Source organism: Lampris incognitus, chromosome 2 (genome assembly GCF_029633865.1).
Source record: "Lampris incognitus isolate fLamInc1 chromosome 2, fLamInc1.hap2, whole genome shotgun sequence".
In the NCBI taxonomy this organism is placed as follows: Eukaryota; Metazoa; Chordata; class Actinopteri; order Lampriformes; family Lampridae; genus Lampris; species Lampris incognitus.
Window position 1 is genome coordinate 103,997,825 of NC_079212.1, and position 121,896 is coordinate 104,119,720.

At 43.9% G+C, this 121,896-nt stretch overlaps 1 protein-coding gene across 1 annotated transcript; it reads right to left on the bottom strand.

The window, feature by feature from the left end:
- Window positions 1–58,859: 58,859 nt before the first annotated feature.
- On the bottom strand, window positions 58,860–115,696 carry LOC130107018 (DDB1- and CUL4-associated factor 1-like). The gene is made up of 30 exons (XM_056273409.1): window positions 115,565–115,696; window positions 114,487–114,631; window positions 113,118–113,194; window positions 112,936–113,009; window positions 112,567–112,680; window positions 111,816–111,953; window positions 110,508–111,170; window positions 109,996–110,097; window positions 107,371–107,529; window positions 107,022–107,201; window positions 106,643–106,752; window positions 105,477–105,576; window positions 104,085–104,254; window positions 99,863–99,987; window positions 98,129–98,205; window positions 97,382–97,543; window positions 95,326–95,481; window positions 91,465–92,097; window positions 90,705–90,982; window positions 89,744–89,942; window positions 89,282–89,364; window positions 87,400–87,484; window positions 85,790–86,023; window positions 80,185–80,278; window positions 79,746–79,850; window positions 79,090–79,163; window positions 77,405–77,497; window positions 61,797–61,955; window positions 61,355–61,424; window positions 58,860–59,631 (listed from the first exon to the last, which is right to left on the bottom strand). The coding sequence occupies exons 2-30, from the start codon at window positions 114,627–114,629 to the stop codon at window positions 59,567–59,569; spliced, it is 4,722 nt and encodes a 1,573-aa protein (XP_056129384.1). The 5' UTR covers window positions 114,630–114,631; window positions 115,565–115,696; the 3' UTR covers window positions 58,860–59,566.
- Between the last annotated feature and the right edge of the window lie 6,200 nt (window positions 115,697–121,896).

Sequence of the window (121,896 nt, forward strand, 5' to 3'; positions counted from 1 at the left end):
CTCGCTTTGGTCCAATGAGCCCTATGAATGATTTTGCATTGAATGAGACCATGTCGGGCGCAGACCGAAGAGGTATGTACCCTTCCGAGTGCCCTCTCCCACAGCCCATCAGATATTCCCTCCCCCAGTTCCTCCTCCCATGAGGATTTAATGTCATTAAGTGAGGCAATTCTTAAAGAACAAATTTGTCTATAAATTATTGACAAGGTACCTTTCAGAGTGGGAAGCGGGGTAAGAAAGGTGTCAAACTGTGTTTCACCAGGAAGGGTGGGGAAATGAGGATCCAAATTGCGGACGTAACTCCGGATCTGTAAAAATCTAAAAAAATGATGCCTGGGAAGACCAAATTTAACTGCTAGTTGCTCAAACGTACTAAATGTATTGTCAATGTAGAGATCTTTAAACCTTTTTATACCAAGACTAGACCATATTGAGAAAGCACTATCAACCATAGATGGGGCAAAAGCAGGGTTCGAGGCCATCGGAGCAGAAAGAGAGGTTGTCTGAAACCCAAAATGGCGTCTAAATTGATTCCAGATCCTCAATGTTGTTTTGACACACATTCTTGGTGAAAGAGGAATAAGGGCCTGTAATGGAGGAGTGAGCGAGGGAAGACAATGATGCCGGTACAGACGAAGCAGCTTCCATCTTTAACCAAATTGGGGACGGGGACATCTCTCCACCTCGCAACCAGAACTGAATGACCCTAAGATTAGCCGCCCAATAATAAAATCTAAAATCTGGTAGCGCCATACCTCCGTCTGACTTGGGTCTCTGCAAGAGCTGTTTTCGTATCCTAGGAGTCTTCTTATCCCATATGAAAGGTAGAATTAGGCCGTCTATTTTTTTGAAAAATGTGTTGGGAAGAAAAATCGGTAGGCACTGAAAGAGATATAAAAATTTAGGGAGTGTGTTCATTTTAACAGAATTAATTCTCGCTACTAAAGAGAGGTGCATCACTGACCAGCGTTCAAAATCATCCTTAGTGCGGGTTAAAAGCGAGGAAAAGTTGGCCCGAAAAAGGTTTTCAAATCGACTCGTGACCTGTACACCAAGATAAGTGAAACAACTATGAGCAACTTTGAATGGCAAGGTATGTAATGGGAATTTTTCCGCAGTCACATTAAGCGGCATCAATTCGCTTTTACTGAGATTCAGTTTATACCCTGATAAATGACCAAAGGATGTAATAGTAGCAAGGGCAGCAGGAACAGAAACAGAAAGATTAGATGTGTATAGCAATAAGTCATCTGCATATAAAGACACCTTGTGCTCATGTCCGTATCTAACTATACCTTTGATAAGAGGGTTGGAACGAAGTGCTATTGCAAGGGGTTCTATGGTGAGAGCAAACAATAAAGGGCTTAGAGGGCAACCCTGGCGTGTTGACCGTTGCAGAGGGAAACAGCCTGACTGAGTGTTATTAGTCCTGACAGAGGCTTGGGGGGACGCATACAGAAGTCTTACCCAAGTAGTGAATTTTGAACCAAAGCCGAATTTATTTAGTGTATAGAAAAGGTACTTCCACTCCACCCTGTCAAACGCCTTCTCCGCGTCCAGGGATATAATGGCCTCCGAGGTGTTGGTGTCAGAGGAATTGTACATGATATTAAATAGTCGCCTAAGATTGAAGAATGAATGTCTATTTCTAATAAATCCTGTTTGATCAGGAGAGATAATCGATGGGAGAACTGTTTCCAGGCGTGTTGCCAGAAGTTTGGCTAAAATCTTATAGTCAACATTTAACAGGCTAATTGGACGATATGATGCACATTCATGAGGGTCTTTATTATTTTTAAGAATTAAACAGATAGTCGCTTGAGTGAGAGTCTGTGGAAGAATACCATTAACAAATGCTTCATTATACATTTCAATTAGAATAGGGGCTATTTTGGGGAGAAGCTTTTTATAAAACTCTGTCGAGTAACCGTCAGGCCCTGGGCTTCTCCCGGATTGAAGGGATTTGACAGCTCTAGACAGTTCTTCAACAGTGATTGGTTGTTCTAATTCTTTAACCAAATCCTGGTTGACTAAAGGTACATCAAGGGAGTGGAAGAAGTCATCAAATTCTGATAAATCAGCATCACCTTCAGAAGTATATAGAGACTGGTAGAAACTTCTGAACTCATCATTTATCTCCCTAGGGTCTAATGATATTCCGGATGATGTATGAATTTTGGGAATTTGATGTGATGATGAAACTTGACGCAACTTGTGTGCTAATAACTTACTGGCTTTGTCTCCCTGTTCATAGTAGGTGCTCCTAGACTTGACAAGCAGCTCAGTAACTTGATCTGTTAGCAAAGTGTCAAATTCTGCTTGCAAAGTTAAGCGCTCCTTATAAATATCTGGAGATGGTGAAACGGAATATGCGTTATCTAATTGGGCAATGCGGCGTGTTAGCATGGACAATTTATCTTTTTTAAGTTTGTTCTCATATGTGGTGTAGGAAATAATTTCACCTCTAAGATAAGCTTTCAAAGTTTCCCATAGGGTAGACGCAGAGATACCTGGGGTTCTATTTGTATCCATAAAAAAGTCAATTTGGGCCGAAGCAAAGTTAATAAAATTTTCGCTACTGAGTAATTGAGTGTTAAGCCGCCAAGGCGGTCTCTGATTATTAGCTGTTTGAAAGACTACTCCCATAGTGACAGGGGCATGGTCCGAAACCACAATTGGATTATATAAGCACGAAGATATGGAATGGAGAAGTCTATCATCTACAAGGAAGTAGTCTATGCGCGTAAAAGTGTGGTGTACCGAAGAGAAAAAAGAGTATGCCCTCCCAGATGGATTAAATGTTCTCCAAGGGTCTGAAACAGCGAAATCAGACATAAAGGTACGGACAACCCCAGCTGAGGTTGATAAAGTAGTAGATTTAGTGGAGGATCGATCCAAATGTGGGTCCAACCAGCAGTTAAAGTCACCGCCTATGATCAGCATATGGGAGGACATATCAGGGAGTGTGGAGAAAACCGATTTGAAAAAATCCCCATTGTCCCAATTAGGACCATAAACATTAACAAGAACCACCTTCGTATCGAATAACCTACCACTGACAATTACATATCTACCATTGGGATCAGCTATCACATTAGAACATGTAAAAGGTACTGATTTGTGAAGTAAGATAGCCACCCCTCTTGACCTACTCTGAAATGAGGAATGGAACACCTGACCCACCCATCTGCACCTAAGTATTGAGTGTTGTGGTACCTTGAGATGAGTTTCTTGGAGGAAGATAATGTGAGCTTTCAACTGATGGAGGTGGTGGAGAACCTTACTGCGTTTAACTGGGTTGTTAATGCCCCTACAATTCCAAGTGAGAAAATTAAAACCATTCCCTCCAGCAGGATGAGCTACGTCAGGCTGAGTCATGTCTTAAGAGAGAGAGTACATGTTAAGGACAAGGCATAATGCAAATTAAATATTTTGGCTGACCTCAATAGTGCAAATTCAAAAAACAAAAACAAGTGACAAAACACAAGAAAACAAAACACAAATACAGAAGGAAAAAAACCCTCCCACAAAATCCCTCTTGCCGAAGCATCTCCCCAACTGAGATGCAAGCAAACCCCTAAATACAAAAAACCTTTAGAGCAACACATACCAACTTAGCTAGCTTACTCTTAGCTACCTGAGATTTGTGACCATTGAACTAGAATAAAGCAAATGTGCATAAGTCGGTCTCCAATAACATTAGGACCCGAGGAAAACTAACTCAGTTAAGAGAGGTACAAAATCTATAAAGTGGCAAAATTGAACTTCAACCATGTAAACAACCAAATACTGGCAGTGCAGGCAGCTCAGATCAAAACAAAATGAAATGAGAATGACACAAATAGTAGGCAGTAATGTAAGTGGAATAAAATATATCTCCACATTATATCACCTTAATGTGAGTAGTCCGCTGTATACTCATCAACATGTATTGAAAATAAAAAATAAAAAACCCACTACATTCAAGTGTCAACAATGAGCACTGCAAGGCTAGCTTCACTCTCCAACATGTACTGAAAATAAAAAACAGCTGCGTTCAAATGTCAACAATGAGCACTGCAAGACCAACTTCACTAGCTAATCTGCCTACCAGCCAGCCCGCTAACTAGCCTGCTAACCAGACCAGCCAACTGATATTTTGAGCTACAGACCCGGCGGTGGCATGACAGCTTTTTTCACCCTGTTTTTGATGAAGTCGGCCGCAACAGCCGGGTCCTCAAACCTGTGTGTGGAGCTGTCCGGCAGGGTCAGTCTCAGAACCGCAGGGTAGATGAGACCATATTTCACGCCGGGACAGGCGCGCAGCTGGCGCTTAACATCTCCGAAGCTAGCCCGCTTCTTGGCCACAGCCGTGGTGTAGTCCGGAAATATCGAGACTCTTCTGCCCTTGTAGAGGAGAGGAGACGCATCTCCAGATCTCTTCAGCATGTCGTTCCGGACGTGAAAGAAATGCACCCTGATGACAAATGGTCGCGGAGGTTCACCCTCCCGGGGTCGGCTCCGCAGGGTGCGATGGGCCCGGTCTAGCAGCGGCTTCTCATCCAGGCCGAGCAGCTCCTGAATCAGCCCGGCTACGAATTCTGTCGGTCGCGGGCCCTCCACTCCCTCCGGTATTCCCAGAAGACGGATGTTGTTCCTCCGCATTCTACCTTCCAGGTCCTCGCATCTGTTGTCCAGGTATGTCACCCTAGTTGTTAGTGAGCCGACGTTCGCCTCTAGCTCGGTAATCCGAGTGCTGTGATCTGTAGCACTGCGCTCCAGCTCTGATAAAACGACTCCATGTGCGTCGAGTTTATTCTGGATCCTCTCGATAGATCTTTTAAGCTCGTCTTTGACCAGTATCATCTCTGATCTGAGAGTGGTAGCTGAAGTGTCAATCTTACCGAAAATATCGGTTTTGAGGGAGCCCATCATGGATTGTAGCATTTCCGCGGTCAGTACTGTCATGCTGTCAGCACTAGCTGTAGCACCCGATGTTGGGAGCGGATCAGATTCAGGAGAGGGCGCAGGCTTATTGCGGCCTGCTCTTGCAGACTCCGTTTTCGGTCGATTAGATGTCATTTCACCTTCAAAGTCCTCAAATATAGTGTGAATCGTTTAAAGGACTCTTTAGACGCTTGACCACCAAAGACATGCACGATTTAGCGAGATTAAATATATAAATTTGGTCACTAACTCAGGAGCAATAGAGAAACGTGTCCTACATCCTCGACGTCCCGGCCACGCCCCCCTACCCCACTCTTCTAAGCCATCCCGGTTGTTGCTCCATCCCATCTGTCGATCCGGGGAGGACTGCAGACTACCACGTCTCCTCCGATACATGTGGAGTCGCCAGCCGCTTCTTTTCACCTGACAGTGAGGAGTTTCACCAGGGGGACGTAGCGCGTGGGAAGATCACACTATTCCCCCCAGTTCCCCCTCCACCCAAACAGGCGCCCCGACCGACCAGAGGAGGTGCTAGCCCAGCGACCAGAAAATATACCCACATCCAGCTTCCCACCCACAGACACAGCCAATTGTGTCTGTAGGGACACCCGACCAAGTCCGAGGTAACACAGACATTCAAACCGACAACCCCCGTGTTGGTAGGCAATGGAATAGACCACCACGCCACCCGGATGCCCAGCAGCACATTTTTTTTGCAACGAAACTGTTTTATTGAAATTATCTTCTTCAGCTTATCATAAAATTTCAATTTGGGACAAAACTTAAATTCCTTTAGCACAAATTCTTGCACAGCAAAAGGTGGGAATACTATCAAATCGTTCAGTACAGCAGTGTTAAAGAGCAGTCTAATACTTTATCTTAGGATACTGGCCTAACTTTGTCACTATTCGTCAACCAGATATGTTAGAAGAATTAAACACCAGAGCACATCATTTGATAGGTAGGCTATATTCCATATGACGTAGCATACTTTTTCTCTCCCATTTGATATCAAATCAAGCTACCACTACAGGCCAGGCCGTGTGGCCCAATCAGTACATTTGGGGAGGGAAAATAAAGGAGATGCCAAATAGAAAGGTTTCATTTTGATTTTGAACAGCACAGGATTTATATGATGTGAGCCAGTTAGCCCATGCGATACTGGATCCATACAAATAGCTCCCGGAACATAGGCTGTCAAATCTGAGAGTTCCCGGAACAGGATCTGAAGGGATCCGGCTCACATTAAGCCCTGAGTTGAATCCTGGGCTATAGCCTGGGCCTTGTTGGCTGAAACACATCAAAATAAATGGAATAAATAAAAGGGAAAAACAAAAACAAAAACAAAAATATATAAAAATTAAAAAAAACACGAGCATTTGCACAGTAGGCCTACACTAAAATAAATGGCCAGTCCAAATGTCCTCCTCTTACTCCTCATCACATCTTCCTCCTCCTCATCTTCATACTCAACTACCAGTTAATTCTTCAACCTCATTCTTGAACCTCCTTGCCCTCCTCCTCATTTCCAGCTTCATACAGCAGTGCTCCCTGTCTTGCCTGAGCTAACGGCTCTCCCTCCCTCAAACAGTGGATTAGCAGGTATGTTTTTAATAAAAATGTATAAACTGCATCCATAGGCTATAGTAACCACATAAACAATTAAATTAGACCTGGCTTCTAATAGATACCAGCCTTTTTTGTTTTGTTTTTTTGTCAAAACTGTACCCGAGAAATAAAAGGGACTCAGTATTTGTTTGGGACTCGGATTTTAAAATAAATTTTATGGTACACTACATGTATTTGGGCGGCATGGTGGTGCAGTGGTTAGCACGATCGCCTCACAGCAAGAAGGTCCTGGGTTCGAACCTCGGGATAGTCCAACCTTGGAGGTTGTCCCGGATCATCCCGTGTGGAGTTTGCATGTTCTCCCCATGTCTGCGTGGGTTTCCTCTGGGTGCTCTGGTTTCCTCCCACAGTCCAAAGATACGTAGGTCAGGTGAATTGGCCGTACTAATTTGTCCCTAGGTGTGAATGTGTGTGTGTGTGTGTGTGTGTGTGTGTGTGTGTGTCAGCCATGTCATGGCCTGGCGGCCTGTCCAGGGTGTCAGGGTGTCCCCCCACCTGCCACCCAATGACTGCTGGGATAGGCTCCAGCATCCCTGCGACCCTGAGAGGAGGATCAGTGGTTTGGATAATGAATGGATGGACTGCATGCACTTGATATGACATTACAGTCTGGGCTCTGATAGAATCACGATTTAATGTTGATAACGCTCAAATAAATCTCCTATTTGTTGACTTTGCTCTAAGTCACTTTGAATAAATGCATCTGCTAAATGAGTTCATGTATCTTGGCCAACTGAAATTATGCCCTGTTGTATTGGCTGGCTTCATCATTTAGAAAGCATGTCTACAAGTTTAAAAAATGTGATCCAATCTTAATTACACGTTTAAGAGCTATCTTGAAAATGTCATTTTCCCCATGCTACTGGAGTGGATAATCTGGGTTATTCAACCCATTGTCTCAGACCCCATTCTGGCATTCATTACTTAATAATTCCTAAGGCAAGTGGACCTGTATTGGAAACGAGAAGAAATATCTCACCCCAATAACATATTTTTCCAAACCTCGTTTGAGAGGGAAGGACAATTTCCGATGGAAATTTTTTGTGCAGCGTAACAGACTTCCATCATACCAACGACACTGAGCTGGCACAGCCCAGAACCGCTTAGTCAGCACAGCTCAATGATGTCACCTTCAATTTGTCCTCCTCCCTCCCCACAAAGCACTGTAATAGGCTGGGCTGCTCTCCGTAGGGAAATCAGCAGCTATAGTTTTACACATCAAATCGATTTGGAGCAGGACACTGAGGGGGCATCATGCTGTCAGCTAATGACCTGGAAAAGGCGGTGCGTCATCCATCCGGGAACTCAGTTCATCCAGAGACTGAAACTATCAAACTGAGTTGATGGACACCTGAATCAGAATGGCTTTTAACTTGGCCAGGCAGGTTTCTCATGTAGATTTCAGTAACACAAGATTATTAAAGTATTTAGTGTTACATAGAAAGTGTGAGTATGGGCAAATGAACAATGCGGAAAATAAAAATTCATGAGATCGGGGAGGTTTTGCATGTATGTTTTTTGGGTTTTTTTTATTTCCCCCCTTTTTTCTCCCCAGTTGTACCCGGCCAATTACCCCACTCTTCCGAGCAGTCCCGGTCGCTGCTCCACCCCCTCTGCCGATCCGGGGAGGGCTGCAGACTACCACATGCCTCCTCCTATACATGTGGAGTTGCCAGCCGCTTCTTTTCACCTGACAGTGAGGAGTTTCACCAGGGGGATGTAGCACGTGGGAGGATCCCGCTATTTCCTCCCCGTACAGGCACCCCGACCGACCAGAGGAGGCGCTAGTGCAGTGACCAGGACACATACCCACATCCGGCTTCCCACTCACAGACACGGCCAACTGTGTCTGTAGGGATGCCCGACCAAGTCAGAGTTAACACGGGGATTCGAACCAGCGATCCCTGTGTTGGTAGGCAATGGAGTAGACTACTGCGCTACCTGGATGCCTTGCATGTACGGTTTCTGGTAGATCCTGACTGAATCCACTGATGGGAATCTATTAATGATGGTAAATAATGTCATTATGCAATCAATACTCTCTCCTCTTATATTCATGCAGATATGTCTTTCCTATCAGTTCAATACGTCTCCACAGGTGCAACACTAAACCTGACTAATGTGTAGCATAGCGGTGCTACATGCAGACATCACCATTTGTTATTAGTTTACCGTTTTGTACTCTGTACAGAAGAATACCTGTAAAGGCCTGCTTATTTTTTCACCTGCAAATTGGATATTTAGATACTCCACCTATCCCAAGTAATGTGGGTACTTTTGATAGATAATAGCATTCAGTTTGTACTGCTTTTCCTCTCGTTCATTTCATTGAGTCTTCACGCTGAGCAGACCAACCAGACAAATTCTTTGAGCAGACTCGTTTGGCTGTCAATACATTTGAACCTGGACTTTACCTTGAATTAAAGAAACGGAAATATCTACAGATCGAACAGATAAAATCGACTTAATATTTCTATGTATGCGTTGTATTGTTCTTTAATGAGCACTTAGAGCACTTACATCCACCCTTTGAGCCATTAGGGCTCAAAGATGAGCAAGACATTAGAACAATTCCCACATCCAAAATCAATAAATCTGAAAGCGTGTCGAGTCTCTGGAACTGCAGATTACATCCTTATGGACCTCACATGGTCTAACAGGGGTTTCCCAGCAACACACTGAACAGCCCTGAAATCTATGCAACATCTCCACTCGTACCGAGTACACGAGACGCTATGGCAACCTGCTCAGTATGAAGCTGCACCATCTATTTTACAGTTGGCTCCACAGCCTTGTTAATGCAGCTCTCTGCTCGTCTCTTCTCTCTCATCTCTTCTACATTTCCATCTCATAACGGAAGCAGATTTAATGGGCGAGTTCTGTAAGTAATTCATTTAGCCCATATGAAACTTCCCCCAACCTCATACTGGTATACTGCAATTGAGAGGGTTCAAACTTCCAGACGAGGAGGCAACTTAAAGGAAGCCCTCCTGAAATTACTCAATTAGACTCGCACACTATTGGGAATGAACGAGGCCCTGGATCTCAGGGTTTTCCTATGAAATGTCCTGTGAAACAAACCCAACCTACTGCCAAACCCCCAAAATAGATTTTTTTTATAATTGACCCACGTGGTTCATACAGCATTTTCTACCATGGTATAAACTATTTTACACAGAGATGGACTTCTTTCACCTCTTGTTGTTTTGTGGGGTTGTCAAGGGTTGGTCTATATACTGCCCATTTTGTTTGATTATTCTGATTGATTTAACCCCGCCTCACACACACACACACACACACACACACACACACACACACACACACACACACACACACACACACACCAGATATAGCATGTATGCACACATCTATTTTCTTTGTTTTCGGTCTTCCTTTTTTTGGGGGGGGGGGTGTCCGCCTGAAAACTTGTTTTGGTTAATATTTATTTTGTACATTTGTACATAGTTGAATCTAAAGTTAAAGGATTCCATGGGCATTTTTATACTGTAGACTTGAGCTATACACAACACTAAACTGGAAAAAAACGTTTAGCTCTTTAGTAATATCAAAAGGATGTTGAATGTGTACGACTATAGATATGGTACGTTTGGACAGCTGAGGGAATATTAAATGAGTAAACCGTTGTATGTGATCACAGATGCACCTCCAACACTGCTGTGGACTGTTAGGCAGTATGAGCTCTACTTAAACACTGTGTCACTTTGTGATTGACATGTCTTGAGAAAGGACCTTGTGGCTGAGACGTCGACTTTTTTCCCCCCTCCTTTTTCTCCCCCAATTATCCCACTCTTCCAAGCCGTCCCGGTCACTGCTCCACCCCCCCCCCCCCCCTGCCGATCCCAGGAGGGCTGCAGACTACCACAGGCCTTCTCTGATACATGTGGAGTCGCCAACCGCTTCTTTTCACCTGACAGTAAGGAGTTTCACCAGGGGGACGTAGCAACTGGGAGGATCACGCTATTCCCCCCAGTCCCCCCCCCCAAACAGGCGCCCCAACCAACCAGAGGAGACGTTAGTCCAGCAACCAGGACACATACCCACATCGTGCTTCCCACCCGCAGACATGGCCAATTGTGTCTGTAGGGACATCCAACCAATCTGGAGGTAACAGGGAGATTCAAACTGGTAATCCCCACGTTGGTAGGCAACGGAATAGACTGCCGTGCCATCGGGACGCCCCTGACTCTTTTCAATAAATCAGTGCAGAGGTGATAAGTGTGTGCAGAAAGAATTCTTTTCATTGGAATTGGATCTTCGGGGGAACTGATTCGCTGCACCACAAAAGAGACATAGCATGTGGTGTGTGTGTGTGTTGCCTTCTACTCATCTTGAGTTCAGTAAGTAGCCGTAGCTTTCATCAACAGCTCACTCCAGGTTGTAAAAAGTGAGTGTGTCTGATGTTTTTTTCTTTATCTGTTCCTTGCAGTGGAACATGAACAGTGGAAAATGAAATGGAAGGTAGAGAAGAAAGAAGGTACTGTATTCAACAAATAGGACGAGCAAGCTTCAAAACCAGAGGAGTCAGAAGGACTCGGTAGGCATCACAGCCTACCTGACCACCAGGAAGCCTCTGAAACAGTACACCTTTCATGCCGTGCTCAAAAAAACCAGAGTTAATGAAGAGGGAATTAATCCTAATGAAGTGTGTGTTTGTTTTGGTAGAACGAGCGTTTTCTGCTGTCTCACTTTAATGACTTTGGGATTGAATGTGTCCTCTCCTATCAAGTGTGTGATTATAGCATCCGTGAAAAAGAGAATACAGTAGCTGAAGGGAACTGGCTGGGAGCCAGTGGGCCATGCAGCACTGTAGCTCAACAGGCTGAAAAAGATGCTGTGAACTTGCCAAGTTGTGGGTTCACATCTGCTCTGTACACTATTTGCATGCCTCTTCTCCATTGCTCAGTGCCTTGACACTCTGTTCACATTTAATTATTTTCAAAAATACACTGAAACAAAAACAAAAAGCACATCATTGCTGGTGGATCAAAAAACTTTTTTGCTGCAAATTCGGGCCATCATTTAAGTCCTGTGAAGGTTTCAAAGCTGATGGACCAATGAAAGGTGTGTAAAAAGGCCTGCCAGCAAATTGTTAAAAACATCCGACTTCATTCATAAACATATCCAATTCAAGGTCACAGATTGCTTAAATGTATCCTATTGGACAGTGGGCAAAAGATGGGAAGATATCCTGGACAAAGCATCATCTCAGAAGTATAGTTAACTTGATAATCAGTTTTTTTTTTAAAGTTGATCTCCGGGGGTGTTCGGATGGCATGGCGGTCTATTCCATTGCCTACCAACACGGGGATCACTGGTTCGAATCCCCGTGTTACCTCCGGCTTGGTCAGACATCCCTACAGACACAATTGGCCAAGTCTGCGGGTGTCCTGGTTGCTGCACTAGCACCTCCTCTGGTCGGTCAGGGTGCCTGTTCGGGGGGGGAACTGGGGGGAATAGCGTGATCCTCCCACACGCTACATCCCTCTAGCGAAACTCCTCACTGTCAGGTGAAAAGAAGCGGCTGGCGACTCCACATGTATTGGAGGGAGGCATGTGGTAGTCTGCAGCCCTCCCCGGATCGGTAGAGGGGGTGCAGCAGCAACCGGGATGGCTCGGAAGAGTGGGGTAATTGGCCAAGTACAATTGGGAAGAAAAAAAAGGGGGGGGAATCCAAAAAAAAACAAAAGTTGATCCCCGTGTTCTGGATCTGGCCAATAATGTGTGAATTGTATCATCCTAACATAAACAATAAATCAGCAGAGGTTAAAGACCGAGTTTCTCATGTAAGGGGTAGATGAGGGAAGTGATAAAAATGGAAATATGCTGTCGAAATGCTATGATGTAGTGATGGCAGGCACAGGCCACAGCAAGGCTGCTGAACAGCAAACTAATGATAGGAAATGGCTTCTGGCTGCACTTTACAGATAAACAACAAAGGCTGTATTAATTTCTTATGAATTACATGTTTGTTCCGTGTATAGACGCATTCCTATCTGACCTGAATGCTTTCCATATTATGTGTCTCCAAACATTTACATGAAGGTCAAGAGGAATAAAACACACACCAGCTGACATGCATGTATTACACTAACTCTGCCCAGCTCCGTATCTCTATCCATCACTTATACTGACTTTGTCCTTACCTGCTTACAGTTGATAGTTCTGCCATTTTTCTCCATCATGTCCCCTCAATGCTTAGCTTTTAAGAGTTTACTAAATAAAAGCTCTCAACACATAATCGGTAAATTCACTTTTTTTCTTCTGGTTAAGAGGTGCAAATGAGTCATTACTGTTCTCAACTGCTTTTAATGTAACAAACACACACACACACACACACACACACACACACACACACATACACACACACACACACACACACACACACACACACACACACACAGATTAAACCACACACATATAGAATCTCTACATGACAAAAAGAGCAAATCAGAATAGCTCACAAACATGTTTGAATAAACTACTAGCAGCCTCTTCTCTCCGGTTAACATGTAGTCACTGTGCATATATCCAGCGCACATATTGCACAAAGGTCACGACAAAGCAAATCCAAATACATTTATCAAATGTGGTAGAATGATAAATTTAGGGCACTCTGACATACACCAACAGCCAAGCAAACTTACGTCGTCAAAAATAATATCACTGCTGCACCGCTCAAAAATATGCATACATGCATTGGAGATATGTGTAGAAATTGGAAACAAGCCAGTGCTTTGTCAAGCTCATATACTTGCATTCACAGTCTATCTCACACAGTTACACACACACCAACGCATGCACATGCACACATACACGCACACACACACACAGGGCTAGGATAAACAGAGAAGGTAGAACAAATGTACCGTGCAGCCTAAGGCGAGTCACGCAAGCCACTACAAGCTCATAATGGACTAAGAAAAGTGTGTGTGTGTGTGTGTGTGTGTGTGTGTGTGTGTGTATGTGTGTGTGTTGTGTAAAACAAAGATGAAGTATAAGTGGGGAAAAAAGAGAGAGTCTATATGCGTTAGCTGTAGTTTTTGAGTGTGTGCTGGGGCCATCTGCATGAGAGCGAGTGTGTCACGAGTCTACATCTACATTCATGAATCATCCATACACAAAAAAATGCATACATTTGTCTATCCTGTCCTACATATGTAGCGCTATATAAATATATACATATTTACATAAATATATACATATAAATATATAATATATAGATAGCGCTATATAAATGTAATGATTATTATTATTATCATTAGATGTAATAGGCTATATTTCTCAAATGAGATGTTCACAAAAAACAAAAGGGAAAAAAAAGACATCAAACTGTGAAAATAGTCTTGTTCCATGTATTTTTCCACTTCCGCTCCCTGAGAGGGGGTTGTATTTGTATTTGGGTTATTGTTTTCCATAGGAAGGCAGGCCCAGGACACTGCCAATATTTGTCTGCAAACAGTCCTACTGAGAGCCTTCTTTGATGTTCCTAATGAGTCAATTAGCATTGGGCTGATTAACAAGAAGACAGAGAAACAGACAGGACCCGGCTGATGGTCTCTGGTGGGCCATTTGAATATGGTGCCTGTCTACATTAGCTTCATGACTGTATCACCATCGATCCATTTGTCTACATCTTCCTCTGGGTGTTTATTGTATTTGTCCGACATTCATTCTTTCTATCTTTATCGGCACTAGTTCTATTTATCAAACAGTCGACAGTTTGTCTGTCAGTTTGCTGTCCAGGATATTTTTCTTGATGCATGCTCAATAACCCAGCTAAGAAAATCAAAGAAGGCTGAATCAGATCAACTGGATACAAGGTTTCAATAAACGTTGTATCCAGATGAACTTATTCAACCTTCTTTGATCTCCAGGATAATTGTTTTTGTCTGTATGTCTGTTTGTGTGATATCTATCCAATGTTTTTTATTTATAGTTGTGAAAATGGCTTTTGAAGAAAAAAAAAAATCAAAAAAGTTTTGACTTTTAGGCATCTGAAGTCGCTGCGCCAAGCTGTTCAGGTAACATCAGTTGCTCGGGTAGATCGACTGATGTGGGTGTCAGCTTTGTTTTGAAGATGAAAACGCTGGGGAAATTCACCTCGCAAATATGTGTATGTGATGTTGCAAATGAAATCAGATATAATTGCAAACACGCAGACACGAGTTACAAACAAACCAAACTATCAAAATTTGGTGCACAACTTAAGAAATCCTAAGAAGACCTACAAAGGTTAACACATCCTGACTATAACTCCTTTGGGGCATCTGCTCTTATTTGTAGGTCCAGCCAAGCTCGTTCCCCGTGAACTCTGAACAACCTGCTGCTACAGCTGTCACCTTAAGTATATCACACAGACACACACATATAAGAAGAGCACATGTGCATGCTCTCACAGCAACACAGATGCACATACACAAGCATGTGGTAAAAGAAAGGTTCATATAGATTCAAAGTCATACCTGCAAACAAATACACACTGGCATACACATAGACACAAGGATATAAACATGCACAGACATATATACAAAGACACACTACCGGCAGCAGCTATGGTGTGACGATGCACACTGGAAAGAAAGGGGGAGGTATGAACCTAATGCAACGATACATCTGGGCAAAGTGTGACTGAAATGAGATCAGCTACCCGATGAAGCCATAGAAGGCATAGTTTATGAAATAAAATTGGATCCATGCTGTCAATCATTCCCACAGCTGGTTGCAGTATGTGTTGTTCACCTATCAGTGGTTTAGGATTATGTATTGATCTCATTTACTTGTAGGCTCATTTCAAATCTCAGCATCAGGGTTAAAATGTGTTTTGGAAGGCATGGGTCTCAGGATGAGATTAAATGTAATATTATGATAATAATCATCACTGTAATACATTGTATGATGATGTGGTATTTTACTGATCCTTCCAGTGATATTCCCTTTTCGCTTGCCAACTCAGCGCCTTGCCCAAGGACACTTCAGCAAGGGAGATATTTGTCAAAATCGGGGCTTTATCTGGAGATCTCAAGTTCAATGGTGGTCTCACTACTCACTAAAGTAGAACATCCTGTTGCAAATACCGTTTAGTGCATCTGTATTGCGCTAAACATCTACATGCAAAAGGTCCATCAAAAACTGTGCTGCATGTATTCCAACCACAATAGCACGATGTATGGGTGTATGATGAACAAGAAAATGCGTAAATCGGGGTGTCCGGGTAGCATAGCAGTCTATTTTGTTGCATACCAACACGGGATCACCAGTTTGAATCCCCATGTTACCTCCGACTTGGTCGGGCGACCCTACAGACACAATTGGCCCTGTCTGCCAGTGGGAAAACGGATGTGGGTATGTGTTCTGGTCTCTGCACTAGCGCCTCCTCTGGTCAGTTGGGGCACCTGTTCGGGGGGAGGAGGAACTGGGGAGGAACAGCGTGATCCTTCAACGTGCTACATCCCCCTAATGAAACTCCTCACTGCCAGGTGAAAAGAAGCAGCTGGTGACTCCACGTGTATCAGAGGAGGCATGTGGTAGTCTGCAGCTGCTAACCCTAACCCTCTCCCCAGCTCAGAGAGTGCAGTGGGGTGATTGGACAGGTATGATTGGGGAGAAAAAGGAGGGGGGGGATCCAAAATAAATAAATAAATAAAATGGCTAAATCTCTTGCTTAAATCATGTAGTTTCATAATAGGAATCAGAATCCCCTTTATTCGCCAAGGTACATTACTTGCACCAGAAATGTTTCTTGGTGTTTTCAGTGCAGCTGAGTACAGTAGGCTAACTAAACAGAATACCCAGACGTTGCACTGCTGTCTAAAACATCAAGAGAGATGGTTCCAATGGGGCTGATGGTTCCCAGGGAGGAAAGGATCGAAGAAACCAGTGAGAGCAAGAAGTAGTCAACCAGTTTGTGTTTCAGAAAAAAAAATGTGTCCTGTGATAACTATGTAAACTGATATCCTTTGTCACTACAAGTCAATTTTTTAATATTTTGATTGATTTGAAAGCAGTGAATACATGAAAACTTTTTTTCCCCCTTTTCTCCCCAGTTGTATCTGGCCAATTACCACGCTCTTTCGAGCCGTCCCGGTCGCTGCTCCACCCACTTTGCCGATCTGGGGAGGGCTGCAGACTACCACATGCTTCCCCTGATACACGTGGAATCGCCGCTTCTTTTCACCTGACAGTGAGGAGTTTCACCAGGGCGACATAGCATGTGGGAGGATGACGCTATTCCTCGCAGTTCCCCCTCCCCCCTGAACAGGCCCCCCCGACCGACCACAGGAGGCGCTAGTGCAACAACCAGCACACATACTGCCATCCGGCTTCCCACCCGCAGACACGGCCAATTGTGTCTGTAGGGACGCCCGACCAAGCTGGAGGTAACACGGGGATTCGAACCAACGATCCCCATGTTGGTAGTCAGCGGAATAGACTGCTATGCTATGCAGACACATGAAAACTTTTTGAAAAAAATAATGTTGGTTCCTCTCAGGGTTTTAAAGCGTTAAAGAGTGGATTGACCGAGCAGTAGGACACAGAACTGATGCGAGTGCTAATCTCCTGCAAACCATATGATGGAGAGTGCATTAGTACAGCTAAGAGCAACGCATCACACTTAAAGCATTTCAGAGTGACACATACCCACAAATACATGCACATGTATGCACAAACACTCAAACTACACACATAGAAATCTGTACATGCACACAAGTGCAGGCAATTCCACCCACATATTTGAGAAAAAGACACCAAATCTCCCCCATCTCCCACACTTTGACATACAAACAGTCTATCCTAACACAAGCACAAATATGTGGACTCATCTTACCTCACACACATCTGCACACTCACAATAGTTTCACTCACATGCACTAGTATGCACACAAATACCAACATGAGGGTGCGTGCACACACACACACACACACACACACACACACACACACACACACACACACACACACACACACACACACACACACACACACACACACATCGCACCAGACCCATTACCAGACAGACGGTGCCTAATCAGGTCAATGGAAATGTCCATCATGCCATCAGATGGAATTAGAAAGAGAGAGGGAGAGAGCAAGTGATTGGGGGAGTTGGAAAAGAAGGAGAGAAAGTGAGAAACTGGAATGGCAGACAGAGAGGGAGAGGCTGAAAGAGAGAGATATAGGAAACACGGCAGTGAGAGAGAAGAAGGGATTTGGGAGGACAAAAAGGAGGTAGAGCGGGAACGGAGATGGAGTGAGACGAATGATGTAAAGAACATGATGATGAAATATGCAAGAGGTTGGTAAATTCTTCACATTAATTCCTATTAATCCTAAACTCGGTCTCTCCTGAGTGCACATCCACGCTCTCCTTATCAGCCACACCACCCAGCACACAGAAATACTTTACAGATGTCTCAGCACAGGTTCAACAATCACACCGTGCATCTACTGTTAATGAGCACCAGAGCTGAGCCACGCTGTCGATAAGGACCGAACCAAATGTTGCTTACATCCACAGTTGATGAAAAATAAGTCTCTTGGTTATAGTCATTGGATTGAGATACATTTTCATTAAAAAAAAAAAAAAAAAAAACCATACAACCCTAGATACTGTATGTGGAACATATAGAAAAACTGCACTTGGCTTTCTATTTGGACAAGTTACACATGGTTGTTGCAATGATGGAAATTCTTTAATAGTAATTAGAGGATGTATATAATTTTTTTTTCTTTTCCCCCTTTTTCTCCCCAATTGTATCTGTCCAATTACCCAACTCTTCAGAGCCGTCCCGGTCGCTGCTCCACCCCTTCTGCCAATCCAGGGAGGGCTGCAGACGATACATGTGGAGTCGCCAGCCGCTTCTTTTCACCTGACAGTGAGGAGTTTCACCAGGGGGGACGTAGCACGTGGGAGGATCACGCTATTCCCCCCAGTTCCCCCTCCCCCGAACAGGTGCCCCGACTGACCAGAGGAGGCGCTAGCGCAGCGACCAGGACATACCCACATCCGGCTTCCCACCCACAGACAGGGCCAATTGTATCTGTAGGGACACCTGACCAAGCCGGAGGTAAACTGGGGATTTGAACTGGCGATCCCCATGTTGGTAGGCAACAGAATAAACCATTACGCTACCCAGGACGCCCCATTTATATAGTAAATACATAACTGCATTGTATTTAAATAAACTGTTAAATTTGTGCAGTATTTATGGTATAAAGGCCAAATGGCATTAAGCACATCATAATCATAACTTACAACAACATAAATGGTAACCTAGCAGGAAACAGGCTGCTGGTGATGTCCATCCACTTATCTGTGTCCGTGACTACCACACTGATGTAGGGAATACCAAGATGACGTCAGGGTGGCTGCCGAGATTTTATGTCATCATCAATCTGTGGTTTATAATAAATCAGTGGTCAAGCCTCAAAAAAAATAACTTTCTAGGATGCATAACTGTTGTAGCAACACACAGCGTACATATATCATTACAAGTTACTCTTACAGCTTACTGTAAAACACGAGATGCATTATGGGCCCTTTATCCACACACCTAAACACTGAATCACAATTTAACTAAGTACGTAGGTGCAGTGCTGATGGGCTTCTTGCATAACTTTGCATCCTGGTTGTTACTGCACTTGACTTTCAGCCCCCCTTTGTAGAATTTTAATATGAAGCTTAATAAAGGGTCACGTTATACCAAAAGAGTTTTGGACCGCTTAGTACTGTACCTATTTCATTTTACAATCCGCCTCAGTCCTAACACCATCTGACCACTGCCTCTTGCTCTAGGCAGGTCAGCGAGGCCTATTATCAGCCCATTATAGTTATTCAATAGGATGCCGTCTGTGTGGTTGCCTGTGGGTCACACACACAAGCATACCGAGGCACACAGACACAGAGTGGGACAGCGGAAAAGACAAAGTTAGAGAAGAGGATGCTACATAGACACACAAACATGCTTCAACAAGGACATGTGCATAGATGTACATGCCAACATGACACATACACACAACAAATACCCACAATAAATGCACACACATTTGTTGTATACGTGCAAATGCGTAGTCACAGACACAGCTGATGTGCTGGTACTCTCAATCATGGGTGAAAATACACATGCACATGCACACAGACACACATGCAGCTACAGAGCACACTGAACAGTCTCAGGCCTGCCACATGCGCAAATCCACAAACACACAAAAGCAACAATGAGCCAAATCCTATTCCTTGTACACCCACCAAGCACACAAGAGGCAGGAAAATGCATGAATCAGCAGTAGGCTTACAGCTATGAACACACACACACACAGGAGTAAAAACAGCATGGAAAACCAAAACAAGCCATATAAATCCACAGACAAATGCAAACAAATGGAATTAAAAGGCAATATTTGCAGCCATTAAATGCAAACGAGCCTGTTTGGGATGAGCGTTTGCAGCATAAACAGAGTCACCTTTTCCCTTTTCTGAAAAAAAAAAGGAATCCCATGGGACGCACAACTCATGACACAATACTTTTGAGCAGATAGGTCAACACTGAGACCTTTGTTTGCAAAAAGCAGTTTTCCAGGAATCCTCACTTATTTAGTTTACCAAATATCAACTCGTGAATTTCAGATAACAATTACTTAAATGAATCCATTTGTATCGTAAATATTTTGGATCGATTACATACTGAAGCCAATGAGGACCAAAGCCTGTAATAAGTGATGTTGCTTGAGAGGTCTCTGCACTGCAAGGCTGGGGGAGTTAAACACATTGTGGACTGGTGCACACACGACCCAATGCAATAATTTAGCCTATGCCATAATCTGCAAAAACAATGCTCAGTCGTGAGTGTAAAGCTGTTTTAAAATATCTGCCCTTGGGATCACCTTTAAGTCCTGGAATAAATAATGGTTTTCTACAAACAGACGCTTTAACAAAGCAAAGATGTATCTGTTGTTCTGTGCTGAAAAGAACGAGGGACTAGATAATGGTTTCTTTTGATTCCACCAGATGTGTTTCTGATGTCTACTTTCCTCATTGTTACTGCTGAATAAACTCGTAGAGGCTAAAGCTAACACACACACACACACACACACACACATATATGTGCAAAAACATGCAAACACACAAAAACAGTCACAAACACAAGCAAGCAAGCACATTTTATGTATATGGCACTTTTAAAAACATAGCTACAAAGTGCTTCACCAAAGCAAGAGAGGCAAGATTGAGATGGCTTGGACATGTGTGGGGGACAGATGCTGGGTTTATTGGGAGAAGGATGCTGAATATGGAGCTGCCAGGTAAGAGGAAAAGAGGAAGGCCAAAGAGGAGGTTTATGGATGTGGTGAGGGAGGACATGCAGAGGACAGGAAGAGATGGAAATGGATAATCCACTGTGGCGACCCCTAACGGGAACAGCCGAAAGTAGCAGTAGTAGTTACAAAGTGCTTTACACTCAATACACGAAACACGAATCAATACGTAAATGCACAAAAATAACTAAATACACAAAAAACATTCATTCATGCACAAATATTACATTATAAAATATTATATTGTAAATAATATAATACAATTAATATTATTTAACAAGTAATCAACATATCATTAATAGTATTAATGATAATAAAATATATTATGAAATTGTAAATACAACACATGTACACACATATGCTTCACCACACAAGCTAAATCTTACATGCATCTGTATACACATTTGTGTGCATGCATCCATAAGTGATTACAAATATATTCTAAGACTCACATTCACACTTCAAAGTATAAACATGCCTAAAGAACACATTTACTCGCTCATCCAATTCTTAAACCAAGTAGTACAGAGATTAGACTAAGACACACACGCACACACACACACACACACACACACACACACACACACACACACACACACATAGACTCACACATTTGCAAAATGGGGCTGTAGCCCAGCAGGCTAGCTAACAAACAAACAAACAAACACACACACACACACACACACACACACACACACACACACACACACACACACACACACACACACACACACACACACACACACAAGGCATAAACGTGACATATCAAAACCAGGGGTCAAGCATGCGTTCTCTCCAGGCCTTGCGTTTATGTGACTGAGTGAGCAGTCAGTCAGCGGGCTGAGTAGAGCCTTAATGGCTTGCCTTGAGAGGGAGGTTTTAAGGCCTGGCTGCTTTGGAGGCTGACAGGGTTACTTAGTACACACTGACAGCCTATAGTGACTCCCCCTCAGGGCACTGGCTGCTTATCAGCACAAAGACCAATACAGCGATAAGAAGGTTAACAGAAATACATCACTACTGGATATTAGTTCAGTGTTATAGTTTATTGTTAGTATTATAGTTCCAGTGCATTAATAAATACAGTGACAACAATAAGTACAATATTAATTTATATTGCACATTTCAAAGCAACTGCAAGTGAAGCAACTGAAAATCAGTAAAGGAATTTCATTGACCATGGCAGAATAAGGCGTCTAACTACACCAGTAGTGACAAAATGACAACTGATTTAAACTACTACTTGCAATCTTAACATTTTCCCTTAAAATGTACTACAATTTTAGGCTCGGATACCAAATTCTTAAGTCTTCTTTAAGATCTTGTGGGTGAAGAAGTGCATTCAGAAAGTGACGGAGGCTAGTGAAGGTTGATCAGGACTATAACTAAACATGAAGGTGAAAGCTCCATGATGCTCAAGAGACTCAGAGAAACAAAGAATCACGTTAGATTCTGATCTGACAAAAAACGAAAGTGACTTGACCCTTGACCCGAGTCCGATAGCGACAGAGAAAAGTGTAAATGTGTGGTGGACAAGAGAGCTGAGTTTGATGGGTACAGTAGAAGAACGTCAGATCTATAAATAGCATTTCTATCTAAAATATTCATTAAACTAAGTGAGAGATTGAAGGGGACCTGTGGAAACATCCATTCAGCATGGGTAAGAGAAGGAAAGGTTTATAGTAGCGTAACAGAGAGAAAGAGGCAGAGAGGCACAGGTTAGAGGTAGAGAGAGCGAGAGAGAGAGAGAGAGAGAGAGAGAGAGAGAGAGAGAGAGAGAGAGAGAGAGAGAGAGAGACCAGTGACAGACAAAGAGAAAGAGACCAGTGGGAAAGAGAAAGACAGGGTCTCTAGATCAATGTGAATAGACTGAGTGAGACTGAGTGAAGAGAGGAGTGGTGAAGTGTGTATGTGTGTGTGAGAGAGAGAGAGAGAGAGAGAGAGAGAGAGAGAGAGAGAGAGAGAGAGAGAGAGAGAGAGAGAGAGAGAGAGAGAGAGAGAGAGAGAGCGAGAGAGCATTGGGGATGAGAAAAGGGAGAACAAGGCAAAACAAGGGAAAAGGGAGGGGATATTTGGGCCATGGCATCTGCCCCCAAACCTGTGGTGTCACCCAGTATTTGTCTTGCTAATGAGGAGAGAGAGAGAGTGTGTGTGTGTGTGTGGGGGGGGGGGGGGCTCAGCGCACAACACACAATGAACCATCATAAAACCACATATACTTATAAGGATAATTTGAATATACAAGACAACAGATTAATTGCTGTGACTCTGGTGTTTTATATGTTGTAAGTAAACCAGGGGACATTCTCAATATGCAGATCCAGTTGACACATCCACTGTAATGAATCAAAGTTAACGCTGATGATTGCATATCCAAATTTCAAATGTTCGTTCTTTGTCTACTTGTCCCACCTGGTCCTTAAAGCCGAACCATTTCCTTTCCCATGTAGGTCTATTCTTTCTCATATCTACATTGCCCAGCCAAATATATAGGTTTTTGTGCCAAATACCCAAACTGCACCATAGCACCTATTATATAGTGCCCATTTTTGGTATACAAGATTAAATTGTTCATAGTATGGAAAAATCTTGTACACTAAAAATGCCAGCATGTGTAGTATTTTGCCAAAAAAAAAATCTCATATGAATCAACTGCTGGGACTGCTGGGATAGGCTCCAGCATCCCCATGACCCTGAGAGCAGGGTAAGTGGTTTGGATAATGGATGGATGGACCCAACTGGACACTACTCTGGATGAAAATAGCGACTTTGCATCCTTAACGTGGAGCTATAGGTTGAGCGAGCTGTGCCCACTTGCAGTCACTTCTGCTGATTGGCTGAAGATGATATAAAAGCATCACGCCACTATCAGCATATGTGATATCTACTAGTACTTGGAGGACACCGCAATAGAATATAGGCAAACCCACCCCTCTAGGCTCAAATATGTAGACACACACACGCACATGGACACATGCATATAGGAATAGATGGGTGGTGTTTTTGAAAGGACGCATGAGATAGTTTTTATAGCGTGAAAATTAAAAAATAAAGTGCATTTATTTCTCTAATTTGCTTCTTATTTGCACTTCACCCTAGCTTACCTTTCATTCGTACTCTATCTGTGAACCGCTGGTATACTCGTGGTCACCATGGGGCAACTACGGGAAATACAAAACTCCATATAAGACATTAACGAGAAACATTAGCATTATCATCATTATAATTATTAACATGATGTGTCAATAAGCATAACCAGGTTACATTGTAAGAGAATTTTTCGATATTGCATTTCATCTCCAGAAGAGGGGATTTTAACATCTATAACATTGCTGAGAATGGAAAAATTAAATCAGTGACTGGATGTTAAAATAGACCTCACAGGTCCATTTTCAAACGCTCAGGTCATCTTATTGAGTGAATAAACATGTGTTCAAGCGTTAAATCGTGTGCCAGGTGATTATGCAGTCCTCTTGTAGGCCTAAAGAGCCTGTTAAGCTAGCAGAACCGTTTTAGGTCCATGAAATATGCATCAACGCCCTGAAAAAAAACTCAAGCTTTTTTTCCCCCCTCCCGTTTTTAAAATGTGTAATGTAAACAGATATGGGAAATTATTCAGCGACACGACGTGAACAGGAATGTAAAATATACAAATTAAAACAAACCTTTCCGCTAACATCCTGGCTTCGTAGACGTAACCCTGAGATGCGGACGCGCTAGCGGGCGTGCGTTAAGCCCCGCCCATCTGAGGCAGACAGGCCGGGCCTTGCTGGGAGAAACTACGACACACCCAGACCTCTGCAGGTGACTACGACTCAAATAGAGAGAGGAAAGATGGAAAGGACAAAGAGTAATAAAACCGGCATGAGAGGAACGCTGAACAAATGGAGGGGTGGAGAGAGGAATGAGAGAAAGAAGGTTTTGAAGTTTTTGCCTGAAGGACATCCCATACCGTCTCAAACTCTCTGACGTCATCTCGCTCACACCCGTTGCTTTACCGCGTCTGCGATCCAAGGCAGACATGTGCAGCAGGGTGCAGAGACAAACATGAGCAAAATCACAAGAAACTAGAAACTAAGTAGTTATAACACGAGCAATAAAGAAAAGCGGTAACCCAGTAGTAGACCAGGATGTCTGCAAAATCTGAATTTTCATTAAAACCTGACATTTTTCTAACTACATAAATTTGCCCATCCAAAGAAATGGACTTTCCCATATGAAACATACTGAAATAAGGCTAACATAGATATGAAGGTTGAGTAGACACAAGAAAGACAGGAAATAATAGGCCTCTTTTGTATAAAATGCCAAAAGAAAATCAAAACCGAGGGGATGGAAATAGTGCGTCCCAGCTTAATATGTAACTAAAAATATGAGAGCCAGCTCCTAATTCTGGTTAGGGTTTATTTGTATAGACCTAAATCACAGTTATCCGGAAGATGATAATGGATGACATCATCTATCCCTAGATCCTTAGATGAGGAAAAAAATATTTTCAAGATAAAACAAATAGGAGAAATCCTCTAAAGCATTGCAGGACAGGTCCCTCTTCCAGGACAGATACAATAGGTGAGCAACACAGTAACAGATTTAGAAATAAAATAGTTAATGACTATATTTAAGGCTCTACACAAACATTACATCAATTTTGGTTGCATAGTGGCTATGAGAGGATGGCACCATCATTGTTCAGGTCAGTTCCTAAAAAGCCTTGTTTTTGCAGTGCGTTTTTTCTGCCACTATACAAAACTTCCCCGGTAATATAAGAATTGCTTTACAGCACACATATTAGTTTAAAGAAGATTTATTGCACATCGTGAGTTCTTCCCCAAAAGACTTTGAGTTATGGCTTGTAAATAAACGCACGTGCCGACAGCCATACCAACATGTACACTGGCTCTGCTGAATGACAAAAGCTAAGCAGGTGTGGGCTTGGCTAGTACTCGGCTGGGAGAGTACCCAAGAAAATGAGTTACTACTGGGAGTGGTGTTGGTGGGCCAGTAGGGAGCAGTCTTCCCGCTGGTCCTAATAAACAACAACAAAATCCCAATGCCCAAGTGCAGTGGCGGGGACACTGTGCTGTAGAAGATGCTGTCCTTTGGATGAGACATTAAACAGAGGTTCTGACTCACTGTGGTCATTAAAGATCCCATGGCACTTATCGCAAAGAGTAGGGGGTCCCCTGGTGTCCTGGCAAAATTCCCAACTTGGCTCTCTCCATCTGGCCTCCTAATCTTCCCACATGTAATTTGCTCAATGATTCCTCCCTCTCCACCTCAAGCTGATGTGTGGTGAGCGTTCTGGTGCTAAATGGCTGCCGTGCATCACCCAGGTGGGTGCTACACATTGGTGGTGGTTGAGGTGAGTTTCCCCCCTTCACTGTAAAACACTTTGGGTGTCTAAATAAAGCACTAAATGTAATCCATTACATATCTTGCTGCTAGTCTTTGGAGGAAAAAAAATTCACTCAGTTGTCTTTGTGTAAGTTGGCATAAAAGGCGTTGCTAAAATCCAAAAAGTTACCTAGTCCTGCTTTAATATAGAAACAAGGCACACAAAAATAAGAAAAGAAAAGAAAAGTGGATGCTGGGACAGCACTGAGAGCAGAAGCATGTGAGCTGGAAGCAGAGTAGATGATGACACTTTTCCAATTCAGTTTTGACTTTAGACACTAATAACAAAAACAAATCCTCATGCTATGTAAAAAAAGAGCAGTGGGCAATAGTTTTACCAAGTCAACGTCCATATTAATTCAGAATACCTTGCAAACGGCACTTTCAGGGCAAAACAGGTAGAAAGTTTACCATGCTGAACTAGCATATTCCCAACTATTTCTGAAAAGTTCACCGTCTACATTGAAATACTGAAACAACAGGGAAATCCAGTGCTCTCTTCTGCTGGGCATGCACACGCGGCTTGAGCCGTCAGCTTTATGCTGATCACATGACAGTCACATGTCAGCGTTTTTTAAAAGCTCAGTTTTCAGTGGTCCAAAACACCGGCTTAGTGTGAATGGAAGGCCAAAATGGAAAGAAAAAGATGCATTTTCTTTTTTTTTAATCCCTCCCCCTCCCCCATTTGCATTTGGCCAATTACCCCACTCTTCTCAGCTGTCCCACTCGCTGCTCCACCCCCTCTGCCGATCCGGGGAGGGCTGCAGACTACCACATGCCACCTCCGATACATGTGGAGTCACCAGCTGCTTCTTTTCACCTGACAGTGAGGAGTTTCTCCAGGAGGACGTGGGACATAGAACATGGGAGGATCACGCTATTCCCCCCCCCCCCAGTTCCCCCTCCCCCACCAACAGGCACCCCAACCAACCAGAGGGGGCACTAGTGCAGCGGCCAGGACACATACCCACATCTGGCTTCCCACCCGCAGACGCGACCAATTGTGTCTGTATGGATGCCCAACCAAGCCGGAGGTAACACGGGGATTCGAACCGCCGATGCCCGTGTTGGTAGGCAATGGAATAGACCGCCATGCCACCTGGACAGATGTATTTTCTATTTTACTGTTAGTGCAGACATACTCTAAGTGGAGCAGAAACCCTGAGGTGCTTATGTATGGTGGGGCATTGCTCCAAAAGACCCAGCATGCTCAGACACCTTTCAATGGGAACATAAGGCTTGCTAATTCTTTTGTCACTGGATTAAATAATGAGAAAATAGACCCGTTTTTTGTTTTTTTTCCACATTCAGCTTTTGTCAAATCCCCATTACATAGAGTCTGCAGCAAAAACCTGCCAATTCAGGCTCATCATTGAAACATGACATAACTTAATGGTTAGCTGAGACTGTGCTGGAGGGCCTTAGCTTGATTTCCCCATATGGCCATATCTATCAGTGTCCTTTACCAAGGTACTTTGTCCATATTGCTTTCAGGCGTGCTGCACTTTTCTGGCAGACCCTGTACCCTAACCAGTGTGTGTGTGTGTGTGTGGGGGGGGGGGGATCTGAATTAAATTCAGTTCAATTTATGTCACTGTGCTGTGAACAAAGGGAAACGTACAACGACTAGTGAAAGAGCTGCCTCGGCCAGTTGCATCAAATAAGCTTTATTTGACCTCTGATCACAAAGTAACACACACTTAAGACTTGTGTCTCTAGTTAGCTGGATTCACCCAGCACGGCAGTTTATTTATCAAGAGGCATCGATCAGGGTAAGGCCAGAGCCATTTCTCTCAACAGGATGTAAGCTGAGAAGCTTTTCCTTGCCAGGATGTCCATGGGCGAAGAGTGTAACCATAACAACCTCCGCAACCCTTGGTTAGAATGCTGCAGTTAAAGCCCCTCCACACACACACACACACACACACACACACACACACACACACACACACACACACACACACACACACACACACACACACACACACACACACACACAAATTTAGACACACGGGTTGATTGTCAGATAGAAGTGCAACTCAACATTCAGAGGGAGTGCAACTCAGCATGCTGAAAGTAACAGGAAAGTTTTCCCACGCACACACCACAAATTAGAGCCTCGCCATGTTTATTCCCTTTCAAAACTTTTTCATCTCTCTGTCTTGCTCCCCTGCATCAAAGGCTAAACCACCAGTTTTGTGCTACACAACTCCGGTTTAGGCAAAACCCAAACTAACTTCCACCCCAAAATCATGAACGAAAGTGGCAGCGTTCGATAGAGAACTGGAGAGAGAGAGAGAGAGAGAGAGAGAGAGAGAGAGAGAGAGAGAGAGAGAGAGAGAGAGAGAGAGAGAGAGAGAGAGAGAGAGAGAGAGAGAGAGAGAGAGAGAGAGAGAGAGAGAGAGAGAGCGAAAGATGCAGGCTGACAGTGAAAGAGAAAGGGTGAAAGAGAGCAAACAAAACAGAGGAAAAGATACTGGGGTGTAGAGACATAAAAGTTGTCTATCAAAAGAGAATCTGAGAGGAGATTACAAGACGACACCAACTCCCAGAGTCCTCGGGGGGGGGGGGGGTCCTCAAATCAAAGCCACTGGATGCTGGACTAGGGAATCAACATTGCTGACAGTGATGGGAGAGAGAGGACATTTAAGGATGCTTTACCAAGCAGACAGACACCAACATAAAAGAAAAACGCACAAAGACTCCCCAGCAAACACACACACACACGCACGCACGCACGCACGCACGCACGCACGCACGCACGCACGCACACACACACACACACACACACACACAGAAACACTGACGAAGCACTTGAGCATTAACACGTGCTAATAAACACAGAGGCACACATAAATGAATGCACTTGAGTAGAGGTATTCACACACAAACACATTCACATGTGCTATCACTTACACACACGCATGCACACTCACACACGCATGCACGCCCACACAAACGCACACAGATGAGATCAACAACACTCCCAGGGACATGGGTAAATAATGTAGTCTTTTTTTGGTGGATAGAAGCAACTGCCAGCGTCGCTTGGGGAGGTGTTTTGAACTCTACTATGAATGGAGTCTCCTCCGTCTTTAGGGAGATGGTCTCTCTATCCTCCGTAGCCCGCTTTCTCCCCTCTCATCTGTTTTATACCCACAGTGTTTCTTGAGCCCCCAGCTTTTTATGCGGTATAGATGCTCGCGAGTACATTTTAGGCTGCTTCCATACTTGGCCCTGTTGTTGTTCTAGCCTGGTTCCATACTTGGCCCTGTTGTTGTTCTACCAGTTACGATCAAAGTGTAGGGTTCTGTGCTAGTTTACTTTAAAACATGAGAAGTGCAGCCATAAAACAAACGTCAGCGATGTGATCAGAACTAAAAGGTTCATCTCTGGTTGCCACCCTGCTGAATAAATGCAGAGCGCGCACAAGCGTGACTACTAGAAGATGTAGTCGCTGCCTTGGTGGAAAATTCCTGTTTCAAAGTGCCCATACGTCTCTGTTGTAACACGCTGTCAACTTCAACGGCAGAGATAAAATGATGACGGATGCAAGTGGGGACCTAGAAATACAGCCCTCAGCACCTTAAACACATTCCCAGGTTTGACTCAGCACCCCACGCAGCAACCCAGCGCCTCTCAGCTCTCGGATCCTCTCCTCGGGTTTCACGGCGACCACAGTGTCACACTTTCTCGACCTTCCCCAAGAACTGCTCGCATTACACTTAGCATCACGCTGTCTGCTGGTTTGCTCCAGTTTTATCAGAGGGAACGATGGGGAAGCACAATAGTCCGTTTCATCCACAGTGTGCTACGCCCTCAAATAATGGTGCCACTGTTTTCATTAGCAAGATACCATACCGAGTGATGAAGACTTAAACGGAAAGGATGGAAAAAATATAACCTGCCATCTATGATCATCATAAGAAAACTACTTATGAAACGATGTTCTCTCAAAATCACCTCATCTAAAGGAAATGTCTATCTGTTTGATACTATACTAGATGGCTACGCGAACTCAAGGTTGCAGCGGCCTCACCCTACCGGTGTGGGAAGATAGTGGCATGAATTTATGCCCCTTTTTCACCTCATGGTACTGGCACAACTCGACTTTACTCTATTCGACACTACTCGCTTTACTTTTGGGATTTCGTTTTCCACTGCAGATAGTATCCTCTAACGGCGAAGCCCCGCTGGTCATTTGTGGGTGTGTTGACTAGTTTTTTTTCCAAAGATTTTATTCATATTTAAATAAATATACATATATTTATATTTTATTTATTTATTTATCTATCTATAGCGGTATTTTCATGTCACCTTTTAGTATCGACTCAGCTCACTTGGAACCTCAACGGAGGTGGTACCAAAAAAAGTACCTGGTACCAGGTACTATCCCTAACTTTTGCCCAATGGAAAACCAAAAAAAGCGAGTAGAGTTGAGTTGAGTCGAGCTGGTACCATGCAGTGGAAAAGGGGCGTTAGCTTGCGGCGGCCTCACCCAGTACCGTCCATGCAGTCTTCGTCTGCGTCTAGGTTTGTGTTTTTCCGTCTGATGGCTGGGAGAGCTGGCTGGGGGAGCTTGGTCTGCTGTGTCCTGTGGGCCCGGGAACCGTGGCCCAGCCTGGAGCTGTGCCCGAAGAGGCAACACCAAAGGCGGTCTGACAGGATGCGGAAGCGGGGCAGGCTAAGCTAACTGCTAGCCTATGCAGACCAGCAGTTCCGACAGACATCCTGGCTGGCGTTCCTTCTCTTGGACAGCGAAATTATTATTATTATTATGGTTATTTTTGATACATTGGATATGTGTTTTTATAGTTTTCATAGTAGTTTGGATATATGTGTTCTTGTAGGTTTTGGAAATATGTTTTTGTCATTGTGTTGCACTGCTGTGGGCTGGGGGATACAATGTTTCGTTTCGTTTCGTTTCGTTTGAAATGACAAATATATATTTCTGACTACATACAAAATGTGATATGCCTCAGTCTTGCTTGGTGATTTCTTGGTAGCACATACAGCACCCATCAGATTCCACCAACGGTGGACCAGCAAAACTACAGAAGCCTTGGGTCTTAAGCTCAAAGGACAACAAAGCTAAACAAAACAAAGGAGCATCTGTGTGTCACCCATCTCATCCATGTCCTCCATTAATCTCATTAAAATAGAGAGCAAAGGTGGACAGGGTGTGCAGTGGCGTTTGCATGACTATCGGTCCGTCTTTAGATAATCATCAACCATCTGTTCATCCATCAATCCATTCATTTATTCATGTTTTTTTTTTCAGACCAGCTCCTCCTCTGCTCTCTCAGCGATGAAGGCGTCAGGATTTCAGAGTTTGGTAAGATGAATGAGTTAATAGAGGGTCTGATGACCCTCTATTAACACTTTCCAATCAGCACATAGGACACCTGGACTAACAAGCTTTCACAACACATCCTGGACATGCAGTAAAAGGCAATAGCTAAAAAAACAAAAAAACAAAACATAACTTTGAATTCCAATTTAGCACAATGAAATAAAAGTGACAGCAATTAGACAACCTCTATCAGACTGACCATGGGCGTTTGAAGGCCACCAAGTTAAACCATGGCAGTTAATGTGAAGGGAATCCAGCTCTGTTCCAATACCACCGACAGAAGACGTAACACGAGCTGACTCATCGGATTGGATTAGTCGAAATACAATCCCACAAGAAGCACATAGCATTGGACAAATCATCAGCGTTGTTTAATTCCATGTGAGATCCAATTACAGGTCTTAAGGAGCAGATTTCAGCGGATGTATTCAGTACGTGCTGTTAAGAGCCATGTTTGTGTGTTTCCACACGTTGGTGCATTTGCATACATCTGTCCTACATTCAATAGTTCCCTCTCCCTGCACGGCCCACTGGAAAATTTGCCTATTCACAGAGAACAACTCTTGGTCATGCAGGGTTAACCTAAATATCCCCATTAAGCACCATTTATAGTTTGCTGTACGACTTTAAAGGTATTATAAAATACTCTGCATTTTTATTCAGTGTTTCACAAATCTCACAAAAAAAAGTTAATCTTGGCCGACTGAAAAATGATCTGAATGCAGAACCGTGGGCTGAGAATCAGTTACCAAGCGATGCACCCCTACTTGAGTGTTTCCTGTTTAATAATACAGCTGACATCCATGACAAGTGTAAAACTAACGAATAGGTTATGAGTGATTAGACGCTCACCATATGCGCATTTATGTTTTCAGTTGTTTGTTAACAGGAATTTGAGTGCTATGTACATGTGGCATGTTTCATCACACAACTCTCCGTATGCATGCCTTTTAATATCATGAATACACATGTGCACGTACACTTGTAAATGCACACTTCAGAGAGGCCCTTATCCACAGTTATTTTGTGTATTTGTGTGTGTGTATGTGCGTGCTAGCATGCTGCAGTGGTGACTTCACCCTCTGTTTACCAGAGTATTCCTCCACAGGAGATGGCACAACAGCATCACCAGCTCAGCATCTCTTTCAGCCCGTCTCTCTCGCTCTCTGTTTCATTGTCTTTATCTCGTCATGCAGCCATTCTTTCTCTATCATTCTCCATCACATTTTTGCCTCTGTCAGTCTGATATCTCACACACACACACACACACACACACACACACACACACACACACACACACACACACACACACACACACACACACACACACACACACAAACACACACACAAACACACACTTTTCTCTCTGTCTCCCCCTTCCTCGATTCTATTTTCCCTCCTTCATTTACTTCTATGAAAGGCTAAGTTAAGCCTTCTAAGGCCATGTCTCCATTCACCAACTGGCACATTTCATCATTTGTTTTGCTTTGAAAAGACGCTGGCATTTTAAAGACAACAGCATCCTTTTTGGTCTCCTGTCTCTGAAAATAACACTATTTAATACCAATTACAGGGTAAATCAATTCACCATGCAGCAGCTTTACGCGTCGTGCCAGCATATTCTTCGATCGCTGCTGTGGTGTGAACACAGCAGAGAGCAGCTTCTACCGAAGATGACTGACGCGGTTAAAGATACCGACGTATTAAACAACATGCTTAATCTTTTCTTTATCGCATCGTTTTTTTCAAGCAAGTAACTTATTCCAGTCTTCATTACACACTGTATATTCAAAAGTCATACATCTAGGTCGGCATACAGTCCTGTAGGAATGATTAGTAGCTGAATACTTTAACATTATTTTGCAGCGATACGGTTTGGGCTGATGCTTTTACTCAGACGGAGGTACGCTGAGTAAGCAGGTAGAGGTTTACAAATGGCTGCTAGTGAACGCACAAAGTGGAGGTTGTGGGAACTTAATGTGTGTGCCCCTGGTTACCTGGGATTGCCAGTGGACAACTTGTCCTGTGAAGCTGTGAAGGGTGGGGGGAAAATGGTGTTAGGAGACTGGGGGGGGGGGTGGCCATGCCTGCTCCTTGCTTTCCCCACAATATACTGAACTCTGACCTACCATTCTTAGAGTGTATCCATACCGGTCGCAGGATTACCAAATCGCATGTTATTAAGACTAATTCTGTCCATCCATCCATCCATCCATCACCTTGCAATCCAATCGACCTATACATCCAGTTACCCATTAATCATCCGTTCTTTGTACCGTCCATCTGTCCACCAATTCTGTCTTTATCTTCCATTCATCCATTCCATATCCTAATCCATTCATCACGCCACCCATCCCTCCATCAAATCTAGCAATCCTATCTATGCACCCAGTGCATCTATCACCTACCCATTTGTCCCAGGCTCCCGGCATGTAATGTGGTTGGTACGTTCTATTGGAAGTAATTTCATTTTAATGGCTACATTAATGTGCAGAGCTGTAATGATTAACCCAGCATACCTGCTACCAGTGCCAGCAGTGCACAGCACTCTGACTACAAACAGAAAGAGAGGGGAAGAAAGAAAAAAGAAAGGGGGGGGGTTGGCACCAGAGAGGGATAAAGAGACAGAAAGAAATAAAGATAGACATGCCCTCAAAGTCACCTTAAGCAAAGAGAGAATTACAAGACACACAGAAGCACATTTCTAGTCCAAGTGGAAGTTAAATGAATGAATAGACATGCGATATCTGTGATATGTCCTTGTCAGCCTGCGGCTTTGAGATGTGATTAAGAGGCCATGTTAGTAGCCTGAGGGGAGAAGGAGACAAGGACATAGGGCGGCACAGTGGTGCAGTGGTTAGCGCTGTCGCTTCACAGCAAGAAGGTCCTGAGTTCGAACCCCAGGGTTTTCCACCTTGGGGCTAATCCCAGGTCGTCCTCTGTGTGGAGTTTGCATGTTCTCCCCGTGTCTGCGGTGGGTTTTGTCTGGGTGCTCCGGTTTCCTCCCACCATCAAAAAAAAAAAAGACATGCATGTTAGGGGTTTATACTCCTGTCTGTGCCCTTAACAGAGGCACAGCAAAACAAACTGGAGTCGGTCCCCGGGTGCTGCACAGCGGCTGCTCACTGCTCCTAGCTACACAGCTAGGATGGGTTAAATGCAGAGCATAATTTCCCTACGGGGATCAACAAAGTAGTATCTCTCAAGGAGAGCTGGAGAGATGAGCAAAACTGGGGAAAAAGAGAAACAGGACATCTGACAAAAACACACAAGCAGCAACTTTATCTGCCGACCATTCAATAGGTGACACAGAATCCTTTAAACTCAGATATTCTGGGAATTTGTCCCAACTACATCATTTGCCAGCGGGGGAGCCAAGGGTAAACGGGAATATCCGGTATGTTATTTGAACATCCAGTTCCTCAGAGAGTAGAACTTTCAGGCGTCCGGGTAGCATAGCGGTCTATTCCGTTGCCTACCAACACGGGGACTCCGGTTCGTATCCCTCTGTTACCGCCAGCTTGGTCGAGCGTCCTACAGACACAATTGCCGTGTCTGCGGGTGGGGAGCCGGATGTGGGTATGTGTCCCAGTCGCTGCACTAGTGCCTCCTCTGGTCGGTCGGGGTGCCTGTACGGGGGGATAGCATGATCCTCCCATGCGCTACGTCCCCCTGGCGAAACTCCTCACTTTCAGGTGAAAGGAAGCGGCTGGTGACTCCACATGTATCGGAGGAGGCATGTGGTAGTCTGCAGCCCTTCCCGGATCAGCTGAGGGGGTGGGGCAGAAACTGAGATGGCTCGGAAGAGTAGGGTAATTGGCCGGATACAACTGGGGAGAAAAGGGGGGGGGGGTCAAAAAAAAAGAGCAGAACTTTTTGCACACCTGTAGATCAACAGCTACATAGGGGACCAGGGCTCAACAATGGCAGAAAAAAAGACTACTGCACACTGTCCTCTATACTTGCAGTCAGAGATATTTAATGACAACGTTTCAGTACACAGACTTTCAACAGGTCATAACCTGATGTTGTCATTACACATCCCTGACTGCAAGTATAGAGGTCAGTGTGTGGGAGTCTTTTGTTCAGCCAATATCCTTTTCCTCAAAGCCACCACACTCTGTATCTAAAGTTTTATTCTGGCACAGAAACTGACTTAGTCATAAACGTTGTTAGAAGACTTAATCTGGGTGGTGTAACGGTCTATTCCATTGCCTACTGACATGGGGATCACCGGTTGAAATCCTTGGGTTACCTCCGGCTTGGTCGGGCGTCTCTACAGACACACTTGGCCGTGTCTGCGGGTGGGAAGCCAGATGTGGGTATGCATCCTGGTCGCTGCACTAGCGCCTCATCTGGTTGGTGTGGCCGCCTGTTCGGGAGGAAGGGGGAACTGGGGGGAATAGCGTGATCCTTCCACCTGCTATGTCCCCCTGGCGAAACACCTCACTGTCAGGTGAAAAGAAGTGGCTGGCGACTCCACATGTGTCGGAAGAGACATGTGGTAGTTTGCAGCCCTCCCCGCAGTGGCGCCGTACGTGGATATAATGTTATGAAGATTCTAAGGGTGCCAGACTAGAGGGGGCGCCACAATGGTGCTTAATTTTTTTTTTTATAAATTCATTTCTAGTTGTTCCCCTTATCCCACCTGATTACCCAATGGCATATAGCCAGATCTTGTCGAAGACCTCTCTGATTCGCGATCCACAGGAAGGAGAGATCCACAGGACAGAGCCCACAGGTTCAATCTGGGCTATGGTGGTATCACATTCCTTTTTATTAAGAGCATTTTATATGTAAATTTGTCAAACTAAAAAGATGGGTCCCTTATTGGGGAAACTGTTGATGAGCGGATTGTTAGGCAAGCTAGTAGCACGGGATGAAGCTAGAGGAAGGGCTTTGATGTTTAGAGAAGTCAGGAAAATAATAAAATAATTATTTGATTAATTAAATAAATAAAGGGTGCTCAGTCATATTCTTTATAAGGGTGCAAAATCCCTGGCGGCACCCCTGCTTCCCCGGATTGGCAGAGGGTTTGGAGCAGTGACCCGGATGGCTCGGAAGAGCGGCATGATTGGCTAACTGGGGAGAAATTCCAAAAAAAAGAAAGAAAAAAAAAGACTTAAAACCCATAGAAAGAAGACATGCTTCATTCATATGTAAACACTGCACCTTTTGCAGTAGATCCGTACGTTTAATCCTGAAGTGTGCTGGCATATCACAGCAGCTCCAAGACAACCGCCTTTCCCCAATTCATTAGCCAATGACCATAACAGTTTACGATCAAAGATCAATTACAATAGCTCTAGTCAAGATGATAAGAATAGAACGTATTCATAGAGCAATTCTCCCAAAGCAGAGTTTGCAAAGCACTATACAAGAAGGCTTAAAATCAAGCACACTAAACAAGCTGTAATATATCCATCCATCCATCATCCAAACCGCTTAGCCTGCTCTCGGGGTTGCGGGGATGCTGGAGCCTATCCCAGCAGTCACTGGGCGGCAGGCGGGGAGACACCCTGGACAGGCCACCAGGCCATCACAGGGCCGACACATTCACACCTAGGGAAAATTTAGTATGGCTGATTCATCTGACCTACATGTCTTCGGACTGTGAGGGGAAACCGCAGCACCCGGAGGAAACCTACGCAAGCACGGGGAGAACATGCAAACTCCACACAGAGGACGACCCGGGACAACCCCCAAGGTCGGACTACCCCGGGGCTCGAACCCAGGACCTTGTTGCTGTAAGGCAACTGTGCTAACCACTGCGCCACCATGCCGCCCAAGCTATAATATATGATGTTATAAAGTGGGAGCACATTCAAAAGATGAATACAGGATTTAAAGCTAGGCAACAGCAAAACTGTTCAATAAAAGTTAGCCTTAAGTAAGCCTATCTAAAAGCGGAGTTTGTGATACAATTTTATCAGGTAAAAGGGAATTACTATAATAATTATGTTTCTTAGAAAGGGCACAGAGGAGACCTCTGGACCCTGACCAACAGGGAATCAAGACTCCCCGCGGTCTGAACTGAATCCACTTGTTTGACTTCATAAGGGCCAGATGAGCTCAAGTGATCAGAAGAAGCCATCTGAAGCCTTCATGTTTAAGAGCAAAGAGGAAAGCCTGTTGGTGCTAAATTGGTCAACTAAACAAGAAGAGGTTCTGTCTTCACAGCACGTGACATACCGCCTTTTCACGTCGGTCACTTTCACTTTCTGACTTTTCACTTTTGCTCACTTTCACTTTTCCACATCGGTCACTTTCACTGCGACCTGCTGCACTGTAGTGTTGTTGTGTTACTGTGTACTGGGATGTACATGAGCACTTGGTGCATTATGGTGTGGTTTGGGTGTGTACTAGACAGTAAAAGTCTCTAACAGTGTGTTGGCAAGTGTGTAACTGTGATTGTGTGTGTATGTGTGGTGCTTTTCATCACTAGCTGCATCCTGAAGCGAGAGTGTGCGAGTATGTGAGTATTAAGGACTGTCATTATAAATGTGTGGCATTGTTATTGTGTTTTTGTTTTACGCATGAACCAGCATATCTGTCAGTGTGTAAAAAAGTGCATTCTTATATGCCTGTCTTGCATTTACAAACATGTATTCATTGTGGTGTGTGTATTCATGCATATGACTATTTTCTTAAATTCTTGTCTAACTGTAGATACGTAGGTGTATTTTGTAACACTGAAGCACTTGCCTCTTTCTGAAACTGTATATTGTTTAGATTGTGGGCATTTGCATGTACTTTTTTCTCTCTGTATGCTCGTGTGTTAGCCTGTTTTGGTGCCTTTCTCTATGTCCATGCTTGTGTGCATGTGTGTGTGTGTGTGTGTCTCCATCTTTCAGTATGTCTTATGTTTGTGCTCGTGTTTTGGTTTGGCGTGCGTGTCTGTCTGTGTGTGTGGGTGTGATTCTGTTTTGCGGCGTGCACGCCTGGCTGTTTAAGTTCTTATGTGTGTTGTCCTGTGTTATCTGTGGGGGTGAGAACTGCGCACAGATCTTTGCAGCCCTGGGGGGAGTTGACGCTCCTTTCAGGGCTCTCTATGGGAGCCCCAAAGGCCCATTCATCCAGTCCTGCCAACTGCACTAGTCAACCCGGCTCTGTTGGAGAGCCTCTATGAGGAGGGACCACTCTCACTGCCTTGGTATGCAAAGCCTTATCCCACCAAAACACAAATGGATGTGTTTGCACAAAAAATCAAAAACAAAAACAAAACGTGAGAACATCGAAGGACTCTGCAGCTCACCTTTAACTTACAGGGATGTGATTTTTAGAGCAGAAGGGCCAGTGTCATTTGTTTCTAATGGGCAATTAATGATTTCCTTTTTTTCCCCTTGCTTTTGTGCATGCCAGATCAAGCTTTACATCCGCTCACTTCACTCTGGAAAGCCATTAAAAAGTTACTGTCGGCTCGACGGCAAAACTAAATTTAGGCAGGGGACAGGCAGCATGCGTAAATGGGAACTATAGCACACCAGACGGTCAGGCATGAAGTGGCAAAGTTAAGTCACAAAACTTATATGGCAGGTTTCAGAGCGGTTTCTTCCAGAGGATCAAGAGCCACTATGTGAACCAAGTGATTTGTATTTTGATTGTGAAGATAATGAAATAAATAGAACCACACAACCTTTCAGTTAGATTCTGCAAATATCTTTTTCTAATTAACAAAATGCCAGGGTCATGATTCCCTCCCATTGACCTCCTGTCAGCAATGTCTAGCCTCCAACCAACGGCTGTCACTGGAATTTGCCCTATTCGGTCATTTTGGGGAGGCAGAGGGCAGCTGTCAATAAAGCCGACTAGTGGGAGGACCTGAGGCCTGTGAGATGAACATTGCCACTGCTGTTGCCAGATCTGCCGTTTTTACCGAATGTAAGTTGAAATTATTCTTTATATGAATTGAAGGTCCTCACATTCCTTCAGGTGCCCAGATGGTTTCAGAGTCCCTAGAGTCAAAAACCCCTGAGTTTTGAGATGTTTCTGTGTCTTAATGACTTGACCAAATAGCATGCATATCATGAGGTCTCAGACCTAACAGCAAGGTTCTGGCTTCATATGTGGCTCGGGACATGTGCTGCATCTAATCGCCTCTGTTTATTTTCTGTCCTATATTATTCTCAACTCTTCCACCTAAACAAAGCATAAAATGCCAATGAATAATGTATAATAAAAAAAATGCATGCAACACAGTACGATACTCATGCAGGAAATGGGGAATTCATCATGGTATACAATCGGCAGTGCAGGAGTCTGCAGTAAGCACCAAGACGAGGGAGCACAAGAGGAAAAGATTTGAAACAGAAGATATAACCAGTATTGCAAAACGTGGACCCATGAGTTGCAGGATAGAGAGTCATTCAGAAGGATGAGATAATTTGGGGGGGGGGTTAGTCCTAATTGCTTACATACCATCACAAAAGAAAAAAAACACCTTTTGAATCAGTCTGCTGATTTTTTTTAAATCTCAGAAATAGCTATTCATATCTGCACGAGTAATCTAAAGTAGTTGATGAAAGTTTATGAAAACACGACATAGACCCTCTTCACTTCACTGTGTAAACCGGTACAGCCAGCAGGGACTATTCCTTGCAGTCTGTATCGTAATGCACCTGTTGTAGCAGCTGCTAACAGACTATACACAGAGAGGTTTAACCCAAAACTCCAGTCCTGTCAGGCACAGCAGCAGAATGGGTACGTATGACCACAGTACCACAGGACTGTCGTAATCCTAAGAAGCGCGAGCCAAAAAAATAAATGAAAATAAACAAAATAAAACCTTATCCAATTTGTAGTTCGGTCCGAGATCTACAGTTACAGCCAAATCACGTCCGCCGAGCCTTTCTGTGGTAAAGGTCCCGGTGATGAACACGTAGGGCCAGCTTGGCCGTGATCCGTCCTATGACACAAAATACATCAGAATTCATTCGTCAACTCACCAACTCCTATTTTCTCGTCCTCCGTCGGGGTCCACATGATCCCGTTAAAAAACAACACCAAGAAAGTGTAAACCCGATGTGACGCTTCTCATGGAGATAACGCTGGAGGAGGAGAGGGGGGGGGAAAAGGAAAGAAAAAAAAAGGAAAAGTTCACATATGTTTTATTGGAATGATCCGCGCAGCCGGTTTGAACAGATCGCTTTTAAACGCCAGCGTCAGAATAAAAACGACTTTTGAAGACGAGAAAAAGAAAAGGAAAGAAAAAATATTCCGTTTGCCATTTGAAGTGAAATGACGCATTTATCTCCTGACGAGTCCCACTGCTAGGCTGGACGTTTGGTCTACACCCCCCACCCCCCAGTTAGGTATTATAAATTTTAAAAAAAGAAAAGCCCAGCAGCCTCCCTCCCCCTCCGTCCCGCAGCCTCTCTCATTGCAGCATCGCTCGGATGATGGACGGAGAATTGGAAACCCGCCGAGTCCCGTTGCGTTGCTCTCCTCCTTCACTTCTCCCGTTCAAACGGTCCCGTTTCGCCACCAACAAGCTGTTGTCTCGGCGCATCAAACTTGTTTGATTGTGTGTGTGTGTGTGGGGGGGGGTGACGACGTTTAAAAACCTTCTACCTCCCCTCGAACGACTTGAAGCAGCGAGATGAGTCATCTGATGGTAGCCTACATAGGTTAAGAGGATCAGACGCACTGGGGACGTACCGAGAGAGAGAGAGAGAGAGAGAGAGAGAGAGAGAGAGAGAGAGAGAGAGAGAGAGAGAGAGAGAGAGAGAGAGAGAGAGAGAGAGAGAGAGAGAGAGAGAGAGAGAGAGAGAGAGAAAGAGATCAACGGGATAGACCCACTCAACCGCTGCGCCATCCAACCACCGTTTAAGTTGTTTGGTGACACGACGCGCTTACAAATTGTCATATACCGCGCACGCACACGCGCACACGCACACGCACAGACATACAATAGAGCTTTTCGTCCGCAGGCGCAAGTGCCGGGCACGTGGGTGCACCGCACATATAGGCACATAGTCGGTTCTCTGTTGACACCAGCGCCGGGAATGAGGACAGACATCACACACACCCAGACCAGACCAGCCACACCAAACCACACCACACCAGACCTGGCCAGACCACCACACCACACCTGACCAGTCCACACCACACCTGACCAGATCACACCAGACCACACCACACCAGAGCAGACCAACCACACCAACCACACCAGACCAGAGCAGCCACATGCCGTGTAGACAGTTTACCATGGCCCCGCATGACACATGCATGTCATCGTCCATCCACGATCATGACACACCACCATGACACAGTTTCAGTGTGGAGGTGGTGGTGTGGAGGTGTGTGAGATGAAAGACCTGTACAATGGTGCTGTGGTTCCCCGTGGGGCTTAAACTGCCAAGCGAGGAACTCAGGACAGATTTGTGTGTATTTGCATGATGGACTTCAACCCTCGGTAAACAAAAAATATATATATAACGGGGCATGAGATCCTCTTCACATGTGTCATTTAGTGCACTTCTATAGCAGATTGGAAAATTTTTTTGTAATAAATGTTCGTTTTGCCTCTATAACAGAGCACATCTTCAAAGGGAGACAGAAGAAAAGCCTTTTGGTCTTTACTTTTTATTGGTAAAGTGCCTCTTGCCAACAAATTTAAGCAAAATTTCAAAAAGAAAAACTTCTCCTTTTATCCTTGTTGCTATCCCTGGTGGTCGTTGTTCGCCAAGCATAATATGTCTACTTGATATTCAATGCACACTATTTTAGATGGCCTATTATTTTCATGGACAGAGTTCTGCACACAGCCCCCTCACTTCATGGGGTAACCATAGTGATTTCCACTTTGCCTTAGTCTGGGGGTCTTTGGAAAAGAACGAATCTACTTCCTAGACGTAAGAAAAAAAATACTGCATTATCTTGTCCTTTCAAGAGGACAGTTCTCCCTACCAAGTCTGTGAATGTTCTCATTCATCCAGGTCATGGTTATCCAAAGGAGTTGAATCAAGTGCAACTGGACTTGGTAAATATCCGTTAAGACGTTTCGCCTCTCATCCAAGAGGCTTCCTCAGTTCATGCCTTTCTGACTAGACCGGTCTACAACTTAAACGGTGGTCTTTCTGACTAGACTAGCTTGGTCTAGTCAGAAAGGCACGAACTGAGGAAGCCTATTGGATGAGAGGCGAAACGTCTTCACGGATATATACCAAGTCCAGTTGCACTTGATTCAACTCCTTTGGATTCTCCCTACCAAGTTTTTCTTTCTTCTTAATGAAACCGTTGGGCTAAGAGGGCTATGGAGGAGGAAGAAACAGATCAGACAGAATGTGGCTCTGGTTGGAAGGCCATCCCAGGCCAGCCGAGGGCACAGATGGTGCCAAGGGGTGGACGGATGACATTGTTTCTCAGTCCTGGGATACTGCAATTTGCTGTTCAGCAATTTAATGTGTCTTGAACCCAACTCAACTAAGGATCAGTGGATGCTCGCCCTGAAGTATAGCATAAAACATCGTTACGTTACTTGTGTACTGGTAGAAGCTGAAGATGAATTTAACATGGACCAGCAGACCAAAGACTTAGACAAACCTCCATGTTGAACATGACATTTGAAATACCCCACTGCCCATTTCCGTTTCCAAATATTAAATTTTGTCAGATAGGACTACTTTCCAATGCTATGGTTGGATGTTCTGATTCTGGGGATAGAAAATAAGAGTATGGGAACAGGTGTACACATGACCTGACACAAGACAGTGAATCCGTTTGGGATGCAGCCATCTCCTATTATTCTTTGAATAACCATGACCTGACTTGCAGGGCTTAAGTAGACAGTCTGAGTGCACATTCTTCTGCACTCAGGCTGGTCTGTAGACATGCTAGTTTTTTTCCTGCAAGAGCCACATCACACTCCAGAACACTCCAGAGAGTTGGACCTTGAGTCTCATTCATAGTGCGGCCAAGAGAGGCGGCTTGGCCCATGAAGAAGATATGTGCAAGCACAAGTATTTGATGGAGCAATTACAAAAGGGCTCTCTTACGCTCTCACTCTCTTTCTTTGATTGGTAGAGGTAGGCAGTGGTCATCTACCCAAATAGCCTACTTCAATGACTAATTTTATATGATTTAGCCTAGCTAAAATTTCCTCGTCTACTAACCATAACATTGTACAGACCCTTCACAGACTCAAAATAGTGCTGGAGCCACAGCAACGCTAGACAGAAACCTCTCACACTCCAAAATAGTGGCAGATAATGTTTCACCCAGTAAATTATGCAACTCTCCCTTCTCCTCCTAAGCCATCCTCGTGCTAACACTAAGTGTGTTTTTCAAGGACAGGTATTCAAGGAGCTAAAGTAGGGTTGACCCAGGATGGTTGTCACATTACCAATATCTTGGTTACTACATAGTCACAGTGACAGTTAGTACAGTTACTTGTGTATCTACTTGATCTAAAGCCAATAATTCTTGGTTTTGTTTATTCAAGGATGCCTCAAAGGCAGGCCTATTCCGCTGCCTACCAACACGGGGATCGCCGGTTCGAATCCCCGTGTTACCTCCGGCTTGCTTGGGCGTCCCTACAGACACAAGCCGGATGTGGGTATGTTTCCTGGTCGTCGCACTAGCACCTCCTCTGGTCGGTCGGGGCGCCAATTCGGGGGGGGGACTGGGGGGGAATGGCGCGAGCCTCCCACGCACTACGTCCCCCTGGCGAAACGCCTCACTGTCAGGTGAAAAAAAGCGGCTGGTGACTCCACATGTATCGGAGGAGGCATGTGGTAGTCTGCAGCCCTCCCGGATCAGCAGAGGGGGTGGGGCAGCAACCGGGACTGCTTGGATGAGTGGGGTAATTGGCCAGATACTATTGGGGAGGAAAAAAAAAAAGATTGCCTCAAAGAGTAAGGACTTTTTTTCTTTGCTTTTTTCATGCCCTTAAGTGAAATTTTAACATTTTGATTGTTTTAAAACATGTTTGTTGTAATGACATCCAAAAAGTATGAATACTGTTCAGTTAAATAATAATAAAAAAATGACTTTTAGATGCAAAAACAAAATGACTCGATTTAACTCCTCTGGTGCCACCGGGTTTAAAACGTGCCCTTTTTTAAGCTGAAAATTCATTTAGAAATGACCTCCAATTGGGTTGGTTGTCAGAGGGTACCATTAATTGTTGATAACTTTTTTTCTGGACAAAGATGAATGGATAAATGTGATGTGCCCAAGACCTCAAGCTTTTCATTGATTTTGAAATGACTTGTATTTTGTCCTTATTTGAAGAAATACACAGGGTTGGAAAAGGGTGAGAGCTGCTCTGCTCCTCTACTAAGGCTGAAGAGGAGGAACTGAAAGAGCCAGAGACAAGTCATTCTGTGAATCAAAAATTCAAACAAAAATACAAGTTTGAATGTAGTTTATTATTGTCGTCATTTTAGTGTGTTTTATTGGTGTTATTCCAGCCATCCAATATAACAAATCAGAGATCCATTGGCGAGACTCAGGTTGTAGCAGTTAAGGTCGTTTCATTATAAAATGCTATATAAATTGAGAATGTACCTGAAAGTATAGCAACCTTCTGTAAATGTTCATTTCAAATCTATGAAGATACAAACACTTATTTTCTATGAAAACCTCTCAAACTCATAAAACCACCCATCTCTTAATTTCTTGTTCTCTCTTATGGAGACTTGGGTAAATCAGAGTGGTTTCAGAGCAAAATAGCAAGTAAACACACACGAGTAAACTTGTCTTATGTGCAGAAAAAAATGTAGAATCAGACATTTTTTTTGTAACCTACAACCATCAGGTCCACAGCTCGAGTCTGTAGTCTACATACAGTTCAAGACTGGCATCTAGTGGCTGGAATACATAGCAAGGCTATTTGGATTAAAGGGCCAGTTCACCCAAAATTAAAATGAAAAATGAAAAATAAAATATTTTCCCACTTACCCCTATCAATGCGATGTATCCATCCAGAAAGTTTCAGTATGATCTGGAGAAGTTTGGAGTTGTCTATGGTAAACCTGTCCCCGTTCACCCCAAAATGGTGGAGTTGAATAGAAACCGGTTTGTGGGGCTCAAAGTGGCAAAAAAACAAATAAAAAGAATCGAAAAATTCAACAGCAACATGTCTTTCCAGAAACAAGATTATCCATAGATCTAGTTGTGAAAAGTTTTGTCTATGCCAAAAAACACCAGCTGTCTTTACTTCTCCACCATTGAAGGGTAAAGACTGGTTCTCACCATTGATCCGCAATGTTAAAAACCCAACTTTGACACCTTCAATTCCATCTATGATCATTTATTCTATGTTTCAGCCCAGCATATAACACAACACAGGTGTTGCCATCGACATTTCTTTATACTTCTGTTCTCAGGTGACTGTACGTCTCTTAATAAACTGATCTGATGAAGGGTCACAAAATGCTAACTGGCCAATCAAAGCCAATGATTCTGGGCCCTCACTGTCTCTCCATCCATATGCTGTAATTCTTTGTCTGTACTCTGGTTCAAATAAGTAGGGTCATGCATAGAAAGTTTCACTTTCTCCCTCAGAATGCAATATTTCTTGCTTGTGGAAAGTTGTAGGTTCACCACACTAGGTGACTTTTTTCACTGTCTCAGGGCTGGGCTATTTGTCCATGATGGTCAACAGCCAACGAGCTCTCCAGTGGAATTAAGATGGCAGTTAAATTGGGAAGTCCTTCATTCTTATGAAAAGCAAATGGTGGTTGAAAATGAAAAGATGATATACGAGTATGAGTGGGTCTTCTTTTTGATCAGCAGAAACAACAAGCTGCACCAACGGCGACCAGCACTTGTTTGTTGCTTTGTTTTGCACTTTCGCACGATGTTGCTTTCGTATTCCGGTGTACTTCACTTATATTGGCTACCTGAAATGGGTGACCTCGCAGTATTTCTTGTGGCACATTACAAGGCTGGGATTCATTGTGGGGCCTAAGGCAGTCTTATTATTTGTCACCCCCAACGAGCTCCAGTCCTTAAGTGTGACATGTTCTCTGACAAAAAATCTTGTATTGTGTACCAAGTCTAAAGAGGAAATTCGCTGATTTTCAACCTTATCGCTGTCCATCTGCAACTGGGATAGTACATGAAAAACACCTGCAGTTGTTCCTGATCATCTGTGCAACACTGGGACGGAAGCCAAAGTGTTTTGTTTTTGTCCGCCAAGTGATGTATTGTGACGTCAGTTGGCAGATGGGAAAACTATAGCATTCCGGGTTTCTTATACTATAATCTACCCTAAAGATGCTGCAAAAACCACACCCTCCCTCTCTCGGCTAAGCTACATTTCCAGAGGTGGAAATGACATCCTATAATGGTAGCTCAGACATTTTATCGACAGAGATACAGAAGCTTAAATGGAATGCATTCTGGCACATGTAGGTGCTTAGGGAAAGAAACTATAGCATAGCAGAGTTTCTAATACTATAATCTACCCTAAAGACACTGCATAAACTACACCCTCCTCTCAGCTAAGCTATGGTGGGATGGTGGAAATGACATCTTACACAACTAGCTCGGAGATTTTATCGACAGAGAAGCTTAAATGCACTGCATTCTGACCCATGTGGGTGCTTTGAGAAAAACTCTGTGAGGAGAAAACACAGATTTCTCCATTAATATAGTATGCAATGAGGATTTTATTACTTCAATCAACTACATTACTCATCAATATCGGTGAAATTTCCCTTTAGGGTCACCAAGTCACTAGCTCAGCCCAAATAACAACAGTTTACATTCACTTCCTAACCGGGGGGCCCGTATTGGTACAGCACAAACTAGTACGCCTCCTTCTGAGCGGATGTTGACGGTTGTTTTTCGGGAATAACTAACAACAAAGTTGACAAAACTTTTCACAAGGTCTTTGGATTATAATGTGCAACCCTGTCAATGTTTCTGGAATGAGATGTTGCTGCTGAATTTTTCCAAATGTAATTTTCTGTCACTTTGAGCTCTACAAACCAATGTTTAACAATCTCCACTGTATTGAAGAGAGACAGCTCTACATAGGTCAACTCTAAACCTCGCCAAATAGCAGACTGCACTATAGGGTAAGTGGGAAAACTATTTTATTTTTAATTTGTATTTTGAGTGAACTGATCCTTTAAATACAAAAGACATCCTAAAAATATCCTCTCCTTTAGGGAACAGTAGTTACAACCATGACATTACTTTTCTCTGTAACAAAGTGGAAGTTAAAGGGATAGAAAATGTAAAATGTAGTGTAAATACATGCATGGGTTGATATATAACCAACAAGGGAAGTGCGAAGCTTAAATCGGACTGAGGATCACTCCGACAGCCTGCCACCTGTTCTTTGTTGTATGACTAGACATTTAAATTCTGATCCAGGTGTCAGGCTGCATGGAACCCAGTACAAGAGTGTTTTGAACAATAATAACTGATAGGAAACCTTTAAATGAATGTTAAATGAAAGGCAGTCATTTTGCTCTAGTTGGCCATTAGTCTGCCTCGCATCTGACTTGATGAAGGGCCACTACAGCAGGATCAGTGCAATTTTGTAAATAGCTAAAAGGTTTTGTGTGAACACATTTAACCTCTATTACTTTGTGTTGAGAACAGCTCTATCACGATTCAGAAATCAGAAATTATTTCAGAGCAAGTCCACAAGTGTTTGAAAATAATTCTGTATTTGTTTTAAACTGCTTGGTACCTCAGATAGATAGACAGGCATCTACAATTTCACATAGGGTCAAGTAAGCAGTTAAGTCTTGGAAAACTACTCAGCCAACTCTTAAATACTTTACAAGCACTTGTTTTGTCTTAAGTGGGCAACCCTATTAGACCAAACCCTATGTGGAAATTAAATTCCAAATATGGTCAGACTAAGGTTGGTAACCCCCTAGCAGATAACTGAAATAGCGGATAAGTTATGATGGGTGACAGGGAATATGACTTAAGCAAAGTGAAACTGTCACACCTCTGATTATCGTCTGACCAGTGGTCACACTTCTTGCAGTTAACCTTTTCTAATACCCCTTTCACACTGGCCAAAAAACCCGCTTACAGCCACCTTTGGTCAGTGTAACATTGACCACCAAAGGCGGATGTTAGCAGGCTTTTTTGGCCAGTGTAAAAGGGGTATTATACAATATTTGAATTTTGCCCTTTTTGCCCATCAATGAAACTGCTCAGTAACTGTACTCAGAAGTGAGCAAATTGAATGATTAAGAGTGAGACTATGAGATACATGAGGTAGATTACTTTTTAAAAAGTTCAAAAAAGCTGTGTCAGTCTGATCTGTTGTAGCATAGCTTGATGAATCTCTTACAAAGAACTGGTTTAAGCAATGATTACATATTAACAATATTATGTTTATATATATATATCTACTCATATATTTTTGTAATGTGTGTGTGTGTGGTGTTAGTGTAGATAGCGGGACCGAAAACTAAAGCACTTATGATCCTAATTCTTTTTGGAGGTGGTAGGTATTGTCTCAGAGAGTAAGGGAAAATCCCAGAAAATTAAAATTATGCATAATTATGCAAAATATGAATTTTTCTAAAAACGGCTAAAAACCACTTTTCTCGGCGTTTCAGATGATTCTGAGCATTTGGGGGGAGGGAGTTGGAGTGGGGGGGGTTTAGGGGCAGGGGGAAGGTGGTTAGCTGGCAGGATGAAGAGGAGGGAGATTTAGACGGGTGGATAACCAAACCGCTACATTGTAGCGGGGTTCTTCTAGTATATATATATATATATATATATATATATATAAATATATGTATGTGTGTGTGTGTGTGTGTGTGTGTGTGTGTGTGTGTGTGTGTGTGTGTGTGTGTGTGTGTGTGTGTGTATGTAGAGCGTTTTTTTTAAACCGCCAATGGTGTCGAGAAAAGTGCTCAACAAATGAGGAGCGGAATATTAAGATAGATGTAGGAAAAAAAACTTTAATACATAGCAGTACAAGATTGTTTCATGCGTCGCACCAGCTGATGAGTGCGCGATGAGTGCTAGTATACACACACACACACACACACACACACACACACACACACACACACACACACAATACAGTCTGTCATACAACTCGAGGATCTATTGCTGAATAATGCTGATGAGGTGTGAAATAATCCAAACTACTGTGTGTGTGTTTGGGGGGAGGGGTCTTTACATTTTAAAAACATAAATTCTAAAGATAACCTCCACAACCAAAACCCTTTTATGTCCTCCAGTCTGAAAACAATACTGTAGTCTTAACTTATGCACCATTAGACGTTATACAATAGTAACAGAAAACAGTAATGCTAAGTGAATTACCACCAGAGCCTTCTTTTAAATAAATAAAATCAATTTCAACAAGAGACGTGGTTGTCAAGTTCCAAGCCCATCATGAGTTTTACAAGAAAATAACTCTTGCATCATTACAGATCATTAGACACAGTTTCATATTATTTTCAAAGAAAAAAACAGGTTGAATTTGGGATGTCAAATAAAGCAATGTTTCACTTTGGTATAACTTTTGCTATTTCTGTATCTCTGTGGAAGGATCATTAATGGACATTTAATAAATAGCCAATTAGCTACTGCTACTGGTCACCTGTAGCCTGGGAACCGGACGAATATGCAAGCTTACATTTGCTCTGGCATATACGTCTGGCCACCCTCCCGTTCAGACAGACTTCCACCTAATCTGGCCCAAGTCGGGCCAATCACAATCGTTTATCTAATATGGGGCGGGTTTGATACGATGACGTACAGCCTTATTTTTTTCCCACCCGCATTCCGGGAACTCTGCCTCTGATGTGCGAGTACTCAATTGCCTCGATTCGATTGGTTAGGTTGTTTATGGTTAAGGACAGGGTTAGCCAATCTGAGGCAGAGTAAGGGGGGGGCGTACAGAGAAGCGCTGTTGGCTGCCGCTGATGTAGAATGGTCTGTTGAGTCCGCTATCATCACAGTATTAAATGAACTGAATGGGATATTTTCTCTAAAAGAATAACAAACAACTGTACTCAAAGCTTTTATCGGCAAGAAAGGTGTGTTTGTCGCACTTCCGACAGGATTTGGTAAATGTTTAAGCACTACGTCACACGTTTCATTGCTCCGATTGGTTGTAGGTCTATCCAATTGCGTCCAGAGGCGTTTTGATTCGCGCCCATTGATAATGCCCGTTGGAAATTGAAAAAGAACTGAGAGGAGTCAGACTAATACGCATTTACAAATTCATCCAGTTCTCAGGCTAGGTCACCTGCAGTGAGGGTTCACAATACCTGTTTGCAGTTACCAATAAATGCTTAATAAAAAGGAGACACTGACTTTCAATACACATCTGCGAGAAGGAATTGTGCTGGGGGCAAGTGTAAAATAAATAAAAAGGTTTTACCAAGATGAAATATTGCTTTAACATCTGTGCCAGTGGAAAACGATGTTCCTAAATAAAATTATGACTGCATGTGAAAAACCTGATGTTGCCATGTCTCATCTATGACACTTATTTTTAACCCAAGTTGTAATACCGATAAACATATGCCGCGGGTATCCTTGTTGTCAGGACGTGTGTGCTAAATTCAGGGCATCGGTTGTTTTTAACCGGGAACCTCTCTTCACAGCAATGGCTAATTTCTTTCAAAATTGATTAACAATGACACAGTTTTTACTGTTGGCAAGAGCAATGAAAGTTTAGCATGTTTTAGCCCTCAGAGTGCTGAGCGCTGGCAGTCAGATTACATAATTTGCAGCACACAAAAGAGCAACGCACTTAGAATGACTTAAGCCTAAACAGCACTAACCAGCCTCCTCGAGGAGCCGATGCTTCCAGAGACACAATGGGCAAAATAAGCTGTAAATAGCAACTCTCCTATCAACCAGCCAACACAAATCAACAGATGTCTTTATGCATGCTCGATAATCCAGGTAAGAAAATCAAAGAAAGTTGAATTAGTTCATCTGTACACAAAGTTTATTGACAGAAACGTTTCATCGCTCATCTAAGTGACCTCTTCAGTCTAAATTGACTGCAGGTATCCCCACCCTTATAAACAACACAACGGCATAATTACCAAAACAAACGCTAAGTTTCATATGCAAAATGCCGTGACCACTAGCTAGAGGTACAACGGCCATGTGTACGATTCACAGAGATTTGGGAATGTTTGCAATCACAACATTGTAAAATGGCGACAGATGTACTCTTAGGCTGCGCTGACACAGCGGCTGGGGAAGGGAACGCGTCCCACATTAAGCAGGCCCTGGTTAAGTGTGGTTATCCTAACTGGTGGGCATTGTCAGGCAATTCAGGAAGACGCCCAAACAGTGCATCAGCCGATCGAAGAGAGGAGGACAACATCTGCCTAATGATTCAGTGATTCCGTATGTGGCGGGAGTGTCGGAAAAGTTGAGATACATATTTTCCAAACACCGCGTCTCAGTTGCTTTCAAACCCCAAAATATGCCGCGCCGGAAATTAGCCCTCCCCAGGGATCTGGTCCTCCGGCACAGAGCAATATGGTGTATGCTGTTAAGTGCCGGGATAATTGCCATGACTTGTACATTGGGGAAACTAAACAGATGCTGGCCAAGAGGATGGCACTACACAGGAGAGCTAACACATCAGGCCAGGACTCCGCAGTCTACACCCATCTACAGGCCAGGGGCCACTCTTTCAAGGATGAGGATGTGCACATCCTTGATAAGGAGGAACGCTGGGTTGAAGGGGGTGTTAAAAGGGGCGTCTACGTGAAGAGGGAGACAGATGAGAGTACATCTGTCACAATCTTACAATGCTGTGATTGCAAACATTCCCCAATCCTCTGTGAATAGTACACATGGCCATTGAAACTCTAGTTAATGGTCACATCTATCTGCATATGAAACCGATCGTTGGTTTCGGTCGTTATGCCACTGCATTGTTTATAAGGGTGGGGATACCTGCAGTCAGTTGAGACTGAAGAGGTCACTTGTGCCCCTTTTCCACTACATGATACCGGCTCAACTAGACTCGACTCTACTCGTTTCTGTGTCGTTTTCCATTACCGTAACAGTACCCCCTCAGTGTAGCTGGATTTTCGGCTCTCCATTTTTTTATTTTTTTTATTTCAAAATGTACTTTTCCGCTTCGACCACTTCGGTATTTAAAAATGCCGGGTGACATCCCATGCGCTCATTGACGACGCCGTGACGCAAAAGGACGCAGTGACACGTTTCTCTGACCAATCAGAGATCTGCGTTGGTTTTGGTGCCCGCTCCAGTTTTTCTGGAACCTCGACAAGGGTGGTAACAGTTACCAAAATGCCGGTACTTTCAGGTAATGAAAAATGATAAAAGGTCGAGTCGAGCCGGTATCATGTAGTGGAAAAGGGGCATTAGATGAGAGATGAACCGTTTCTGTCAATAAACATTGCATCCAGATGAACTGATTTAACTTTCTTTGACAAATCAAAATAAATTAAAACGAATATGACTAATATAGAAGCCTGGTCAAAATAACTCCAAGCAAAAAATACAATTAAATCCATTTCACACATTAAAGGACAAAAAAAAAGAAAAGAAAAAAAGTTGCTGGGCAAAAAAGTTTTGGTGAGTTTCACCCTGACAAGACAACTGAAACATGAAGGATTGCAGAAAACCTAATTCATCCATTAAAGTGTTGGTGAAATCAATCTAATGCAGGATGCAGTACCAAACTGTGGTGAATTATTAAGCTGCAGTAGGCAGTATCTTATAACTTTGGTTGAAATAAATCATTTTGACCATTACATGTCACTAATGTAACCGGTTATTTTTTAGCCCGGTGCGGGATTCGATACGAGGTGTACTGCACCACAAGGCGACATCACTAACCGCTCGGCTAAAGGGTCAGACCCGTTAACTAGGGACTAACGTGTCTTATTAGTAGTTACAGTCGTCACCCTCCCCGGAAGCGCGCCCTCGCGCTTTGCTATTCCCGCGCTCCGAAGAAACTTCTGAGGATCTGCACACTTCCGGATCCCACCGATGCCCCCAATATAACCGGTTATTTTTTTGCCCGGTGCGGGATTCGATACGCTGTGTACTGCACCACAAGTCGACATCATTAACCGCTCGGCTAAAGGGTCAGATCCGTTAGCTAGGGACTAACGTGTCTTATTAGTAGTTTACACTAACATTTGATTGAAGAGCTCCTTTCAAATAATAATAATAAAAAAAATGTATGTCTGGGAGCGCCGGGCCCAATGTATTTAGTTTTTGAAAAACTGGACCTGATGTGGGACAATATCGACTCGGGGTCCTTCGACTACATATGACGTCACGGATTATGTTGCTGGCTTTATAGTTATTTAGCTGTGAATTTTTTACAATCCAAGTTGACAGAGTTGGTTAGTAAAGGTGCGAGGGCCGAAGGCCCGAGCTGCGTCTAAGGAGCGAGGCCGCAGGTTCCGGTCCTGGACGAGCGAACGCGCGAAGGCCGAAGCCCCGAGCTGCCTCTAACGTCAATCTACCGGTTCCCGCTGCTCCTATATGAACCAGCCCTTACCCAATCATAACGCGTGAAGTAGTGATGTCATCTTTAGTCGCAGGACGAGTAGATCAAGTACCGACACCGGCCTGAATCAAACAACCAATCAGGGTTAGCTAGCATGTAAGTAGGCAATAACAGCAACTCTGCATCCGGATTCTACGTGTCTTGGTTTGGCGCGGCGGCACACAACCAGATTTTGCGTCAAGAGCTATGGCAGTTTGTGCTAAATGTACAATACCTCCTTTGCCTATAACGGCGTATAGTACAAGACAAGCAAATTGAAGGAAGACCTTGGAGAACAGACAAAGAGAGCGCTAAATAATAATAATAAAAAGATCAGATGAGGGTAAACATTGGAGAGACATTTTCGAGATGGCAAGAGCTGCAGGAGTGTTAAGGGGATGAAGAGCGATGCAGAGTGATATGAGGCAGCTGAAAGAGAGGCGGAGGGTTTTGCGTTGGAATGTTAATGTTGCCTACTGCAGTTTTAATTGACTTCCAAGTTGTAATTTCTAGGCCTACAGTTGCATTATCAAACTGTTTACTTCTGGTTGAAGCATGGCTTTAATATCACAGGTATGTAAGTGAGACCAGCTATGTCTTATCGGTTTGACTGTTTAATGCCCATGTTAAAAAAAAATACTGCCTTAAGGGATTGAAATAGAGGTTTACTCTCGATGTTCAATGAAAGAAGTAGGTCCAATCTTTATGTCCTGTGTAAGAGGTAGGTGGTGTCTATATATTCAGTGACAGAAACTGGGTATGAACCTATATGAAAGAGACAGGCACATTGTGGGAAAAGGTTATATTTTTTTGTACAATACCGATAGCTGCATTCAGGCAAATACCATTCCTAAAAACACTATATTACATAATATGGTTCTAAATTCTTTACTTAAATAATAATTGAATCAGCAGGGGGAATGGTGATCAAACCTTGACTTGATGTAAAGTAGATCTGCTGTAAAGTTGTGATAACAGGTTTAAGGCGTTTGGCCATTGAGGGAGGGAGGGTAGACAGTGATTCTACCATTCATAGACAGTTGGCCCATACATCGGTTTTGGATTAGCACCAGAGAAAGTAATGATTAGACTATAAATATCAGGTCAGAGGTGGTCATACTGCCACTGAAGAGGTGGGTAAATTTCAATCCCATCATCAACTTTAATGATTAGACTATAAATATCGGCTCAAATAGGTGGTCATACTGCCACTGAAGCGGTGGGCAAATTTCAATCCCATCAATTTATTTGTAAATAACCATAGAATTATAATTGGGCATACTATACATGTTATAATTTACATGTTATTTTAGAAAAAATAAAATTAAAAGCCCAGTGGGAGAGGTAGATTGCTTTACTGAGGACGGGCAATGCTATTTCGCATCAAATAGCCTCATACCCCAATGAGCCAAAACATTATGACCGCTGTAAAGCCCCTTGAGGCAAATTTGTAATTTGTGATACTAGGCAATACAAAAAAAATTGACTTGACTTACAGGTGAGCGGAATGACGCCGAGCATCTTCAAACAAGGGCAAATATCAAGGTCTGGATAGATTAGATGGGAAGCGAACAATCAGTTCTTGTAGTCAACGTGTTGGATGCAGCAGAAACTGGCAGGAGTAAAGACCTGAGTGACTTTGACAAGGGCCAAATTGTTATGGCTAGAGCATCTCTGAAACAGTAAGGCTTGTGTTGCTGTAAAGCCCCCTGAGGCAAATTTGTAATCTGTGATATTGGGCTATACAAATAAAATTGACTTGACTTGTGGGGTGCTCCCAGTCAACAGTGGCGAGTACCTACTGACAGTGGTCTGAAGGGGGTAAAACCACATACTGGTGACAGGGTGTTGGGTGCCCAAGGCTCATCGATGTGCAAGGGCAACTAAGGCTATCCCATCTGGCCCGAACCGACAAAAGGTCTACCGTGGCACAAGTCACAGAAAATTATGATGATGGCTACAGGAGGAATGTGCCACAACACAGTGCATCGCACCCAGCTGTGTATGGGGCTGAATAGCCGCAGGCCAGTCAGAGTGCCCACGATGACCTCTGTCCACCGTTAAAAGCACCTACATTGGGAATGTGAGAGTCAGAACTGGACCTTGGAGCAGTGGAAGAAGGTTGCCTGGTCCGATGAGTCCTGTTTTCTTTTAGATCACATGGATGGCCATGTATGTGTGCGCTGTTTACCTGGGGTAGTGATGGCACCAGGATGGAGGTAAGACAACAAGCCGGTGGAGGGAGTGCGATGCTCTGGGCAATGTTCTGCTGGGAAACCCTGGGTCTGGCCATTCATCTGGACATCAATTTGACACGTGCCACCTACCATTGTTGCAGACCAGGTACACTCCTTCATTGCAATGGTATTCCCTGATGGCAGTGGCCTCTTTCAGCAGGATAATGTGCCCTGCCACACTGCACACATTGTTCAGGAATGGTTTGAGGAACATGATGAAGTGTTCCAGGTGTTGCTCTGGCCTTCAAATTGTCCAGATCGCAATCCGATTGAGCATCTGTGGGATGTGCTGGACTGACAAGTCCGACCCACGGTGGCTCCACCTTGCAACATATAGGACTTGAAGGATCTGCTACTACTTTTTTGGTGCCAGATACCACAGGACACCCCCAGGAGTCTTGTAGAGTCCATGCTTCAGCAAGTCGGCACTATTTTGGCGGCACACGGAGGACCAACAACACATTGGACAGGTGGTCATAACGTTTTTGCACATCAGTGTATTATTTCAAAAGAAAGTGAGGCCGAGAGGTTTACACATGCTCATTCCCAGCAAGAAAAGGTTATGCCTGGTATACCTGGATATGTAGCCTAAACTGAGCTACCAGTGACAAACTGAGCACATTATCCCATCAAAGAGCTTTTAGATGCAATTCATGGCTGTCGAGCACAAGTTCCTCATTTTCAGTCTAAGGAGTCCAAACCTACCTTCAGAAACTTAGACTTGGATCATTTGGTTGGTCATCAGTTGGGTTGACTGATTTTAATCAGCCATGACTTTGCTTATGGTAAATTAAACCCATACAAAGCACCCGATGTAACCATCTTCTGTGCTATTTTGGTATAGAAAGTGGGACTGTCAGATGGGCACCCCCCCCCCCACACACATCTACTTGATTTAGCCCACGGCTCCTCTAGAGTGTTCAATGTTTAGCTCTGTTGTACCACAACACTCCCTCTCACAACTGATCAGCAGTAGACTGACCTACAACACCTTGTATCTGGTATTTAGCCTTACACCTAACATAACCCATTACAATATTCCAAACCTCAACTTTGGTCTAATCCACATCGAGATAACAGTAAAGTTGATGCTGCTGCCAGCCACTTTGAGCATGTATTTTTTGTGATATTAGTTTTACTTTTACTTTCCTTAAAAGCTTCCAGTGTGGGAAGATGGCTGCGCGAATTCGTGTTTGCAGCGGCCTCACCCAGTGTCGGTGTCAGAAGATGGCGGCGCGAATTCACATTCGCGGCAGCCTCACCCATTACCGTCCATACAGTGTCTTTGTCCACATCTGCGTCTAAGTTTTGTCTACATTTGATGGCTGGGAGAGCTGGCGCTGGATCGGCAGAGAGAGTGGGGCAGGCTAAGCCAACTGCTTGCCCATCCAGACCGGCAGTTCCGATAACACCGAGGGCGGTCTGGCGGCGGCCTCACCTGGCATTGACTGTGATGTTTTTGATGTTGTCGTGAAGAGTGCGGGGGGTGTTGAGAGTGTCTGGCTGGGACAGCTGACGCTGGATCGACTGGGAGAGCTTGGTCTACATCGTCCAGTGGTCTGCTTTGTCCACGGCCCCTGCCTGGAGCTGCGCCCGAGGAGGAAACGCCAAGTGTGGTCTGACAGGCTACGGAAGCGGGGCGGGCTAAGCTAACTGCTAACCCATGCAGACCGGCAGTCCTGACAGTCATCCTGGCTGGCGTTCATTCCCTTAGACAGTGATTTTTTATTTATTTTTTTTAGTTTAATTATATGTGTTAGTTTGAGTATTTGTGTTCTTGTAGTTTTTGTATGTGTCTTTGTGTTGTACTGCTGTGGGCTGGCTGGGGAAACAGCATTTCGTTTCATTTCATGTACACAAGTACATGAAGTGAAATGACAGTGTTCCTGATTTGTGTCACCAAGTAATCTGGATGTTGACCAAAATAGTAGTTGTCTTTCACTTAGCCCCATTTGGGACTAGCACAAACCACTGCATGGGTGCTAGTCCCAATACATTGACAATTTCTTGGAAAACTCATTTTGCACACTTTTGACTTGGGTTAGGCAAAGTTTCCCAACCAAGATTGGCCTATCTGATCACCTTTCTGAAATTCTTTAACCCTTTCCTGTTACCCAAGTATAATATTTGAAAATATTTCTAATAAACCATAAAATCCAACATTTGTGTGGCTTTTTCACGTCTACCTTCAAATGCATCTCTCCATATAGACACTACTCTGTTCTTCTTCGCCTCTTGACTGTGCACTGGGAATCACAACCATTGCTAATTCCATTTCATTCAACTGAGTCTACTTGTTCATCATCACCATGGACAAAATACAAATATTTCCTTTTCAAAAAGGAACAAAAGAAAATAATAAATAGCCTCTCTATGGGGAAGAACGTTTGGTGTTCCTTCCTACAGGTTTCAAAAAAACAGAACGTTGGCGTCCATATTGACAGGTGCATTTGAAAATGTACCCAGACAAGCCTCGCAAAAGTGAGATTTTATACTTTATTGCAAATATTTTCAAACAATATGTTTCACTTGGTGAAAAGAAAGGGTTTCAAGGATTTCAGAACGCTTATCAGATCGGCAAATTTCTGTCAGGAAACCTTGCCCAACTCAAGTCAAAAGTTTTGTGAAGTTCACAAAACAAGTTGTCCAGGAAATCATTAAGGCATTTCCATGGGACAAGCACCCATGCAGTGGTTTGTGTTAGTCCCAAACGGGGTCTATCCTTCACTGTAAGTTAAATTAGCTTTGATAAATCATGGTCAAATGCTGATACTAACCTCATTAGTATATCTTAAAAATAAAAATACAATACAGGGGTCTTACTTCCAGTAATAATGAAATATCCAAAACAAAAGCATAATAACAACGTACATCAACATGGTGAAATATCATAAATACGTCATTCAAAATCTGCACACTCTTTGACCCATCTCTGTCTTAGGGAAAGAAGAAGCAGAGAGGGTCAGGTGAAACATCAGCGTTTCAGTTATACTTCCCCTATCTTAAAAAATAAAGAAGAAAAAAGGTCTTTTTGTTTTGTTTAAGACTTTGAATTCTTGTGTAGTCCTTTTTTGCCATTCAAATTTTACCCCCAGCTTCTCAACCAGGCCATCATCATCTTTCAGGATTAAAAGAATTGAAGATTTGAAAAAAAAAAGAAAGAAAGGAAAACTTTCACATCAGCACCGGTGCCCCTGCACAGGTAGGAGGCGATCCAGAGATGTTGCTCCTCAGAAGTGCTTAGTCATCAAGGGACTAAAGGTCATTCTCCAGATCTGAAGTGTCTATGAAAATGTTAACTGAGCTGTCCGAGGTGTCTGCTGCATAGAGAGAAAGACATATACAAGCTCACACATGCAAATAAACACACAAAAATATAATGCTACCTTTGATACCTGTGTTTGCATTATTTTTGTTGTAGAAAAAAAATAAATTAAGTATAATATTACAAAAAGGCTGACAGCCCAAATTAGGATTGTTGAGAATAATTATCATTAAATACATATCGATTTTGAATTTTTACTATGATGCCAATCTCCACTGCGTCACACATTCGATAGTAGCCTGGCTGAGGCCACATTGGATATGACTAAGCCACCCAGCACTGCTGCCTCCATCTACTTTAAGTGGCTAATGACCTGCGCAGCGCACCTAATGGTGCGAGGCAAGCTGGGGGCGTGGCGACAAAAAGTTGGAATCAAAATCAAAAGTTGAAACTCTGCCGCAGGACACATTCGCAAAGCAACAACCAGTCAGATTTTAGAAGGACAATTGATAAAATAGCCCTCTGGGGATGCCTACCTCAGTGTGAGATGCCCGGAATTCTCCCTGGGAAGTTTTATGGTAAAAAAAGAAGCCAGGCTACTTGTAATATTAAGGCAGCAACGGCCACTTAAATATGACTTGAGTCAACTTTTATTGACTCTGATTATCTTTGTGCAGTTACAAACTTCACATACACACACTTTTTTTTAAAAATTTCTGTATATAACCCACAAAGCCTGCGAATCCAATATTTATGCTGGTAGGGATTTGCATCATTGTTTTCAAAATTGGTCAATGAAGAAATGAATGAAGGTCCTTCTCAAGTAGGAATGCAACTACTAGATGTCATGGGTTTTCACTTTCCCTACTAACAAACTGCAGAAGCGAGCAGAGTTGGACACGCTAGGTTGCGTCATTAGTATAAACAATTAACAACTATATATATATATTAAAAAAAAACTCGTTCTTTGAAAAAAGGTTGGTTAACATTAGGTCCATCCCCATGAGTACTACACAACCAAACCTTTTATACAACCTCTTTTAACTCAAGGCCGTGCTAGGTCATGGATGCAGGCAGTTCAAAGATGTTAAAAGATGAGAGGCAGCCATGTCTAGACCTAATAGAGTTCCCCCATTGTCGTTGTTCTTACATTTTGGAACAATTGTTGCTATATATAGTTTAATTTCCCTTAGCTAAAATACCAGAGGCTTTGTTTTTATAGTGAAAAATGGACTAAGTAATTTTCTGACTGCTAGACATCAGACAGTGCTACAGAGAGTTCAGAACAGATACCAACAGCTAAGTCATATGTATTTCTAAGCCGCCACACTTGCTTCCTGTCCTCTTTGCAAGCTTCACCCTAGAATCAGTTCTCAACATCTCAATTATGGCTTATCCAGTTTCATGGGGATGGGGGGGGGTTGATTCACAGTGTGATCGGCATTACTAGCTATCCTTTCATTACAGGGAGTCATTTGATTCCCTGTTGACGTTAAAAAAAAATATTGCTTAATGTGGCTTTAAGCACATGGCGACTGATTCAGCTCGATTTAATACAAAAATTCCCCTTGAATAATCTATTTTTTTCCATAAAAGGAAACATAGTATACGAGCACTAAACACAAGTTGTATGCCCGAATTATGACTTTAAATTGATTAACAGATCCAAATCAAGCATAGGTGGTAATAACCACAAATTTTACTTTCAAATAAAATTTTTGAGTTTATACTCTAGGTTTAAAGTAAAACACCTGTAACGAATGAGCAGTTTTACTCACAGTCACCAAGGCTGGACTCTTCGTCAGAGTCGTCACCATCATCATCACTGTTGTTGAGGAGATGTGCCACCTCAGGAAAAAAAAAGGAGAAACATAACTTGTCATCTCTTCCCATTGAAAACTGTGGCTGACAAATGCAAGGCATAGAGTATATGCATTTAACCTTCATGAATTTTCGAGCAATAACTCCTAGTACAGTACAAAAGTTGGTGATAATACAAGACATGTCAACCCTTTCCTTTTCCGTAGAGATTATTTTTCCCCTAGGGGGTGTTGCAACTTTGCATTATGCTTACAAACAGCTGATATGTCATACCCTCCATGTTGTACGACTTTGTTCACCTGGTAGTCAACACAGTGGGTAACATCACTGACTAATAAAATGGCTTGGCTGAAACAACTCAGTTGTGTGAAAGAATGTTCTATGACAAGCAATGTATACCTCTTCATCTGTGGGAGACTCGGGCTGGTCTATATTAAGGTCCTCATCTGGGTTGAAACCGGCCAGTTCCACAACAAGAGGATCTGTGTCTAGATCATCATCATCATCATCGTCGTCGTCTGAATCTGTAGAGTCTTCATCCTCTTGGTCTTCATTGTCCTGGTGAGACGTATCAAATCAGTTTGTTATCATTATAACCATCTTATGGTAGAATTTCATTAGTGATAATTATGTCTTAATTGATAATCTCCATTATTGTGATACTAGTGTAACCCAGGTTATTTCTTGTGATTCAAACTCACAAACATCCCCTAAAAGCCTCACATGCGGAGACTGTTGGTGGCTGCTGAAATCTATAGATGCCCCCTGAACACATCACAGTGCAGGCTCCTGCGTAACATGAGTGAACACAATGTCATGTTGCAGCCGAAATCCATTGTCAGCCAAATAAATACAGCCCAGCACACCACACCACTTGGAGCTAAACAACATGCACCTCATCAGGACAAGCCTACCAGTGACAATCTCAAACTCGACCTTGACAACTCACCAATATCTGAACAATGGGAAGAGAGCATCATCACCAAGCTTAAATCCATTCCAGAAGTCTTTGCAGTAAATGACATGTCATACAGTCACACCAATGCTGTGAAACATCACATCAGGCTGTATGACAAAGCTACTTTTAAGGAAAGGCAAAGGCCTAATCATCCCTGTGACAGAGAGGCAGTCAAGCAACACCTCAAAGAACTACTCGATGCAGGGATCATTAAGAAGTCAGAGAGCCGCTTTGCGTCACCAGTAGTCTTGGTGCGGAAAAATGGTTCCATCAGGCTATGTATAGATTACAGAATATTAAATGCACAAACCATCAGAGATGCATATGCCCTCCCGAACATTGAAGAACATTTGCAGCCCTCAGCGGTGCCACATGGTTTTCCATCATGGATCTCAAGTCTAGTTATTACCAGGTCGAGATGGCTGAGGTAGATAAGCCTAAAACCACTTTTGTGTCCCCCCTAGGCTTCTTTGAATTCAATCGTATGCTACAGAGTGTCACAAATGCTCCGAGCACCTTCCAATGCCTTATGGAGAAGTATGTTGGTGACCTGCACCTTAATGAGGTACTCGTGTTTCTAGACGACTTAATAGTGTTCTCTGACACATTGGAGGAACATGAAGTACAGCTCATGAAGATACTGAGCCATCTCAAAGACAACAGCTTAAAGCTGTCCCCAGAAAAGTGTCACTTCTTTAAGACCTCTGCAAAGTACCTTGGTCATGTGGTCGATGCTCAAGGAGTCCATACTGACCCTGACAAGATATCGGATTTGAGACTGGCCTCAGCCTTCAATAAGGAAGAAGTTGAAATGTTTTCTAGGTTTCTCTGGAAACTATCGACGTTTTGTCGAGGGGTATTCTAAGATGGCCAAACCTCTTAACAGCAGGCTAAATACACCAAAAAAAAGGGGCTAAGTGTACAAGAGGGACCACTCCAAACCTCTTGTGAGTTCCAACGCACCCCTTGGAGAGGAATGGACTCCTGAGTGTGAAAGTCCATCCAGAATTTTAATCGACAAATTGACAAAATTTCTGCTTCTCGTGTGGGAAGATGGCTGCGTGAATTTCGTTTGCATCGGCCTCACCCAGTGCCGGTGTCGGAAGATGGTGGCGCAAATTTACATTTGCGGCAGCCTCACCCAGTATCATCTATGCAGTGTCTTTGTCCAAGTCTGCGTCTAAGTTTTGTCTTCATTTGATGGCTGAGAGAGCTGGCGCTGGATCGGCTGAGAGAGTGGGGCAGGCTAGCTAACTGCTAGCCCATGCAGACTGGCAGTTCCAATAACATCGAGGGCGGTCTGTTGGCGGCCTCACATGGTGTTGACTGTGGTGTTTTTAATGTCGTCGTGAGGAGTGCGGGAGGGGGTGTCGAGGGTGTCTGGCTGGGAGAGCTGGTGCTGGATCGGCTGGGAGAGCTTGGTCTGCTTCGTCCGGTGGGCCTGGGAACCATGGCCCCGGACGGTTGCAATTTTAAGCTCAAGTACAACCCACCATTACACACTACCTGCCAGCAAATCAACAAACGTAGCAGAAAACGAAACACCACGTGGTACAACCCACCCTACAGTGATACCATGGCCACAAACATCGGTAAACAGCTTTTTTTAAACTTTTGGATAAGTGCTTTACCCCGGACCATCAACTGAGGAAGATATTTAATAGGAACACCATAGAAATGAGGTACAGCTGCATGCCTAACATTCAGCAAATAATATCGTCCCAAACACAAAAATCATGAACAAATCGACGACACCTTCATCACAACTGGACTCCCCCGACTACAACTGCTGTGTGAACGACTCATGCCCCCTCGAAGGAAAATGCCAGACGAAAGGAGTTATCTAAGCTATGGTGACAAGAAATGACAACGGCAAAATGGAGACATACGTCGGTGTAACAGAGGAAACATTCAAAAAGAGGTTTAATGTACACATGTGTAGCTTTAGAAACAACCTTTTAAAGAATGTAACATCTTTAAGCTGTTATATTTGGTTGTTGGCGGACAGAGACATTAATTATTCAACCACCTGGAAAATCCTCTCAAAGAACAAAGCATATTCAACCAGTAGTAAAACGTGCAAGCTATGTCTAACTGAAAACTATTTTATCATTTGCAAACCAGAAATGTCCACATTGAATAACAGGAATGAATTGGCCAGCAGTTGCAGATATAGATACAAGCACCTATTTTGTAATTATAAATAAATCATGCCCCCCCATTGGACTGTTAGCGATCATGTGTTTTTGAATTTTTGAATGTCGCACCTCTCCCTTCCTCATTGGATGTTGTGCATGTGATGTGCATGAAGAGGCAGTAAATGGTATGTTCCTTCCCGAGTAGCTTTATTGACAGCTGATGATTGCTTACGGCATGAAACAGGCTTGTACTGTCTCATAAAGAATTTACTTGACTCATTGGATTAGATAGATAGATAGATAGATAGATAGATAGATAGATAGATAGATAGATAGATAGATAGATAGATAGATAGATAGATAGATAGATAGATAGATAGATAGATAGATAGATAGATAGATAGATACTTGACTCACTGGATTAGATAGATAGATAGATAGATAGATAGATAGATAGATAGATAGATAGATAGATAGATAGATAGATAGATAGATAGATAGATAGATAGATAGATAGATAGATAGATAGATAGATAGATAGATAAAGATACTTGACTTACTGGATTATATAAATAGATATATAGATAGATAGATAGATAGATAGATAGATAGATAGATAGATAGATAGATAGATAGATATATATAGGGGAAAAAAAGTTTAATTCATAGCAGTACAAGCCTGCCTGATGAGTGCGTGATGTGAAAAAAAAAAGCTATAGATATTATATTTATTCTGTCCTACGTGTTTGTGTCCATGTATAAACAGGCCGACAGATAGCCAGCATGAAGAATCCCAAAGAAATGCAGAGTCCCGGTCCAAGTTGAGGAACTTTACTGAAGAACTTTGAGAACTCAACCTTTTTTTTGTAAAACTGTATAGGGGGGCAATACAGAGAAAGAATGTTTTAATAAACATTGCATAAATTATAAAATGTTATCACAAGTCTATGACATAACTACATAACACTGGGTTGCCCAACCAGTCGATCGCGATCGACCAGTCGATTGCGGGCCGATTGCCAGTCGATCGCGAGATGATTTTGAAAATTGAGTTAGATTTTGAAAAAAAAAAAAAAAAGGCAGTCCCTTGCGTTCACATCTTGATTGACATCGAATCTGACCAACCATGAAGAGGCAAGGTCAGACGTTGAATCTGACTAATACAGGAACAGTGGTGACCTTGCCTCTTCATGGTCAGCACTGGTCCTGTATTAGTCAGATTCAACATCAATCAAGATATTATTGGTCTCTCACTCGCGAGCTCTGACAACTTATCAGCGTCAAAGTGGAGAGACGAGAGCCGCGGCTAACGGCAACAAGACCGACTTCTTTTTAACTTTATTGTGTGTGTTCAGCGACAAACAACAAAAGTGGCAGAAGCCAAAAGATCGAAACCTTATAATTTCCACAGGAAGCTTATTTTTTCGTTTATTCCAATGCAAAATCCATCCGTCTGATCTGCAAGCGCTAGTGTGGCTATACCGAAGAAGGGTCATTTGGAGCGCCATTTTAAAACGGTGCGCAAAAGCCGTGATACAGATTTCCCAGTGAAAACAGCTCTACCAACCACAAAACTGCAGGAGTTGAAGTCTCAGCTAGCAACGCAGCAGTCCATTTTTACGAGACCCGGCGCCGAGGGTTAGGCTGCAACGACAGCGTCGCATCGCGTCAGTCATGTTCTTGCTAAGCTGTGGAAGAGGCGTTTGCTGTGGCTGCGGCTGCACTCTTCGGTGATTTCAAGAATAAAACGGACATCGTGAATGCCATTAAAGACGTCCAACTGCCCCGGAATACTGTCACACGGCGCTGTGAGGAAATGGCGGGAGTCTTCATGAGCAACTGAAGGAAGACGTTGAGGCATGTGAGTGTTTTCCCCTCCAGTTCGACGAGTCAACCAATATGGCGGACCTGGCGCAGTTCTGCATTTTCATTAGAATGGCCTTTGACGACATCATGGGCGCAGAAGAGCTGCTAACCATTTTGCGACTTAAAGGACAGACTAGAGGCGAAGATATGTTTCAAGCATCCATGGAATTTGTTAACCAGAATAAACTGCCCCCTTTTAAACTCCTCTCCATTACAACTGATGGCGCACTTGCTACGGTAGGCCGTACTAATGGATTCGTTGGATTGTGCAAACGAAGTGATTCTCCCCGATGTCCTTTCACCATTAAGCGCTGTGTGGGAAGATCTTAAACATGAAATAAGTAATGGATATTGCTATGAAGATTGAGCACTCGGTTAGGGCAAGGAGCCTACATAGGAGGCTATTTCGTGCACACATGGAGGAGACGGGGGCAGAACACACAGATCTGTTGCTGCATACGGATGTAAGGTGGCTGAGCAGAGGCACATTTGTGGAGAGATTCAGTGAGTTGTTGCTTGAAATCAGAGATTTTCTCAAGCTCACTAAACATGCCGAATATACACAGCTAGAGGACAAGTGGCTTTTGGATTTGGCATTCCTAACCGATCTCACCAGTATGTCGAATGAGCTGAATTTAGAACTACAGGGAAAGGATAAATGCATAATAAACACGATCAGCTCAGTGAACGCGTTTAAAAGCAAGCTCCGACTGCTGTCAAGTAGGCTGCAATGCAGTGACCTGCGAAACTGCCCACATGCAGGCAGAACTTAAACGTCAGGGTAACGACACAGAACAACTTGGTAATGCACATTATGAGGAGCAAGTTCAGAGCATCTTGTCAGAGATTGATAGGCGCTTTACTGACTTTGCATCCATTGGACCTGTTGCCAGCTGTCTGTGTTTTCCATTTGGAAGTATTGATGTAGATGACATTGCCTCCCAAGTGGCATCACTGTTTCACCTGGACAGCCCTGCTGTGGAGAATGAGATCCTCACACTTCAAACTGACATTGAGATTAAATCCAGGGCAACACAAGGGGTAAAGGGAGCGTTCTGGGAGCTACTGCTGCAGGAAAAGTACCCCATCCTCAGGAGATGTGCCATGAACTTCGCAGCACTTTTTGGATCAACCTACCTGTGTGAATGTGCTTTTTCTCACATGAAGATCATCAAGTTGGAAGTACAGAGCCACAATAACAGATGACTGCCTTTTGGCCTGCCTAAGGCTTGCAACCAGCTGCTACAACCCTGACTATGAGAAACTATGCTTCTCCTCCCAGTGCCAACGGTCCCACTAAGGTAGAGAATGACATTTATTTCTACTTTTTAACAGAGAACTATACAGTATAGTGGCTGTACTATTTTCTGTTTGTCGTGTGTATTGAATGGGTATTACAGTAATGTGGCTCCATATTTGGGCTGGTAGATCTCGGCTGGCTGACAAATGTAAAAGTAGATCTTGGTTCAAAAAAGGTTGGGCTCCCCCGACATAACACATGTAAATAACTGCACATGACTGCATGTAAATAATAATTGTAGGCTACATAACTGCATGTAAATAGCTGTACATAACCTAGGAATTACGAAATCACACATGACTTAGGAACTAATTGTAAATAATGTACGTATAACATAGATCAGTATGCTATAATATAGGTGGAATACGGGCAGACAGAATAACGTGACATTTCTACCACGGAGCTGACACAGCTAACTAGCAACCGAAAGCCTGGCTGGCTAACTAGCTAACAGAAAATGGGAGAAGCTAACGTTACACATAGCTATTTTCGTATTAACATGAATACAACAACATTCTTATGACGGACATCATCAATCACTTAAATAATGTCGCAACTGAACTTACAGACGATGCTCTCCAAGGCACAAACGTAGATAGAAGCAATAAACACAGGAGCTGGGCAAACATATGAAACTCCGCATGGAAAGCTGGACTGTACTGTTACCATGACTATCAGGCAAGAAACCATTTCCTGAATTTAAGTCACGTGAGGAAGGCTAGAGTGAGCAAATAAACTTCAAAATAAAAGTACTCTTCTCACATTCTAATAAAGTAACGTCACACTCCCCGCCTGGTATAATTACTATACCACTACCTTAAACTAACATGAGGAGCATGTCCGGAGAACACAAACTAACTCAGTCCATATCTCAGCAGGCATGAGTAGGACTGTCTCGGAGACAGGCCTCAGGAAGGTCTTTGTAGATCCATATTTTGTGACCTTGAGCTCAATCTTCCTGACCTTTCCATCCTGGCCAGGGAATGTCTTTGTAACAAGAGCCAGGGGCCACTTGTTCCTCGTCACTTGATTGTCCTTCAGCAACACTAGGTCGCCCTCCTTGGCGTTAGGACGCATGTCCTGCCACTTGCTGCGACTTTGGAGTGTGGGGAGGTACTCACGCCTCCATTGGTGCCAAAAGGTGTTGGCGAGATGTTGCACCTGCCTCCACTGCTGTCGGTGGAGATCCTTGCTGTCGAAGGTCCCCGGAGGGGGAGGGAGAGTACACACCTTTTGCGTCAGTAGTGAAGCAGGGGTCAGGAGGAAGGGAGATTCTGGGTCCGAGGAGACTGGTGCAAGGGGCCTGGCGTTGATGATTGCCGTAACTTCTGCCATTAAGGTAGACAACACCTCATGAGTAAGGCGTGATTGGCTGGTTTCCCTGAGCATGGAGTCAAGAATACGTCTGGAGACTCCAATATACGCTCCCAGGCTCCTCCCATATGGGAGGAATGAGGAGGGTTAAAGACCCATGAACACCCTTCCTCACCCAAGTACTTCCTGACGTTGGACTCTTCGGGATCTGTGAGGAGCATATGCAACTCCTTGCAGGCGCCTGTAAAGTTCGTACCACAGTCAGAACGAATCTGCTTCGCAGGGCCTCTCAGTGCAAAGAATCGTCATAAGGCATTGATGGAACTTGATGTATCCATCGATTCGATGAGTTCGATGTGCACGGCACGTGTGCTCATGCACGTGAAGAGGACTGCCCACCTCTTGCTGTTAGCTTGACCGCCACGGGTTCATCTTGTGGTGACAGCCCAAGGACCGAACACGTCGAGTCCTACGTAGGTGAAGGGTGGCTCTGTGCTCAGACGGTCGGAGGGTAGGTCCGCCATTTTCTGTTCGGCCGTCCTCCCTCGAAGTTTGTTGCAAGCCACGCATTTGCGGAGGATGCTGTTGATGCACCGCTTGGCTCCGACGATCCAGAATCCTGCTGTGCGGATGGACCCTTCCGTGAAGATACGACTTTGATGTTTGACTCTCTCATGGTAATGCCTCACAAGGAGCGTCACGATGTGGCTGCGAGCTGGGATGACGACTGGGAACTGTTCTCTTGTGTCAATTGCTGCATGCTTGAGCCTTCCCCCTATCCTCAGAAGACCATCGTCATCCACGTAGGGGTCCAGCTTCCTTAGAGGACTGTGTTTGGGAATACTTTTCCCAGCAGCCAAGCAGGTGAACTCTTCTCTGTGGGTCTCTCTTTGCACATAGCTGATGATGAGAGTCTCTGACATCGATAGCTGTTCTGCCGTGGGTCCGGAACAGGTTTTGAGGTTGTCTTCCACAGCAGCTTTTTTGAGCTCCAAGATGCGGGTTAGGGATGCGATAGCTCGCACAAGAGACTTCCATGAGGAGAACCGCTCAAAGCGATGAGATCCCAGGTTAGCTGGAGGGACGGAGAGAGTCGTGGCATGAGAATGCACCTCACTGTCAGAATCCGGGTCGACGAGTTTGTGAGGCTCCTCTTCAGGAGTGTGAACTCCGTCAGGCAGGGACAAGAAAGGGGGTCCTGTGAGCCATGTAGTGTTTGTTAGCTCGGCGGCAGGTACCGATCGGATAGCATGATCCGCTGGGTTTTGAGCTGTGTGGACGCGTTCCACTGTTCTGGTTTGGTGAACTTCCTGATTCATTGCACTCTGTTGCAGACGTACACATAGAACCGCCTGGTCTGGTTGTATATGTACCCTAAGACAACTTTGCTGTCTGTGTAGAACTGCATCGTGTCTACACTGATGTCCAACTCCCTCTCCACCAGCTCCGCCATTTCCACTGCCAGCACAGCGGCGCCGAGCTCCAGTCTTGGGATAGTATGAGCAGATGGAGGCGCCAGTTTCGCCTTTCCCAGGACAAAACCGACATGACACTCTCCATCACTGTCGATCACCTTGAGGTAAGCTACCGCGGCGGTAGCCTTCACTGAAGCGTCAGAGAAGACGTGGAGCTCATTCCTTTGCGCGGTAGATAGGGTGGTGGGAGTGTAGGCTCGTGGTATCCTGATGTCTTTCAGGTCTTCTAATGAATCTTTCCACATCCTCCATTCTGCTTCCTTTTCATCTGGTAGAGGGGTGTCCCAGTCGAGAGCTTCATTGCAGGTGAGCTCTCGCAGCAGAAACTTTCCCTGAATGACGACTGGAGCGACGAGACCGAGGGGGTCAAACAAGCTGTTCACTGTGGCCAGAGCACCTCTGCGGGTGAAGGGCTTCTGTGTGGCCGTTGCTCTGAAGGTGAAGATGTCGTGCTTGAGTTCCCAGCTGAGTCCCAGGCTGCGTTGGATGACGGGGGGAGTTGTTGTCTAAGTCCAAGTTTTGCAGTCCCTTTGCATGGTCTTCTGGAGGGAAGGCCTCCAGGACATCAGAACTGTTTGACACTATCTTATGGAGTCTCAGGTTTGAGGCAGCAAGCATCTCCTGTGTCCTTTTCAACAGGTCGATGGCTTCTGTGGCTGACGGGAGCGACTTGAGGCCGTCGCCGACGTAGAAGTCGCGTTCCACGAAGTCCTTGGCATCCATTCCGTGTTCCCTGGAGCCGTGTTCTGCTGCTCGGTGAAGTCCATAGATGGCGACAGCTGGGGATGGTGAGTTGCCGAATACGTGGGCTTTCATGCGATACTTGACAACCTCTTGGTTGGGGTCGTTGTTGTTGAACCACAGGAAACGCAGGAAATCTCTGTTGTCTTCTTGAATGATGAAGCTGTGGAACATCTGCTCGATGTCTGCTATGACAGCCACTGTTTCTATTTGGAAGCGCAGCAAGACTCCCAGCAAGCTGTTGTTCAGATCCGGGCCGGTAAGTAGCATATCGTTCAGGGAGATGCCGTGATGTTGAGCGCTGGAGTCGAAGACAACCCTGATCTTGTCTGGCTTTTGAGGGTGGTAGATGCCGAAGATAGGTAAGTACCAGCACTCACTTCCCTCCGGTAGTGGTGGGGCCAACTCAGCCTGGTCGTAATCAAAGATGTTTTGCATGAAGGTGACGAAGTCGGCTTTCATCTTAGGCTTTCTTTCCAGGGTGCGGCAGAGAGAGGTAAGTCTGCTGAGAGCTTGGTCTCGATTGTTCGGGAGCCGTTGACAAGGGGATCGGAACGGGAGAGGCGCCACCCAGCTGTTGGTGTCGTCCATCACCATCTCTCTGTCCATGAACTCCAGGTACAGACGATCTTCGATGGAAAGCCCCACTTTGTCGTCATCTTTAGTACTCTGGAAGATAGTGCTGCCTAGGCTGCAGTCATCAGGGACTGGGGTGTCATGTTTGACGCTGTAAGGAGGAGAGCTGCTGTTCTGTGCTTTGGAGCTGAACCTTTCCTTGACCTGGAGATGGTTGGGGCACGGAGTGAGGAGAGATGGCCTTCCATTTTCGAGCACGCTGGTGCGATAGGAAGTCACAGCTGCTGGCTTGTGCGCTGAACCCAGGCACACGTCACCTATAACCACCCAACCCAGGTCTAGACGTTGGGCATAGGGGGCGCTGGGAGGACCATTGCGTTGCTCGCTGACTTTATGGACCTGAAGGATGTCGTGTCCCAGAAGTATCAGGATCTAGGCTTCAGGGTCCAGGCGAGGGATTCTGCGAGCGATGGACTTCAGGTGGCTGTGGTGCTGTGCAGCTTCTGGGGTCGGGATTTCTGACCGATCGTCAGGCATATGGTTGCACTCGATGAGTGTTGGAAGCACCACACTTATTTTTCCATCCAACGACTCCGCCAAGAACCCTGTGGCTCTTCCAGATGTCTCGGTGACTCCTGCACATGTACGCAGGGTGTATGGTGAGTCTGAACCTCTGATTTGGAAGAGGTTGAAGAATTCAGACCTTGCCAGAGATCTATTGCTCTGGTCGTCCAGGACGATGTAGACGTTAGGAGCTCTGTCTGGGTGTGCTTTGGGGTATACCTTCACCAGGCATATTTTGGCACAGGATCTGAGGCTTTGGCCTCTGCCACAGACTTCTGTGCATTTAGAGGTGACTGCTGGTGGAGGTGCCTCCTCTTCACTCTCCCCGCCATGCTCTGAGGTGGGGTCCTTGTCTTTTTTGTCCCATGGAGGAGGTCCAGGGTGGAGCGCCGCTATGTGGTCATCGCTCTCGCATTCGCTGCACTTCAAAGTTGCCTTACAGTTCTTCGCCAGGTGAGTTGTGGAGGAGCAACACCTGTAGCAGGCACCATTCTCTTTCAGAAAGGCTTTGCGCTCCTCAAGAGGCTTGCTTTGAAAACCCCGACATTTCTTTAGAGGATGGGGCTTCTGATGGATGGGACATTGTTTCCCAATGTCGTCAGGCTTGCTGCTCGAACTGCGTGACTGAGAAGCTGAGCGGTTTGTTTAGAACTCTGTCTTGTGGGTGGAGACATGCCTTTTGGCGTGTCTTGATTCCTTTTCTGATCGCTCATGTTTTGAGGACCCTGAGGAGGACTTGTTGGACGTTTTCAAGGGAGCTGAAGGGAGAGTAAAGCTGGGGTCGTTTCTTCTGCATGCCTCGCTGCAGATAAAGTCTGCGAAGAAGGTGAATGGGGGGAAAGAGACATGGTGCTGCTCTTTGTACTGGGAACCCTTAGTTATCCACCTCTCTTGTAGACTGTGTGGCAGCTTCTCAACGATCGGGTTGACATCCCTGGCGGTGTCCAGGTACGAGAGCCCCGGCAGGTAGCCCTCATACTTAGCAGAGTCTAACTCCATCAGCAGGTCTCCCAGTTCCCTCAACTGTACGGGGTCTTTCTGAGAGATTTTTGGAACGTTCTCTAGCCTCTCGAAGAGCGCTCTCTCGATCACTTCAGGGGAGCCATAGCACTCTTCTAGGCGTTCCCAGACAAGTTGTAGGCCCACTACAGGGTTGGCGACATGCACAGAGTGAGTCCTTGTAACGTGCTCTGAGGACATTTTTCCTAACCACTTTGTCAAGAGGTCGAGCTCCTCGCTGGCAGTTAAGTTCAGTCCTTCAATGGCGTTGAAGAAAGAGGACTTCCACGCCCAATAATTTTCTGGGCGCTCGTTGAACTGGATGAGACCAGAATTCACAAGCTCTCGGCGCACCAAGTACCTCGCAATGTCATTTATACCAGTCGTGTCATCACGATGTGGCTGCGGTGAGGCTCTGAGAGGAGAGTGGTGCAGCTGAGCAGGAGGAGGCTGAGGAGGGGAGAGCTGAGCAGGATGTTGGTGATGTACTGCAGGTGTTGACCTCGCATGTTGCTGTGCCAGAGCTGCCGGGGCTGACCTCGCAGGTTGCTGTGCCGGAGCTGCAGGCGCTGACCTCGCAGGTTGCTGTGCTGCAGCTGGCATCGACCTCGCAGGTTGCTGTGCCGGAGATGCAGGCGCTGACCCCGCAGGTTGCTGTGCCGGAGCTGCAGGCGCTGACCTCGCAGGTTGCTGTACCGGAGCTGATGGCGTTGAACTTGCAGGTTGATCTGTGGCAGCTGGCATTGTGGTTGCAGGTTGCTGTACTGCATGAACATCGTTCGTGGCTGAGAGGTGAGGGGCTCTGAGCAACGTATATCGTTCAAGTTCTGAGGGCTCCTCGTAACTAGTCTGTAGCTTAGAGTGGTGTTCGACGTAGTCATGTGTGCGTTGAAGGCTGTTGCTAACCGATTTGTATCGACTCTTCTCGCTTCCCTCACAATCTTCAAGTTCAGCCACTTCTTCGAGAACTTGAGCTTCTGCTATAGCTGCCGCTACCTCCTTCTCATGCCCCAATGTTGATAACTCGGCGGCTATTTGAGCTTCTTTAACTTTAATGTCAGCTGCTAGACGAGCCTCTTCTAATTTCAGGTGAGCTGCTATACGGGCCCCCTCTACCTTTAATTCAGCCTCCCGTTGACCGTAGGATGCACATGCGCGGGCAGCTTCGACTTTGGCGCGAGCCCTGACTGCAGCTTTGCCAGTTGAGGAGGTTTTAGATCCAGATGATGAGGCGGAATGTAGAGATGCAGCGTCAGGTGAGCGGTTCTGTTTCGTCTCATCACCTTCAGTGTTTCCATTGGTTACGCCGTTGTCCGTCATTGTTTATTGATCCTGTTGCTGTAGTGCCCCCTGTGAAGTCGTCTTTTTACTATTCTGTCCTACGTGTTTGTGTCCATGTATAAACAGGCCAACAGATAGCCAACATGAAGAATCCCAAAGAAATGCAGAGTCCCGGTCCAAATTGAGGAACTTTACTGAAGAACTTTGAGAATTCAACCTTTTTTTTGTAAAACTGTATAGGGGGGCAATACAGAGAAAGAATGTTTCAATAAACATTGCATAAATTATAAAATGTTATCACATGTCTATGACATAACTACATAACACATGTAAATGACTGCACATGACTGCATGTAAATAATAATTGTAGGCTACATAACTGCATGTAAATAGCTGTACGTAACCTAGGAATTACGAAATCACACATGACTTATGAACTAATTGTAAATAATGTACGTATAACATAGATCAGTATGCTATAATATAGGCAGAATACGGGCAGACAGAATAACGTGACATTTCTACCATGGAGCTGACACAGCTAACTAGCAACCGAAAGCCTGGCTGGCTAACTAGCTAACAGAAAAAGGGAGAAACTAACGTTACACATAGCTATTTTCGTATTAACATGAATACAACGACATTCTTTTGACGGACATCATCAATCACTTAAATAATGTCGCAACTGAACTTACAGACGATGCTCTCCAAGGCACAAATGTAGATAGAAGCAATAAACACAGGAGCTGGGCAAACATATGAAACTCCGCATGCAAAGCTGGACTGTACTGTTACCATGAATATCAGGCAGGAAATTATTTCCTGAATTTAAGTCACGTGAGGAAGGCTAGAGGGAGCAAATAAACTTCAAAATAAAAGTACTCTTCTCACATTCTAATAAAGTAACGTCACAATATCTAAATAGTGTTTTTTTTTTCCAGAAACTATCAATGGTGTTGGTAAGTGTGCTCAACAAATGAGTGGAATATTAAGATAGATATAGGAAAAAACTTTAATTCATAGCAGAACTAGTCTGCTTCACTTCCCACGTACTCATCAGCTGCCAAAGTGGTTATATATATATATTATTCATTCCATCCATTATCCAAACCGTTTATCCTGCTCTCAGGGTCACGGGGATGCTGGAGCCTATCCCAGCAGTCATTGGGCAGCAGGTGAGGAGACACCCTGGACAGGCCTTCAGGCCATCACAGGGTCCACTCACTCACTCACTCTCACACACACACACACACACACCTAGGGACAATTTAGTATGGCCGATTCACCTGACCTACATGTGTTTGGACTGTGGGAGGAAACTGCAGCACCTGGAGGAAACCCACGCAAACACAGGGAGAACATGCAAACAGAGGAGGACCCGGGACAACCCCCACGGCTGGACTACCCTGGGGCTCGAACCCAGGACCTTACTGCTGTGAGGTGACCACGCTAACCACTGTGCCACCATGCCGCACACACTGTCTTTCTAATTACACATCTGAAAATATGAGGAACGTATTGTTCTTGCAACTGCATTTATAACCCTTTTTTTAACGTGCAAAAATACACTATTTAAGAATCCAGCTGAGGTTCATCCTATTGAACTGTTTAGTATCAAACTGGTTTTCAAATAATACTCCCTAAAATATTTTAGACCTCATTTTATGAGAAATTTTGGATACAAAATTCTCATTATCGTTGATTTAGACACCACAATTGTATCACAGCAATGTACACAGTTTGGACAGAGAAGACAGATGGTTTGAAAGAGGGGTGAAGGAAGCCATCAATGCGAAACTGGAAAAACCATCCCTCAACAGAGGAGGAGGTCTGCGACACCACCTATCTCCCACTTACAATGCCGTCCTTTCATCTCTACCCAGGAGACTCAAGAAGCCTAGCCTCCAAGAACAACAGTCGGTCACTAACGGCTCCAACCACTCTCATGACCACTGAATAATGAAGTCAAAACTAACACCCCCAACGAGCGTCGCTGCTAAACAAATGCAAATCAATAGCTCAGATGACGACGGGCGCGGCCAAACATCGGTACACAAAAGAGCCACTCATATCTATGGCTCTGTTAGCGACGGGCGTTGGTAAACATCGGATCACAAAGAGCCACGCATATCTATAGCTCTGACAACGACTCCTAGAGGATAAATTCTGAGTCTCATCACCAGCCAGTCAGACTAGCTTGGTCTTGTAAGAAAGGCACGAACTGAGGAAGCCTCTTGGATGAGAGGCAAAACGTCTTCACAGATATATACCAAGTCCAGTTGCACTTGATTCAACTCCGTTGGATAACCATGACCTGGATGAATGAGAACATTCAGACATGTTGCATCACAACATGATCTTATCCAAGTGTCATCCCGACAAAAAACCATTGGAAGACAATAAATGAAAATATTGAATTATTACCCCGCCCTACATATAGTATTGCATTAACATTACAGTGAAGGAAGAAAATATGTAAGTTAATTGTGCCCTTAAATTTTTGACTGTGTCCCTAATATGTTTAACTTAGGGACAACTGCTTTAAAAAAAATTTTTTTTTAAAAAGTCAGCAAAGAGCCCTGGAAACTCTCGCACGCACAACCATTCTCATACTAGGCAGAACGTTCTTGTTTAGTACGAGACAAATAGATGATACATAAAACATTATATCAAAGGTTCTTGTAAAATTTCACAGAAGACATTTATGATTAGCATACTATAAAAAATAATAAATCTACAAGCATGTATACACCAACACTATATCCCTTTGCGTGTGTGTTGTGTGTGTGTTTAACCTGATCCTCATCATCGTCTCCCTCCTCTGCCAGTTTTTGTCGTCCCACTTCGTAGAGACGACACACTGTGTCCAAGTTCACCGTGTCCTGGTTCTAAAGGAGACCAAGAGACAAAGATTTGCATACAAAGTAAATGAATGTGCACCCCCCCCCTTTCTCTCCAATTGTATCTGGCTAATTACCCCACTCTTCTGAGCCGTGCCGATCTCTGCCCCACCCCCTCTGCCGATCCGGGGAGGGCTGCAAACTACCACATGCCTCCTCTGATACATGTGGAGTCGCCAGCCGCTTCTTTTCACCTGACAGTGAGGAGTTTTGCCAGGAGGACGTAGCGCAAGGGAGGATCACGCTATTCACCCCAGTTCCCCCTCCCCTCTGAATAGGCGCCCCAACCGACCAGAGGAGACGCTAGTGCAGTGACCAGGACACATACCCATATCTGGCTTCCCACCCGCAGACACAGCCAATTGTGTCTGTAGGGACACCCGACCAAGCCGGAGGTGACACGGGGATTCGATCTGGCTATCCCTGTGTTGGTAGGTAACGGAATAGACCGCCACGCTACCCAGACACCCCAATGTGTATCTTTATTGTGTGGGCGTGTGTGTGTGTGTGTGTGGTCAAACACCTCAGTGACTTGTTGCATTTTGACAAGCGTTCAAGTAAAGTCACTTATTGTGACTTATATGTTGACTTATATGTTCCCCGAAGGACCCCTAAGCTGTCCAAAGTGCCTGTGTGAGCTTTACTCATTGTAACCATAATTCAACTAAAATATTACAGATATTGTTACAAATGAATATTTATCAGGTTATGAACAAAAATAAAAATACTACATGCGAATGGGGGCGGTCCAGTGTCCATTGCCTCATACTATGTCAAACATTACCATGGGTCCCACACTTGTTCATCGTATCTATCTTGAAGATACCATCCACCCCTGTCTTCGAAGAGCTGAGCCAGCTAAGAAACACCTTTAGCAACCGGGTCACACCACCGTGCTACACAAAGAAACGCCTTAAGCATACTTTTGTGCCGCCAGCGGCCAGGCTTATTCAATCCCACTGTCATGGTGACCCCAGCCTCAGTTAACTCACTGGGCACCGAGGTCTGAGGCCTGCTTGACCCACACACTCACACCGTGGACTCTGCATATGTATTCCAAAATGTATATGTACATATGTTTTTTACTACTGTTATTCTTATTTTTCCCCTCTATTTTATTTTGTTTATTCTATTTCACTGTTTTCAAGCAATATTTTCCCTCACTGGGATAATGCTGCGCTTTACAAATCCTTTCTTCGTAGAAGTTCATAGTCGGAATCATCTCATGTTTTTTACACGTTCTAATTTAACAACATTTGTTATCTTCTTGTCTCCCCTATGCCAGTCTGTTTCTCAGTCTGGGATTAATAATGTACCCTCCATCTCAGCTATGACCAAATTAAACAAAATAAAACAGAAACAATTAACTTGGCTGAGCTCTAGAATTAAACGCAGAGAAATTAGCTCTTTAACAGGAAGAAAAGGACAAAACTAAGCCACAGTGTTGGGCCTATTCAACGAAACAACTTGAAAATACACTCTTCCAGGACAACGACAAGCCAAAACACGCCAAATCTTAAGTTTTTGTCAAGCCAACTAAACCCATGAGAGCAAAAGTTGTGAGATCTGAAGCCAAGTACCTCAATGATAGCCAGGTAGCAGTCTTTGGTGTCAGTGCACAGGTCGAAGATGTTCCTCTTCACGTCCACTGTAGCTGAAAGAATAAAAAAGCATTAAGTGGTAGATGTCATAAGCTAGAGCAAATGCTAACTAGACATTTGCCATCCTGACACACTTGGTGGAAGATGCACCAGTAAATATAGTTTACAGTTTCACAAGCTGACACTGTACTAAGACAATGTGCGGAAAAACCATGTGCCATATGTATGATGACTTCATTGACTAACAAAGAAAAAGGAAGAAATTGACTAATGAAATCTCTCGGCGCATGATTTTGTTGAATCGAGGACTTGCATTAGCGTGATCCTCAATTAGAAATGCTTGACCTAAAACTGAAGTTGAAAAATTGACTTCTGGAGTGATAATGCCAAAAGGTGGGCCTAACCAACTAAAAATGAATTAAGATACAGACAGGAGGTATAGTTAACTCATTACGTAAATAGTGAGTGTAGCCAGCAATAGCGTAGCAAAATGCTATATAGTTAATCTTACATTGTTATTATTTACCATAGCAGGTTGTTACAAACGAGAGGTGGCGCTAACCAGTAGTGCTGAAGCATATTAACTGGACATGTAGTTTCCAGTTTAGTGTAGCCTTCTATGAAGAGTAGCTTACCAATGGGCTTGTAGTCTGTAGCATCAAAAGTTCTGAAGGAAGAACCAAAGGGACTCTTCATCTGCTGGTCCATAGCATCGTCCTCCTCATCGGCCTGCAGCATGGCTGTGTGTGTGTGTGTGTGTGTGTGTGTGTGTGTGTATGACAAAGAAAGGGGACATAACCTCACACACAGTGCTATTGCAGAATAGATTTCATTAACAGTGCCAGTCACAAGGTAACTCAGTGCCCTACATGGGATATATAGACAAACAAACACACAGAGTATTACTTTGAAAGAAAACTAACTCTAGAGTTGTCCAACCTGGGGACAATGCACATAAACACAAACACACACGTTTAGCTTCAAAAATAAAGGCTCCCTGTACAAAGGTTGAAATCATGTGTGATGTATTCACCTCTGACAAAAGCACGTACACACACTTAACGCTAAACGTACCTCCATACATGATGGTGGCATTACTATTGAGGACCACCCTACACTGGTCTAGGGCAGGGACAGTATGAAGGAGGTGGAAGGTTCTCAGATCCCACTGGCACTGCTGTCAAGGTTCATAACTACTCAGTTGATATATGCACAATATATGCTCAATAATCCAGGTAAGGAAATCCCAGAAATTTGAATCAGTTCATCTGGACACAATGTGGGAGAAACATTTCATCACTCATCTAAGTGACTTCATCAGTCTCAGCTGACTGCAGGTATCCGCAACCTTTTAAACAGCACAGTTGCTTAACAACCAAAACCAATGAGCTGTTTCATATGCAAATTGCCATGACCATTAATTAAAGTTAGAATGGCCACGTGTACTATTTTGTGGATAAGGTGAGGGACATCATTATATAGGTGGATGAAACAATGGTCTCTTATGTTATGTCTCTCTTCACATGAGTTCCTGTTGATGAAGCAGTGGAGGTAGTCCGTATGAAATTACAGGACGAGGACCACCGTTAACACTGACCAAGTGTGTCTGCTCCTGAAGCTGTATCTTCAGTCCACATACTTCATCAATGGCGGTCACTTGGGGTCCAGTATGACTGTCCTCCCTCTGGGTCCTTAAATGGGTGTACAGGCTGATACTGGAGCCACAAAGTTGGAGGACACCTGTGTGTCACAGCTTTTTACGTGGAGTGGCTGATGCACCTGCAGCCACCACACAGCCGTTGGCAGGTGGTGCCCAGAGTCCAATGGCATGAAGAACCAAGACGATTGGGGACCACCCTCTGTTGCAGCCTTCATCCGCCTTCACTGCTGTTGTGACCTGGAGACATCTTCCACCAGTTCTGCCATTGAGATCTTTGTTGGATCGCGCTTCGTCTGGAACCTCCCTCTTGATCAATCCACATTTGGTGACCCTATCAGCAGCCAAGATCCATACGGCATAGCTCTTGGAATCATTGGTACATGCAAGCTTCTCCACCACGGCAAGGTGGCGATCCAGGAGAAGGTCACGTACTTCACATACAGGGGGCAATACTATAGGCAGAAACATGGGTGTGCTTTGGGTTCTCCAATTTCACCTATAGTGGCTAACTTGTACATGGAGGACATGTAAAAGAAGGCTTTGAGGTCCTATCCAGGGCCATCACCTAGCCATTAGTTCAGGATTTGCGGACGACACCTGGGTTAAAATGAATTCTCAGGACGTACCACATTTCACCAACCACATTGACTCTGTGGACAACCACATCAGGTTCACCAGGGAGGATGTGAAAAATGACAGGTTAGCCTTGCTTGACTGTGAAATTGCAATTAGTGATGGGGGACATTTGATTGTTGATGTTAATCGTAAACCAACACATACGGATCAGTACTTAAAGTTTGACTCTCATCATCCATTAGAGCACAAACTAGGAGTCATCAGGACACTGTGCCACTGAGCTGACAACATCCCCACTGACACAGAGGCCGGGGATGGGGTGAAATCCCACATTAAACAGGCCCTGGGTAAGTGTGGTTATCCTAACTGGGTGTTTGTTGAAGCCAGGAAGAGGCCCAAACAGTGCACCAGCCGATCGAAGAAAGGAGAAGGACAACAGCTGCCTAAGCGTAAACCAGTGGTGATTCCGTATTTGGTGGGAGTGTCAGAACAGTTGAGATGCGTATTTTCCAAACGCTGCATCTCAGTTGCTTTCAAACCAAAAAACACGCTGCGCCAGAAATTGGTCCACCCCAAGGATCAGATCCCCCAGTACAAAGAGAGCAATATAGTATACGCTGATAAGTGCCAGGAGGATTGCCATGAATTGTACATCAGGAAAACCAAACAGACACTGGCGAAGAAGATGGCACAACACAGAAGCACTACCTCGTCAGGCCAGGACTCTGCAGTCTACACCCATCTAAAGGCCAGTGGCCACTAGAGCTGTCAATGAATATTCCAATTCAAAAATGTAACCGAATTGTAAAAAAAAACAAAAACAAAATAAAAACAGGCCTTTTAGTGTGAAAATTAATATTCCACTTGTGGAAGAAAAAAAAAAACAGCACTACTGCAGCTGTCTGCCTTATGAATTCTCATGAGTGTCACAACAGGACCAGGAACTGACAACACAAATGCAGACAGCTGTGATAGAGCAATGATTCAATGGTGCAGGGGTTCAGAAGTCCACATAACAGGCAAGGTATAAATGACAAGGAAGGCTCGAGGACAAGGCATGTGGCACCAGGCTAACATAACAATCCGAACAAAGAGACACCACAACCAGGGGGAATATAACTGCTGGGGAGCCAATCAGAGAAATGGGGAACAGGTGAGCAAGGCAGGGCAGGAACAGAAATGGCAAGACTGGTGAGCCTTCAAAATAAAACAGGAAACCCAGATAACAACTATGATAATGAAAGCGTTGGCAACTGCATTGAATACATGGCATGACGGACAGGAGTCACACAACGTCACTTTCATTGGTTGAAAAGGAAATTTAGGTCAAGCTGAAACGAGCGAATAATTCAACAACAACCGTGTGGTAAAGATGGCAGAATTCACAACCCAACTCGGCTGCAGAGAGTGATTTTCACTATGAAAAATAAAAAGCCCCAGTTGGAAATACTTCCTTTCGCACAAAACTCTTGCTCAACAAAGACAGAAAATTAATATCAAATTGTTTATTTAAACCAGTCTGAATATTAAGTAGTCTGTATAAAAATTAGGCTATCGAATAACACAGGGATAGGCAACATGGTCCAGAAAGGTCCGGTGTGGGTGCAGGTCTTTGTTCCAACCAAGGAGTTACACACCTGAGTCTACAAATTAAGGTCCTTAGCAAAGACTATTGGTTGACTAATAGAATCAGGTGTGTAACTGCTTGGTTGGAACAAGACTATTGGTTGATCTATAGAATTAGGTGTGTAACTGCTTGGTTGGAACAAAGACCTGTACCCACACCGGACCTTTCTGCCTAGCCCTGGAATAACACATCAATTACGAATCATTCATCTTGCCCCAGTTCTCACTCTAGCACCAACCACAGTGGGGAGAGAGAAAGAGAGAGAGAGAGAGAGAGAGAGAGAGAGAGAGAGAGAGAGAGAGAGAGAGAGAGAGAGAGAGAGAGAGAGAGCGTGAGAGAGATGGTTTTTAAATCAATTTTACAGTATAGGACATTATTTTATTTATTTTGTAATGTGTAGGTATGTAGCTCTTTTAAAAGACATGGTTATGTTGAAATAAATATACCTATACAAGTAGTTATGTCTCTTGTATTGGTTTGCCCTCTTATGGACATAACGCGCAAAAAGAAGGAATAATCGAATGTCATTTTTAGCCAATTTTGACAGCCCTAGTGGCCACTCTTTCAAGGATGAGGATGTGCACATCCTTGATAGGGAGGAATGCTGGTTTGAACGGGGAGTCAAAGAGGCCATCTATGTGAAGAGGGAACGACCAACCCCATAACCAAAGGGGGGCCTAAGAGTACATCTGTCGCCATCCTACAATGCTGTGATTGTAACTATTCCCCAATCCTATGTGAATAGTACACATGGCCATTGTAACTCTAATTAATGGTCATGGCAATTTGCATATGAAACCCATCGTTGGTTTCGGTTGCTATGCAACTGTACTGTTTATAAAGGTGGGGATACCTGCAGTCAGCTGAGACTGACTAAGTCACGTAGATGAGTGATGAAATGCTTCTCCCACTAAACGTTGTGTCCAGATGAACCAATTCAATTTTCTTGGGCTCATAACTACAGCACAACTCTGCTCCCTACAGACACTTAAGGCAAGCAATGCCATCATGGTGAAAAATGATAAATCAGTTGTTCTATGAATTCCCAGAGTTGGTACCACATTTACACGCGTATCTCTCGTTCAGTCCAGTCCTCAGGGACCCCCAATACAACTGGTTTTCTATTCTACCAGGTAGTTCATTATGTGTATCTGTTATATCAGGTCTATAAACCCGCTGATGTCTAGAACAAAGATAGTTTGCCTAAATAAGATTCGCCACTTGCAATCTCTTCCATTGTTCCTACATATGCGAGCACCCTCTACCACAAGTAAGTTTATGCAGCATTCAAAATGATGGGTGAGATAGGGCTTGAGACATGGCTACATGGCTAAAAACGTACTTTAGGTGACGATACAATGAATCTATAAAGGCTACTTCAGCTTCAACCTTATACAAAACAATTTTTTTAGAAGCCAACTTCCGTAGCCATATGGTTAAACAATGCTAATTGGCAGTGTGGGTTGAACAGGACACATTCAACATGTACGTGTGTGACGGGTTGACAACACTCATACAATAAGAGAATAAAGTTGCATTTTATAAAAATATAAATTGTACATTTCTATCTATTATGGACAAAGTCTTTATGGAAATGAGTAAATAAAGATTAATAATAATGGATAACATTTATATAGCACTTTATCTAGACACCCAAAGTGCTTCACATTGAAGGGGGTAACTCACTTCAACCACCACCAATGTGTAGCGCCCACCCGGTTGATGCACAGCAGCCATTTTGCACCAGAACGCTCACCGCACACCAGCTTGAGGTGGAGAGGGAGGAATCATTGAGCCAATTACACAGGAGATTAGTTGGCCAGATGGCCAGATGGAGACAGCCTGGTAGGGAATTTTGCCAGGACACCAGGGGACCCCCTATTCTGCGATAAGTGCCATGAGATCTTTAACGACCACAGTGAGTCAGGACCTCGGTTTAATGTCTCATCCGAAGGACGGTATTTCCTACAGCACAGTGTTCCCGTCACCCCACTGGGGCATTGGGATTTTTTTTTTCTCTCTATAAAATTGCGATGGTTTGTGTTGTGGGGAAATTTGCCCATTGAGCCAATTTATTTTATATTTACTTTGCGTCGAGCGCCCCTAGTGGCAACTGACAGTAGTGTACATTTTGTGAGGCTGAAGTGTATTTGGCAGAATACCCGACACGACAAGTGAATGTCATTAACTTCTTGATAGAAGAGAAAACCAGCAGTACTGGTACAATACTGAGGACTGGATTGAGACACACTGTGTTAAATATTTGGCTGCAGTCGATAAGGTTATTGTTCTGACAACCACTCTTACAGGTAAACAAACTGCCAATATGAACGTCAAGTAAGAAACGTTTGGTTTGATGGTGAACCATTTTAAGTTGAAACTAAATTTAGAGTTCCTGAAACAAACAAAAAAAAAAAGAAAAAAAATGCCACCAGTCCCACATCTCTCCAGTTAGCATTAGAAGGTCTACTTTTTCATTATGCATGCTCAATAATCCAGGTAAGAAAATCAAAGAAACTTTAATCAGTTCATCTGGACACAACAGGTCACTTAGATGAGTGATGAAACATTTCTCTCAGTAAAGGTTGTGTCCAGATGAACTGATTCAACTTCCTTTGAGAAGGTCTACTAGTTCTTGCTTTACAATCTGCTGACTAATAAATAAAACATGACTGACATCGTCAAAGCCAAGATAAACACAAAACAGTTAAGCTTCTGTATTTTTGTGGCCCTGGATCTTGAAAGAAAAAGAAAATCTAATCAAAAATCATCTGCCCAGCGGATGACTTCAAAAATCAGGTAAGGTTGGAGGATACAATCTCAGTGTTGATGATGACCTCTAGGCCGTTGGGATGGAACACGCCGCTGAGGTTCATGTTAAACTTATCAAACTTGTGGATGGCCCGTGGCGCCCGCACATCCCACATGACCCCATCGTTGAGCACCAGGTCGTCGGTGGGGTTGAAAGTGGCACAGTTTCTCTTGTAGTTGTTGGCGAGAGCAGGGTCATTCAGGGTCAGAGTCTTCTGACCTGTTTGGATATCATAGATCTGAAGAATGGAGGAAAAAGGGAGGGGATTCCATGGACCGAAGACAACAGGATGGAAGAGAGCAACAAAGAAATGAGAACACAAGTGTTAAATGGCTCTTGTCCCTTGCAGCTGTACATCAATGAGTGCTGCATGAAAGAAAGAAAAGAGAGAGAAACTTAATGGCTAATGTACAGATGCACAGTCTCACTTGAAGCTGTATCAGTAAGTACACCAGGTGACGTCACTAATTAATCTGTTCTCTTTATTTAAGGTGCACAAGTGACTGTTTGGGAGGAAAACATGTTACACTTGGCACACGTGTTTACACGGCCCTTTAGGCTAAGACGGGAATTCACAGGACAGGTTTCCTGACATGTCCGGATGTCACTGATCACAAAAAGACAGAAAAGAAAGAGGGACAAGAGAAAAAAGGTAAAGAAAAAGAAGAGAAGAAATAAAGATGAAAGCTAAGTGGGGGGGGGGCAATGTAGATGGAGAGAAAAATAAAAAGACTAACAAAGCCATTCCTATATAGTAGTCTTTTAGTAGGCTGATATTGCCCTTTTTAATAGTTTTAGCAATCATTGTACTATGTTTTTCTGCCCTAATTGAGCCTTCTTTTCTTTTCTCTGCTTGAGCTTTTTTTTGTACAGCTTGTCCATGTTAAACTAGGCTCCGGTTCGAATCCCCATGTGACCTCTGGCTTGGCTGGGTGTCCCTACAGACACAATTGGCCATGTCTGAGGGTGGGAAGCCAGAAGTGGGTATGTGTCCTGGTTGCTGCACTAGCACCTCCTCTGGTTAGTTGGGGTGCCTGTTCAGGGGGGAGGGGGAACTGGGGGGAATGGCGTGATCCTCCCACGCGCTACATCCCCCTGGCGAAACTCCTCACTGTCAGGTGAAAAGAAGCGGCTGGCGACTCCACATGTATCGGATGAGGCATGTGGTAGTCTGCAGCCCTCCCCGGATCGGCAGAGGAGGTGGAGCAGCACTGGAACAGCTCGGAAGAGTGGGGTAATTTGCCGGATACAATTGGGGAGAAAAAAGCGGGGGAATCCAAAAAAAAACTAGGCTGGACTGCTGAACTGACACTTTTTTTTTGGTTGTTTTCATTGTTTGACAGATGTGATGGTGTGGTGATCATGTGACTGTTAAAGTGAGTCAAGTGGCTCTTTCCCCCTACCACATCTGAAGGCCCATTGGCCTTAGATGGAACCCAATCCTTGCTTTCCCATGTGTGTCTATCCATCCCCAATACTCTAGCTACTATCCAAATTATCAAATACAAAAAACCATTCAAAATGGTGATTGGACTGGCAACTCTGCTTTTAAAACCATCATCAACAATAACAAAACAAAAAACAAAAAAACCAAAGCAGTTAGGTTGAACCTACATGGGCAACTTGGTCCTTGGTGCCAATGACTCTGTCCTGAGAGAGTTTGCTGAACTCCACGTAGTGGTCATCTATAAACGAGTGTCTATGGTAGAGAGGAAACATTCATGACATAAAGCAGACAGTACAAAACTAGTGATGGCAGGATGCCTCTATAATACAGCATGTGCATGGTCACCATTTAAGGATAATTTACAAATGAGCTTTTCTCTTGAGAGAAAATACAATTAAATCAAGATGTAAAGGAACAATATGTGGGTAAAATTACAGATGTGTACTTGTGTGTATGTCAGTGCAGGTGTGCTATAGGGGGGCAAAACTCACATGCATGTATCACATGCATACCACCAGGGACGGCTGGTATAAATGAGCTAACAGGGCTAAGCCCTCCCTATCCTTTACAATAAAGATGAAAAATTATTGTTAAAAAAGAAAAAACTTAGAAAACATTGTTTTAAATTTTGGTGGACCCTAGAGCATAAACAGCACCAAGTAGCCACGAGAAAAACACAGGATATATCTAAACGGGGTTATTTTTTACAGCCCAAACACGATAGCATCAGCTTCCATCCATCTTTCCAGTAAGTGAGTGACAGGTGTTGAGACACGCCCCCTTGATTTGCTAATCATTCATTCATACACTTATTATCCAAACCGCTTATCCTTACTCAGGGTCGTGTGGATGCTGGAGCCTATCCCAACAGTCATTAGGCCACAGGCCGGAAGACACGCTGGACAGGCTGCCAGACCATCACAGGGCCGACACACACATTCACACCTAGGGACAACTTAGTATGGCTGATTTGCCGATCATTTGGCAGGCCACTGACATTTGACCAATGAGAGTGGACATACAGAATAATGGTACGTACAGTGAGGTGTGTGTGTGTGTGTGTGTGTGTGTGTGTGTGTGTGTGTGGGCCATGTGATGTCCTGGCGGCCTGTCCAGGGTGTCTCCCCGCCTGCCGCCCAATGACTGCTGGGATAGGCTCCAGAATCCCCGCGACCTTGAGAGCAGGATAAGCGGTTTGGATAATGGCAATGGCAGTGAGGTGCTACTTGTGCAAGAGTGGGGAGAAGGTGAGCGCTGACGTTAGCATGAACGAGGTGGATTATTTAGTTTATCATCAATTTTCTTGAACTTCTTTGGAGGAAAAATTGGAAGTGAAAAGAACGAGGACACATCGTCCAAACAATGTTCAAATAACACAAAAGGACAAATGACAAAACATAAATTTTATGTTACTTGGTTTCAATGAAAGGATGGCTAAAGGCAAGTGTAGCTAAGAATTCACTTTTCTGTTTCCCATGCTTGCTTTTTGGAGGAGACATGGACTTGGACCCAAAAAAAAATTGTGGATTTGAAACATTTATCCAACAAAACTAGGAAATGTGTGTGTGTGTGTTTGTAAGAGAGAAAGATACAGTTTTTTGGCATCAAGCCATTCTTGTGGGTACTTTTCAAGAGTTGTTGTAGAGCACTTGCTATAACAAGGTATATATATAGTGTCGTTGCTGCTGTAACTTTGTATCTCGGCCATGAAGCTGCTGGTGCCGGAGCGTGAACCATTGATGCATTTTATTTCATTATTTCATTATTTATTTATTATTATTTTATTTTGAATATTAAAATATTTTATTTCATTATATTATTATTGTATTATGCATTTTATTGATATTAATGCCCACCCACCCAATAAATATCACCACCAGCAGTCATGGCATTCACACTGATTGTATAATTAAGCTTGTGTGTAAAGTGAGCAATTGCGTGCTCGCAAATGTCCGTATTTTTGAAATGTATGTATATTGGATGTCCATGGGTCTGAGTGCATTGTGTGTGGGGCTTGCAAACACTTGGTTTTGTGGGTCAACGTCTCACCTCATGGTGAAGACATCGTTCATGCTCCATAGAGCAGATAGGGGAACACTCCAAGAAGCAGAAGTCAGCAACAAAGTTCCATCCTGACACGTATGAACACATGCACGCACGCACACGCGCACATGAGCTCGCACACACACACACACACACACACACACACACAAAATACATGCACACCTTTTTTGAGAACATGATTTTGAAAGGGTAAAATTGAACTGTTGCTACCCTTGCCTTGTGTTAAGGGTGTTAAGGAAGTTACACCATAAAATACAATATATTACCTCTCGTAATTATTGAATTCAATCTGTACATTTAACTGAAAAAGTAATGACAGATCAGAAGTACTCCAACATTTTGGTAATGTTTAAACAGCAAAGCTAATAATGTGATTTTTGGAGGAAGTCAGGCAACATCAAACACCGTAACCTATCAAAAACGTCAAACACAGCACCACAGGCCTACCCTGGAGGGCTCTAGGTGTGTGATGGCTGTGTTATGGCAGCTGTAGTTGGCCTCCTCCGCCCCAGAGAAGACATTGTAGAGTTTGAGGTGACCGGTACAGGTCCCCAGCATCAGGAAACGCTCCCTGGCTGAGAAGGCGCAACAGGTGAAACCACTCTCGTCTTCATCGCCCTCATGGAACACTGACATTGGACGGAATCTGGAATAAAGGGTTGGAAAGAGAAAGCCAGAGAGAAAGAGACGAAGTTGTGTTAGCTACATTTCAAGGCAGTAGTCCAATAATTTTAGTCACTACTAGAGATGCAACTATACACCACTACTGAGATACAGCATGATAACACAACACTGCTTACTGAGCCTTGAGCTCATCTTGACACATCCTGCTCATGGTTTGGCTGACAGGGAGGCTGTTTGCAACCATCATATATATGCTGATTTTTCTATATTTGTAAAATGTTCATCCACAAATTTACCTTAGTGTCAGCAGTTTCTGCTGTTGTTACGTCACACCTTGCAACTTAACATACTTGTTTTACTTTTCAGTCTTACATTTTCCCCATAAAGATCACAAAATTTTTATCGAATCTTAAGTTAATAACACACGTTTGCCAAGAAGGAAGTTTAGTGTGCATGTGTGCTGTGTGCATGTACATACAAATGATTTTTAGGGCTTGTCCGTTTTGTTCCTGATGAACTTCATTGCTCTATAAGCCAGGTCACAGTATGAGGCAGTTGCCTGATTTCCAGAATTCTGGTGAGTGGCTCTACATTGTTATGAATTGAATTGACACAACATAGCAACAACTACAAAGGTTGCCAACATTATTCATTAGATCATCCAGACGCTATGCCATCCGGATGCATTCACTAGTTTTCACACTAATAAACGCAGACAGTACCAGGTTTATGGGAATGTATTCCACAGAGTGCAGGTCCTATTTGAGAATTTATGCATTTTTACCTGCTGAATATCAGGTGTCGATCCAGACACCCTCTATCCACCCCTCCATATTTAGGGTAAAACATCCTGCTTCCAAGGCGAGCAGTGAAGTTGGGCGAAGCTTGCCGTCTTTGCTTCGGCTCAGGGCAGCGGTGGGGGGTGAAGAGGGAAAACGGTGGGCAGGTAGTGACCGGATTGGGGCAGCGGGCGTGCTGCTCCCTCAGGTACTCGGTGATGATGCTGTCCAGAGCTGGGGGAGAGGGAAGGTGGCGCTCTAGCTGCTTCCTCATCGCTGGACTCTGGTCCAGAGACAGAGAGAGTGAGAAAAAGACAGAGATACCGAGACAGAGAGAGAGAGAGAGCGAGAAAAAGAGAGAGATACCGAGAGAGAGAGAGAGAGAGAGAGAGATAGGGAGAGATTCAAAGAGAAAGGGAGAGAGACAAGACAAAGAAAAAGAGAGTGAAGGTCAATGCTGATTTTACAGGAGTTGTTAAGCTGATTGATGCTTTACTGTCAACAGTATGGACAGCTGAAAACAAGATATATATGGGCCATGACTACATATTACCCTGGAACAAGAATTAAAAAAAGAAAAAAGAAACAAAATGTGCCTCCAATATATTCCTGCATCACTAGTAGTTTGTTGCATGACATTAATGTGAAACCACTATCGAAATCCACATGTAATGACATAGATTCCAGCATGCAAAAGGAAAAGCAGCTGAGTAAAAAGATATATGAAAAACTATTTAAGAGAAAGGACATTAGTCCATAACTGACCTGTATGAAGGCCCCATGATCAGACTTCTGTTTCAGCACACGAGGCTTCTTCCCTGCGATGCAGTTGGACACCGGCCGCTCCCTTGAGAACAAGATCCGGCCAACTGGCGGAGTGCTCTGAACGTGAAGTGTAGAAGTAGGAGGGGCCGAGATACATGAAGGGGAACAGGATGGATGATGAGGGACAGAGATGGGACGGGGTTGGACCGAGGGTGAAGAGGTAACTGAGGACACAGGGGAGGATCCGGCATGGCTGGCCATGCGAACACCAATCCCATTTGCAAGCCGGTGAGCCCTGGGGATAATTGCGGATGAAGATGAGGAGGTAGGTGTGATGCAGGAAGAGTTTGGGCAGAAGGGCCCTGCTGGTAGACTGGCCTCTCTGATGAGCGTGTTCGCCGTGTCATGCAGCCCCTTAGCAACCAGGTGGTTCCGGATCAGCATCAGCAACTCCTTCTCTGGGAAGGTGATCCGTGATTGGGCGACCACACTGGCTCTCTGCAGGTGAGCTAGTGACACATCAGTGCCGATGAGGAGGGGCTTGCCAGAGATGCGCTCGGTGAGCTCAGCAGCATAGCGGCAGAAACGGACGTGCTCGCTGCGCTTGTCCTGCAGCACCGGCTCTTTCATTAGCTGGGGGAAAAAAACAGATGATTAAAAAAGATCATAATATCTTTACTCATGCATATCATAACGTCTTTACTTTTTTTTAAAGTAAGTATCATAGAGTTCAACAACCAAGGAATTGATCTGCTGAGAAAAAGATTAAAAAAACAGACTGAAAATGATACAACCGGGTAAAAAAAAAAAAGTTCAGTGGTTTAAAGGTACTTGCTAGGGTTTAGAATTCATAATCAAAAATGATATCCATAAATGTTATTAAATGATAAAGAGTCTGCCACTGCAGCAACAACAACTATGCCAAGACAAGAGGTAAGAATTGGCATCACCCTCTTAGCACTAGTACTTGGACAGTTATCGCTCCTTGGCTTTGTGTAATAAGCAATAATGGGCTGTATCTGAACTGATAGTTTAGCAGTAAGGGCCTCTTACAATCAGATAGATAAGGAAAGGAAGAAGAAAATTTGCATGACTTTTGTCCAAAGGTGAAGTGGATGAGAGTGAAGAAACACACTTCATATGACAATGCTGTGATGTATCAGAACATTCATTCATTATCCACACTGCTTATCCTTACTCAGGGTCGTGGGGATGCCGGAGCCTATCCCAGCAGTCATTGGGCGGCAGGTGGGGAGACACCCTGGACAGGCCGCCAGACCATCACAGGGCCACACACACACACACACACACACACACACACACACACACACACACACACACACACACACACACACACACACACACACACACACACACACACCTAGGGACAATTTAGTATGGCCGATTCCCCTGACCTACATGTCTTTGGACTATGGGAGGAAACCGGAGCAACAGGAGGAAACCCACACAGGGGAGAACACCCAAACTCCATACAGAGGACGACCTGGGACAACCCCTTCCCCCAGGGTTAGACTACCCCGTCAGAACAATCAGAATGTATCAGAACAATCCCTTTGTAATAAGTCAAGTCAATTTTATTTGTATAGCCTAATATCACAAATTACAAATTTGCCTCAAGGGGCTTTACAGCAAGCAATAGTTTGAAGCCTGGTTGAATTAAATCTGGTTGACAGAATTAGAGCAACTTGCTTACTGTCATTACATATTTGTGTGTTAGGTATGGGCCGATAGATGAATACATCAGGATTTGGCGATAAGCTAAATCCATCACAGACGGACTGGCTGATTTAAAGTCCTTTATTTTGATGATTTAAATTTCTGCATCCTTGAGCATTTAAGGTGTCAATTGTGAGGGAAACAAGTTTATGTGCCACAAACTGTGGTATTGGAACATGTAGCTGGGGTGTGATTCAGGATATGAAGCCTATGGGTCATCGCCACACAGTTATTATTCATTTGGATGCAAGCGCTAGTATATGGTTCATTAGACCAAAACACACTTAATATTCTTGATTGTTTACTGAAGGCAGACAGATAATATAAGCAGATGCTTCAGCCAAAGGCCATCAGCCTTGCTGAAAGATCTGCTTGTCTGTCTGCCTCCCAAATATACTGCTCAAAAAAATAAAGGGAACACCTAAAAACACAATATAGACCTCGATGAATGAAATATTTCAGCTGAAAATCTTTATTTATTAGACAGAGGAATGTGTTTAGAGCAAAATAACCTAAGAATGATCAATGGAAATCAAAATTATTAGCCCATTAAGGTCTGGATTCAGAATCATACTCAAAATCAAAGTGGAAAATGAGAAAATAGGCTGATCCAACTTCTGTGGAAATTCTTCAAGACGATTCAAAATGAGGCTCAAGAGTGTGTGTGGCCTCCACATGCCTGTATTTACTCCCGACAACGTCTGGGCATGCTCCTGATGAGACGACGGATGGTCTCCTGAGGGATCTCCTCCCAGACCTGGATCAGGGCATCGGTCAACTCCTGGACAGTCTGTGGTGGGACATCGCGTTGGCGGATGGTACGAGACATGATGTCCCAGAGGTGCTCGATTGGATTCAGGTCTGGGGAACGTGCAGGCCAGTCCATAGCATCAATGCCCTCGACATACAGGAACTGCTGACACACTCTGGCCACATGAGGACGAGCATTGTCATGCATGAGCAGGAACCCAGGGCCCACTGCACCAGAATATGGTCTGACAATGGGTCTGAGGATCTCATCCCGGTACCTAATGGCAGTCATGGTACCTCTGGCTAGCACGTAGAGGTCTGTGTGGCCCTCCAAGGATATGCCTCCCCAGACCATCACTGATCCACCGCCAAACCGGTCATGCTGGAGGATGTTGCAGGCAGCAGAACGTTCTCCACAGCGTCTCCAGACTCTCTCACGTCTGTCACATGTGTTCAGTGTGAACCTGCTCTCATCTGTGAAGAGCACAGGGCGCCAATGGCGAATCTGCCAACCAAGATGTTCTCTGGCAAAGGTCAATCGGGCTGCACGGTGTTGGGCTGTGAGCACAGGCCCCAATTGTGGACGTCGGGCCCTCATACCATCCTCATGCATTCTGTTTCTCACTGTTTGAGCAGAAACCTGCACATTAGTGGCCTGTTGAAGGTTGTTTTGTAGGGCTCCGGCAGTGCTCCTCCTGTTCCTCCTTGCACAAAGGACCAGATAGCGGTCCTGCTGCGGGGTTGTTGTCCTCCTGCGGCCCCCTCCACGTCTCCTGGTGTACTGGCCTGTCTCCTGGTACCTCCTCCATGCTCTGGACACTGTGCTGGGAGACACATCAAATCTTCTTGCCACAGCACGCATTGATGTGCCATCCTGGATGAGCTGCACTACCTGAGCAACTTCTGTAGGTTGCAGATACCGCCTCATGCCACCTCTAGTGGTGAGGGCACTAGCAAAATGAAAAACTAACCAAAGATCGGCCAGAAAAGATGAGGACAGGCAAATGGTCTGTGGCCACCACCTGCAAATCCATTCCTTTTATAGGGGTTGTCTTGCAAATTGTCTAATTTCCACCTGGTGGAAATTAGACAATTTACCAACAGGTGAAATTGATTCACAAATCAGTGTTGCTTCCTAACTGGACAGGTTGATATCTCAAAAGTGTGATTGACTTGGAGCTACATTGCATTGCTTATGTGTTCCCTTTATTTTTTTGAGCAGTGTACATTGGCAATTACAAAATCAATGGGTTGTAGAAGTCAGTGGCATAATTTTGAGATACTGTCAGACTTTACTGTTATTTGTTTCTGCCACAGTGGAGCATTTTGCTATGGAATTCTCCATTGTTTATTGATTGGAAACGTGGGGCCCACCTGCTGAATGTGTCCACTGCTAAATAGTGGCAGTTTGCTGATGATCTGCCGGATGGCCGAGCAACGGGAAAGTCCAACCAGGGCCTTACAGGCCAAAGAACGGATCAGGTCCGCATCTGTAATAGGTATCTTCACCGACAGCAAAGACAGAAGCACCTGGAGAAGTCAGCATACAGAATTAGTATGAGGCACTGCTCAGTGGATGTTTTTTCTTTTTTATATATATATACACTATCGTTCAAAAGTTTGGGATCACATTGAAATGTCCATATTTTTGAAGGAAAAGCACTGTACTTTTCAATGAAGATAACTTTAAACTAGTCTTAACTTTAAAGAAATACACTCTATACATTGCTAATGTGGTAAATGACTATTCTAGCTGCAAATGTCTGGTTTTTGGTGCAATATCTACATAGGTGTATAGAGGCCCATTTCAAGCAACTATCACTCCAGTGTTCTAATGGTACAATGTGTTTGCTCATTGGCTCAGAAGGCTAATTGATGATTAGAAAACCCTTGTGCAATCATGTTCACACATCTGAAAACAGTTTAGCTCGTTACAGAAGCTACAAAACTGACCTTCCTTTGAGCAGATTGAGTTTCTGGAGCATCACATTTGTGGGGTCAATTAAACGCTCAAAATGGCCAGAAAAAGAGAACTTTCATCTGAAACTCGACAGTCTATTCTTGTTCTTAGAAATGAAGGCTATTCCATGCGAGAAATTGCTAAGAAATTGAAGATTTCCTACACCGGTGTGTACTACTCCCTTCAGAGGACAGCACAAACAGGCTCTAACCAGAGTAGAAAAAGAAGTGGGAGGCTGCGTTGCACAACTGAGCAAGAAGATAAGTACATTAGAGTCTCTAGTTTGAGAAACAGACGCCTCACAGGTCCCCAACTGGCATCTTCATTAAATAGTACCCGCAAAACACCAGTGTCAACATCTACAGTGAAGAGGCGGCTGCGGGATTCTGGGCTTCAGGGCAGAGTGGCAAAGAAAAAGCCATATCTGAGACTGACCAATAAAAGAAAAAGATTAAGATGGGCAAAAGAACACAGACATTGGACAGAGGAAGACTGGAAAAAAGTGTTGTGGACGGATGAATCCAAGTTTGAGGTGTTTGGATCACAAAGAAGAACGTTTGTGAGACGCAGAACAAATGAAAAGATGCTGGAAGAATGCCTGACGCCATCTGTTAAGCATGGTGGAGGTAATGTGATGGTCTGGGGTTGCTTTGGTGCTGGTAAGGTGGGAGATTTGTACAGGGTAAAAGGGATTCTGAATAAGGAAGGCTATCACTCCATTTTGCAACGCCATGCCATACCCAGTGGACAGCGCTTGATTGGAGCCAATTTCATCCTACAACAGGACAATGACCCTAAACACACCTCCAAATTGTGCAAGAACTATTTAGAGCAGAAGCAGGCAGCTGGTATTCTATCGGTAATGGAGTGGCCAGCGCAGTCACCAGATCTGAACCCCATTGAGCTGTTGTGGGAGCAGCTTGACCGTATGGTACGCAAGAAGTGCCCATCCAACCAATCCAACTTGTGGGAGCTGCTTCTGGAAGCGTGGGGTGCAATTTCTCCAGATTACCTCAACAAATTAACAGCTAGAATGCCAAAGGTCTGCAATGCTGTAATTGTTGCAAATGGAGGATTCTTTGACGAAAGCAAAGTTTGATGTAAAAAAAATCTTATTTCAAATACAAATCATTATTTCTAACCTTGTCAATGTCTTGACTCTATTTTCTATTCATTTCACAACATATGGTGGTGAATAAGTGTGACTTTTCATGGAAAACACAAAATTGTTTGGCTGATCCCAAACTTTTGAACGGTAGTGTATATATATACACCTAAACAGAGTAAAAATATAAAAAAGTTAAAAAAAAAGGAATGGATCAAGAAGAGATCTTGGATCAAATGAGAATTTAAACTTTAAAAGGTCTAGTCCCTGGGGGGTCACTGGATGAATGCATCATTCTTATTTTATGGCAAATTATTGGTATATTGTTTTTGAATGCTCTCCTGTCTACCCCCCCCCCCCCTTACCTTGATCCCATTATTGTTCTGCACCACCTGCCACATGCGGGCCAAGACCTTGTTGTGGGGGGCTGGTGGCTGCTGGGTATTTCCTGGCCTGATAGGGGTGACAGCGAATGCCCCAACTGCATTCAGGCTCAGTTCTGGGGCACATACGCAGTTGATAATCACCTAAAGAAACAAGGACAGATGGTGACCAGGAAAAAGCACTTAAGGAGGAATTTGCTACCCTAGTCTATGTGTTGGCCTAGATGTTAAAGGAGCGGACTCCTGACCGTAGGCTCACTAATTTATTTAAAGATCCATCCGGAGGAAGTGTTTAAAGACAGTGGAAGACAAGCATTCTTCCCTCCTGCACAAACTACTACCAAAGTTCCCTTGAGCAAGGCACCTGACCCCGAGTATAGTGGGGAAGCCTCCATCTGTGTTAAAGCGTGAGGCTGGAGTAGTCAACATTTCAATGGATGAATCAAGGTTTTGAATAAAAAAGAAAAGAAACAGAATAAGGAAAAGAGAGGGGAAAAAAAGCAAAAAACATTTGATAGATACATTTTTTATGACCCGAGGCATTTCTCTTCCCCGATTTCCCTTTAAAAACACTTAATTATTAACATTGTTCATATCAATCTGGTCATAAAATCATTATTCATGCTAGTGTAGCTTTACATGGTTGTTGTTGCATTAAAATTAGGACACATGCCTCCTGCATTCATTCAGTACAAACATTAATGGGGCCATCAGTTCTTCTGTGCTCACCTGTAGTGCAGATTTCTGAATCTCAGCGTCACTAACAAACACCTCTCCCTCTGCCACACCCAGGATGATGCTCATTCCTGCACGGTTAAACAGCAGAAGTACAATACGCACACGCAAACTGTAAGCAAGGTTGAGAAATAGCTCCTTCTCTATACCACTCTACCACTTTTTTTTTTGTTGTATGTCTGATTAGTTCCTGAAATGTAACTATATGTACCAGCAGCTTAAGTTTCCTTTATTAATCCCCTTGGGGAAATTAATTTACTGCAAATTAACCCATCCTCGCCATGATCTGAGCAGCTATGAGCAGTGGGCTGCCACCTTCATGCTGCGCCAGGGGACCAACTCCATCCAGTTCTTTTCCCATTGCCTTGTTCAAGGGGGCACAGACAGGAGTATCAACCCTAACATGCATGTTTCTTTGGACGGTGGGGGAAACCAGAGGACCCGGAGAAAACCCACCGCAGACACAGGGAGAACAGGCATCTGGGTGGCATGGTGCTCTATTCCGTTGCCTACCAACACAGGGCTCACTGGCTCGAATCCCCGTGTTACCTCTGGCTTGGTCAGGCATCCCTACAGACACAATTGGCCATGTCTGCGGGTGGGAAGCCGGATGTCGGTATGTGTCCTGGTCGCTTCACACTAGTGCCTCCTCTGGTTGGTCGGGGCGCCTGTGTGTGTGTGTGTGTGGGGGGGGGGGACTGGGGGGAATTGCGTGATCCTTCCATGCGCTACGTCCCCCTGGCGAAACGCCTCACCGTCAGGTGAAAAGAAGCGGCTGGTGACTCCACGTGTATCGGAAGGGACATGTGGTAGTCTGCAGCCCTCCCTGGATCAGCAGAGGGGGTGGGAGCAGCAACCGGGACAGCTCAGAAGAGTGGGGTAATTGGTCAGATACAACTGGGGAGAAAAAAAGTGGGGGTCCAAAAAAAAAAAAAACAACAACAAAGACACGGGGAGAATATTCAAACTCTACACAGAAGACAACCTGGGATGACCCCCCCCCCAAGGTTGGGGTTGTCCCAACCACATCCTTCTTGCTGTGAGGCAACAGCGCTAACTGCAGGGCCCCCGTGCCGCCTGTGATATGTGCTATTTTATGTGATATATATTTATGTGGTGGCACGGTGGCATAGTGGTTAGCACGGTCGCCTTATAGCAAGAAGGTCCTGGGTTCGAGCCCCGGGGTAGTCCAACCTTAAGGGTTGTCCCGGGTCATCCTCTGTGTGGAGTTTGCATGTTCTCCCTGTGTCTGCATGGGTTTCTTCTGGGTGCTGCTGTTTCCTCCCACAGTCTTAAGACATGTAGGTCAGGTGAATTGGCCATACTAAATTTTCCCAAGGTGTGAATGTGTTTGTGTTGGCACTATGATGGCCTGGCGGCCTGTCCAGGGTCTCTCCCCGCCTACCGCCCAACGACTGCTGGGATAGGCTCCAGCGTCCCCACGACCCTGAGTAAGGATAAACGGTTTGGATAATGGATGGATGGATATATTTATGTGATTAAATGTGATATTTATCACTTGGCCAGTTTAAGAAAACAATCATGAACTGCTTTCCAGGTTTTATGTGCCTCTGTGAATCCCATCAGTTTCACCATAAATGTACCATACATGAGACCCATCAAGACTTCCACCAAGACAAGTCAGGTTCAGTTCCGATTACAGGTATGTATCTTTCTGATCCACTTTGGGTAAAAAATCAAGATATAAGTGACACCACTTTAACTGACCCACGGTAGAAACGGGTGACTTGGTCTCATCCAGGACCTCTATGGTGTCTGCCAAAATCAGCTGGACCTTCGGAACCACCGTCAGAATGGCCAGGATGTCCAAGGCATACCGCACGGTATCACTCCTGAAGTAACAGGGCAGAGATAGAGAGAAAAGAAAGGTGTGTGTGTGTGTGTGTGTGTGTGTGTGTGTGCGTGTGAGTGTGGTAGCAATAGAGAGGGGAAAGAAAGCAGGAAAAGTGGGAGATACCCATTTCTGATATTGTCCAGTGAATATGCAGAGTACTGCACAATACACTGATGAACCAAAATATTATGACCACCTCCTAATATACTGTTGGTCCTCTGTGTGCTGCCAAAACAGTGCAGAGGCATGGACTCTACAAGACCACTGAAGGCTTACTGTGGTATCTGACACCAAAATATTAGCAGAAGATCCTTCAAGTCCTCTAAGTTGCAAGGCGGAGCCACTGTGGATCGGACTTGTTGGTCCAGCACATTCCACAGATGCTCAATCGGATTGAGATCTGGACAATTTGGAGGCTAGGGCAACACCTTGAACACTTCATGTTCCTCAAATCATTTCCAAACAATGTGTGCAGTGTGGCAGGGTGCATTATCCTGCTGAAAGAGGCCACTGCCATCAGGGATTACCCATTGCCATGAAGGGGTATACCTGGTTTGCAACAATGTTTAGATAGGTGGCACGTGTCAAATAAATGTCCACAGGAATGGCTGGACCCAGGGTTTTCCGGCAGAATATTGCCCAGAGCATCACACTCCCTCCACCGGCTTGTCGTCTTCCCACAGTGAATCCTGGTGCCATCACTTCCCCAGGTAAATGGCGTACACACACACAGCCATCCATGTGATTTAAAAGAAAATGGGACTCTGACCAAGAGACCTTCTTCCAGTGCTCCAAGGTCCAGTTCTGACGCTCATGTGCCAATTGAAGGGGCTTTTGATGGTGGACAGGGTCGTCATGGGCACTCTGACTGGTGACACATTCCTCCCATAACCATCATTAAAATTTTCTGAGACTTATGCCACAGTAGACCTTGTGTCGGTTTGGACCAGATGGGATAGCCTTAGTTGCGCTCACGCATCGACGAGTCTTCGGCACCCAACAACCTGTCGCCAGTTTGTGGTTTGTCCCTCATTAGACCACTGTTGGTAAGTACTCGCCACTGTTGACCAGGAGCACCCCACAGCTTTGTGGTTTCAGAGATGCTCTGACCCAGTTGTCTGGCCGTTGTCTTGATAAGCATATTAAAGAAATCACCAAGACTGCCTTTTTTCACTTACGTAACATAGTTAAAATTCAGTCTTTCCTGTCCATGGCTGATGCAGAAACTCTAATACATACATTTGTTTCATCCAGACTTGATTACTGTAATGTTCTGTTTTCAGATCTGCCACATGCTAGCACTAAAAGACTTCAGATGGCTCAGTACACTGCAACTAGAATCCTAACTAAATCTAGGAAATTTCACCATATTACACCAATTCTTGCCTCCCTTCATTGGCTTCCTAAGCATATTAGATCAGACTTCAAGGTGCTTCTGCTAACTTATAAAATGTTAAATGGGCTTGCCCCATCATATCTATCTGATCTCCTTAAAACTGTACATTCCATCTCCAGCTCTCCGCTTTCAAATACAGGGCTCCTGTGTGTACCCAAAATTAAAAAGAAGTCAGCTGATGGCAGGGTCTTTTCCTATCGGGCCTGTTCTTGTGGAATAACCTGCCTGCTGCCATCACACAATCAGAGTCTGTTGAGTCCTTTAAATCCAAACTTAAAACTCTTCTTTTTGCCTTAACCTACAATTAGTTTTCTCTAATTGAGTAATTCACAACCTGTACTGCATGGCGGGTCGGTTTCTGCCTCAATGAATTTACCAAGCTCTGTCCGGCTCACAAGATTATAGAGTATTGCAATTGTTCTCTTTTCTCACGTGTCTTTTTCTCTCTCTGAATGTCTTTTATCGTCTCTTCTTCCGTGTATGCAAATGGTGTGATGTGAGTCTCCCGTGTGCACATGTAGTCTGTCCTCCTCCAAGGTTTCCATGGTGATGGTGGTCATCACCTGGACACTGCTTGGAATCCTTCTCATCACACTTTTTATATATCTTATAAATCCATATAATTTTGTTATCCTGTTTCAATGTTGTATCCTTCTCTCTCTCCAATGTGTGACTAATGTATTTTCTTGTCTCTTCTCTCATGTATGTGAATGGTGTGCATGTGTAGTCTGTCCTGCCTGGTCTATATGGTGATGATGGTCGTGTGGCTCAGGTCCTAGGCTGGATGCTGCTTGGTGTCCTCCTCATCAAATTCTTCATATATCTTATAATTCCATTATAATTTCTCTTTCAATGTTGTGTTCTGTAAATTGTGTTCTATTCCTTACACACATCCATTGCACATCTGCCTGTCTTGGGAGAGAGATCCCTCCTCTGTTGCTCTCCCCGAGGTTTCTCCCTATATTTTCTCCTTGCTAAAGGGTTTTTTTAGGGAGCTGTTCCTTAACCGATGCAAGAGTCTAAGGACAGGATGTTGTACTGCTGTAAAGTCCCCTAAGTCAAATCTGTAATTTGTGATATTGGTCCAAGGTATCTCCCTGCCTGCTGCCCAGTGACTGCTGGGATAGGCTCCAGCATCCCTGTGACCCTGAGAGCAGGATAAGCAGTTTGGATAATGGATGGATGGATGGATGGATGGATGGGCTATACAAATAAAGTTGACTTGACCATAAAAATTTGGCCCTTGTCAAAGTCGCTCGGGTCTTTTACTCCTGCCCATTTCTCCTGCATCCAACATATTGCCTACGTTAACTGACTGTTCGCTTACTATCTAATCTATCCAGACCTTGAAATGTGCTCTTGTTTGGAGATGACCATTATTCAGTTTACTTGTTAGTGGTCATAATGTTTTGGCTCATCAGTATACTTACATACAAAGATCCCATTGACACCTAGTATTAAAATGTGATCTGTATACGGATACATTATCTAGATAAGGAAAAACACATTAATGCAAGGTGCAAATGTGTCATGATCAAATCTGCCTTTCCACATCTGGCGATAGACTGGCTCACATTGTGTTCAGATCTTAGGTAGGTGTAAATGCAATCCATACAATGTGCTGGCATCCATACCTATGCAACGTCATCATTCCCGCTCTGATCGCTAATACAACCGGGGACATGCCACGGGGCTGTAGGAACCACCCCACAGTTTGTTTTTTTTTTTTTTGTTCCATCTCTGGACCAGAACTCGGATTTCCATCGAAATAAGGCCAACGAGGCCTCTGTGGGCAGGTTGACTTTGCCGAACAACTGATCCACACAGCTGATTTGCCGCCGCCTCAAATTACTCACACACAGGTTTTGCTCTGGGTGACAGAGATCTGATCTCAAATGCATATCAAGTGTAAACGCAAAAGTAAGATCGGATCGTTTATTATTTGGATAACGTATGCGGATAGAGATCACATTTTAATACCAAGTGTAAATGGGGTGAGACAGACAGACAGGCAAAAAACAGGACTAAAGTGAAATATTTAAGATTGTCAATATATTACTTATTCTTTGTGGTATATTGTCTAAGACTTTATTTTTACATCACACTTGACGGAGAGAGATGACTTGGAGGGATTTAAAGACAGAAATTAAACGATGAGGAGAGCGAGCAAAAGAGAGAGACAGGTAACAGCACATTAAGGAGAGAAAAAACAGGAAGAACACCAGAGGTTATTAATATGTTAATGTTTGCATTAAATATATTAGATATTACTATTTTACATGTTGTATAGTATACTGCATGCTGTCCAACACAGTGAAATACCCCTGGATAAAAGAGGAGAAAGGGAGAGATCGAGAGGCGACAAGTGAGAAGAGAGAAGACTTGATTGTAAAATTCTGCTATGATTGTTTTTATGCTTTGTGAATTTCTGCCATCAAATAAATACATTGCATCCATAAATGTATCCTTTTCATGAAATGCAACAAGACGTTTCATCTGCATTCCCACTAACCCGTGGGCTCGAGTGATTAAAACGTAGGCCTCTGTAAATTCACCTCTTGAAAATGATTGCGATGAGAGCAGAGGGTATCAAGGACACAATCAGTGTAATCTGCAAATATAAAGCTTGGATCCGTGACATTAAATTTCACTTGGCTACTTCCACAAGATGTCTGCACCCGAGCTAGTGCTTGCCTTACCTGCCGTAGTAAGTCCTCCAGTCGCAGGCCGTAGATATGAGCTGCAGCATGAGAGGAACACAGGAGAGCTTGCAAAAAACCTCTACAGGCTCCCAGTGGAGCTGAGGGGAACCACATTCTATGAGAAACTCCATCATCTCCACCACCTGCTCCCTGCTGTATGTACAGGCCTGAAAAGCACCCACAAACATGCATCCCCAAAATAAGAATATTATCAAAAATCATTGAATTTAATCAGTTTAAATCAATTTGACCCAATTCAAATTTTACCATTCTGCAACCCCTCTCCACCTTTTCCTTTTTTTAAACTAAAGAGGCATCCAGCTGCCTTACATATGCGCAAAAAATACAAGTAAAGGTCTTTGCATGTATATATATATATATATATATATATCTCAATAAAGATATAGGAAAAAATTAATATATAGCAGTACAAGCTTGTTTCGTGCGTTGCGCACTCATCAGCTGCTAATGTGATTCAAAAGCTGCTAATTACATTAGCAGCTGATGAGTGCGCGACGCACGAAACAAGCTTGTACTACTATGTATTGCAAGTTTTTTTTCCTACATCTATATTGATACACACACAGACACACACACACACACACCAACGTTGGGTGCCCTGCTGCGTATTAAAGTTTTTCTTTTTCCTACATATATAGTATATATATATATATATATATATATATATATATATGTGTGTATAAAATTCATTGGGTCCATGGTGGCTTCAAAAGTGCTCAACAGGGTAAGGGGCAGAAATAGCGTTTTTTTCTTTTCTTCCAGAAACCATCAACGGTGTAGATAAAAGTGCTCAACAATTTGTTCCTCACTCTGCTCCTCATTTGTTGAGCACTTTTATCGTGTTTCTTTAAACAAATTTATATATATATATATATATATATATATATATAAGCAACTAATGATGAATGAATATTTTTTTCGTTACTTTTTCTTTCCTATCGTAATCTGTGCCTTTTTTTGTTTTTTTGTTGCAAAGCCGTTTTTATTTTCAGAAGAATGACAAAGTCATTCAAAATGGACCTTGTAGTACTTTTAAAGGTTGGCTATCGTACAACACAAAGAGGGTTTTTAATTTTTCCCTGTATGAAGGTTACACAAAGTAAAATAACATATGCTACCATCTCTAAATGTTTTCCATTGAACACAGTTTTCCAAGGAAATAACAACAATTAAACATTCATTGCCATACTAAAATATTTACACGATACCGACTGCTACATTAAGATGGAAGGACCCCAGTTTGTCCAGTTGTAGAGAGATGGGAATAGGCATGTACTTCTAAAACAACTAATATCTTGCTAATGGAAGCACAGCAGTGACAACTGTTAACATACAGCATGATCCACCAAAACCATCCAGCACTCTCACCTTGTAATATGGCTGCTGGGGAACACTAGCACCCCCCTCTGATCCATGCAAGGACTGTTTGACCTGTTCAGTCCTCACTGCCAATTGGGCCTCAAAGTACCTAGACAATAATAATAATAATAATAAATCAAACTTATATAGCGCTTTTCTAACACTCAAAGTTGCTTTACAATAAATGGTGGTGAAACAAGACAACAGATAAACATAACACAGACATACAGGGATGGATGGGAAGGGGGGGCTATGAGAGGGAGAAGCGGCAGCCACACACAATGCCGGCATTACTCTCCGACTTAAACAGATACAAAAGGGCAAGAAAAACAAAACACACACACACAAAAAAAACAGCACTGTAGATGTTGATTTTCTGTAGGGGTTTACTGCCGTAGCCTATTCCTCCCCCGAGGTATCCACTAGGTATCCTAGCTGTGATCTGTGTAGCTAGAAGCAGTGGGCTGCCGCCTTCATGCTGCACCCGGGGACCAACTCCAGTTCTTCAGGGGCGTAGACAAGAGTATAAATCCTAACATGCATGTTTCTTTTGATGATGGGGGAAACCGGAGCACCTGGAGAAAACCCACCGCAGACACGGGGAGAACATGCAAACTTCACACAGAGGATGACCTGGGATGACCTCAAGGTTGGACAACCCCAGGGTTTGAACCCAGGACCTTCTTGCTGTGAGGCAACAGTGCTAACCACTGGGCCACCATGCCGCCCAAGGCTATTGTATTTCTTAATTCATAGATGAAAAGGTAATGGAAACTTTTTAACTTATTCTACTTATCTGAGTTTTTACCGTTTTTTTTTTTTTCATTCATTGTATATGTATCACTGTGTATTTTAGAGGGTCTAAGCACAGGATGTTGTATTGCTGTAAAGCCCGCTGAGGCAAATTTGTTATTTGTGATAATGGGCTATAAAATTAACTTGACTATATTTGCATATGTGGAAGACTAAAGCATGACACACTTAAATTGCTTGGTTGTATCAACTGGTTCACTGCATTGTCTTAATCTGTCTGTATTCTTTTTAGTTGCATACAATTCATGTATTCTTATGGGTCATCTTGTGTCACTGGTACAATACTGCTATGCCAACCGACTGTCTGAGGACAAAACCCTTGGGAAAGAGAGAACACAAAAAAAGAGGAAAGAGAGGTTCACCTGCGCAGGGCCATGCAGGTGTGCTTGGCTGTCTGCCGGCTGGAGAAGACCTGGTCATCACTCAATACGGATACCGGATCCTCAATGTTCAGGATCTCTAAGGTGCTTATCTGGATGAAGGAAAGGATTACAGGAAAAGAAGTAGGAAAAAGGAGAGAAAGACAGAAAGAAAGAACAAAAGAGGAACAAAGGAAGAAAGTTAACTGTGAGGCCTTGACTAGTGGTGACTGAACCACCAGTTTAGTTTCTTAGGATTTACAAAAGTTTAGTATTCTACAAGTAGTGATGCAGTAGTGATCAGGGAGCGTCTATTGATTGCTTATATTAATGACATTTTTCACAATTAAAAATTATCTTTGTCATTCGCTTTTAAACTAACCAGGTTGACCAGCCTGCGTAGGCCATCCTGTTTGTCAAAGAGCTGCAGCACAGCCCTGCAGGAGAAGGAGATGGAGAAGAACATGGTAGCGTGGCAGCAGCCCGAGGCGTGGGATGACTCCAGCAGCCACAGAGCGTAGGAAACCATGTCTGAAAGCACGCTGTCGGACAGCATACAAACCTAGATGGCACACAAAATCACACACAGAAGCAACAGAATTTGAGTGTAGGAAGTCTATGTTTGTATGTTTGTGCACGTGTGTGTGTGTGTGTGTGTGTGTATAGGGAGTTCTGTCTTGGTGTGTATTATAATAACAACAATATTCATATAGTGCTTTTCACAAACCCACCCTCTCCATAGCATCCTGGTTGTAAGCCAGGTAGTACAGACACAGAGAAACTCCAGTGGCTGCCATAGACGGCCTCGGGATCTCTAGTAGCATCTGGACTCCTCCCTGCGCTATGAAATCTGCTGCAAACTTCTTATGGAGGAGCAAGGAGGCCAGGTACTGAAAAGACAAGTGGAGGAGAGTGACAAATATGAAACTCACATTTGTGCCAATGTTGTTTAATTTGTAATTTAAGTGAAATATCAACATAATCAGTTATAAAAAATGAGAGTTAATCACCATAAGTGAATATGTCTGTGTTCAAGCATTACTTTTAGATGTACATGTTTTTTTATGTCTGAAAGAAACTGAAGTGCCACATCACCTAAAGACACAATAACCATTAAATTATATAATGAAGCCCCCCCCCCCAAAAAAAATGTAGGTGGTTGCAAGTGAAGATGAAGTATTGCTGATGACAGCTGGGCCCTTCCCAGTATGGGACGCTGCAAAAAATACACTACTAAAAAGAAGTCACATTTTCTGTAAAGTAGTAAATGTTTCATGTTTCAAGCAAAAAAAATCTGCCAACGGGGTAAGCATTTCTTTCTTGGTAAGGACTCTTGAAACAAGCATAAAATTCTAGCCACTGGAAAACTTAAAACTAGACAAAATTTCTAACCAACATCCCTAAAAATAATCAATTGGGCTTGTCATAAGCAACTACAACGGAAGTATATTGGATAAACTTGCTTAAATTGAGTAAATGTGTTTTAAGTTATCTTAAAGTAAGCATTTTATTCTTTAAATTAGCTTGTCTAATATAAGACGAATGTTTATAATGAGGTGATATTTCTTAAAAGAAGATGAATTTAGTTCGTAAATCTGTCTTGAAATAAGGTATAAGAGGCTAGTTTTAATTGTAGTTCAATTTCACCCCAAGATAAGGAATAGCAGACAACAGAGTCTGAGAACAGAAGACTTTATTGATGAAATAAAGCAGAGTGAGACCGTCACAGCTAAACTCACGGCTTTTATGGTTCCTAATTCTGGCACAAACATTATACAGAGTTTGGGTCCGCGGTGGTGTAGCGGTCTAAGCATTGGCTTTGTGTTGATGCAGTTGCCCACTGGAGACCGGGGTTCGCGCCCCGGTCACGATGAAGCAGCAATAATTGGCAACGCTGTCTTCGGGAGGGGGGTGGAGTCGGCTTGTGTTCGTCACATGAATGCGTCTCTGTGTGTGTCGGAAAAAGCAGTGGTTCGGCCTGAATTCGCCTTGTCACGAAAGTGGCAAGGCGTCTCCTTCGAGACTGCTGGCCAGAGAGATGTAGTTGGCGAACGCATGCAGTACGAGGGTGGGTGTTTGAACTAAAATAGGGATTGGTTGGCCACTAAACTGGGAGAAAAAGGGAAAAATCAGAAATAAATTTATAAATAAAAAAAATTATACAGAGTTGCCAACTTCAACTTCAAGGCTTGGTGTCCACCTGAACAATGTGATTTGGGCACTTTCCCAGTGATAATTCTTAAAATCAGGAAAAGAAATCTGGTTCCTCTGATGTTGTGCATGTGTAGAGCTTGTCTTTAGATCAATCAGCTCAAAATTAGCTGCAATATCTTAGTGAGATAAAGAAAGATAAAGTGTCTAAAAACAAGGTTGCTTTTCTTACATAAAACATGCTTGACACGATTATTTTTCTTTTTGGGCAAAAAAGTAGATAAGATTTCTAGAAATAAGGCATGTTTATTTTCTTAAAATAATTTTTAATAATCTTGCAGTGGACAGCGCACAACAAGAAGTAGAAATTTCAAAGAATGGCATTAGCGGGTAGAATTGAGACTTAGCATTGAGTCACCAGACCAGTAGAGTTTGTAGATTTGTGAACTTAACCAGTCTCTCAAGGACATGACGTGAAAAGGAAACGTAGAAACCATCACATAGACTGATGTGTTTTCTTGCATGCCAATGTCCAATCAGGATCTCTTTTTGCAATATTCCAACAACAAATCCTGCTCTCCCCTCTCTGGGATACAAATTTCCTAACAGCGCTAGGTATCTTTCACATTGTTTGCGTATTGTACACAAACAGCCATTCAAAGACAGTCCTGTAGTGTAGACGTTCAGACATCTGTCAGTTATGGATGGTGGGTGTCACTTATATGGAGTGTGGAAGAGCCTCACCCATAAGGGATTGGATTATCACTGACAAACAGACACAGCTGATATGTGGGACTGGGGGGTTACTTAACGGCAGACAGGCAGACTATGTAAAGACTCACTAACTGGCTAAGTAAATAACTACTGTAACTAGCTATCTAGCTGATTATGTAATTTACTGGCTAGCTGGCTGACTGGTGAGCCAGGCAACCTACTTAGATACTCAGAAACTGTCTGTAAAGTTGTGCCTTTCTTTATATTTAAAGGGTTTGGAGTTTTGCAACTTCAGTGAAATCTGCCTCCAGATTTGAGACCAGTGAATGCTGATATCTGAGCTTGGCATCTGAAAAGGTTCTAGTACATAAATGATGAGGAAAATCATGGAAACAAAGAAAAAATATCTTGGTTCTGAACTGATTTTTTGAAATAGTGCAGTGTTACAGTGATGATACTTTGGTAGTCTGTGATAGCAGTGATTGTATTACCAGCAGGGCTTCGAAGGTGAGTTGAACATCATTGGTCCGCCTGAGGTCAATGTAGCTCATCAGCAGGGCTCTGGTGTTAAGCTGCATGAACACAGCCAGTAACTGCATGGTAGAAAGAAGAGACGAAGTTAGCCCATAATTATGTGATATCTATAGAATTTGCATGTTCATTTAAATTTCTATTTTAGATTTTTTTTTTCCAAAACCACAAAAAGTCTACTAGTCAATCAAGCTACATGGATCAACAAAACCACTAACAGCCAGTAGTTACTAATCTAAATGTCACAGCCATAATCCCCTAGGGATTTTTTTGAGACCATCTTAAATACGCAGAGGGGATATTATCCATCAATAAGAGGGTGTCATGATGTTCTTCAAGATCTAGTTCAATCTGCAACCAAGACATGACTCAACAGTTTCTTTTTTATGTTTTTCTGGGTGAGGTAGGACAGTCATCCTACACAGAGATGCCCATGACCGAGAGGTTTGGATTGGTTTGGTTGTATTCTCACCTCTTGATAATCTCCAAGTGGTGTTAGATACTGAAGAATCAGCCTCTGCTCCATGGCCAGGCTCAGTGGTGACAGGCAGTAGTTTGAGCCAATCACCATCGAGCTCATCTCAAACCAAGAGGTGCTATTGGCCAGCTGGCCACTAGTTTTGCTCCCCTCCTCCCAATCTTCTGTGCCTGGGGCAGAGGAGGTGAAGTTCAGTTTCTGTTTTGCCTTTCTTCCGTTCTCTTTAACCACCTTCTTCTTTCCTCCTCCCCCTCCTGTTCCTCCTTCCAGTATCCCCTCCGATTCCCTGAGGGTTGGGTCTGGGGTGGGTTGGTACACAGGGTCTGGGAGCAGTCGGATTGACCCAGAAACACCCCTGCCGCTGTTACAGCTACTGTTCCTTTTTTGAGCGGTGACCAACACAAATGATGGTCTGGATCTGCCCTCTGATGCTGACCTGCTCTCCTCCTCCTGTCTCTCTCTCCTCTCTTCCTCCTCTCTCTCCTCTTCCTCATCCTCCCTCAATGGCTGTGGATCTGTTGTGAGTGTGGCGCTCAGAGTTCGATTCACTTCGTCTCCAGGTTTGTGAAAGAGGCTCAGGTGGGTCTTAGCAGGACTGGAGTGTTCTGTTAACTCTTCAGACTGCAGCTCAAACAGACGCCGGATCATGAGGGGTACCTAAAAGTTTGGGTTAAGCAGGTTGAGTTACTATGAGCCATTACAAAAACTCGCATTAATTCTACCTTTAAAAAGTGTACAAGATCTTAGAAAATCTAGTGACTTTCGGTTTTGAGTCATTTTTTACGCAATAAGAGAGATAGTCCTCCAAACCCTAATCTCTTTTAGACTACACTATTGTAATTGCAAGTTTACTGGGGTAGTCTTTCCTGTACTGCTTGCAACAAATGCAGAATGCTGCAGTTAGGCTGCTGAAAGGCTTCAGGAAAAAGGAACATGTAAGCCCTGCTCTTCCCAGTTGGTTTAAGAAATGATTTAAACATCTTTCTGATTGTTTTTAAAGCCCTTACGGCTCTGCCCCTTAAATTATAGACCTTTCAAAACCTTGACACAACATCTAAGTCCCTATGACTTTTATGGATTTTTTCCTGTAGCCTTTTTTTAATGTTTTGTTGTTGTTGTGCAGTTATTTATATATTCTGCACATTTCTTCAGCTGTAATGTGTTTCATGTCACGATGGAGCAATAGTGAAATGTGATTTTGCATATGTCTTTGTTTACACTCCTCAGTTGTATGTGTGAGCTTGTAATAATTTTGCATGTGGACATGCATACAAGTGTATGTTTTCAGAGTGTGTTACTCACCAGCTGAGAGTTCTCCTCCCTATAGTTGGCAGCTATTTCCTGGTTGCACATGGCTCTTGCCAATAGACCAGCGGCGTAGATGCACAGCGGTCGCTCTGCCTCCCGGGCCCAACTGAACAGCCTCTCAACCAAACCCTCCTGTTGAGACACAGCACATAGCAGACCTACTCAGAAGAACTCCAAGTCTCAGTAAGAAGTAAAATAAATTGGCATATATAGAAAGGTAATAATTTTCAACTTCACAAAATCACACTGGTGAACATAGGGGTGCGGACAAATACATGTGCGCTGGACCAGGGACATAGCATCAAATGCAAAAAAATTATGAAATTGTGATAGTGGTTCAACATTATCTTGTTTTAGATATAAAGATTTGTCTGCAACTTTCACTTGTCAACTTGCTCTTGCAAGATAAGACACACTGCAATTACAATCATTTCGTTTTCAACTAATCATTAATGCTGACAAATTTATCAACTAATGTTTCTTTTATCACAATTAACACACTAATAACTACTCCTCTGTTTGGATATAATCAGTTTTACTGACATGGATTGCAAAACACACTGGTAATACTGTGTCTGAAAAAATATAATAATAAAAAAATAAATAAACATGACAACAAATTCATACCAAGTCCTGGTGACTGGTTGCATGTTGTCTTACCCCTTTCAAACTTGATTGTTTCTCTTTACTGTCTTTGAAAAAGTAGACCTATCTATAGAGTAATTAAGGTCTGATAATACCATACCCTTTCTTGGAAGACCACATCACTCTCCAGGCCTGGCATAATGTTCTGAAGCAGACGACATGCTGCTGTATTGAGACTCAGTTCTCTGCTGGTCATCACGTAACTGATCACTAACTGGAACAAATGGAATGCCAGCAATTTATCAGTCACAGCAGGTACTTAACCTAACCTAGACCAAGTTTGAATCTTTTTCAGGCAATGACAGACCAAGAGACAAAAAAACACTTAAATAAGATGGCTTTTTTTCCCAGATAATTGATATTTTACTTTGGATTGAATGCCACTCTGCTCCATTTTGCTGTAAAAGAGCTCTACTCAGACCACAATTACACCAAAACAAAAAAAAAGAAAAGAAACAGCATTCCTCACCGCATCGGTAAAGTCCTCATTCCTGAGAAGCATCTTCAGGATGTGTCCCAGCATGCAGTCTGGGTCTGCCCGTCCTGTACAAACACACACAACATTCACCTATTGTTAACTACCGTTGGTGAGTTCAGCTTATCTTATTGTCTTGTCTAAATATTTGTGGTACACAAGTTGTGCAGCTTCACCTGGATGGCGGTCATCAAATGGATCAGGGTCTGCCTTGTGGTACTCCTCTGTTTCATGCTCAATTAGATCAGAGATTCTATGTGCAAACAGGGGAGACACTGTCATTTCCTTTAGAATTACACAGTATACCCAGAAACACAGGGAGACAGAAAAGCAGCAACGCTAGGATGTGCTCAATGTCAATTCTTATTGCATCTCACTTTCTGTTTATTACTCCACACTTAACTATCGAAGAAGAAACACAAGTGCAATAATGTCTTTATGCATGATCAATAATCCAGGTGAGAAAACCAAAGAACGTTTAATCAGTTCATCTGGATACAACGTTTGCTGATAGATATGTTTCATCACTCATCTAAATCAGTCAGTCATTCAGTCTAAACTGACTGCAGGTATCCCCACCCTTATAAACAATACAGCTGAATAACGACCGAAACCAACGATCAGTTTCATATGCAAATGTGGGCGTGACCATTAACTAGACCAAAGTCTAGGCAGACAAAAACACGCTGTGCCAGAAGTTGGTCCACCCCAAGGATTGGGTCCCCCGGCACAAACAGAACAACATAGTGTACACTGTTAAGTACCGGGAGGATTGCCGTGACTTGTACATTGGGGAAACTAAAGAGATGCTGGCCAAGAGAATGGCCCAACACAGAACAGCTAACGCATCAGGCCAGGACTCTGCAATCTACACCCATCTACAGGCCAGTGGCCACTCTTTCAAGGATGACGATGTGCACATCCTTGATAAGGAGGAACGCGAGTCTGAACGGGGGGTCAAAGAGGCCATCTATGTGAAGAGGGAACGACCATCCCTGAACCGAGGGAGGGGCCTAAGAGTACATCTGTCACCATCTTACAATGTTGTGACTGCAAACATTCCCAAACCCTCTGTGAATAATATGCATGGCTGTTGAAACTCTAGTTAATGATCATGCCCATATCGGTACATGAAACTGATCATTGGTTTTGGTCGTTACGCCACTGTATTGTTTATAAGGGTGGGGACCTGCAGTCAGTTTATAATGAGGAGGTCATCACTCAACTCAACTTGCAGAGTGTCATTTTTCCATTACCATAACAGTACCCCCTCAGTGTAGCTGGTTTGCACTGATTTTGGTACCCACTCCGGTTTTTTTGGAACCTCAACAAAGGTGGTACCAGAAAAGTGGTAACAGTTACCAAAATGCCAGTACTTTCCAGTAATGGAAAACGAAAAAGTCGAGTTGAGCCGGTACCATGTAGTGGAAAAGGGGCATTAGATGAGTGATGAAATGTATCTGTCAATAAATGTTGTATCCAAATGAACTGATTCACTCTGACAAGCGCCATAAGGATTCTTCTTTAGACAAAGTCAATACTGACTTTGTGAGGATAGAGACCAGCTCCTCAGTGGTGCCTTGCTGCTTCTGTTCCCATTGGTCCAGGAGGGCAGCAAGCTCCGCTTTAGCGTCCACAGTAGCTGGTGGCCCAACAGTTGTTTCTGAAGGAGCTGCAGGGGAAGCCATTGCTACCCGGGAGACATCAGGAAGAGAAGGAAGTGAAAAGGAAGAAGGGAGGAAAAGAGGAGAGACAAGGGGAGATTAGAAAGGAGAAAAAGATGAGTGAGGTTTAAACCAAAGCAGAAAAATTGTGTAAAGGGTTAGAATAAAACATGGTGGGAAAGAGAATACAAGGAGATAAGTTTAAAACAGCTAGCACGCAGATACAACATGAATTTGAAAAGATGACTATGCTGCTTAAACAATTACAAAGGCACCATCAGTAAAGAAAACAAAGGAAAGGACTTAGGTGTGTGGAAATATAGAAGCAGAACATTAGGACATAAATGCAAATAACAAATACTGAAGACGCTGAAGCAAGGACCAGTATTCTAAACTGGCAAGCAAAGGTAGAAGAGAAGACATCCGATGACTGAGAAAAACAAGCATATATGGAAATGCACCTTTACTTATTAAAACATGCTCATGTTAAAACTCAAATTATGCTTGCTTTCTTTTTCTTGTTTGACACGTTGCTCCCCAATACGCGCAATACTCGTGCTGAGACGTTTGAATCTGACTTGGCAAAGAGCCATGACGTTTCAAACACAGTGGGGTCATTCATGCTTGCAACTCACTCATACAGAATTTTTTTTTTTGGCAGACAGGCGGCCATGACAGCTGAACGATTATGGGACTGCACCTCCAGAGTCACCTTAGCAATAACCTGGTATTTAGCTTAGTGGCTAACATGTTCCTAATAATGTCTAATGGTGCTACGTTAAGTCAAACTCAAAATCACCAACGCTTAACATCATCCACAAGGCTGACAATATCAAATCAGCACAGCTTTTTATGTAAGTGGTTAGCTAGTCGTGAAGTGACGTGTGAAAGACAGCGTGTTGATCCACTCTCAGCCTCATGACCAAAAAAAAGCGCTGTAAACTCTGACGCTTACTTACCTGATTTGTCTTCCGCTACGCTACTTATCAACTTGGCTTGTTTTTCAGATCTAGTCTTATGAATTTGGTTGATCAAAACAATCACATAGTTACAGACGCAGCACGCTAAAAGTTTCACATGTTTGTTTTCAAACTTCTTCACCGGCGACGGAACACCGCGTCACTGGCTACTGCCGATAACGTAAGAGCACCAACCTTCTTATGGGACTTGTAGTCAAATAAGGAAATCGTTTGGCACCCTCTGGTTGTTCACGCAACGTTACTAGGGTAACCACTCTCAGAGGGCCGGTGATGCGCCAATAAAGACGCGGATTATCACCAAAAAAAGACTGAAGTCATTGCAGTTGCATAGCAGAGTAGGCTATTTACGTTCGCCTGTATTCGAAGTGGAAAAGTATGAGGCAGTACTCCCGTTATTCACATTACTTCTTGGTATTTTCACCTTTTTAAATGACAGTGGCGAGGCAGACAGGAAATGAGGGAGAGATATGGGTATAACATACAACAAAGGTTGCCGGCTGGAATCGAACCGAAGACCATTTCATTTCATTATAGTTTATTCCGCTCATGATAATGCACAGCTCCAGAAGGAACAATCAATTTATGATCAAATACAACTCAATTTACACATTCCATGACTGAAAAGGAGCAGGGAGAAGAAAATCTTATTTTGCCTGCCCCTTACTCAAACATTAATAAACAACAGACTAGATGGTCTGTAACCCAGCCACTGAGGATGCACAAGCCAGTGCATCCTTAGTGCCGGTCCCAAGCCCGGACAAATGGGGAGGGTTGCGTCAGGAAGGGCATCCGGCGTAAAATCTTTGCCAAATCAAATATGCGGATCATAAATAAGACTTACATACCGGATCGGTCGAGGCCCGGGTTACCAACGACCGCCACCGGTACTGTTAACCAGTAGGGTGTCGGTGGAAACTATGCTACTGTTGGGCGAAGGAGAAGGAGAGGGGGAAAGCATGTCCAGAGGCAGCTAGAGAGGAGGAAGGGTAGGCATGTGGAGGTGAGAGTTGGAACTTTGAATGTTGGCACTATGACTGGTAAAGGGAGAGAGCTGGCTGACATGATGGAAAGAAGAAAGGTAGGCATACTGTGTGTGTAAGAGACCAGGTGGAAGGGGAGTAAGGCCAGGAGTATCGGAGGTGGGTTCAAACTCTTCTACCATGGTGTGAATGGGAGGAGTAATGGGATAGGGGTAATTCTGAAGGAAGAGTATGTCAAGAGCGTGCTGGAGGTGAAGAGAGTGTCAGACAGAGTGATGAGTATGAAGCTGGAAATTGAAGGTTTATTGCTGAATGTTATCAGCGCATATGCCCCGCAAGTTGGGTGTGAGATGGATGAAAAAGAAGAATTCTGGAGTGAGTTGGACGACATGGTGGAGAGGGTACCCAAGGAGGAGAGAGTGGTGATTGGAGCGGATTTCAATGGACATGTTGGTGAAGGGAACAGAGGTGATGAGGAGGTGATGGGAAGGTATGGAGTCAAGAAGAGAAATGTGGAAGGACAGATGGTGGTCGATTTTGCGAAAAGGACGGAAATGGCTGTGGTGAATACATATTTCAAGAAGAGGGAGGAACACAGGGTGACATACAAGAGTGGAGGAAAGTGCACACAGGTGGACTATATCTTATGTAGAAGGCGCCATCTAAAAGGGATTGGAGACTGCAAGGTGGTGACAGGGGAGAACGTAGCTAGGCAGCATCGGATGGTGGTCTGTAGGATGACTTTGGAGACCAAGAAGAGGAAGCGAGTGAAGACACAGCCGAAGATCAAATGGTGGAAGTTGAAGAAGGAAGACTGTTGTGTGAAGTTCAGGCAGGAGTTAAGACAGGCACTGGGTGGTAGTGAAGAGTTGCCAGATGGCTGGACAACCACTGCAGAAATAGTGAGGGAGACAGCTAGGAAGGTACTTGGTGTGTCATCAGGACAGAGGAAGGAAGACAAGGAGACTTGGTCGTGGAATGAGGAAGTACAGCAAATTATACAGAGGAAAAGGTTGGCAAAGAAGAAGTGGGATAGTAAGAGAGATGAAGAACGTAGACAGGAGTACAAGGAGATGCAGCATAAAGCAAAGAGAGAGGTGGCAAAGGCAAAGGAAAAGGCGTATGGTGAGTTGTATGACAGATTAGACACTAAGGAAGGAGAAAAGGACTTGTACCAATTGGCTAGACAGAGGGACCAAGCTGCAAAGGAAATGTGCTGACAAGCGAGGAGAGTGTGCTAAGAAGGTGGAAGGAATACTTTGAGGGGCTGATGAATGAAGAAAATGAGAGCGAGAGAAGGTTGGATGATGTAGGGATAGTGAATCAGGAAGTTCAGCGGATTAGCAAGGAGGAAGTGAGGGCAGCTATGAAGAGGATGAAGAGTGGAAAGGCAGTTGGTCCTGATGACATACCTGTGGAGGCATGGAGATGTTTAGGAGAGATGGCAGTGGAGTTTTTAACTAGATTGTTTAACACAATCCTGGAAAGTGAGAGGATGCCTGAGGAGTGGAGAAGAAGCATACTGGTACCGATTTTCAAGAACAAGGGCGATGTGCAGAACTGTAACAACTAGAGGTATAAAGTTGATCAGCCACAGCATGAAGATTTGGGAAAGAGTAATAGAAGCTAGGTTAAGAGGAGAGGTGACGATCAGCAAGCAGCAGTATGGTTTCATGCCACAAAAGAGCACCACAGATGCGATGTTTGCTTTGAGAATATTGATTGAGAAGTATAGAGAAGGCCAGAAAGAGTTGCATTGTGTCTTTGTAGATTTAGGGAAAGCTTATGACAGAGTGCCGAGAGAGGAGGTGTGGTATTGTATGAGGAAGTCAGGAGTTGCAGACGTATGTAGGAGTGGTGCAGGATACGTATGAGGGAAGTGTGACAATGGTGAGGTGTGCGGTTGGAATGACAGATGGGCTCAAGGTGGAGGTCGGATTACATCAAGGATCGGCTCTGAGCCCTTTCTTGTTTGCAATGGTGATGGACAGGTTGACGGACAAGATCAGGCAGGAGTCTCCATGGACGATGATGTTCGCGGATGACATTGTGATCTGTAGCGAGAGTAGGGTGCGGGTTGAGGAGAGCCTGGAGAGGTGGAGGTATGCACTGGAGAGAAGAGGAATGAAAGTCAGTAGGAGCAAGACGGAATACATATGCGTGAATGAGAGAGAGGACAGTGGAATGGTCAGGATGCAAGGAGTGGAGGTGACAAAGGCATTTGAGTTTAAATACTTGGGGTCAACTGTCCAAAGTAACGGGGAGTGCAGTAGAGAGGTGAAAAAGAGAGTGCAGGCAGGTTGGAGTGGGTGGAGAAGTGTGTCAGGAGTGATTTGCGACAGAAGGGTATCAGCAAGAGTTAAAGGGAACGTTTACAAGATGGTTGTGAGACCAGCTATGTTATATGGTTTGGAGACAGTGGCACTGACGAAAGGCAGGAGGCGGAGCTGGAGGTGGCAGAGTTGAAAATGCTAAGATTTTCACTGGGAGTAACGAAGAAGGACAGGATTAGGAACGATTATATTAGAGGGACCGCTCAGGTTGGACGGTTTGGAGACAAAGCAAGAGAGGCAAGATTGAGATGGCTTGGACATGTGTGGAGGAGAGATGCTGAGTATATTGGGAGAAGGATGCTGAATATGGAGCTGCCAGGGAACAGGAGAAGAGGAAGGCCAAAGAGGAGGTTTATGGATGTGGTGAGGGAAGACATGCAGGTGGCTGGTGTGACAGAGGAAGACGCAGAAGACAGGAAGAAATGGAAACGGATGATCCGCTGTGGCGACCCCTAACGGGAGCAGCCGAAAGTAGTAGTAGTAGACTAGATGGTCTGTCAGTCAGTTACTCAACAACTAATACTTACAGCAACATGAGAAATGAAAAAGAATCAAGAAGCCATACACAACAATTCAACATCTACTGAAAACCCATTACCGGACAACTTCATATTGTCTAATTATTATTTCCTTATACATTTTATTGAACTGAAAGGTAGTATTTTTACAACCTGTTAAAATGTATAAAAACTGTGTACTCTGTGGTGCGAATTTCCCTTACGGCTGTTTTGTATATTGCACTGTTGGTACCTTATGAGCCACCGTAGATTCAGCGGCGAAGTGATCACGCAGTCTGGCGTGTGCACTTGTACAGTGTGTTCATGAGATTAAAAAAGGCGCGGTGGTCACATCTAATAAAAGCGAATGCAAATGCCTTGTGAAGAAAGAAAATCAATTCACTGTCGTGTATTGATTACGTCATTACGTCGTGCTTTGATGCGGAACGCGGAGGAAGAATAAATATGGAGTAAAGTGATGTGAAACGTGGCTCTCGGTGTGCGTATGATTTAATTCGGTTCTACTTGGCACAATATGCAAGTTAGAAGTGTAACAGTGGCGACGAGGATACTAAATTCGAATAGTTAAATCTGGAAAGTGAGTTTAGTTCGTCCGCGAGATGGAGAACACCAACGTGCCAAAGTTTGATTGCTACAACGAGCCTCCTACGCTAAGGTCCTCGTTGGAGTAGATGGCTAACGGCTTTCGAGTTGTTCGCAGATGGTAAAGGTCTGACAATGACGGACAATGTCAACGCAAGTACAAAGATTAGGAGAAGAGCATTACTTTTGCATCACGCAGGGACAGATGTGCAGGACGTTTTCTCTACCCTTGACGACACGAGAGGTCCTGAAATTATGCCAAAGCAGTGGATGCACTAAACAACTATTTTGTGCTTCAGGTGAATACCGCATTCGCGCGCCAGACTTTCTACCAATTGTCACAGAACAATGGCGAGACTGTACAACAGTTTGTAACACGTTTGCGCCAGACAGCTAAAGACTGTGGTTTTGGGGCGGATATGTCTAACCAGCTCTGGGATGCGGTGCTGAGTAAATGCACGTTAGAATATGTGCGGAGAAAGCTGCTTGAGGAGGGTTCGGGATTGACTTTAGCGAGAGCGCTGGAGATTGATGCACAGTGTGAAAGAGTAGAACAACAGATGGCAGCAATGAGAGTGAGTAACACGGACGCAAAGGCAACTGAGACTGTGAACCAGGTATCCAAAGGGAAATGGGCCAAGAAGAGCCGAAAACGTGAAGGGGAAGGAAAAGGGAAAGAGAAAGTGTGCTATCGTTGGCACGGAGACCACTTTGCAAAAGATGAAACATGTCCAGCACGCGGGCAAACCTGCAGGAGGTGCGGTGGTAAAGACCACTGTGCGAAAATGTGCAAATCTAAAGGTGGCAAACAGTCGGTGAAATATGTAGACTCAGAAAAGGAAGAGCAACAGGATAAAGATTATGCATTTGTAGTACATGACAGTAGCGATATTGATAGATTAACATTTAATGTGGGTGGTGTAGACCTAGTAATGTTAATTGACTCAGGGGCTACGACCAATATAGTAGATGAAAACACATGGGAAGGACTAAAAAGAGAAAAAATTAAGTGTCAGTCCTCCACTTCAGACAAAAAGCTGTATACATACTCGTCAAAGGAACCACTGCCAGTGAAGGGAATGTTCACATGTGAGGTGAAGATAGGGAAAAAGGAAACCCAAGCAGAGTTCACAGTAGTAGTGGGTCAGGGAATACCACTACTAGGGAGAGAGACAGCTATGGAGCTAGGTGTGCTAAAAGTGGGTGTAGATGTAGCAGTGGTGACTGATATCAGGGCAGAGGTAAAGAGGAAGTACCCAAAGCTCTTCACAGGGGTTGGTAAGCTCAATACCAAACAGATCAGTCTGCACATCGACAACGACGTGGAACCCGTAGCACAACCACTGAGACGAGTACCGACCATTCCATCTGATGGAGGCAGTCAACAAGAAGATAGAGGAGCTGCTAAGCATGGACATTATCGAAAAGGTTAAGGGCCCAACACCGTGGGTAAACCCAGTCGTAGTAGTTCCCAAAGCAAAAGATACTGACATCAGACTATGCCTAGATATGAGAATGGCAAACAGGGCTATCATCCGGGGAAGATATCCAATCCCGACAGTAGATGAACTGTTACATGACATGAACGGTTCAGTTGTGTTTAGTAAACTCGATCTAAAATGGGGCTACCATCAAATGGAGCTCACACCAGAGTCAAGAGCCATAACAACATTCGCCGTGCACAGTGGAACATACCCCTGCAAAAGGCTCATATTTGGAGTCTCGTCTGCGAGTGAGCAGTACCAACATGAAGTGGCAACGGCACTGGCTGGCATCGAAGGAGTTGCAAACACATCCGATGACATCATCGTCCATGCACCGGATCGTGAGACACATGACCAGTGACTACACGCTGTACTGGAGAGACTTGAGAGATGCGGCTTGACCTTAAATGGTGA

What these genes read in the sequence shown, in the direction of transcription:
- LOC130107018 (XM_056273409.1), bottom strand. Translation starts at nt 114,629, where the DNA reads ATGGCTTCCCCTGCAGCTCCTTCAGAAACAACTGTTGGGCCACCAGCT. An exon ending in GAGACGATGATGAGGATCAG is followed by an intron (nt 61,956 to 77,404) that starts GTTAAACACACA and finishes ACGTCTCACCAG; the next exon opens with GACAATGAAGACCAAGAGGA. An exon ending in AGAGTCCAGCCTTGGTGACT is followed by an intron (nt 59,632 to 61,354) that starts GTGAGTAAAACT and finishes CTCTCTATGCAG; the next exon opens with CAGACACCTCGGACAGCTCA.